The sequence below is a fragment of the Aquarana catesbeiana genome, linkage group LG06, assembly GCF_042186555.1.
Source record: "Aquarana catesbeiana isolate 2022-GZ linkage group LG06, ASM4218655v1, whole genome shotgun sequence".
Taxonomy (NCBI): domain Eukaryota; kingdom Metazoa; phylum Chordata; class Amphibia; order Anura; family Ranidae; genus Aquarana; species Aquarana catesbeiana.
Genome location: NC_133329.1, coordinates 414,854,696 through 414,974,301, shown reverse-complemented (window position 1 = coordinate 414,974,301; position 119,606 = coordinate 414,854,696). Strand labels below are relative to the sequence as shown.

The 119,606-nt window shown below is 44.8% G+C and overlaps 1 protein-coding gene across 1 annotated transcript; it reads left to right on the top strand.

The window, feature by feature from the left end:
• The first annotated feature begins 573 nt into the window (after positions 1 to 573).
• On the top strand, positions 574 to 113,680 carry LOC141147313 (protein mono-ADP-ribosyltransferase PARP14-like). Its single transcript, XM_073634529.1, has 17 exons — positions 574 to 849; positions 12,849 to 12,979; positions 34,907 to 34,937; positions 35,750 to 35,935; positions 39,334 to 39,570; positions 58,518 to 60,781; positions 63,570 to 63,806; positions 66,832 to 67,053; positions 67,534 to 67,615; positions 68,272 to 68,421; positions 69,589 to 69,651; positions 80,254 to 80,433; positions 81,629 to 81,820; positions 93,487 to 94,089; positions 95,204 to 95,346; positions 96,807 to 96,981; positions 108,034 to 113,680. The coding sequence occupies exons 1-17, from the start codon at positions 585 to 587 to the stop codon at positions 108,312 to 108,314; spliced, it is 5,442 nt and encodes a 1,813-aa protein (XP_073490630.1). The 5' UTR covers positions 574 to 584; the 3' UTR covers positions 108,315 to 113,680.
• The last annotated feature ends 5,926 nt before the right edge of the window (positions 113,681 to 119,606 follow it).

Here is a 119,606-nt window from a genome sequence, read left to right as displayed (position 1 = left end):
TAGAAGGTCTGTGTGTGCGGAGGTCTGTGTGTGTGGAGGTCTGTGTGTGCGGAGAGCTGTGTGTGTGGAGAGCTGTGTGTGCGGAGGTCTGTGTGTGCGGAGAGCTGTGTGTGCGGAGGTCTGTGTGTGTGCGGAGGTCTGTGTGTGCGGAGGTCTGTGTGTGCGGAGAGCTGTGTGTGCGGAGGTCTGTGTGTGCGGAGAGCTGTGTGTGCGGAGGTCTGTGTGTGCGGAGGGCTGTGTGTGCGGAGGTCTGTGTGTGCAGAGGTCTGTGTGTGCGGAGAGCTGTGTGTGCGGAGAGCTGTGTGTGCGGAGGTCTGTGTGTGCGGAGGTCTGTGTGTGCGGAGGTCTGTGTGTGCGGAGAGCTGTGTGTGCGGAGAGCTGTGTGTGCGGAGAGCTGTGTGTGCGGAGGTCTGTGTGTGCGGAGGTCTGTGTGTGCGGAGATCTGTGTGTGCGGAGAGCTGTGTGTGCGGAGATCTCTGTGTTAGTAGGTTTGTTTGGTTGTGGAGGGACTTTCTTTGAATAGGAGGAGAGATCTCAGTAATAGCGAGAAATGAAACAGAAAGTAAAGAGCTCTGAGCCATTCCATGATCCACACCCAGATCGCACAACGTTTGTCTCCCAGACCTTCACCTGTCCAGACCAACCTTTACTGCCAGAGGATGGAGGACTTCCAGTACCCACACCCCGTCTCCCTCCAGTGGGGTGACGGCCCCCAGAGGCTGAAGAAATTAAAAAATAAACTTCTGCTGTATTTCCAGAAGAGGAGCGAATCTAATGGAGGAGAATGTGAGATTCAAGACACCGACTGCAGCCGGGGATACATCCTCATACACTTCAAGGAGGAAGAAGGTAGGTACTGGGGGGGAGGGGGATCATTATACACTACAAGGAGTAGGCAGGTACAGTGCCTTGAAAAAGTATTCATACCCCTTGAAATTTTCCACATTTCGTCATGTTACAACCAAAAACATAAATGTATTCTATTGGGAATTTATGTGATAGACCAACACAAAGTGGCACATAATTGTGAAGTGGAAGGAAAATGATAAATGATACAAATAAATCTGTGAAAAGCATGGGGGGCATTTGTATGGCGCCCCCCTGAGTCAATATTTTGTAGAACCCCCTTTCTTTGCATTCACAGCTGCAAATCTTTTTGGGGATATCTTTACCAGCTTTGCACATCTAGAGAGAGGACATTTTTGCCCATTCTTCTTTGTAAAATATCTCAAGTTCTGTCAGATTGGATGGAGAGCGTCTGTAAACAGCAATTTTTAAGTCTTGCCACAGATACTCAATGTGATTTAGGTCTGGACTGTGACTGGGCCATTCTAATACATGAATATGCTTTGATCTAAACCATTGCCAAAGTCTATTAAATCCCCAGTCTCTGGAATTATTAACAATCCAGGGCATGGGCTCGTGGCCCTTGGGCACAGTGCCAACACTTGGGCAGGTGACTCATCATCCATAACTTCCTCTGATGAAAAGTCAAGTAATTCCATACATTCTGTGATCTGTGGCTGGAGAGATGAGCCGACTGCTCCATCTCTCTACCCTCATCCAACTGCTGAACAGACGCATTCCCCCATCCAAATCATCCCACCCAGAAACAGGATCATCAAGGTCAGTCAGCACTTGCTGCATTCACCATAAGACCTCCACGTCCATAGCTGCGGGCGGAGATGGACAAAGCACACTGTTACTCTGCCACATTGCCGACTCTTCAGCCAGGATTTCAGAGTTGTCAGTTGGTATTTCCTGATAGTCCCAGGCAAAGGGAGCCTAAACCTGCTGCTGAGCAGAATCTAGCAGCCATCTGTAGGCGATCTCCAGCTCCCATTCCTGATTGGCTAGAAACTCCAAATCTTCCAGTTCCCTGGGAACTTCTGAGACATTCAGCATTCGTTCTATGTATTCCAAGATTTCTTCCAAACGCCACTCCAAATTGCTCCCAAAGTCAGGGTCCTCAGACAGCCTCTCTAATAACAGCCCTGCCATAGCCAATGCCTTCTGTTGGGGTGTCGTTCGCTATGGGCACACTTGGACTACATACCAACGGAGGGCTCTGTAGCTCTTGTCCAACCGCATCTCTGCCTGGACCAGCCTGGTTACCTCCTGGTGTCGCTGCTCATGGGCTAGCACTTCCTTCCAGAGTTCCCAGTGGACAGAATCATACCATCCCAGCAGGACCTGCTCTGACATTGGTCCCTTGTGCTGTATCCGCATCTCGCGCAACCTCCTTCCAATTTCCTCTTCCATGGTGGCTGGTATGTGTACCTCTCTCCTCCTGCTATCCGGATCTTGGAACCAGGTGGAGGTTTGGATGTCCCAGACTGCAGGAAGCATCCCACTGCTGCCACCAATGTCACGGAATCCCTTCCCACACTCCGCTTGAGTGCTTTCTTCATATACCACTTCCTCCAGTCTGAATATAGATATTAGATAGTATTGCCACATATTACAACCAGGAACAAGGCAGGACTCGTTTTGCTGCAAAGCTGAAAGATTAACTCTTTATTTGATCAAAGGCACACAGATATACACCAGGGGACAATCCCCCCTTCTTTGCATAATGAAACAGGGCGGAGTAGACTTTACCTCCACCAGTAGCATGACACAGGTGTATTCAAACTTCTCATCAGTAGACTGTCTTTGGGAGGGGCTGCTGGAGAAATCCCCCTCCCCTCTCATAGCTAATCCACAGAGACATATACATCCCATAATAGGTTGCTCCCAAGGCAGACACAAACAATAGAACAATGGGATACAGCCATACCTCAAATGATCTAGTAAAGAGTCTACAACAGTATATGAGACTATATCTATATCTATATACAGTATTTACATAATAATGAATGTTGGACTAGTTCCAGATACAGATATAGGTCCACAATCCCTATTATTTATTTCAAACAAAAAGACTGAGGAGAAAGCCGCAGCTACCTCCTAAAAATTAGGATTTTAGTGTGGACCGTAGCATCTGTATATTAAGGTAAGCACAAACTTGGGATTTTGATCAAACTTTTTACATTTTATTAGATACAAAAACACATATAAACACATATAATAAAATCATGAACTACAACCAGTCCATTGGAGATACTTAGTATAATTATTATTAGTCCGCGAATTGCTGGAAAAGATGCTTGAGTGTGCGATATGCCAACATGTTTCGCAGATTTCCCGCTTCTTCAAGGGCGTCGCTTACATCTGTTGGTATCTCTAGATTGTATAAATTCATATTAGGTACTGTTTTATAGTTACAATGTTCAAGTGCAGTTTATTAAACTAATAAAAGTGCTTACCCAATATAGGTTATCAATGCCTAAAATGGGGCATGCAAAGCCCGACTCACAACAAAGGGCTCAGCCCGCTAACAGCCAACCACGATCAATACCCCCAGGCAGTCAGAGCGTGCGGGGTTGGAGAGTGGGATGTCGGATCACGTACTGACCAGCCTAATAAATAGGTATGTCCTGTGTAAAGAAACAATTTACCAACTAGTTTTATCAACTAAATTTTATTTCTGTCTTGTGCAAAGGGAGAGATATTGGTTATTGTAATTCCTAGTATTGATTTACATTTTTACTCTCATAGATCCTAGATAGCTGTGTTGAACCCATGAAGCAATATCCCATTTGTCATTTAGAAAGAAATGGCCATCCAAATGGGTAAAGCCAGACCATATCCTCCTAGGAGTATATAATTAATTTCAAAGCCAATGAAATTAATTATTTGGCCATTTGGATGGCCATTTCTTTCTAAATTACAAATGGGATATTGCTTCATGGGTTCAACACAGCTATCTAGGATCTATGAGAGTAAAAATGTAAATCAATACTAGGAATTACAATAACCAATATCTCTCCCTTTGCACAAGACAGAAATAAAATTTAGTTGATAAAACTAGTTGGTAAATTGTTTCTTTACACAGGACATACCTATTTATTAGGCTGGTCAGTACGTGATCCGACATCCCACTCTCCAACCCCGCACGCTCTGACTGCCTGGGGGTATTGATCGTGGTTGGCTGTTAGCGGGCTGAGCCCTTTGTTGTGAGTCGGGCTTTGCATGCCCCATTTTAGGCATTGATAACCTATATTGGGTAAGCACTTATATTAGTTTAATAAACTGCACTTGAACATTGTAACTATAAAACAGTACCTAATATGAATTTATACAATCTAGAGATACCAACAGATGTAAGCGACGCCCTTGAAGAAGCGGGAAATCTGCGAAACATGTTGGCATATCGCACACTCAAGCATCTTTTCCAGCAATTCGCGGACTAATAATAATTATACAAAGTATCTCCAATGGACTGGTTGTAGTTCATGATTTTATTATATGTGTTTATATGTGTTTTTGTATCTAATAAAATGTAAAAAGTTTGATTAAAATCCCAAGTTTGTGCTTACCTTATTATACAGATGCTACGGTCCACACTAAAATCCTAATTTTTAGGAGGTAGCTGCGGCTTTCTCCTCAGTCTTTTTGTTTGATCTATATACACTATCTCACAAAAGTGAGTACACCCCTCACATTTTTGTAAATATTTTATAATATTTTTTAATGTGACAACACTGAAGAAATGACACTTGTCTACAATGTAAAGTAGTGAGTGTACAGCTTGTATAACAGTGTAAATTTGCTGTCCTCTCAAAATAACTCAACACACAGCCATTAATGTCTAAACCGCTGGCAACAAAAGTGTGTACACCCCTAAGTGAAAATGTCCAAATTGGGCCCAATTAGCCGTTTTCCCTCCCCAGTGTCATGTGACTCGTTAGTATTACAAGGTCTCAGGTATGAATGGGGAGCAAGTGTGTTAAATTTGGTGTTAATGCTCTCACTCTCTCATACTGGTCACTGGAAGTACAACATGGCACCTCATGGCAAAGAACTCTCTGAGGATCTGAAAAAAAGAATTGTTGCTCTACATAAAGATGGCCTAGGCTATAAGAAGATTGCCAAGACCCTGAAACTGATCTGCAACACAGTGGCCAAGACCATACAGCAGTATAACAGGACAGGTTCCACTCAGAACAGGCTTCACCATGGTCGACCAAAGAAGTTGAGTGCACGTGCTCAGCGTCATATCCAGAGGTTGTCTTTGGGAAATAGAAGTACGAGTGCTGCCAGCATTGCTGCAGAGGTTGTAGGGGTTGGGGGTCAGCCTGTCAGTGCTCAGACCATACGCTGCACACTGCATCAAATTGGTCTGCATGCCTGTCATCCCAGAAGGAAGCCTCTTCTAAAGATGATGCACAAGAAAGTCCACAAACAGTTTACTGAAGACAAGCAGACTAAGGACATGGATTATTGGAACCATGTCATGTAGTCTGATGAGACCAAGATAAACTTATTTGGTTCAGATGGTGACAAGCGTGTGTGGGGGCAACCAGGTGAGGAGGACAAAGACAAGTGTGTCTTGTCTACAGTCAAGCATGGTGGTGGGAGTGTCATGGTCTGGGGCTACATGAGTGCTGCTGGCACTGGGGAGCTACAGTTCATTGAGGAACCATGAATGCCAACATGTACTGTGACATACTGAAGAAGAGCATGATCCCCTCCCTTCAGAGACTGGGCCGCAGGGCAGTATTCCAACATAACGACCCCAAACACACCTCCAAGACCACCACTGCCTTGCTAAAGAAGCTGAGGGTAAAGGTGATGGACTGGCCAAGCATGTCTCCAGCCCTAAACTCCATTGAGCATCTTTGGGGCATCCTCAAACGGAAGGTCTCTAACATCCACCAGCTCCGTGATGTCGTCATAGAAGAGTGGAAGAGGACTCCAATGGCAACTTGTGAAGCTCTGGTGAACTCCATGCCCAAGAGGGTTAAAGCAGTGCTGGAAAATAATGGTAGTCACAAAATATTGACACTTTGGGCCCAATTTGGACACTTTCACTTAGGGGTGTACTGACTTTTGTTGCCAGTGGTTTAGACATTAATGGCTGTGTGTTGAGTTATTTTGAGGGGACAGTAAATTTACACTGTTATACAAGCTGTACACTCACTACTTTACATTGTAGACAAGTGTCATTTCTTCAGTGTTGTCACATGAAAAGATAGAAAAAAAAATTTACACAAATTTGACTGAGGGGTGTATATATATATATATAATATTCCAGTGTGGTTTTACAGTGAGTCTGACTAGCACAGATCAGACTGGGGTTCTCGGTTGCCCTGTGCCCCTAATAGACACAGGGTGACTTACAGATAGGGGGGCGGGGAGCCGGACCAGGAGATTCCAGTGCTCTCCCAGGTAAGCTGGGTTCCACAAGCCCCCCCCGCCCAAAGTGATTCCCATCACAAGTATCCCTCATCACCCCCACACCAGTCATATGATGACGTTGTATTGCACTGGTGACAGGATGTAAAAATAAAAAAAGTGAAAAAATAGTGAAAAAACCCCACAAATGTTCTTTGTAGTCAGACCCGTCTGCCGGTTTTTGTTGTTGGGTAGTTGAAGTGAAAAGTGATCAGGACATCTGGTGAGACTACCCTTAAGGAGCACCGGTGCATTGTGACCGGCTTGGGATACCTCCCCGGGACTGAGGAAACCGAAGTAACTCAGGAAGACAGCAGCCTTGAGGACAAGGCTGGGACCTGAGTCAAACAGTGAAAGAGACAACAAATCTGACAGCCCATGGAACATCCGTCCGGTGATTGGCAGACGTGTCAAACGTGACTGACCCTGATCTTTCTGTATACCTTTCAAAATGGCTTTGATGGGATGAGCCGCAAAAAAAGGAGGGTCTATCAGGATCCTGAAGTGACATAAAGTGCTGAATACCTGAGAAGTACAACTTGATGGTATTGAATGAAAGGGACAACTCGCCATGACAATAGGCAGCAAAAGCCAACATGTATTTGACATCTCCGACCGAATTGCAGGGATAGAGGGTCATGAATCTACAAAAACACTTCCAAGCCATCTTGTAAGCCTTGAGAGTATTCATTGACAACAAAGAATTCACCAGATTGGCAGCCTGCACCCTGAGTGTGGCTAATCCATTGTCAATGTGGAAAAAGGAGGAACCGGCTTGCCCACACGATCTGCTTCCCGATACTGTAGGAAGAAACGCCGGAAATCAAAACGAGATAAGGCGTCAGCAGCCACATTATTGATGGATAAACATGGAGATACTGTTCCAATTGTTCAAAAACTGGTCCCACATGAGCAGATCAGCAGCCGCATCGGCTTGTAACCTCACAGCCAAATCTGTGTCCTGGCACAGAGGTAGGAGAGCCTACAATCTAGACACAAATGACCTGCCTTGAGGAATAATCCTCATGGCAAAGTTGAGCATGCCTAACAGAGACTGCAAATCCTTCCTAGAGCAAACAGGGGACCTGACCAGATTGTGAATAGTGCCACGAATCCTATCCAGCTTCTCTTGAGGCAAACTGCCGATCATGCGATTGGTATCAAGAGTAATACCTAGGAAGGTAATAACAGTCGAAGGCCCTTCCACCTTATGGGCAGCTAAAGGGATGTTTAAATCCAAAAACAGTTCCGTGAGTGATTCCAGATTCTTGGGAGACTGCGCAGGGCTCTCTAATAGCAAAAAATCATCCAAATAATGAATGATTCCATGACACCCTTTACGATTGGACAATATCCAATTGAGAGCTTAGGCAAAAGTGTTGAAGAGCCACGAACTACTCTTGGACCCTGTGACAGACCTAGTCGGGAGAGAGACTTTTAGAGGGGACTGAATGCTAGCCTCTTGCCGATCGATCGTGGGCCCTGGCATTTGGGGCAACGGTGCTCTTTGTGAGCTGTATGCCTGGGGACCCTTGAGGTGGTATTACTGTGGATTCGGGTCCTGGTCCCCCAGGACACACAGACTCTGGGGATCCTGGATTTTCCATATTAGAAATAGTGGCTGATTCATAAATAAGTCTAGTATGGGATCTAAGAGTCATTAGATCCCCATTGCTGTTTGTGTTAATTAACTCTGCTATTGTGTGAAGAAGTGTCTGTGTTGATTTGTGATAATGTTGATTGTGTTTTCTGAGCTACAAGATGGCCAGTCTGGCCTAAAGGTCATGTCTGAGTCATCTAGGCTGTCTAAAGGGATTAGTTAATTAGCCCATGTTAATTAGGTTTCTGGTCATAGGTGTATGTTCAGACTAATATGAGCAGGAGGTATGCACCTCCTCTTTTACTGTATAAAAGAGCCTGTATTCCTTTCAATAAAAGAGAGATTCCTGGTTGAACTTACATACAGCCTGCCTGGTGTTTGTTCTGAGCTATCACAACTGGATTAGAACGGCACATAGCTGTAGTTCTAGTCCCGGAGCATCGGATGACCGAACCATCAGATGTTGCGATCTGCAATCTGATTCTATAGCCACAGAGGAGTGTCGGGAGAGTGGAACCAAGCGAGCAGGGGCTCGTTACAGAACCAAAAGCCAATTTCATGGCAAAATAATACTGCTCCCGCTATTTGAGCCCATGCCATTGCCAGAGGGTTGGTTTGATGGGGAGGAGTTTAAAGGCAAATCCGAAATATTGCCTTTGGATAACCATGTGCCCCTACCTGACTGCAAAATGTACTGAATGGCCAAGTCCACTGATGAATATTGCAGTGATAATTCTTCTAAAGGAATAAGAGAATTAAGACTAGGTATGTGTGAGGAATGAGGAGCAGACAAGTCATAGATTAACCAATGTTTATTTGAAAATTTACCCCTAACCACACCGATGGGGCTGACCCTCCACATACAGAAAGGTGCAGCGAGAAATGGCCCTATGACAAAACCCTTGGTTAACTCGCCCTGTAACAATTTATTGACTAATAGGTCATTACTGGTGGCAGATAATAGGTTAGCGCATTCAAAAGTCTGCAAAGGTAAAGCGATGAGGCCCGTATGAAAACCGTCAGAAAACCCCTTTACGAGAAATTACCTGAGAGGTGGGGATGGGTGGTGTAACGACCAGAACTCTAACCTGGAAACATTGACTCGGCTTAGTCAAGAAGAACCGTATGACTTAAGGGGACAAGAGGGTTTGGGGTGTGCTCTGAAGCAGTTGGTGTCAATATGAAGGAGTCTGCATTGAGTTTCAGGCCAAGTAATTGAAATTATTACACAGCTGAGTCTTGCCTAAAAAATGTATGGGTCTGCCCAGTTTGTCTACCTGCCCCGATGGCCCTGTAGAGGATCCACTGGACACCTGCCTGGCAGAACCCCGAAGGCAGGGAATGCTCCAGATTGGGACACCAATTGGTGGTATGAGCTGATGACTGACAATGGCCACATGTTGGAGATTTCTGATTGGAAAAGTGCCTACAGAAAAGTTCCATATCAATATTGCTCCAACATGTGACCATTTGAAACTGCACCCAAGTAGCTGCGACCTTCGCTGAAAAAGACCAGTGATAATCGTAGAACGTAGAGCCACCGTACTTGTGAGCCACCACCTTGTGAAGATACAGGTCCAACTCCTCTCTCCTGCCGGGACTAACAGCACAAATGACATCTCTATAAATGCCAAAGGACAGAACAAATTCCGCTATGCTGAATTTATGATTGAGCCTTCGGGTCCCTAGTTTTGAGAACCATGGAGACTTCCCCACAAGCATAAGACTTGTTTTCAACAAGGTCTTGTGACGCTATGAGCAGGGATGGCAGGTTTATGTCCTTCCCCTCTAAGATATTTTTCTTGAGGTTGGCAGGCATGAAGTGCGCAGGGGACATGGATGGCAGCACCGCTAGTGGTGAAGGAATAGCTACAGGTAATGGCACGCTGGTATTACCTGCAGAGGTGCCAGCTTGCACAGAGGCTATGGGAGCAGCAGCAACTTCCACCCTGGCTGGACGGACATCACGTCCATCCTATCTTGCAGCAGTTGACCTGAAGTGGAGAGTGTGTTTAGAACTGTGTGAATCTGGGTTAGTGACGTGAGCAAGGACACATGCTCTGCACTAGAGGATGGCTGTGGCTGGGACGGGCTTGAAAATAAAACCCTAAACAACTCCGCTTTCCTGGCCGTGGACGAGAACGGAATGCCCCTGCGCCCTGCTATGAGCTTCGGTATAGTCCAGTTCCTCAGAGATGGGGCACTGCCGTGCTATGAACCCCTAACAGGAGTAGGAGATATGAGGGCAAATCCGTCGCTCTCCGAAATGTGCGACATGTCCGAATCTGTAGAAAAACCCAACTAGACCATCAGACCCAAGAAAAATTAAATCCTGAAAAACAAAGACACCCTACCGTGCTTAACTCTGAATAAGTTGCCGTGAAACAAAGTAAACAAACAGGAAGAGCGTGTTATGGTGAACCTAGTGACCGTGACCCCCTGTGTGTATGTAGTAGGCGAGCTCGAGTAACCCGCAGCGCAAAGACAGGTTATTAAAAACGAACACTCAGAGCTTGGAACCGACAGACCGTGGTAGGTAGATATAGGAATGTACGTAATGTGCAACGTATGAAGTACAGGTGAGAAGACTGCAAATAATACAATCATATAAAACTGAAACCTAGACGTGACAGATCCTGGTATGTAGTGCAACCAGCTATGACCCCTGACCGAAAGACACACAGAACACGCCTTGCTGTTCCTGAACGTAGAATGTGGAATCCACCTGCAACAACATCATGAGGTATGCACTGAATAAAATGATGCAATGAACAAGCAGAAAATCAAAAACCTAAAAGCAACACCAAAATAAGACACCACCTGAACAGAGTGAAGTGTGGGCTCTGTGGTGGGAGAAAGAAAGGTGAACCTGCAGCAGAGAAGAAAACCGTGAACCCCCCCCCTTTTTTTGTTTAATATGGGGGCTGGGGGAACCAGGCTGTGCGTAGCCCCGCCTGTGAGATGTGACATAGTGCTACATGCCCGTGACAGTGGCAGCCAAAATGAGGGGCTAATGTGGTCACCAAGCAGAAAGACTCAGAAACTGCCTGAGTAACGCCAATGACGTTCCCAGGACTGAGGCCCCTGGAGCTGGGTGCGATCCCTGCCATGCCAGACCTAATTGTGCTGATGTACATGATGAGGCAACCCAAATGAGGGGCTGAACCAAGGCCACCAGTTTGTGGAACTACAAGACCCATAGCTCCCAACTGTCCCTGATTTTGAGGGACTGTCCCTGATTTGGAGCAATGTCCCTCTGTCCCTCATTCCTCCTCATTTGTCCCTCATTTTAGTCTGATCTGTATAGTTGTACATAAAATGCCCCCGCCGCGGGAACTGCTGAGAACAGACAGTTTCCAGCCTTCACCCATCACGGCGGGTAGCGTTGTACCAACCTTTAGGGTTTTTTGGGTTCCTACTCAGAGAAACCTCTTTACCTGGACCTGTAAAAGACTCTGCCAGAAACTTTCGTGCCACTGTTTTAATAGTACACCAAGCCTGGTTTTCTCAGAGCCCAGTCCTCCAAAGAGAGACTTACAGGCAAAACTTTTCTTCTTCGGATGACGAGGCCCGGGTATGGATCCATCTTGGGAGTCAAAATATCGGCCCGAGATATGGATCCGGTCAGCATAGCCCTTTAAGCCCCCGCAGGGACCAAACTGGAGCTTTCTTCACAGCACATGTTTTACGTGACCAACCACCTTAGACACTGGTGAAAAAACTGAGGTCCTCCCCATATGGGAGGGGTTATATAGGGGAGGAATTCTGCTCAATTGGGGTTAACCAGTGTCCAATCACCGATGGTGCCTATCTAACCCACTATGTAATGAATACTCTGTGTCCTGTGATGTATGATCAAGAAATGCACTTTTTATCTTTCAAAAAGCGCTAAACCTTTCATCCAATTTCTAAATTGCTACATTTGTAAATTTCCAAAGCCAATATAAAGGAATGGTAAAATAAAAAAAAGCACTTGTGGGTTTAACTAATCATTTTTTTTGTATACCGGTAATTCTCATTTAACCACTTGCTTACTGGCCACTTTTACCCCCCTCCTGCCCAGGCCAATTTACAGCTTTGAGCGCTGTCACATCTTAAAAAAGACAAAAAATGTTGAAAAAAATGTTTTTCATGGTTTGATATAAAATTTTGCAAACTGGTAGTGTTTTTGATGAGGCTGCACTGATGGGCACTGATTGGCAGCACCGATGGTCACTGTTAGGACTGCACTGATAATCAGGACACTGATATTCAGTGCCCTGATTATCATTGTAGATATCCATTTCACACAAGCCAGTTATCGGCTCTCTTCTCCTCTCCTCATGCTGGCTTGTGTTTACATCGTGATCCGCCGTGATTGGACACAGCTGATCACATGCTAAAGAGCCTCTGATTGACTCTCTACCCCGATCTGTGATCAGTTGTCTCCGGAGGACACAGCCGAACACAGAGCACGCTGCCCGTGCGCCGACCACGCTATAGCCGCTTGACGACTAAAGTGCAGCCGGCAAGTGTTTAAGGGGGTGTGTCAGGGGGTGTGTCCTATGCCTACATACTTTTGCTAATAGGTGTCCCTCGTTCCCATCCCAAAAAGTTGGGAGGTGTGAAGACCCAGCGGTTTGCCCGAATGACGCCAGTGAGGTTGTGAGGGTCTATGGGTAAGGCCTTATTAAAATAAGTAAGCATATTTTAGCAATAAAGGGGCCCCCAGATACCTCCTCCCCATAGTACCCCTAGTTATTAAAAATAAAAAGGAAAACAGTAAATAAAAACATACACTGTTCTTGACAAGTACTTTAATAATGTGTTTGGAGCCGTGACACCATAAGGATGTGTGGTCCTATGGCATGGTATGGTTATCCGAATCTGGGGGCGGCCCACCTGACATGGAGCACTTTGGATATAGATGGTCATGTGACTGGTGACATTCCCATAGAAAATCCTTATCATGGTTATCCTTGTCTTCCAGCTCGGGATCGAGTCCTCCAGAAAGGACACCATCTGCTGAAACTTCCCAATGGGGAAGAAGTACATCTGACCGTCTCACTGCCGAATACTGAGAGTCCGGACGAGGCGGGGAATACATCGGGATCGGTCCATGTAAGTAAATCTGCCAGACAAGCTCCACATTGAGGTTATGGATCGTGTATCAGAATATCATAAAACTTATTTTCCATGAAATCTCTTCAATCACCTGAAGGGGCCCCTAGACACATTTTCCACCAATAATCCCATGTGTGTCTGCAGAAACCGTCACCACCCAACTGATCAGATAGATAAACCTCTTCAATCAGTATTGATCCCCTGTGATCAGTGGCACTGGAAGCCTCCTTCCTTCTCTTTGACGTTGAAGAGGAAATATAAACTGGCAATATATTCGGTTGTAAACGCAATGTATGATTTACACTTCTGCTGCTTTTTGTAATTCCTTTATTTATTTTCAAAATGATGCAATTTAACAGTCAAAATCAGATGACAGTGGTTATAATAAAATCAGAAATGTGTAACAGGAAGGGTTAAATGTTAGAATAGCAATGTCAAATATCGATTCCCCCAGGTGTGCAGCCTGTAGTATACATGTAGGGGCGAAGCTGTGTGAAGTGTTCTATGCCGGGGTGGCTTCCAGATCGTTACCTTAATAACCCAGTACAGATATTATAGCTACCAGGGCCATACAGTAAGAAACACACTCACAGCTGTCTGGGAAGCTTGTATCCCGAGTACCAGCTGAGCCCAGCCATGGGACATAACAGACAGGTGATGTAAAACAGGATATTAACATTATCTGACTAAACCAGCCAATGACTGGGTACAGATTAGGGAAGGGAGAACAAGGAGAAAGAGGAAGGGTGGGGGGGGACAAAACTCCCCGGTGGGAGGAGAGGGGGGTAGTGTGGAAAGTAGGGGAGAGGGCAGAGGGGAGGAGAAAGGGAGAGGAAGACGGTGCCCCCCGACTAGGAAGCAACTTGAGCCTTAAGGATCAGTCAGGCTGTGCAACCTCCCGGAGGTATGCTTCAGTGTAAATGTAGTGTTGCCATGGTCGCCATGTCTCCCGAAAGGTCTACTCCCTACCGTACAAGGTGGCAGTGAGATCCCCCATGTTTCTTAGTTCATTCACCTTGGCAAACCACAGGGATTTTGTTGGTGGAATCTCCGATCTCCAACACAGAGGGATGCATGCCTTAGCAGCGTTTATTAGCTGTTTAATAGCTGGACAGTAAGGGAGGCTTTGTATTTGTTGATGGGTCGCTTTGAGAGGTACAGCAAGCAAGCCCCGGGGTCCCCCTCCAGAGTAACATTGGTCAGGTGCCTGATCGTTCGTGCCACCTCCAGCTAAAAAGGTCTGATTTTGGGGGGTCTGATTTTGGGGCATTCCCAGAAGATGTGAAGCATCGTTCCCTCCGTACCACATCGCCAGCATAGACTGGGGACTTGCGGGAAGAAGCGGTGCAGAGTAGTAGGCACTCTATACCATTGGGTTATGATCTTATAGCAGGTCTCTTGGACTCTGGTAGCTATGGATGACTTCTGGGCAAAGTGTAGGATCTTCTCCCTCTGTGAGTCGGTAAATCGGACTCCTAAATCCGCTTTCCACTTAGAGAGGAACGGGGGGGATAAACCTTTCTGCTGGTAGAGTCAAGGAGGAGTAGATTAGAGATAAACAGTGATGGACCGGCTCTCCACTGTGGCAGATTTGTTCTAGTTCTGTGAGCTGATGCGATATGCCCGGTGTCCGTGCGCACCCGCACAAAAAATTACGCAGCTGGAGACCGCTCCAGAAGTCCAGCAGGGGGTCTGTAGCAGACACCCCTGCTTCTACTGAGAGTTGGCCATCCGGCCCCAGAAAGTCATGAAGGCGAAGCCGCCCACCCGCAGTCAGGTGCCTAAAAATAGGATTCAGACGGCCGGTTGGGAAGTCCGGGTTAACCAAGATTGGCACCATAGGGGAGGGTATCGGGGACACTGAGGAGTGTCGGAAGGCGTCTCTGGCCACTTGTAATGTGCTGCCTAATGTGGGATGGTCAGTGAGGTCCCTCAGCAGGGGTGGTGATCCATGGCCAGCTCTTGGCCATTTCATCAGAGTCCTCCAATTCCATTGCCACCCACTGTATAGCCTCTGCATGGCAATGCCAGTCGACCACTCTAGTAAGATGCACTGCCGTGTAATAGGCTTTCATGTCCGGGAGACCAACTCCACCCCTGTGCTTTGCCAGATGGAGAAGTTGCAGTCTGATACGCAGTTTATGGTGCGACCAGACAAAGTCGTGAAACATCGAGTCGACTCGCTTAAAAAATGGAGGGGGGAGGTGAATAGGGAAGGCTTGTAGCAGGTATAATAACCTAGGCAGGACGGTCATCTTGATGGCATTGCACCATCCAAACCATGGTAAAGTAAGGGAATGCCATCAGAGGAGGTCCATTTTAAGACGGAGAAGTAGTGGGGTGAAGTTCGCCTGATACAGGTCAGAGGGTTTGGAGGTAATGTCGACTCCTAGATAAGGAATAGTGTTGGTCGCCCAGCGTAGATGGTACTCTGAGCGCAGGCGTCGGACAATGTCTTTGCCCACTGTGATGTTAAGAATGGAGGATTTGGATGGATTGATTTGGAATAAAGAGAGGGCCGAGTACTCCTGTAGGGAGTGAAGTAGGTTAGGAAGTGAGGTGAGTGGTTCTGTTTGAAAGAAAATTAGGTCATCCGCAAAGGCGCCCACTTTGTGGGACCCAGAAGATGTGTGATAACCAATAATGCCCGAGTTTGCCCTTATTCTGCATAAGAGAGGCTCCAGTGAGAGTATGAAGATCAGAGGAGACAAGGGGCAGCCTTGTCGAGTGCCGTTGCGAATGTTAAAGTAGCTGGACCTCGTCTCATTGACTTTGACCGCAGCCGTAGGGTGGGAGTAAAGAGATAGGATCCAACTTAGCATCGACGATCAAAGTACGATGTGTTCCAGGGTGGCCCATATAAAGGACCAATCAACACGGTCGAAAGCCTTCTCCGCGTCAGTTGACAGCAGGAGAAGGGGTCGCCCTGATGTCTTGGCCGCATGGATTAGGTTTATCACCCTGATGGTGTTGTCGCTGGGCTCCCGTTGCGGTACAAAACCCGCTTGCTCCCTATGGATTAGGCTTGGTATATGTAAGAGTAGCCTATTAGACAGTATCTTGGCAAACAGTTTTAGGTCGGTGTTCAAGAGAGCTATCGGATGATAGCTCCGACACTGCAGTGGGTCTTTCCCCTACTTCGGGATAAGGGTTATGTAGGCTCTTAGAGTGTTTATCAGGAAAGAATTGCCTTCTGTGATTGAGCTGAGGGCAGATGCCAGAGGTCAAGATAGAGTCTCAAAGAAGACTTTGTAGTGTGTTGGAGTGAAGCCACCCGGGCTGGGGGCCTTCTTTAGTTTTGAGTTTGCTAGCGCCACTCCCAGCTCCGCTGTTGTAATAGGCTCCTATGGACTTTAATGTGGACCCTCCATGGTAAACGAAAGGTTTGCTTTTTTGCTAGCCCTCTGCCCACCAATACAAATAGCTTTGGAAAGCCATTTAACTTCAGGGGCCCGGGGTCCCTTTCTGTAAAGGGCCTTTTCTTTGATCTGGAGTGTCTGGTCAGATCCATCAACGTGTCTCAGCTGAGTTTTTCTGCAAGCAAGTTTGCTGGAGGAAGTGAGGGAGTGTATATGGACTGTATATAGGAGAAGTTGTCCCTGAAGTTATTTGAAGTCAAGTTTCACTTTTTCCTCTCCCCACCCCCTCCTTTCTTTTTATCTTCCCCTTGCATTTGCCTTATGTGGCTTTTTTTGGTAGTTTGTTCACTTTCACCATTTGCATATCGTCTTTCACATTCATCCACGGACTGCACCACCATTTGCCTTTTCCCCTTTGTCCTTGTTCACTCACCACCTTAACCCCAATCCCTTTTCCCCATCAATCCACTGGAACACACTCCCCTCCCCCCCTCTCCTTTTTTGACAATTTTAACTTGGCATATTCACCTTATATACCTCATTCCACTCAGACTCCAGCCCCCTGACTTGTTAATCTCCCCCAGTCGCCACGGGAGGGGTACCCCCTGTGCTCTGCCTGCACTGAGACGTGGGTAAGCAGCCGTATACTATTACAAAATCCTTTTTCCCCCCTTTCACTTAATTGTATTATCTCTATGAATTTTGTATATACTTCTGACTTCATTGTCATTGACCTTGTGTCTATTTGCAGATGTATTTCCTGATGAAGCGGTTTACCCCGCAAAACTAATTGAAGTACTATGTATGACCAAGTCACCTTTGTTTTAATCTCATTGTTTTGCTTTTTGTATTAATACATTTTTTGTACATTTTTTACGATTGTCTACATATTCAATTTGTACGTTTCCTATACTGTACTGTGATAGTCCACTTGCTCCCTTGCCCTTGGTGAACCTTGATTGGGGAATAGGTTCCCAAAAACCTCTATTCTGAGTTTGAGGTGGAGGAACTTGACTGGCCTGCACAGAGTCCTGACCTCACCCCGATAGAACACCTTTGGGATGAATTAGAGCGGAGACTGTGAGCCAGGCCTTCTCATCCAACATCAGTGCCTGACCTCACAAATGCACTTTTGGAAGAATGGTCAAACATTCCCATAGACACCCTCCTAAACCTTGTGGACGGCCTTCCCAGAAGAGTTGAAGCTGTTATAGCTGCAAAGGGCGGAGCCAACTCAATATTGAACCCTCCGGACTAAGACTGGGAGGTCATTGGATTTCATGTGTGTGAAAAGGCAGGCGTCCCAATACTTTTGCAATATAGTGTATAAAAGAGTCTAAATGCACTTTTGTCTCTCCACCAGATCCTCGTCCCAAATCATATGCGCTCCCTCATCCAGGCCAGATATCATATATCAGTATAGCCATTGGTGTGCCCCCCAGAGCACAAACACACATACATGTATACCCGCACAGCACAAACATACATACATGTATACCCGCAGAGCACAAACACACATACATGTATACCCCCAGAGAACAAACACACATACATGTATACCCCCAGAGCACAAACACACATACATGTATACCCGCAGAGCACAAACACACATACATGTATACCCCCAGAGCACAAACACACATACATGTATACCCGCAGAGCACAAACACACATACATGTATACCCCCAGAGCACAAACACACATACATGTATACCCGCAGAGCACAAACACACATACATGTATACCCCCAGAGCACAAACACACATACATGTATACCCCCAGAGCACAAACACACATACATGTATACCCCCAGAACACAAACACACATACATGTATACCCCCAGAGCACAAACACACATACATGTATACCCCCAGAGCACAAACACACATACATGTATACCCCCAGAGCACAAACACACATACATGTATACCCGCAGAGCACAAACACACATACATGTATACCCGCAGAGCACAAACACACATACATGTATACCCCCAGAGCACAAACACACATACATGTATACCCGCAGAGCACAAACACACATACATATATACCCGCACAGCACAAACACACATACATGTATACCCCCAGAGCACAAACACACATACATGTATACCCCCAGAGCACAAACACACATACATGTATACCCCCAGAACACAAACACACATACATGTATACCCCCAGAGCACAAACACACATACATGTATACCCGCAGAGCACAAACACACATACATGTATACCCCCAGAGCACAAACACACATACATGTATACCCGCAGAGCACAAACACACATACATGTATACCCCCAGAGCACAAACACACATACATGTATACCCCCAGAGCACAAACACACATACATGTATACCCGCAGAACACAAACACACATACATGTATACCCGCAGAACACAAACACACATACATGTATACCCCCAGAACACAAACACACATACATGTATACCCGCAGAGCACAAACACACATACATGTATACCCCCAGAGCACAAACACACATACATGTATACCCGCAGAGCACAAACACACATACATGTATACCCCCAGAGCACAAACACACATACATGTATACCCGCAGAGCACAAACACACATACATGTATACCCGCAGAGCACAAACACACATACATGTATACCCCCAGAGCACAAACACACATACATGTATACCCGCAGAGCACAAACACACATACATGTATACCCGCAGAGCACAAACACACATACATGTATACCCCCAGAGCACAAACACACATACATGTATACCCGCAGAGCACAAACACACATACATATATACCCGCACAGCACAAACACACATACATGTATACCCCCAGAGCACAAACACACATACATGTATACCCCCAGAGCACAAACACACATACATGTATACCCCCAGAGCACAAACACACATACATGTATACCCCCAGAGCACAAACACACATACATGTATACCCGCAGAACACAAACACACATACATGTATACCCGCAGAACACAAACACACATACATGTATACCCCCAGAACACAAACACACATACATGTATACCCCCAGAGCACAAACACACATACATGTATACCCGCAGAGCACAAACACACATACATGTATACCCCCAGAACACAAACACACATACATGTATACCCGCAGAGCACAAACACACATACATGTATACCCGCAGAACACAAACACACATACATGTATACCCGCAGAGCACAAACACACATACATGTATACCCGCAGAACACAAACACACATACATGTATACCCGCAGAGCACAAACACACATACATGTATACCCCCAGAGCACAAACACACATACATGTATACCCGCAGAACACAAACACACATACATGTATACCCGCAGAACACAAACACACATACATGTATACCCCCAGAGCACAAACACACATACATGTATACCCCCAGAGCACAAACACACATACATGTATACCCACAGAGCACAAACACACATACATGTATACCCGAACAGCACAAACACACATACATGTATACCCACACAGCACAAACACACATACATGTATACCCGCAGAACACAAACACACATACATGTATACCCCCAGAGCACAAACACACATACATGTATACCCGCAGAGCACAAACACACATACATGTATACCCGCAGAGCACAAACACACATACATGTATACCCGCAGAGCACAAACACACATACATGTATACCCACAGAACACAAACACACATACATGTATACCCCCAGAGCACAAACACACATACATGTATACCCGCAGAGCACAAACACACTAACATGTATACCCGCAGAACACAAACACACATACATATATACCCGCACAGCACAAACACACATACATGTATACCCCCAGAGCACAAACACACATACATGTATACCCGCAGAACACAAACACACATACATGTATACCCGCAGAACACAAACACACATACATGTATACCCGCAGAACACAAACACACATACATGTATACCCGCAGAACACAAACACACATACATGTATACCCCCAGAGCACAAACACACATACATGTATACCCCCAGAGCACAAACACACATACATGTATACCCCCAGAGCACAAACACACATACATGTATACCCGCAGAACACAAACACACATACATGTATACCCGCAGAGCACAAACACACCCCCAGAACACAAACACACATACATGTATACCCGCAGAACACAAACACACATACATGTATACCCGCAGAACACAAACACACATACATGTATACCCCCAGAGCACAAACACACATACATGTATACCCGCAGAACACAAACACACATACATGTATACCCGCAGAACACAAACACACATACATGTATACCCCCAGAGCACAAACACACATACATGTATACCCGCAGAACACAAACACACATACATGTATACCCGCAGAACACAAACACACATACATGTATACCCCCAGAGCACAAACACACATACATGTATACCCCCAGAGCACAAACACACATACATGTATACCCGCAGAACACAAACACACATACATGTATACCCGCAGAGCACAAACACACATACATGTATACCCGCAGAACACAAACACACATACATGTATACCCGCAGAACACAAACACACATACATGTATACCCCCAGAGCACAAACACACATACATGTATACCCGCAGAACACAAACACACATACATGTATACCCGCAGAACACAAACACACATACATGTATACCCGCAGAACACAAACACACATACATGTATACCCCCAGAGCACAAACACACATACATGTATACCCCCAGAGCACAAACACACATACATGTATACCCGCAGAACACAAACACACATACATGTATACCCCCAGAGCACAAACACACATACATGTATACCCCCAGAGCACAAACACACATACATGTATACCCGCAGAACACAAACACACATACATGTATACCCGCAGAGCACAAACACACATACATGTATACCCGCAGAACACAAACACACATACATGTATACCCGCAGAACACAAACACACATACATGTATACCCCCAGAGCACAAACACACATACATGTATACCCGAACAGCACAAACACACATACATGTATACCCACACAGCACAAACACACATACATGTATACCCGCAGAACACAAACACACATACATGTATACCCCCAGAGCACAAACACACATACATGTATACCCGCAGAGCACAAACACACATACATGTATACCCGCAGAGCACAAACACACATACATGTATACCCGCAGAGCACAAACACACATACATGTATACCCGCAGAGCACAAACACACATACATGTATACCCACAGAACACAAACACACATACATGTATACCCCCAGAGCACAAACACACATACATGTATACCCCCAGAACACAAACACACATACATGTATACCCGCAGAGCACAAACACACTAACATGTATACCCGCAGAACACAAACACACATACATATATACCCGCACAGCACAAACACACATACATGTATACCCGCAGAACACAAACACACATACATGTATACCCCCAGAGCAAAAACACACATACATGTATACCCGCAGAACACAAACACACATACATGTATACCCGCAGAGCACGAACACACATACATGTATACCCGCAGAACACAAACACACATACATGTATACCCGCAGAGCACAAACACACATACATGTATACCCCCAGAGCACAAACACACATACATGTATACCCGCAGAACACAAACACACATACATGTATACCCGCAGAACACAAACACACATACATGTATACCCCCAGAGCACAAACACACATACATGTATACCCCCAGAGCACAAACACACATACATGTATACCCACAGAGCACAAACACACATACATGTATACCCGAACAGCACAAACACACATACATGTATACCCACACAGCACAAACACACATACATGTATACCCGCAGAACACAAACACACATACATGTATACCCCCAGAGCACAAACACACATACATGTATACCCGCAGAGCACAAACACACATACATGTATACCCGCAGAGCACAAACACACATACATGTATACCCGCAGAGCACAAACACACATACATGTATACCCACAGAACACAAACACACATACATGTATACCCCCAGAGCACAAACACACATACATGTATACCCGCAGAGCACAAACACACTAACATGTATACCCGCAGAACACAAACACACATACATATATACCCGCACAGCACAAACACACATACATGTATACCCCCAGAGCACAAACACACATACATGTATACCCGCAGAACACAAACACACATACATGTATACCCGCAGAACACAAACACACATACATGTATACCCGCAGAACACAAACACACATACATGTATACCCCCAGAGCACAAACACACATACATGTATACCCGCAGAACACAAACACACATACATGTATACCCGCAGAACACAAACACACATACATGTATACCCGCAGAACACAAACACACATACATGTATACCCCCAGAGCACAAACACACATACATGTATACCCGCAGAACACAAACACACATACATGTATACCCGCAGAACACAAACACACATACATGTATACCCCCAGAGCACAAACACACATACATGTATACCCGCAGAACACAAACACACATACATGTATACCCGCAGAACACAAACACACATACATGTATACCCCCAGAGCACAAACACACATACATGTATACCCCCAGAGCACAAACACACATACATGTATACCCGCAGAACACAAACACACATACATGTATACCCGCAGAGCACAAACACACATACATGTATACCCGCAGAACACAAACACACATACATGTATACCCGCAGAACACAAACACACATACATATATACCCGCACAGCACAAACACACATACATGTATACCCGCAGAACACAAACACACATACATGTATACCCGCAGAACACAAACACACATACATGTATACCCGCAGAACACAAACACACATACATGTATACCCCCAGAGCACAAACACACATACATGTATACCCCCAGAGCACAAACACACATACATGTATACCCGCAGAACACAAACACACATACATGTATACCCCCAGAGCACAAACACACATACATGTATACCCCCAGAGCACAAACACACATACATGTATACCCGAACAGCACAAACACACATACATGTATACCCGAACAGCACAAACACACATACATGTATACCCACACAGCACAAACACACATACATGTATACCCGCAGAACACAAACACACATACATGTATACCCCCAGAGCACAAACACACATACATGTATACCCGAACAGCACAAACACACATACATGTATACCCACACAGCACAAACACACATACATGTATACCCGCAGAACACAAACACACATACATGTATACCCCCAGAGCACAAACACACATACATGTATACCCGCAGAGCACAAACACACATACATGTATACCCGCAGAGCACAAACACACATACATGTATACCCGCAGAGCACAAACACACATACATGTATACCCGCAGAGCACAAACACACATACATGTATACCCACAGAACACAAACACACATACATGTATACCCCCAGAGCACAAACACACATACATGTATACCCCCAGAGCACAAACACACATACATGTATACCCCCAGAACACAAACACACATACATGTATACCCGCAGAGCACAAACACACTAACATGTATACCCGCAGAACACAAACACACATACATGTATACCCGCAGAGCACAAACACACTAACATGTATACCCGCAGAGCACAAACACACATACATGTATACCCGCAGAACACAAACACACATACATGTATACCCCCAGAGCACAAACACACATACATGTATACCCGCAGAACACAAACACACATACATGTATACCCGCAGAGCACAAACACACATACATGTATACCCGCAGAACACAAACACACATACATGTATACCCCCAGAGCACAAACACACATACATGTATACCCGCAGAACACAAACACACATACATGTATACCCGCAGAACACAAACACACATACATGTATACCCCCAGAGCACAAACACACATACATGTATACCCGCAGAACACAAACACACATACATGTATACCCGCAGAACACAAACACACATACATGTATACCCACAGAACACAAACACACATACATGTATACCCCCAGAGCACAAACACACATACATGTATACCCCCAGAGCACAAACACACATACATGTATACCCCCAGAACACAAACACACATACATGTATACCCGCAGAACACAAACACACATACATGTATACCCGCAGAACACAAACACACATACATGTATACCCCCAGAGCACAAACACACATACATGTATACCCCCAGAGCACAAACACACATACATGTATACCCGCAGAACACAAACACACATACATGTATACCCGCAGAGCACAAACACACATACATGTATACCCGCAGAACACAAACACACATACATATATACCCGCACAGCACAAACACACATACATGTATACCCCCAGAGCACAAACACACATACATGTATACCCGCAGAACACAAACACACATACATGTATACCCGCAGAGCACAAACACACATACATGTATACCCGCAGAACACAAACACACATACATGTATACCCGCAGAACACAAACACACATACATGTATACCCCCAGAGCACAAACACACATACATGTATACCCGCAGAACACAAACACACATACATGTATACCCGCAGAACACAAACACACATACATGTATACCCGCAGAACACAAACACACATACATGTATACCCGCAGAACACAAACACACATACATGTATACCCCCAGAGCACAAACACACATACATGTATACCCGCAGAACACAAACACACATACATGTATACCCGCAGAGCACAAACACACATACATGTATACCCGCAGAGCACAAACACACATACATGTATACCCGCAGAGCACAAACACACATACATGTATACCCACAGAACACAAACACACATACATGTATACCCCCAGAGCACAAACACACATACATGTATACCCCCAGAACACAAACACACATACATGTATACCCGCAGAGCACAAACACACTAACATGTATACCCGCAGAACACAAACACACATACATATATACCCGCACAGCACAAACACACATACATGTATACCCGCAGAACACAAACACACATACATGTATACCCCCAGAGCACAAACACACATACATGTATACCCGCAGAGCACAAACACACATACATGTATACCCGCAGAGCACAAACACACATACATGTATACCCGCAGAGCACAAACACACATACATGTATACCCGCAGAGCACAAACACACATACATGTATACCCACAGAACACAAACACACATACATGTATACCCCCAGAGCACAAACACACATACATGTATACCCCCAGAACACAAACACACATACATGTATACCCGCAGAGCACAAACACACTAACATGTATACCCGCAGAACACAAACACACATACATATATACCCGCACAGCACAAACACACATACATGTATACCCGCAGAACACAAACACACATACATGTATACCCCCAGAGCAAAAACACACATACATGTATACCCGCAGAACACAAACACACATACATGTATACCCGCAGAGCACAAACACACATACATGTATACCCGCAGAACACAAACACACATACATGTATACCCGCAGAGCACAAACACACATACATGTATACCCCCAGAGCACAAACACACATACATGTATACCCGCAGAACACAAACACACATACATGTATACCCGCAGAACACAAACACACATACATGTATACCCCCAGAGCACAAACACACATACATGTATACCCCCAGAGCACAAACACACATACATGTATACCCACAGAGCACAAACACACATACATGTATACCCGAACAGCACAAACACACATACATGTATACCCACACAGCACAAACACACATACATGTATACCCGCAGAACACAAACACACATACATGTATACCCCCAGAGCACAAACACACATACATGTATACCCGCAGAGCACAAACACACATACATGTATACCCGCAGAGCACAAACACACATACATGTATACCCGCAGAGCACAAACACACATACATGTATACCCACAGAACACAAACACACATACATGTATACCCCCAGAGCACAAACACACATACATGTATACCCGCAGAGCACAAACACACTAACATGTATACCCGCAGAACACAAACACACATACATATATACCCGCACAGCACAAACACACATACATGTATACCCCCAGAGCACAAACACACATACATGTATACCCGCAGAACACAAACACACATACATGTATACCCGCAGAACACAAACACACATACATGTATACCCGCAGAACACAAACACACATACATGTATACCCCCAGAGCACAAACACACATACATGTATACCCGCAGAACACAAACACACATACATGTATACCCGCAGAACACAAACACACATACATGTATACCCGCAGAACACAAACACACATACATGTATACCCCCAGAGCACAAACACACATACATGTATACCCGCAGAACACAAACACACATACATGTATACCCGCAGAACACAAACACACATACATGTATACCCCCAGAGCACAAACACACATACATGTATACCCGCAGAACACAAACACACATACATGTATACCCGCAGAACACAAACACACATACATGTATACCCCCAGAGCACAAACACACATACATGTATACCCCCAGAGCACAAACACACATACATGTATACCCGCAGAACACAAACACACATACATGTATACCCGCAGAGCACAAACACACATACATGTATACCCGCAGAACACAAACACACATACATGTATACCCGCAGAACACAAACACACATACATATATACCCGCACAGCACAAACACACATACATGTATACCCGCAGAACACAAACACACATACATGTATACCCGCAGAACACAAACACACATACATGTATACCCGCAGAACACAAACACACATACATGTATACCCCCAGAGCACAAACACACATACATGTATACCCCCAGAGCACAAACACACATACATGTATACCCGCAGAACACAAACACACATACATGTATACCCCCAGAGCACAAACACACATACATGTATACCCCCAGAGCACAAACACACATACATGTATACCCGAACAGCACAAACACACATACATGTATACCCGAACAGCACAAACACACATACATGTATACCCACACAGCACAAACACACATACATGTATACCCGCAGAACACAAACACACATACATGTATACCCCCAGAGCACAAACACACATACATGTATACCCGAACAGCACAAACACACATACATGTATACCCACACAGCACAAACACACATACATGTATACCCGCAGAACACAAACACACATACATGTATACCCCCAGAGCACAAACACACATACATGTATACCCGCAGAGCACAAACACACATACATGTATACCCGCAGAGCACAAACACACATACATGTATACCCGCAGAGCACAAACACACATACATGTATACCCGCAGAGCACAAACACACATACATGTATACCCACAGAACACAAACACACATACATGTATACCCCCAGAGCACAAACACACATACATGTATACCCCCAGAGCACAAACACACATACATGTATACCCCCAGAACACAAACACACATACATGTATACCCGCAGAGCACAAACACACTAACATGTATACCCGCAGAACACAAACACACATACATGTATACCCGCAGAGCACAAACACACTAACATGTATACCCGCAGAGCACAAACACACATACATGTATACCCGCAGAACACAAACACACATACATGTATACCCCCAGAGCACAAACACACATACATGTATACCCGCAGAACACAAACACACATACATGTATACCCGCAGAGCACAAACACACATACATGTATACCCGCAGAACACAAACACACATACATGTATACCCCCAGAGCACAAACACACATACATGTATACCCGCAGAACACAAACACACATACATGTATACCCGCAGAACACAAACACACATACATGTATACCCCCAGAGCACAAACACACATACATGTATACCCGCAGAACACAAACACACATACATGTATACCCGCAGAACACAAACACACATACATGTATACCCACAGAACACAAACACACATACATGTATACCCCCAGAGCACAAACACACATACATGTATACCCCCAGAGCACAAACACACATACATGTATACCCCCAGAACACAAACACACATACATGTATACCCGCAGAACACAAACACACATACATGTATACCCGCAGAACACAAACACACATACATGTATACCCCCAGAGCACAAACACACATACATGTATACCCCCAGAGCACAAACACACATACATGTATACCCCCAGAGCACAAACACACATACATGTATACCCGCAGAACACAAACACACATACATGTATACCCGCAGAGCACAAACACACATACATGTATACCCGCAGAACACAAACACACATACATATATACCCGCACAGCACAAACACACATACATGTATACCCCCAGAGCACAAACACACATACATGTATACCCGCAGAACACAAACACACATACATGTATACCCGCAGAGCACAAACACACATACATGTATACCCGCAGAACACAAACACACATACATGTATACCCGCAGAACACAAACACACATACATGTATACCCCCAGAGCACAAACACACATACATGTATACCCGCAGAACACAAACACACATACATGTATACCCGCAGAACACAAACACACATACATGTATACCCGCAGAACACAAACACACATACATGTATACCCGCAGAACACAAACACACATACATGTATACCCCCAGAGCACAAACACACATACATGTATACCCGCAGAACACAAACACACATACATGTATACCCGCAGAGCACAAACACACATACATGTATACCCGCAGAACACAAACACACATACATGTATACCCCCAGAGCACAAACACACATACATGTATACCCGCAGAGCGGTGGACGGTGTCAGTCGAGCAGAGATTTGTGTCGGTAGTTTTTTATTTTTATTATTTTTTTATTAGTTTTTACAATTTTATTTTTATTTTATTTTTCACAAGATTATTTTTTATTATTTTTTTATTAGTTTTTACAATTTTATTTTTTTATTTTTTACAAGGTTATTTTTATTATTTTTTTCACACTTTTTTTTTTTTTTTTTAGGAGTTTCGTTGGGGGGGCTTTGGTGAAATATTAAGGGTCTAAATGTCTCACTTTTGCCACAGAACTTCCCAAGTCCCTTTCTCTGCAGTCTCAGCTGCACATGGCGGTGAATGATCGGGAAGCGCTCTGTGCTGAGCGGCTTTCTGTTCATTCACAAACTGAAGCCTAGTAATCACAGTTTACTATGCTTCAGTTAAGAATGAACACAAGAGCCATCTGTACAGATCCCCTCACTGTGTTCATTCAGAAAAGAAAATGAAATATTTACTGGCCCCTTCCCCCCTCTCTCCATCCTGAAACATCCCCCGCAGCAGCTGGTGGGAGAGGAGAGGAGGGAAGCTGGAAGCACTGCAGGGGGGGAGACGGGGGGCCCCAGGAAGACAAGTTTATGTACTCACTTTAATACCGGGCACTTTTACCCCCCCCCCCTTCCTGCCCAGGCTTAATTTTCAGCTTTCAGCGCTGTCACACTTGGAATGACAATTACGCGATCATACAACACTGTACACATGTAATATTTTTATCATTTTTATCACAAAAATAGAGATTTCTTTTGGTGGTATTTAATCACCTCTGGGGGGGGGGTTATTTTTTGCTAAATAAATGGAAATATTTGAAAAGGAAAACGCATTTCTGTTATAAAATATTGAAAACAAATAATCTTGCTTCATAAATCTCGGCCAAAATGTATTCTGCTACATTTCTTTGGTGAAAATCCCCCAAATCAGTGTCTATTATTTATTCTGTAGGAAAGTTATAGAGTCCACAAACTATGGGATGTATATCTGATAATCGATCAATCCTGATGTACTGACGGCCGATCTCATTTCTTGAGACCCGAAAATGTCAGGACAGAATAAATACCCCCCAAATCACCCCTTTTTGGAAAGTAGACAGTCCAAGATATTTAGGAAGTGGCGAGTTTTTGAAGTTGTAATTTTTTGACACAATTATTTGGAAAATAAAGAAATGTAAAAAAAAAAAAAATTCATAACTTTTTTTTCTTTTTTTACATCCTGTCACCAGTGCTGTACATCGTTATTATATAACTGGTATGGCGGTGATCAGGGACACTACCTGGTGACATTATGTTAAAAAAAAGTAATAATAATAATTTAAATTTCTTTTTAACCACTTGAACACTGGGCACTTAAACCCCCTTCCTAACCAGACCAATTTTCAGCTTTCGGTGCTCTCACACTTTGAATGACAATTACTCAGTCATGCAACACTGTACCCAAATTAATTTTTTGTCCTTTTTTTCACACAAATAGAGCTTTCTTTTGGTGGTATTTAATCACCGCTGGGTTCTTTATTTTTTGCGCTATAAAAGAAAAAAGACCGAAAATTCTGTAAAAAAATGCATTTTTCTTCGTTTCTGTTATAAAATTTTGCAAATTAGTAATTTTTTCTTCATATATTTTGGCCAAAATTTATACCGCTACATATCTTTGGTAAAAATAACCCAAATTGGTGGATATTATTTGGTCTTTGTGAAAGTTATAGAGTCCACAAGCTATGGTGCCAATATCTGAAAATTGATCACACCTGAAATACTGGCGGCCTATCTCATTTCTTGAGACCCTAACATGCCATAAAAGTACAAATACCCCCCAAATGACCCCTTTTTGGAAAGAAGACATTCCAAGGTATTTAGAAAGATGCATGGTGAGTTTTTTGAAGTTGTCATTTTTTCCCACAATTCTTTGCAAAATCAAGATTTTTTTTTTCTTTTTTTTTTTTCACAAAATTGTCATATTAGCAGGTTATCTCTCACACACCGCATATGCATACCACAAATTACACCCAAAAACACATTTTGCTATTACTCCCGAGTACGGCGATACCACATGTGTGAGACTTTTACACAGCGTGGCCACATACAGAGGCCCAACATGCAGGGAGCACCTTCAGGCGTTCTGGAGTGCCCAGGCCAATTCTGACATTTCTCTCCTACATGTAAAAATCATCATTTATTTGCTAGAAAATTACATAGAACCCCAAAACATTATATATATTTTTTTAGCAAAGACCCTAGAGAATACAATGGCAGCAATTTTTCGAACACGTTTTGTTTGAAAAAAAAAACAGTTTTGTGCTTTCAAAAAAAACAAAACAGTAAAGTTGGCCCAATGTTTTTACATAATGTGAATAATGAAGTTATGCCGAGTAAATAGATACCTAACATGTCACCCTTCAAAATTGCACACGCTCGTGGAATGGCGCCAAACTTCGCTACTTAAAAATCCCCATAGGAGACGCTTTAAAAATTTTTACTGGTTACATGTTGTGAGTTACAGAGGAGGTCTCACAGCGATACCTCACATGTGTGGTTTGAACACCATATTCATATGTGGGCGCAACTTACGTATGCGTTCGCTACTGACTACGAGCACACGGGGACACGGGGAAATTTTTTTTTTTTTTTTTTTATTGTTCATTTTACTTTATTTATTTTAGTTTGAGGCTTTTTTCCAAAAAATAAATTTTTTGATCACTTTTATTTCTATTACAAGGAATGTAAACATCCCCTGTAATAGGAATATGGCATGACAGGTCCTCTTTACAGTGAGATATGGGGATCAATAAGACCCCACATCTAACCTCTAGGCTGGGAAGCCTGAAATAAAAAAAATAAAAAAATGATCCTGGCTTTGATCGTAGCGGTGAGTCGGTAGAAGCGCGGGAGGGACATCCCCTCTCGCCTCCCGTAAGAACAATCAAGCAGTGGAACAGCCGCTATGATCATTCTTATGGTGTAGGGAATCGCCGGCTGAAAAAGATGATATCTGAATGATGCCTGTAGCTGCAACCGTCATTCAGATATCTCCACACAAAGTCAAGGACGTCATATGACGACATACCAAAAATGACCCCCCAAAATAGATTCTCCTCCTCCTGAGTACGGCGATACCACATGTGTGAGACTTCCACAGCCTGGCCACATACAGAGGGCGAGAACAGCCAAGCATGGCCTGAGTATGGCTGAGCATGGCAAAGTATGGCTGGGTATCGCGGGGTATGGCAGGGCATGGCGGAGTATGGCGGGTATTGCAGAGTATGGCATAGTATGGCGGGGCATGGCGGAGTATGGCGGAGTATGGCGGGGTATGGCGGAGTATGGCGGAGTATGGCGGGGTATGGCGGGGTATGGCGGAGTATGGCGGAGTATGGCGGGGTATGGCGGGGTATGGCGGAGTATGGCGGAGTATGGCGGAGTATGGCGGGGTATGGCGGAGTATGGCGGGGTATAGCGGAGTATGGCGGAGTATGGCGGGGTATGGCAGAGTATGGCGGAGTATGGCGGAGTATGGCGGGGTATGGCGGAGTATGGCGGGGTATGGCGGAGTATGGCGGGGTATGGCGGAGTATGGCGGAGTATGGCGGGGTATGGCAGAGTATGGCGGAGTATGGCGGGGTATGGCGGAGTATGGCGGGGTATGGCGGAGCATGGCGGGGTATGGCGGAGTATGGCGGGGTATGGCGGAGTATGGCGGGGTATGGCGGAGTATGGCGGAGTATGGCGGGGTATAGCGGAGTATGGCGGAGTATGGCGGGGTATGGCGGAGTATGGCGGGGTATGGCGGGGTATGGCGGAGTATGGCGGAGTATGGCGGGGTATAGCGGAGTATGGCGGGGTATGGCGGGGTATGGCAGAGTATGGCGGAGTATGGCGGGGTATGGCGGAGTATGGCGGAGTATGGCGGAGTATGGCGGAGTATGGCGGGGCATGGCGGAGTATGGCGGGGTATGGCGGAGTATGGCGGGACATGGCGGGGTATGGCGGAGTATGGCGGGACATGGCGGAGTATGGCGGAGTATGGCGGGGTATGGCGGGGTATGGCGGAGTATGGCGGGGTATGGCGGAGTATGGCGGAGTATGGCGGGGTATGGCAGAGTATGACGGGGCATGGCGGAGTATTGCACAGGATCATTGCAGAGTATTGCACAGGGTTGCAGAGTATTTCACAGGGTTGCAGAGTATTTCACAGGGTTGCAGAGTATTGCACAGGATCATTGCAGAGTATTTCACAGGGTTGCAGAGTATTGCACAGGGTTGCAGAGTATTTCACAGGGTTGCAGAGTATTGCACAGGATCATTGCAGAGTATTTCACAGGGTTGCAGAGTATTTCACAGGGTTGCAGAGTATTTCACAGGGTTGCAGAGTATTGCACAGGGTTGCAGAGTATTGCAGAGTATTGCACAGGGTCATTGCAGAGCATGGGGGGGATGGCTGAGCATGGATGGATGGATGTGACTGTACATGTCACTGAGCTGCGCTGTGGGCACTACACATCCAGCCCACAGCGCGGCTCCCATCCAATCTCTCCCCCTCTGTACCGATCGGTACAGAGAGGGGAGGGAGGAACCGGCGTCATGACATGACGCCGGTTTGTTTATATGTGATCGCTCCGTCATTAGACGGCCGTCACGGATGTTCCCGTGTGCGCGCCCCAGGTGGCGCGCGGGAGCAGTTTTCTGGAATCACGTCATATGACGTGATCCCAGAGTTATCCAGCCGCCCTGCAGCCGTCATTTGGCTATAGGGCGGTTGGCAAGTGGTTAATTTTTAATTACATTTTGTTTCTTTTTTTTTTTCAATTTTTTTTCTAACACAATGTGACCAGAGCAATATACCCAAGTTTTTTTTTTTTTGTTTTTTTTTTTACACATTATGATTGTACAGTATATGCCAATCAATTTAATTAGTATAAGCAAACACTTTAACTGAATGAAAAGAGAAGGCCTTCTTCAGTGTTGTCACCTGAAAAGATATAAAAAGATATAATAAAGATATAATAGAGGGGTGTACTTACTTTTGTGAGATACTGTATATCAATTTGTGTTGATTGATGGGTCAGCTGCTTTTTATGCCCTCTGAGCACTATTTCTTTTTTTGATTTATTGTTATCCAGAGCAATGAAGTGATGCTAAACAGGTACATATAAAACCGTATAAGAAACTCATAAAGAAATAGTTTCTGAAGGAAATTAAAATGCCCAATGAAGAACATCCCTCGTGTAAAGAGTTCTACTTCTCCTGCTCTCCCCTCTCCAGTCATGGCTTTGTTGCCACCATCCCATGATCTACCCCAGGTAATATATCAATAAAGTCACAGGGGAGATCGCCCAGTCCAGGAGAAATAAGATGAGGGGATCTGCAGCTCAGACGAGAGAGGCAGTGAACCGAATCAGAGGGCAGTAACCATTTTCTATTCTCAGCTCTCATTGGTTGTCTCTACTGGAAATAATGATTGTTGTAGAAATAAGAATTGTTATAATGAACAGAATCTCTAGAAATGACTTATAGCGGTTTATCTTCTATTTTCAGGGCTCACAGTGCGGCCGTGCCGAGGACAAACGTAAGAAATCATTCATTGCACGTTCAAAGTCATATTTGTCCCATAGATCACAATGGTGGGAGCGGGGGAAGGGAGAGGATAAGGTGTCTGAGGCCGGTCTGCCTTCTGGCACTGATTGCTGAGGTGCTTCCATTGGGGAGAAGTTGCTGATTTTGCACCAAAATTGCCAATTTATCTTTTACAGAGAATTCCTGCAAAGCAAAATTGGTTAAAGTGTCGAGCCAAAAACTTGCTTTCTAATTTTGGATGGAGTGGGGGAAGGATTAGGATTTAACTGCAATCTGGGGTTCCATGAGAGAGATTTTCCCTCATTCCCCTGTCCGTCATTCCTAGTTTTAATGCCTATAGGGAGATATAACCCCTCCAACGAGTTCTGCCATAAGATGGAGATATATTACCTCCAGTGTGTTCAGGGTCAGTCTTGGGATGGAGATATATTACCTCCAGTGTGTTTAGGGTCAGTCCTGGGATGGAGATATATTACCTCCAATGAATTTCAAATCTGTTTCTGAACCCTCCAACAATTGGATGTTCCTGAGCAGGACCAGCTGGATCTTCCCAGAAGGCCTCTATGTATATATATCATGCTTTTCTTTTCAGTTAGCCCTCCACAATTAGAAGGAACAATGGCTCCACTCTGAGGTCACCAACTCTCATCCTGTCCTGGTGAATGAGTTCAGCAACCCACAAAGTAACACAATCCCTGCCGATAGCTCTCAGGATATTCTTTAAATCATTATGTTCATCGTGATGTAGATGAAAAAATTCCACTTGAAAAACTTTCCCCGGGAATATATTTTGCTGTATTACAGCCGCATCAGATGATGAAAACCCCTCGTCCTCTCTGGTTCTGATTGAGAATGTCAAGGACAGCCACACTCCTGAGATGTTAAACCTCCTGGTGGAGAATACCAGTGAGAAGGTTGAGGACACGGACTTCTATGTGGAGATAATTCCGGAGATCCAATCTGCTGTTGTCACATTCACATGTGATATCGGTGAGTCCAATCTTTGGGATTTGCCCATGATTTAGATATAGAGCCTGAAATGAGGCTCACAGCTTCTAGTATGGGCCTAAGAGCTCCATCATGGACTACCAGCCAATGGCTCTTGTAAGAGAATGTTGATTGCCATATGCCAAAAAACGGGGAGCTACCATGAGGTCTGCGCTCTACACATCTTTATCTACTGAATGCTGGAGAGCAATAATGCTAAAAGCTTCAATGTACAGATTCACATGCCAAAAATGTGCTCACTGTACAATGAAGTCATTTCAAGAAAAATTAAAATAACCTCGTGAATGATTAATTATAGATACAAACATTGGGACTGTATTAGAGTTCAAAAATGCACCGAATGTATATCAAATGTTAAAACAGCAAGGTTCTATCATTCTCTTCTGTCCAGGGCCGTCTTTAATATTGATTGGACCCTGGGCAAAAATTTTCTTGGGCCCCCCTCATGCAGTTTCGCTCTCCACCTGCCCTGAGACATACAATAAATAGCAGCTAGACTCAAAATCTGTTTACTGAATCAGATCAGGCAGCGATTGCGATTGGTTGCCAGAGGTTACAGTGTATCATTACCGCTCACTGACTGGTTGCTAGAGGTTACAGCACACATTACGGCTCACTGATTAGTTGCTAGAGGATACAGAACATAATTTATGCTTGTTGATTGGTTGCTAGAGATTACTGTACATCAATACTGCTCACTGATTGGTTACTGCGCATCATTACTGTTTACTGATTGGCTTCTAGAGGTTACAGCACATCATCTCCTCAATGACTGCACACCATGGACTGGGGAGGTGAGGGAACCTGGGGAGCTGAGGGAACCCATTAATAGACAGAAAACTCCTAGGGATCCTAGAACTCCTGGGATCAGTGGCAGTGCTGGGGGGGAGGGGAGGGTGTAATCAATGGCAATGCTGATTTTTTTACCGACTACCAATATAAAGAGGAGTTTCAACAATGTCATCAATGTAATAGGGGTTTACACTGACCACTAATGTAATAGGGGTTTACACTGACCACTAATGTAATAGGGGTTTACACTGACCACTAATGTAATAGGGGTTTACACTGACCACTAATGTAATAGGGGTTTACACTGACCACTAATGTAATAGGGGTTTACACTGACCACCAATGTAATAGGGGTTTACACTGGCCACCAATGTAATAGGGGTTTACACTGGCCACCAATGTAATAGGGATTTACACTGACCACTAATGTAATAGGGGTTTACACTGACCACTAATGTAATAGGGGTTTGCACTGACCACTAATGTAATAGGGGTTTACACTGACCACTAATGCAATAGAAGCATTCACAGTAACCACCAATGTAAGGAGGGATTTACACTGACCACCAATGTAAGGGGGACATTCACACTGGCCACTAGTGTGAATGAAAGGATTCTACACCAAGCACCAATGTAATGAGATTTACACTGACCACCAATGTAACTGAGACATTTAGCCTGTGTTCACATTTGTGTGTGTCGGGAATGCGTGCAAAATCGCTTTCCTGACACCACAGAAATGTGCTGCCCTTTAGCAGATACACAGCAGTGCCATTAATTGTTAAGGACACCCTCACCCATCTGCTGACATGTGCCTTGAAAAAGGGTTTGGGACTTTCTTCCGCATTTGTAGCGCATAAAGCAGCCCATTGAAATGAATGGGCTGCCCTACACGTGACCTACATCTTTACCCTGTCGGTACACCTTTGCATCCTAAAACCCCTGCTAACCTCTGCACCCCAAACCTCCCCCATCCTCTCCACTCCAATCCACCTCCCCTTTAACTCTACCTGCCGCCTCTGATCATCTTTGCACCCACCTTCCTTACCTCTATACATCCCCTCCTTGCTCACCTGAGCACCCCAAACTGTAATTCCTTCTCTGCCTACCTCTGCACACCCCACACTACCCCCCCCCCCACCCACCATTTTGCTTACCTTTGCAGAACAGGCGGTAGGCTTAATGACCACAGTTATTGGCAGGACTTTCAAGCATGCCCCTTTATCTCCCCAGTGGGCAGCATTCAGTATAGGTGATGGTGGATATGACCTCAGGGGGGCATGATAAACATATGAATACCGCCTCTGTTTACATACAATGCTGCTGGTCAGCCACTATTTACCGTATATACTCGAGTATAAGTCGAATTTTTCAGCACATTTTTTGTGCTGAAAGTGCCCCCCTCGACTTATACTTGAGTCAAGCACTTTTCTGCAGCAAAAAATTTCATTTTCCGAACCGACTTTGGGGCCCCATATCTCAGAGATACGGGGCCCCAAAATCTGTTTGGAAAATGTCATTCTCTGCTGCAGAAAAGTGCTTGACATTTTCTGAACTGACTTTGGGGCCCCATATCTCAGGGCCACTTGGTGCTAGGAACCCCAAATTCGGTGTGCAAACCCAGTGGAACTGGTACCATAACATATCCAAAGCTGGGGGTCCTAGCACCAAGTGGCCCTAAGATACGGGGCCCCAATCTGGTTTGGAAAATGACATTCTCTGCTGCAGAAAAGTGCTTGAGATTTTCTGAACTGATTTTTGGGGCCCTGTATCTCGGGGCCACTTGGTGCTAGAAACCCCAGCTTTGGAAATTTTATGGTGCTAGTTCCACTGGGTTTGCACACCAAATATGGGGTTCCTAGCACTAAGTGGCCCCGAGATACGGGGCCCCAAATTCGGTCAACTGTGTCCATCTGCAGCAATGTCATTTCGGGACCCTTTGGGTTCAGAGACCCCAAATTTTGGCTGCAGCTAGGGGGCATCTAGGAACCCTTAACTACCGAGTTTGAAGTTCGGGGGACCTATGGCTGCAAATGGGCACAGTGATGCTGCAAATGGGCATTGTTGACCCTCTTTTCCACTTACAGTAGCTGTGCATTTCTCACCCTCGTCTTATACTCGGGTCAATAAGTTTTTCCCATTTTTTGTGTGGTAAATTAGGGCCTCGACTTATACTCGGAACGACTTATACTCGAGTATATACGGTACATATGAATGCCGCTGATATTTACATATCAATGCTGTCACTATTTACATATCAATTGCGGTATTTACCTGTAAACACAGGGTCTGCAGGTGAGTCATCTGTGCACAACAATAGGGCAGAGTTGGGCAGCATTAGTAACAGAACTTCACACTGAGATATCAGGACACAACACGGGACTAAAACCTCAAGGGACAAGGGAATTTGGGATAATTGGCAAGTATGAGGTAGCAGGTTTGGGCCCCACAACAATGACAGGGCCCAGGGAAGCTGCCTCTTTTGCCCTGGCTTAAAGATGGCCCTGCTTCCGTCAGTAAAGTTTTTACACAGTTGTACTTATTGCCATTAAATTTGGGGGGGGGGGGGATTTCCTGTTTTTCTCCAGATATTCCGAGATTCATCAGAACATTCTCCAGTAACCTCAGAGTGGTTCACAACAGGCTGACAGCGAGGCCTCTGGAAGAATCCCGAAGTGTCAGGGTGGAGAATGTCCCTGAGAACATATCTGAGATGAATCTGAAAGCTTTCTTCGAGAACCCAAAACAGGGAGGAGGAAGAGTAAGAGACATTGTGATGTTACCAGAAGAAAGAGCTGCGCTGATCACATTTCAGGATACAGCAGGTGAGTTCACAGAGTGGGTACAGAGAAGACCTTCATATGTTGGAAATGATTGCTGGTTGATGATGCTTATAAAAACTTTTGATTGATTAGCATTGTCCCAAGCGGCACATCAAGGAGAGATAGAGCCACTTGTGGTCAACATCAAAGTGTTCAAACAATGCTCCAGTCTGAGCATGAACCAGGCCAGGGGATTGGTTATGAACAGCCTTTATTTTATAGCTATATTAACTTTTTTATTATTAGTCAAATGATTTGCTATGTAATATTAATTGTTGACCAACAGATTACAAAAACCTTTTGGTTTTGTTCAGTTCATAAACTTGTAGGTTGGGTGCAGCATGGTGTGGTGGCAATAACACATAGTCCTAGTGCAATGAAAGAGTAGGAAGACAATCCAACCAGGAACACTCAGGGATTCCAACAGCGTTTAGGCTGCATTCACACCTGAGCATTTATTTTGCAGGCAGAAAGTCGCACGTTTTTATCGCGATTTTGTCGTGTTTTCTGCCACGTTTTTGCCACGTTTTGCCGCAATTTTGCACAGGTCAAATGGTCACCAATGTAAAAAGCAGAAAAAGGCCTGTACTCTGCCCAAAAAGAAGCTCATGTACTTTTTTGAGTTGCAGGCGACAAAACGCTCAGATGTGAACAGGGGCCATTTCAATTAATGGGATTTTGCTTGTTGGGTGTCTTTATGGCCTTTTTTTACTGGCGTTTTACGAGCTGAAAATGCTCAGGTGTGAATTAAGCCTTAGAGAGCAGGTATCAGCTGAACTGACAGCGCCATCTCGTGCCCATCCGGGAGGATGTAGCATTCCCTATGCTTTCCCTCCTCATCAGGAACCCTTCCCTGTTGCTAGCTCTTTCCCTAACAGACGAGTACCTGTCCCTAATCTACCCACTCGCCTATGTACACCAAGCCTGGACCTTAAATGGGCTCTGCCTGACCCAATATGGTGGCTAGAGTGACATAGGGTGGCAGCATCCAATCGGATAGCTTCCCCGGTGACCCAGGAAACCATAGTGGAACCTTGTTCTTTTTGACTTCCTCTGCAATGCCACTGCGGACGAACACCACCTACAGAGGAGAAACTGACTGCACCTGCCTACACTCCCCTCTTCTTTAACAGATGCTGTTCTCAGCATTGCAGTAACATGGAAGCAACAATAATAACAGTGATAAAAGCACAAGCAAAGGAAGATTAGGACTGAACAGTAGACAATTTCAAACAACATAGTCAGAATATCTTGCAGGGAGCTGCCCAGAGTTATACTGCAAAAGATGCCGACCCTCTCGATTCTCTGTAGAGTCACTTAACAACGGTGCATCTGCAGAGAGTGATTCAGGAGCTTCAGATGGTAAAGGACCAAATGTGCCTTCTACCTTCTCATCTCCTGGCGCCAAGGTCAAATCCTTGGATAAGTCAGTACAGTCTGTAGTACTGGATTGGGGGGATGGACCTTCCGGACTCTCGACATCCAAATTGTCAATCTCTGAGTTAGGAAAGGTTGGAGGAACGACTACGAGGGACAGCAGGAACCAGTCAGTTGGGGTTTCATACACATTGGGGGGAGATCCGCGGCGTCAAACATCTCCCAGTCATCGGTAGTGTAACGAAACTCTGCTTGAGTGCTTTCGTGATATATCACTTCCTCCAGTCTGAATATAGATATCAGATATTCTAAACCGCTGATAACCAATAACTAGGCAATACTCGTTTTGGTTGCTCAACATGAATTGTTTATTGAAACACAGGTACACAGAGATATTTAAACTTCACATCAGTGGACTGTCCAATCAGCAGGGAGAGCTGTTAGAGGAATACCCCCCTCCCCTCTCACAGCTAATCTACATACACATCCCATTATACCCAAGGCAGACAGACACAATAGAACAATGGAATACAGCCACACCCCAAACGACCCAGCAAAGAGTCCCCAACAGTATGAGACATTATACAACATATATATATATATACAGTATATATATATACACACACAACATTCCATCCAATGTGTGGTTGCACAGTGAGTCCGATTAGTACAGATCAGACTGGGGTTCTCGGGCCACCCTGTGCCCATAATAGACACAGGATGACTTAGACATAGGAGGTGCATGGGGAGCTCAAGCAAGGCTTTCCCAACCTCTCCAAGGGATTCTGGTTTCCACTGGCCCCCCGCCCAAAGTGACTCCCGTCACAAGTAGATTTCCTGGAGCAGTCTCCACCCAGCACACAAGGTCTCAGCATGTTTCGATGTAGCTGCTTCTTTATGAGGTCAGGCCCCTCCAAGACCAGATCATAGACAGGGGTAGGTGGATAGTGCGTGGTGCGTTCCCACTTGGGCTGCAGCTTGCTTCCTCAGGTGTGACAGGTAATGTTTACCAACACCTAGTCCCCCGTTCACAATGGCAGTTCTTCTAAAACAGGTTCAGGAACCATCTCTTTGTGCTTGTCAAACGTCACCTACTTGGCCTTTTTCGGCTGCTCCCAATATTCCTGTTCAGACGAACTAGGTGTTCTGGGGAATGTGCTCCAGTGTCCCCAACAGGAGGTCTACAGGAATTCAGCTGTATTGCCTAAAGATTAGAAAAAAGGGCATGTGGATGGTGTTGTTATATGCACACACCATGGCCCCCACTTGTTGGTGCCACCATTTTTGGTAATTCAGTTCTAGGGTCTGCAGCATTCCCAGCAGGGTGCTGTTGAACTGCTCACAGGTGAGGTGCCATTGCCTTGGGGGTGATAAGAGGTGGTATGAAACATTCAGATGCCAGTTAGGCGACAGAGTTTGGTCATGATTACGTACACAAAATTTGGGCCTTGGTCAAACCAGATCCTCTTCAGGTAGCCATATGGTTGGACGAAATGCTCCCAGAAAAGTTTTGCAGTGGTGACAGCTGTCTGGCCCTTGGCCCTCACCCCAAATTTGGTAAAGTGGCCGGCAAAGAACAGCACATAGTGATAGCTGGAGGGAGCGCTGGAGATTGTCAGGGAGTCCATGGTCACCAACTCAAAAGGTTCAGAAGTGGAGATTGTCATGGGAGTTATCTTTTCAGAGTAAGTGTGTGGTGCAACTTTCACATTCTCTACAAGCCTTGTGCACCTATTCTGACAAATAGAGGCAGAAGAATTATCTCTAAACCAACAATTCAGTTCGATCCACCCCTAAATGGTGACCTGTCTCATGGAGTACCTGACAGATCTGGGGGACCATGACTTGGAGGATATCCCACTGCTCGGAGGGGATGCGTGCCTGACAAAAGAGTACCTTGTCGTAATTCCAGCTGGTCCCAATGTCTCAGGATGGCCGGAGCGACAGGAGACAACTTTTGGCACTCTCAGGAAATGGGTTTGTGGTTCTGGGAGAGGTAGCACTGCACCTACATCAGGTCAGGGTCTTTTTGCTGAATCAGCGTCCACTTCTCTCAACCATAAAGTTCATCCTTGGTCTGTGGGTCCAACTCTTGGTCTTCAATTGAGTGTAACACGGCTGGCATGGGTAGAACAGGAGTGACCTCTATCTCTGTCTTCTCAACAAGAGTCCACGTCCTCCCCTGGGCGCTCCACCCTGTATCAGGACAGAGCATCAGCATGCCTGTTAAGCTTCCCTGGCCAATAGTAAATCTTGTGCTTGAACCAGGCCAGGCAGGCTGCCCAACTCTGTTCCAACACCCCCAACTTTGCAGTTTCCAGATTGTTGTCCATGTCAGCCCCCGTGAGATATTCTGTGAATTTTTTGCTGATGGCCCAAACCAGAGCATGTAACTCTAGCTTGAAAGAGTTGTAGTTGTGAGGGGTCTTTTTGGTGGGTCATAGGCTCTGGCTGGCAAGAGCGATCACCCTGTCTTGACCATCCTGTACTTGGGCCAGAACAGCCCCCAGACCCTGTATGCTTCCTTCTGTGTACACCCGGAAGGGCTCGATGTAGTCTCCAAAGGCCAACAATGGGGCAGATATCAGTCTCTGCTTTAGCATCTCAAAGGCCTGCTGCTGGGGGTCATGCCATTGGGCCTGAATAGAAGGTGAAGGTTCACTTTTCCTTTGGGCGCTGTGCCCACTCAGAAAGGGGTAAGGGGGATGGCTATCTGGGTGAAATTCGGGATGAACTGCCGGTAGTACCCCACTAGGCCCAAGAAAGAGCCCATCTCTTATATCTCCTACTTTTGGAGGGTGCCAGTCCTGGACAGCTTGCACCTTGGCTGGGTCAGGTAATACACCTCTGGCCTCAACAACGTGTCCAAAGTACTTTATTTCCTGCCTCATCATGTGGCGCTTTCCGGGTTTAAATTTTAGTTTGTATTGTGCCAAGCGAGAGAACACCTGGTCCAGATGTTTGTCGTGTTTTTGAATGTCTTGGAGCAGATGATGATGTCATCAAGGTAAAATAACACAGTCTCGAAGTTGAGGTCTCCAAGACATCTTTCCATTAGTCACTGGAAGGTGTTGGAGGCTGAAGGGCATGTGAATAAGCTTAAACAGTCTCAGGGGTGTGATGAAGGCTGTCTTCTCTCAGTCCTGATCCCGCACTGGGATTTGCCAATAGCTGCTAGTCAGATCCAAGGTGCAGAAGAACTTGGCTTGTCTGAGATCTCTTAGGGATTCCTCAACCCTAGGAAGTGGGTAGGCATCCCAGTGGGTGCATGTGTTGAATTTAGAGTAGTTCACACAGAACTGTAGACTGCCATCCTTCTTTTGCACCAGAACGACAGGAGCAGGACCATAGACTGCGGCTTTCCTTGATCACTCCACTCTGAAGCATGTTGCAGAGTAACTCCTTGACCTCTTGGCACAAAGCTGGGATGATGGGCTGTGTGTTCTTCATGTGTATGGGGTAGTCAATGGCTTCAGGGAACCCATAATCCTCTGGACTGGTGGCAATTACCAGTAGGTGTTTTTCCAGCAGCTGGTGAAGCAGTCTTTGTTGGGGTAGAGGAAAATATTTAAAGGGGACATCCAGCTGCTCTAGTAGGGTCCTGTATTGGTTCTCATCTCAGGAGGCCATAGCTGCCTGTAGAGGGGCGCAGACTGCTTCCACCCCTGGTTGGGCCTTAGAGATACAGTGGCGAGGCAGTATGTAGAGATCAGCCAAGATGGCGTGTCTGGGAAGCGATACTGGTGTTGTTCCGAGGTTGACCAGAAGTTGCACCAAGACTTTTCCCTGATGGATAGGGTACAACCCACCAGCCACTCCGCTGATGTCACGGGATCTTTGCCGGGTTCTGCCATAACAGTGGTCCCCTGTCATTTCTGATGGGCCCCAACAGGGGGTGAGCAGACTACCTGTGACAGGAGTCAATTTGGGCACAGGGGCTAGTGGAACCCAGCATACCTTTAGAGAGCTCTGGAAATCCTTGCCCGGCTCCTCCCCTTCTATGTATAATTCACCCTATGTGTATTAGGGGTAGGGACCGAGAACCCCAGTCTGATCTGCACTAATCAGACTCACCGTACAAGCACACCAGACTCAGAATTTCCTGTTACCCCTGTTATCCAGGGTTTTATATGTGTGATTTGTGGTGAAAGAATGAAGGGGTTCTTTCACTTAGGACAGTGATGTTTCTGAACAATATCCCTCAAGAGATATATGAAAATAGATTACACCTTTCTTCTCAGACAATTGATAGATGGATTGAGGTGGGGTGGGGGTTGTTATGTGTTTGTGAAGTGCCTGTATCCCATTGTTCTATTGTTCTGTCTGCCTTGGCAGAAAAATATTATGGGATGTATATGTGGATTAGCTGTGAGAGGGGAGGGGGGGTTCTCCTGCAGCCCCTCCAAAAGACGGTCTACCGTTGAAATGTTTGAATACACCTGTGTGTCTCTTGTTACTGGACGAGGTAAAGTTTACCCCGCCCTGTGTCATTATGCAAAGAAGGGGGGTTGTCCCCTGAGTGTTGTGTGGTCTGTGTTGAAAGAATGAAGAGGCTCTTTCACTTGGAACATTATTATTTCTAAACAATATCCCTCAAGAAATATATGAAGATAAATTAATTCCACCTTTCCAGCTGCTGGAATATTGTATGAGCTCATAAGCTGTTGCAGGCTTTTTACTAGATCATTTGAGGTGTAGCTGTATCCCATTGTTCTATTGTTTCTGTCTGCCTTGGGAGCAACCTATTATGGGATGTACATGTTTATGTGGATTCGATTCTAGAGGGGAAGGGCGGGGGGTTTCTCCAGCAGCCCCTCCCAAAGACTGTCTACTGTTGAAATGTTTGAACACCTGTGTGTTATGTTACTGGATGAGGTAAAATTTACCCTGCCCTGTGCCATTATGCAAAGAAGGGAGATTGACCCCTGAGTGTATATATCTCTTTGTACATGTGTTTGAATAAACAGTTTTATGCTTCTCTTCACTAGGGATGGGTGAACAGTTCGGCCCGAGCATAAGTTTGGGCCAAACTTTCGCTGTTCGGACGTTCGGCGAACAGCCGATCAACTGGGTCGTTCGACCGTTTGTTCGCCCCCCCCCGAACTGACCACAATGCATTGCGACGCTGAACAGTGCATTGCAAGCCCTGATTGGCTAAAGCAGTGAAAGCTTCAGCCAATCAGGGCACGGAGCACTGTCAGAGTCATGATTGGACACTGTCATCATGACTTTATCCAGTCATGGCTCATTCCCGCCCCACAATATAAAAGTATTCTTTCAATGGCAGCCATTTTCAGTGTGATTTTGGTGTGGAGAGAGATAGAACTGGGCTCTGTTCAGTGCTATTAGTTAGTGTGCTATACTGTGCTATTTTGCTTCAGTTGTCAGTGTAGAATATTAGTTTAGTGTCAGTCTAGGGATAGTGTGAGTGTAGTGAGGAGGACCATCATTCAGCTTTGCATAGTGCGCAGCTAAAGTAGGGACAGCTCAGATAGTTTCACTGTAATGTAGTGAGACAGTGTCATTAATCTTGACATTAGTGTATAGCTAGAGTAGGGACAGTTCAGATAGCGTCAGTGTAGTGACGGTTGAACACCATCTATTTGAATGCGTTACTGCCAGTTTAACGTAATTTTCTTCTATGTGCGTTACTGCCAGTTTAATGCCATATAGTGTTGTGTGCGTTGCTGCCAGTTTAACACCATTTACTTCTGTGTGCGTTACTGCAAGTTTAACACCAATTACTTCTGTGTGCGTTACTGCCAGTTTAATGCCATATAGTTTTGAGTGCATTACTGCCAGTTTAACACCATATAATTCTGTGTGCGTCACTGCCAGTTTAACTCCATATACTTCTGTGTGTGTTACTTCCAGTTTAATGTCATATAGTTCTGTGTGTGTTACTGCCAGTTTAATGCCATATAGTTCTGTGTGCGTTACTGCCAGTTTAACGCCATATAGTTTTGTGTGCGTTACTACCAGTTTAACGCCATATAGTTCTTTGTGCGTTACTGCCAGTTTAATGCCATATACTTTTGTGTGCGTTACTGCCAGTTTAACGCCATACACTGTAGTTCTGTGTGCGTTACTGCCAATTTAATGCCATATAGTTCTGTGTGCGTTATTGCCAGTTTAATGCCATATATTTTTTTTAATACTTTTTATTTCATAAGTCTGCATTAATATAATTGATAATATCATATTTAGTCATTTTCCAAGCCATTTGTTTCCTCATATTGATCAATGCAAACCAAAAAAAAAATGAAAAAAAACAATACACAATATATTTCCACCCAGGAGAAAAAAGACAAAACAAAAAATTCTAAAAGAGTAGAGACAGCTAAATATCCTGGCTGCAGCGCCCTCCTTTACTGTTTTCCTAATATCCATCAATGCCCTCTTCTATTTATGCCCCTTTTATACATTATTCATTTCCACTAAGAGTCAATGGTGAATTCAACCATCTATCCCAGGTTCTATAATATTTCTGAGGTGTTCCTCTATGCTCGTATGTTAATTTCTCATATAGAAGTATTTAGTTTACCGCTTTAAGCCATTGATCCCTTGAGGGGGGTATTTGTTGCATCCACATAAGCACAATTTGCTAGCGTGCCATAAATAGGGTTTCCTGTAGGCAGGTCTTGGTATATCCAGTCCACTTCTGGTTCCCAACCAGTCCTAGCAGGCAAACTTCTAAAGTGAATGGAATGCAGTCTCCCAGCACTTTTGATAATATATCCAAAACCTGTCTTCAGTATCTACCAATGCCTGGGCAAGACCACATTACATGCACAAAATCAGCCCCTGGTTGATGACACCTCACACAATCCGCAGATGCCGTTCGTCCCATTAAATTTAATTTACATGGTGAGATATAGGCTTGATGTATTATATACAGCTGTATCAATCTGTTATTACTTGCAGGTGAAACTCCCAAATGTGATTTACACACCTCCTTCCATATCTCATCTGTCATAGATGTACAGACCATTTGCCATTTCCTTTTAATCTGTAACGGAGCATCCCGTATCTTGGCCTGCATTGAATATGTATATAGTTTAGATACTAAACCCTTTGGTCCCTGAGTTCTTAATATTCCAATAAGAGGAAATTTTGATATACTAACATTATGACTACCAAATTGAGCTTGCAGTGCATACGTTAACTGTAGGAATCTATAAAAATCTGTTAAGTTATATTGTGTTTTTAGACAATCAAATGAGCATATATTCCCACTTTCATAGACCTGATCCAGTACTACTATTACTTTATGCATCCAGAATTTATTATCTTGCAGTGTCCATAATTCCTTAAATAAGGGGTTATTCCACATGGATAGCTCAGATGGGATGTCCCTAAATCCTGTTAACATTTTGACCTCCCGTCATACCGATCGTGCCAAAGAGAGCATGGGAATCTTTATCCTTGGTAATTGTTTATGTCGTGCCTCAAGTCCTGCCAGTAGATTCTCGGCATGGACAATCCTTAAAAGGTACTTCTCCACTCCCAAGCTTTGTTCCTGTACCAACCCAGTATGCAAATGTCTTAGTTGCCCTGCGAGGTAATACAGATACATATCTGGCAAGGCCAGTCCTGCATTCGGTTTTGGCCGCTGTATTGTTGTAAGCTTTACTTTGCATCTGCCATTAGCCCATATAAATTTAGTAAATTGAGAGTTCAGGCTTTTAAAAATCTTTTTAGGCACTACTACTGGGGAGTGAAAAAAAATATATAAACACTTTGGCAATAAAATCATTTTAATTAAATTAATTCTACCCACCACTGAAAATGGCAACTTACTCCTGATCCTCAGCTTACATTTAATGTGTTCCATCAATGGATTTACATTGGCCACCAGTGCATCAGAGGGTTGTCTTGTTTTGTAGATCCCTAAGTACTTAAAGGAGTCCACTACTCTAAGCGGGACATCTATCCTTTCCCACATTTCTAATTCTTGCTGCAATGGCATAAGAACGGACTTCTGCCAATTAATCTTAGGCCCCGAGTACTGGCCAAAGGTGTCTACTATACTCATTGCTTATCCCAATGTGCTCTGCATATCCCGCAGTATAATATTGTCAGCGTAAAGTCCAATCTGTTCTATATTATTACCCAACTCTATCCCCTGATATTCTTCAGTTTGCAGAAACCGTAGGGCCAACGACTCTATTGTTATAGCAAACAAAAGAGGGTAGAGTGGGCATCCCTGCCTCATGCCCCTAAAATAAGTTTATTGACAGAGGCAATATTCTATTAATCAATAATTTTGATCATGTGTTTGCATATAGTATTTTAACCCACTGTTTAAATCCATTACCAAAACCAAACTTCCCCAGTGTTGCCTGCAAGAATCTCCACTCTACAGAGTCAAAGGCTCTAGCTCTTTCAAGAGATGCCAGAGCTCCCGTCATTGGGATATAGTCCTGTGTTCATTACTGCCAGTTTAACACCAATTACTTCTGTGTGCGTTACTGCCACTTTAACGCCATTTACTTCTGTGTGCGTTACTGCCAGTTTAACGCCATATCGTTTTGTGTGCGTTACTGGCAGTTTAACGCCATATAGTTCTGTGTGCGTTACTGCCAATTTAACGCCATATAGTTCCGTGTGCGTTGCCAGTTTAATGCCATATAGTTTTGTATGCGCTACTGTGAGTTTAACGACATATAGTTCTGTTTAACGCCATTTACTTCTGTGTGTGTTACTGCCAGTTTAATGTCATATAGTTTTGTGCGTTACTGCCAGTTTAATGCCATATAGTTTTGTGCGTTACTGCCAGTTTAATGGCATTTACTTCTGTGTGCATTACTGCCAGTTTAATGCCATATAGTTCTGTGTGTGTTACTGTCAGTTTAACGGCATATAGTTTTGTGTGCGTTACTGCCGGGTTTAACGCCATATAGTTCTGTTTAACACCATATATTTCTGTGTGCGTTACTGCCAGTTTAATGTCATATAGTTTTGTGTGTTACTGCCAGTTTAACGCCATATAGTTCTGTGTGCGCTACTGCCAGTTTAACAACATATAGTTTTGTGTGTGTTACTGCCAGTTTAACGCTATATAGTTCTGTAGAAAGAAAAAATTATCACCGCTCTAGGAAAGCCGATTGAAAGCAAACATCTCCTCCATGCTGGAAGCAACAGGTGCCAGGCAATGCTTGTACAATGAAGTAATTAGAGAAAGTCCTGGACAGCAGCACTCAGAATAATATGTTGCCTTTATTAAATAAAAGTCATAAAAGATACATGCCGCATAGCTATGATTAAGCACTGACTACAATGTAAAACGCGTCAGCTTTCTTGCCTTTTTCTGCTGCGGCATGTATCTTTTATGACTTTTATTTAATAAAGGCAACATATTCATTTGAGTGCGGTTGTCCAGGACTTTCTCTAATTACTTCGCCATATAGTTCTGTGCGTCGCTGTACATTTGGCGCATTATATTGCAATATATTATAGTGTATCCATGGAGTGTGTGTGTGTGTGTAGTGTGAGTACTCAAATTAAAGTGCACCAAACACCTCCTTGTCCACATCTATTCCTGCCATAGCCCCAACATCAGCCATGGAGGATTCAGCTGAGTTATTTGACCACAGCATCAGCCACTTGCTCCTTGATGATGCCCAGCCATTACTGGATTCAGATCTTGGTTCTGAGGTTGAGGATGACAGGAACATCAGCCTAGAGAGAGGGAAGAACACTGGTAGACAAATTGGCATTCATGTTCCCCAAGCCGCAGCATATTGCCAAGTTGTCTCCAGTGGTAATGATGAAGATGGAGGAGATGGAGATAAAGATGATGATGATGATGATGATGAGGTCACTGATTCGACTTGGGTGCCAGATAGAGCAGAGGAAGAAACTGAAGGTGAGGCGGCACAACCCCAAGGAGGCCGACATCAAGAAAGAGTAGAATGCAGCCACCCTATTCCATCACATTCTGCAGCTGTTATCTCCCAGCCCACTCCCCAAACCTCAGCTGTTTGGGCCTTTTTCAGCACATCTGCAACGGATCGCACTGTTGCTATCTGAAAACTGTGTCTCAGGCACATCAAACATGGCAAAAACGCCAACCATTTGGGTAACACATGCTTAACAAGGCATTTAACGTCCGTTGACAAGAGCACCTAAAAGCCACACAAAAGGGGCACAAATTTATCTCTCCTCCTCCTCCTTACCCACTTCAGTCTGCCTCTGCTATACCGAGTCATTACCTCTCAGCAGCCTCCACTGACAGGGATGATGGTATAGCACAGGGTGCCCCAGGTCCTAGCAGCACATCTACCAGCAGCATACCACCAGCTGTAGACTGTAGCCGACAAATTTCTCTGCCCCATCTGCTGCAGTGGAAAAAAAAATACAGTCCCTGCCACCCACATGCCCAGCATCTAAATGCAAGCTTGTCAAAGCTGTTGACTCTCCAACTTCTGCCTTTAAGCCTGGTGGATTCTGCCCCCTTCCATGAATTAGCACAATGTGCTGTACCGCAATGGCAGGTTCCCAGTCGCTACTACATTTCACATAAAACTGTTCCATCTCTCTACCATCACATGGAGGGAAATGTTCTGGGATTGTTGGACAAGGCAGTCAGCTGTAAAATCCACCTTACTGCTAACACGTGGTCCAGCAAACATGGGCAGGGATGATATATATTTTGTTCACAGAACACTGGGTAACGCTGCTTGCAACTCGAAAGGATGCAGGACAGGGCTCGGTGCTGCAGCTTGTTGTACCCCCACATCTCCATACAGCTGGTGGTGATGATGCCAGACCTGTGAGCTCTACAACCCTCCTCCTCCTCCTCTGCCACCTCCATGCCCTCCTCTGCAGAATTGTCCTATGAACAGCAGGTACCCCCTAAGCGTTCAAAGGGCTATTTCCAGAGTCAGGATAAAAGGTGCCATGCAGTGCTTCAGCTGGTGTGTTTAGGGGACAGGAACCCCACCGGAGCAGAGATTCTTGCAGCTCTGCAGGGACAGGCCCAGAGGTGGTTCGCACCACACCAGCTGGAGTGAGGAATGGTGGTGTGCGATAATGGTTCAAACCTCCTGTCCGCCCTTAGACAGGGAAAGTTGACACATGCGCCATGCCTGGCACATGTTCTCAGTTTGGTGGTGCAGTGTTTCCTAAGTACGTAACCCAGGGTTGCAAGATGTGCTAAAGCTGGCCAGAAGAGTCTGTAGCCATTTCAGGCAGTCATACACAGCCAGTGCTCAGTTGGCTGAAATTCAGCGGTAAATCCACCTGCCCGTAAACGCCTGATTTGTGACATACCCACCAGGTGGAACTCGACTTTGTCAATGCTGCAGCAGCTATACATGCAGCAGAGGGCCGTCCATGAATACCTGTGCAAATATGGCAAGCTCAGGCCGCCTCGGCTTTTTTTCCCACACCAATGGCTGATCATTAAGGATGCATGCACTGTATTGTCACCATTTGAGAAGGCCACAAGGATGGTGAGCCGTGACAGGGCTTGCATCAGTGACACAATCCCTGTTGTGTTCCTGCTGGATCAGACTCTGCATGGCATTATGGACAGGGCACTGGAGGCAGAGCAGCAGGAGGAAGAGGAGGACTTCCTTTCCTCTCAAGGCCCACTTTATCCAGACACCATCATTCCTATGTCACAGAACACACAGGAGGAAAGAGGGGAAGAGAATGAGGAGGAGGATTCTGGCACTTTCATAGGCTTCGAAGAAGAGGAAGACATGCGTCAATCTGTAATCAATGGCTTTCCAACCCCAGGATCCTTGGGAGTAGTACATGGCTGGGAGGAGGAAGTTCCAGATGCTGTCATCTTGAGTGACCCCTAGGAGTCTGCTTCTCAAGCCTTGGCAAATTTGAGGCGCATGGGCAACCTCCTGCTTCAAAGCCTGCGAAAGGACCCAAGAATATGTGGCATAAAGGAGAAGGATAATTACTGGTTGGCAACCCTCCTTGACCACCGTTATACGAGGAAGGTCTCAGAACTCATCCCGTCCCCACAGAGAGTGCAAAAGATAAAATCTCTTGAGGACACGTTAAAGAGAATTTTATTGAATGTTTTTCCTGACTCCAGTAGGTTACAGTGTCATGGAAACCGTTGTTTTGAGTCTTCTGTTGGTCAAGAGAGGAGCGTTGGAGAAGGCGTCCGCCTAAGTGAGGCATTTCGGAATTTTTTAAGTCCTCGCCACCCAGGACTGCCAGCTTCCACATCCCATCGACAGCGTCTGCATCACATGGTGGATGATTGCCTCTGGACCAAAACAGAGGTGGAGAGCTTTCCAGCTGATGATCCACTGACTTACTGGGTCATGAGAATAGACCACTGGCCGGAACTTGCCCGGTATGCTATTGAGTTGTTGGGCTGCCCTGCATCCAGCATGCTTTCAGAATGGGCATTCAGTGCTGCAGGAGGTTTTCGTTACTGATCATAGAACACGTCTATCCACAGACTCCGTCGACCGTTTGACTTTTATAAAAATGAATCAGTCCTGGATTACCAGCTATGAAGCCCCTGATGCCGATGTCACTGATTAAGTCTTTTTGGGATGTGAAATTTCTGCAGGACTTCGAGGCTGCCTAGCTTTGAGGGTGTTTAATCATTTCATCTGGAAGAATGTTTTTGGTATAGGTTTCATGGGCACAATTAACACCCAAAGACCAGCAGCTGTTTGACAGGTGCATATCATTGCAATTTTTTACAGCAAGGCCAATTCTGGCTTTCATCAAGTTTACCTCTATAGGGTTAAGGTGGGAAGGCGCCACCGACACCCTAAGACCAATTTTTCTGCACATGTTTGACAGGTGCATATCATTGCAATTTTTTAAAGCAAGGCCAATTCTTGCTTTCATCAAGAGCACCTCTATAGGGTTACAGTGGGAAGGCACCACCGACACCCAAAACCAATTTTTAGGCACCCGTTACTTCTATACAAAGTCAAAGTGACACCAGAATGTATCCAAAAAATCTCTAATCTTGTTCCCAGTGCACTACATGGTGGCCTCATCATACACACTGGCGCCCCAGCTGTTGTTGTGCAAAATAAAGGCAGCTTGCAGGGAAAATATCATTTTTTTTTTGGCTTTATAAATGCAATTATTGCTGCAGCAGATTCTAGACACGGTACACATCTGCCACTTTACAGGTAGACTAAGGGGACCCCCCCCCCCAGGCACTATATTGGAAGGAATTTTTCATTTTTAGGCTTTCACATTAAAAATCAAAAAATCACTGCCCATTTAAAAATGACATTTTTCCAAGCTTTTTTTATTGATTCATGTCCCCCAGGTCAGAACCCGGACCCCTATAACCATTGTATGCCCAATTACTTGCATATAAGCCTTCAAAATGGGCACTTTTGATTTTTGACGTTCGGGTCCCATTGAATTGAATGGGGTTCGTTATTCGGGTCCAAACTTTCGCGGTGTTTGAAAGTTCTGGTGCGAACTGAACAGGGGTCCATTCAGCCCATCCCTACTCTTCACCCTACTCTGATGCCTTGACAAGTGACTGGGTGGGCTAAGGGATCTTGGATCGTGCTGGTACCGATAAAAGGAAGCTTTTACGGCGGACATACTCTTCTTGGGTATGGGGGTCCATCACACCACCTTTTGCAGGGATTGCAAGAATAACTTTTGATTATGGGTGTAGGGACCACTCCTACTTGCTCTGGTTGCTTCTTTATTGCCCTGCACTTGTCCTCATAGGCCTGGAGCACTGAAAGCCACACAGTTCACAGACCGCAGCCATGTGTCCGCTGGCCCGAATGTACATATTTGGCCAACAAGTGGGGTAAGTCCAGGCCTTTCAGGACAATCATGCCCAGCACAACAGGCATTGCTGGGTTGACTGGGCCAGGGGTCACAACTACCCCTACCCGCTCCACCACTAGGTCTTGATTTGAATCCTCACCCAGGTCGAACAGAATGGGTTGTTTACTGGCTGCTCTGAGGGATAGGCAGCTGGAGTCTAATTAATCTCATACTCCAAATCTCTGCACATAGAAATCATATCCTATGACTGTGACCTTTGACTGATGCAGTGTCAATCAGGCATGGGACTTCTTGCCTGTTGACCAGGGCAGCTACTGTTGGGCTCGGTGTGACAATGTCCTTTGACTTGCTGGGACTTTGTGCTGTTAGTCCCGGGGTTCATCCCTCTGCCCCAGTAGTCAGTAGTTAAACAACAGGCTGGAAGAGTTTCTAAACCAGACCGCTCACAGTTCTTGGATATGTGCCCGTAGCAGTCGCACCATCAGCACTTTGTCCTCCTTGGGATCCCTGCGCAGTGGGTTTTCACCCATATGGGTTTGTACTGAGTCCTTCTTACAGGAGACTACCTCCTGTGTCAAGGTATCCTCATCTACTAGGGCATTAATAGCCAGCTCCACCAACAGCCAGAACCTGGTATAGGCATGGGGCATTTTCTAGTCTCTCCACTTACTCTGCCTGAGGAATCTTGGAGCCACTGAACTTGGTTATTAGGATTAAGGCAGATCCTAGTGGAGCCATGCTGGAACCCAATCCTCCTTTCGCACCCGCTGCAAGGGACATGTCCTGTTGACTGCTGCCAAGTGTAGATAGGGTGAGGCGTGGTGAGGTGGCAATAACACACCCAGTCCAAGTGTGATATGGAGAACTTGTAATAAAGTAATGCAAAGGTAGTTCACATTGAACCAGGTGGGAAGTCTCAGGGATTCCAACAGAGTGTAGAGAGCAGGTATCAGCCAATCAGACAGCGTCTGTTATGAGGGGCAGAATGCAGCCTGGCCGTCTCATGCCAAAGCAGGATGATGAACAGAAAAGTAGCGATCTCTATGCTTTCCCTCCTCATCAGGAACCTTTCCCTGTCGCTAGTTCTGTCTCAATAGAATTAGTAGTATACACTTCTCCGATAATTCTCAGATAAATAACAATGGGAGAAAGACACTTGGGAGAGACCTAAGTACAATAAACACATTATGGCAGGCGACCCCAGTGTTTGAGCTGATTACATAAGCAATATCTGTACATGTTAATTTGAGGCATAGAGGCCCCAAATGTGTTTATGGAACCTCCAGTTCCTAGAGTCTGTGTGTTTTGGGGACATATGGACATGAATCCAAAGCAAGACCACTCCAAGGGTCCCCGTGCACATACATCCCAAAGAATAGTGTTCCCTTAAACGTCAGGGCCCATTGTCAATAGGCAAGAGGCCACCCTGCAGTCCTCTCCAAAAGCCTCTGTCCCCGTTGGATCTGTCACACCAGTCAATGGCTAATAACATTAGGAGGATGTTTCTCAATCTACAAGTGCCAGTGGATAAGAGCTAGGGCCATTCTCTCCTTAGACGCACCCAAGGATTTTGACTTTGTCGAGTGGCCTTACCTCTAGGAGGTTTGGGCTGGGGAAAAGGTTTGTTAATTGGGTACATGTTCTCTAGTCTGATCCCAGAGCCAGACTGCGCATTAATAATATCCTTTCTTCCTCCTTTTCTTTACATAGGAGCACTAGACAAGGGTGTCCATTATCTCCCCTTTTGGAGATAATGGACACCCTGGTGGAACCCTTAGCCATCCAAATTCACAAGGATGCTGCAATTCTGGGATTTCACCAAGGCTCTTTTGAAGAGAAAATTTCCCTCTATGCAGACTTAGGAGATACAGCTGACTCCTTGCAGACTCTGATGGCAACCATTAATTAATTCGGTGAATTCACCATAAATTGGTATAAATCCATCCTAATGCCCCTCGACCCACTAGGATTACCCCTCCCTGCCTATGCTAGTCAAATTGCTGTTACCACTTTTAAGTATTTAGGGGTGATGGTATCTCCTGAGCCCTCAGAATACCTCCAGCTGAACCTTTCCCCTTTGTTGGATAGGCAGAGTTTAAAAAGCGTGTTAACTTAATAAAGATGATCTGAGCCCCACAGCTCCTATATATTTTCCATAACTCTCCAATGTGGATCTCTAATAAATGATTTAAACACATTGATTTCCCATTCCAAGATCTCATATGGAAGAAGAAAAAGGCCCATATCACCTTAACCACTTAGTAAGTGCAGTATAGTAAGGATAGAGGAGGTTTGTCAGTTCTGCATCCCAGAATGTATTTTCTGGCTTCCCAGATGCAACAGTTTGCTGGTTGGGGACATTGTAATACCTTAGACCCCATACTCAGTTGATATCCCTGTCCAACTCTACCTTGCCTGCTAGCTACCACCTGAAGATGGACCTTCTGAGCTTTCCCCCTTCTTCCCCCACGGCAGTTTGTTAGGCTACTAAAGAGGCACTGCATATGTCTGGCCCTCTGTATTTTACCCCCCTATGGCATAACCCCAATTATCCCGAACTCTGCAAATTTATCTTGGCAACAAAGGGGTGTTTGTTTTTTATTTCCCAAGTTTTTAGTGCAACTATGATCACAACTATGATATGATCACTTATGCACTGAATTCTCATTGTCCCACAAGCAATTCTACCAATATCTTCAATTCAGACATGCACTACAAACCCAAAAACAAACACTTAATTTAACAGTATCTAGTTCAGTCTTAGTGACCGAGGTCCTACAATCCAGTGTCTTTAAAGGTTTGATATCCTGTATATATCTGGAGTTGTTGCCCTCCATTCAGAACCACACTTTGTTGAAATGCAGGGCTCGCTGGGTGGCTGATATAGGAGATATTGATGGTGATCAAAGGGACATGGCCCTAGGATCGATTCCTGTTACATCCCTATTGGCCTCACACAAGCTCTCACAGTTGTTTAGCCTTCATAGAGACTACTGTACACCCGCCACCTTGTTTGATTGGGGCAGGAGAGATATGCCACTGTGCCTTAAATGTAACATACACAGGGGTGATTTTATACACATGATCTGGCGATGCCCAAAGCTCACTTGGTATTGGACTAAGGTCCTACAGACTATCTCGAAGCTCGCGCCAAGTTTCTGTACCTCTAACCCCTTTGGTGTGCCTACTTGGAACTGTGGACACTAAAATCTACCCACCAGGTGTATACATTATGATAACTAGATTGCTATACTTAGCTAGGAAGTTAATTGATTCTGGATATTACCCACGGTACCTTCTAGAAAGAAATGGGTTGAGTATGTTAATTCTCTACTACTTGGTGAAAATGTAATCTTATTTGGCAGAGCTGGTTGGATTCTCACGGCCTCGCTCCTTCACAGCTAGTAATGGATAGACAAATCTAAGATGGTACGGCCCCACTGTTAAGGGGCTCGAATTGTTTCATCCACCTAAAGCATCAGTTATATTAGGCTTGTTCTGAGCTTATAGTAGAATATTCTAGGAAAACAGAAGGAAATTGTATTGTGCACAGCTTATTGAACTATGAGCTCTGGTTGATCTGTTTTTTTTTTCTTACATTCTCTATTATTTTACGTTCTATTTGCACAGACTGACGACTGTTTATTTTATGCATATTATGTATGATTCATACTGACTAATATGCTAATATGTCTTTGTACTTTTCAGATGCTTTTTTCATATTAGTAAAAAATAGTTTGGATTAAAAAAAACTGACTGAATGTGAGTATTAAGTGAATCATCAGTGTGAACCATCTGTTTGTTTCCTTCTCTTCCAGATGTTAAAAGAGTTTTGAAGAAGGATCATGTGTTTTCCAAGAAAAAGATATCCGTATACCCTTACTACCCATTGTTGGGTATAGCACTGTATGGAAAGGACGGACCATGTATAGAAATACCAAAGCCTATAGAGTTTAATATCAGTCCATACATATTTCAACTTATCTGTAATAATGAAGAACTAAAGAACAACATAGATGTGAAGATGAAGGATAAACACTGTGAGATCAAATGGCCAGCTCAAAATTGCCAGAATCCATTCCTTCAACTCATCTTCCCTCCCACCTTGTCTACCCATCTCAGGTCTGTGACAAAGATTGTACCGCAGTGGAGTGAGGATATTTATAATGAATTTGCACTCTTCATATCAAAGTTCAGAGTAATAGAGTATAAAATGGATAAGTCCGTCTGGGAAACTATTAGGGAACATGTCAGCAGCTCCACCTATAATGGAGTACTCATCAAACCTGACTTTGGTTTAGAGAAAGTTTTCTTGGCTGGAATGTCCAAGGATGTTACAAAGATTGACCCGACATTCAGAAAACTGATAGAGGAAACCACCAAAGTGGTGGAAAGAAAGAAACAAACCAAGACTGAGACCTTATCTATGTCTCCAGTTCTCTATCAGATTATGTGTAACAGCGGCCTAAAGAAGAAGATCATGGGCCAGGTTCCAGAGCTGAAGATGGACTATGATGTGCCAACAAAGAAAGCCCGTCTATCGGGACTGAGAGTTGAAGTGCTCACCGCCAAATGTGAGATACTCAACATCAAACAACAAATGAAAAGTAAACTCATCCAGATGAATCCACACCTCGTCCAGTTCCTGATGTCCACCGATAACGAGGAGCTGTCTTCTCTGCTCTTTGTACGTCACAACATTAACGCAATGCTGGAAATTGATGATGGCGTTGTTAGACTGATGGGTCATTCAAAGGAAGACTTGATAGAAGCAGAAAATCAAATTAAGGAAAATCTGCTCCACAGACAACTTTTAATTGAAGACAAAAGTCTTCTGAAAACTCCGGAGTGGAGAAGTCTCCAGTCACATCTGCTCCAGGAATTTAATGCAGAAAAAATCACAGTTCTAATAGAGGAATCTTCTTCTGGAACGGAGGATAACATGGTCATCGCCGGCCTGCCTTCAAATGTTCTAAAGTGTTACCAACAAGTCAGCGCTTTTCTGGAGAAGAACACTACTATAGAGACAGAAATTCCAGTTCAACCTTCAGCAAAGATGACGTTCATCTGGGAGGAAAGGAAGGAGATGTTGGAAAAGATAAAGGAAAATGTAAATGTAACAAAGAACCAGAACAGCATATGCCTGTCAGGATCACGGGTGAAGGTTCAAGAGGCAGCAAATGTCATTAGGGACATTCTGTACTCACTTCACAGTGATACTCTGTGTATTGAGAAACCGGGAGCCAAAAAGTTTTGTAAGGTCAATGAAGAAGTTCATGCTACAACCGCAAGGACAAATTACCATTGTGTGATATGTTTGGATGAGGCTGGTGTAAACGATGATCTATTTAAAAAATCCCAATTCCAGATAACTCTTCCAAATGGAATGACCCTCTCTGTATATAAAGATGACCTGTGCCGTCATAATGTAGATGTCATTGTTAATGTAGCCAATGAAGATCTGAAACATATTGGGGGTTTGGCAAAAGCTATTCTGGATGCAGCAGGACATAAACTCCAAGATGACTGCGATCAGATTATCAGGAAAGATGGTAAATTGTTAACTGGAAATTCAGTAATTACTGACGCAGGGAAATTGCCTTGCAAACAAATAATACATACAATCGCTCCCCGATGGGATGCAAATTCACGCTCCAGATGTGAACAGCTTCTACGGAAGGCGATTACCACCAGTTTACAGCTGGCCTCTGAGAAGAGTCTCAGTTCAATAGCAATTCCTGCTGTCAGTTCTGGAGTTTTTGGATTTCCTCTAAAATTATGTGTTGAGAACATAGTGGAAGCCATACGGGACTATGTAGAGACGCCGGGACAACAGAGCACTTTACAGAGAATCCATCTTGTGGATATGAATGATGAAATCGTCAACATTTTCTCTGAGGTTACAAAGGAAAAATTTGGTAACCAAACAAGCGCTGTGCCATCTACAGCAATGACACCCCAGCTGGTCACAAGAGTGACACAGAGCCCACCAGCACCAGTGAATAGAGGTAATGACAACACTGTGATGACCAAGGAAGGACTGAAGATCAAGCTGCTTCAGAAGAATATTGAGGACTGTTCGGTATGTATATTCTCCAGCACTTTCCTGCTAAATTAGAACAGTTTACCATGAAGGTTTTTTCCATTTATATTCCTGCTAAAGTAGGACTCCACTTTTATGATTCAAATAGAGGTAGGAAGGGTTAGAACCTCTGTTGCTTCTTTTTTCCTGTCCAAGTTGGATGGTAGAAAGTGGGGGGAATCCGCCCAACAGGGACACAGAGAGCAATGAGGTTCTCACTCTTTCCAAATCTGTTTACATGCTTCTTTTGGAGATTTTTTTTCTCCAAACTGGACATCAAGGGGATTTCCACAGCTGGATCCAAACAGCAGGGGAAACCTGGCAGATGTTAAGGCAAAAATACACTACTGCTTTTACAAGGTGTATATCAGCTTTTCTCAATCAGGATTTAGTGGATTCCTAGTGTTCTTCCAGAGGTTACTGGGGGTTCTTTGACCGTTGAGCAATTTCTGCCCCTGACAGTAAAGCCTGACCAATGATCTTTTTAGCTTAGGAACATTCTTCCCACTGACCACCATTGTAAGGAACATTCTTCCCACTAGTCACCAATGTAAGGAACATTCTTCTCACTGATCACCAATGTAAGGAACATTCTTCCCACTGATCACCAATGTAAGGAACATTCTTCTCACTGATCACCAAAGTAAGGAACATTCTTCTCACTGATCCCCAATGTAAGGAACATTCTTCTCACTGATCACCAATGTAAGGACCATCCTTCCCACTGATCACCAATGTAAGGAACATTCTTCCCACCGATCACCAATGTAAGGAACATTCTTCCCACTGACCACCAATGTAAGGAACATTCTTCTCACTGATCACCAAAGTAAGGAACATTCTTCCCACTGATCACCAATGTAAGGAACATTCTTCCCACTGATCACCAATGTAAGGAACATTCTTCCCACTGATCACCAATGTAAGGAACATTCTTCTCACTGATCACCAAAGTAAGGAACATTCTTCTCACTGATCACCAAAGTAAGGAACATTCTTCCCACTGATCACCAATGTAAGGAACATTCTTCCCACTGATCACCAATGTAAGGAACATTCTTCCCACTGATCACCAATGTAAGGAACATTCTTCCCACTGATCACCAATGTAAGGAACATTCTTCCCACTGATCACCAATGTAAGGGACATTCTTCCCACCGATCACCAATGTAAGGAACATTCTTCCCACTGATCACCAATGTAAGGGACATTCTTCCCACTGATCACCAATGTAAGGAACATTCTTCCCACTGATCACCAATGTAAGGAACATTCTTCCCACTCTTCACCAATGTAAGGAACATTCTTCCCACTGATCACCAATGTAAGGGACATTCTTCCCACCGATCACCAATGTAAGGAACATTCTTCCCACTGATCACCAATGTAAGGGACATTCTTCCCACTGATCACCAATGTAAGGAACATTCTTCCCACTGATCACCAATGTAAGGGGCATTCTTCTCACTGATCACCAATGTAAGGAACATTCTTCTCACTGATCACCAATGTAAGGAACATTCTTCCCACTGACCACCAATGTAAGGAACATTCTTCTCACTGATCACCAATGTAAGGAACATTCTTCTCACTGACCACCAATGTAATGAACATTCTTCTCACTGATCACCGATGTAAGGGACATTCTTCTCACTGATCACCAGTGTAAGGAACATTCTTCTCACTGATCACCAATGTAAGGGACATTCTTCTCACTGATCACCAATGTAAGGGACATTCTTCCCACTGATCACCAATGTAAGGAACATTCTTCTCACTGATCACCAATGTAAGGAACATTCTTCCCACTGATCACCAATGTAAGGAACATTCTTCTCACTGATCACCAATGGAAGGAACATTCTTCTCACTGATCACCAATGTAAGGAACATTCTTCTCACTGATCACCAATGTAAGGAACATTCTTCCCACTGATCACCAATGTAAGGAACATTCTTCTCACTGACCACCAATGTAAGGAACATTCTTCTCACTGATCACCAATGTAAGGAGCATTCTTCTCACTGATCACTAGGGATGAGCTCCGAGTTCGAGTCGAACTCATGTTCGACTCGAACATCGGCTGTTTGCCAGTTCGCCGAACAGCGAACAATTTGGGGCAAATTCGAAAGCCGCGGAACACCCTTTAAAAGTCTATGGGAGAAATAAAAAGTGCTCATTTTAAAGGCTTATATGCAAGATATTGTCATGAAAAGTGTTTGGGGACCCGGGTCCTGCCCCAGGGGACATGGATCAATGCAAAAAAAGTTTTAAAAACTGCCGTTTTTTCAGGAGCAGTGATTTTAATAATTCTTAAAGTAAAACAATAAAAGTGTAATATTCCTTTAAATTTCGTACCTGGGGGGGTGTCTATAGTATGCCTGTAAAGGGGCGCATGTTTCCCGTGTTTAGAACAGTCTGACAGCAAAATGACAGGTCCTTCAGGTCTGGTATGGATTTTAAGGGGAACCCTGCGCCAAAATTTCAAGGGTTTCTGCGTTGAAAAAAAGTTTGAGAAGGACTTCTCTGATGTAGTATACATGTGTACATTCATGCCCTATTCAGGAAATATAACAGTAGAAGAAGACCACACATAATTACATATTCATTATAATAAATATCACCTCTAGTCTTTCATATTTGGTTTCTCTTTCTTTCTGGATCTGGAACAAATTAGAATTACAAAGATTGTTATTTGTATCCTTTTTAATTGCAAACCATTTAACTCTTAGGATTTTTTTTTCAATTAATATCACTTGGTAATGCTTGTCATCTCTCTATGGCAGACGGATGTCATTGTGAACAGTGTAGTAGGAGCCGATCTGAACCTGAATAGAGGTGCCGTATCCAAAGCCTTGCTGAGTCGGGCAGGCTCTAATATGCAGCAACTCCTGAACGATGCAAGTCTTGGCACTCAGGCCGCACCAGGATCCGTGTTTAGTACCGACGGCTGCAATCTCAACTGTCAAGAGGTTCTTCATGTTGTGACCCCTCATTGGGACAGACAAGGAACATCAGAAACGGTACCTTCAGGCCCACAGAGTGTGGTGGGAAATTCTTTGGGTTTGGATTTATTAAAGGACTAAAACCTGATCAGTTTGTAAAGGAAACTTTCACTTAACTTAGTAAATGCAGTAAAAATTGGCATTGCAAAGAATACCCAATCACATACAAAGTATTAAAAAAAAAAAGGATTTTTGCTGGTACATGATTGGATGGTTGATACCAAGACAACTTCACCTTATTGCAGATGTTTAGTCCTTAGATGTGGTGACTGCATTCTTTTTTTTTTTTTCAGGGTAGTGGGGGAATTTGGAAAGTGGCAGTTGTGTGGGGGTGGTGGATGGATGGTAAGGGGGGAGCATTGGTGGGAGTATGGGGAAGGGGGAGAATAGGGGGAGGGAAATGGGTGGAGGGTGTACTGAGCCAGAGCCCACTGTAGTATTTAATATTAACCTTTAGAAGAGGGGTAAAGAAAAAATAAACAGTGTTTAAATCATATCAGAGACAATATTTAAAGAGCTTCTGGGGATACGATCATTTCTCAAGGAATGCACATTATTCCTCTGAATGAACTCAATCCGACAAAACCAAGTTTTCCTATAGGGTTCTTCATGGTGTTGGAGGGATGAGGTTAGATCTTCCAATTGTTGAATTTAAGATATGGTGGACCTCCAGAGAGACATCAGTAGAGAGTATTAGGCCATACTTTTAGTTTTTTTTGTCAATTGGAGACACATCTTTTTTTATACAACCATATTCTCTGATCTTGTGAATGTTGTTATCTCTTTCAACAAATGTGTATCTCATTATATGACTGAAAGCATTCTAGGGGTTTTTCAAGTCTCTCATTTAAAATGTGGAGGGAGAACTGCAGTTTATGTTGGAGAATCAGATAGATCTTCTAGACTATTCAGTGTTGGTCTAGATTTAATAATAATAAAGAGCAGTGGCGGAACTACCGGGGTCGCAAAGATCACACCTGTGACCGACCCTGGAGTTCCGCCACTGTGGGGGGCCCCAAGAGCCTGGACTGTTGCTCCCCAGCAGCTGCAGAGCTCTAAGCTGAGAGAGTCTCTCTCTCACAGCCCAGAGCCAGTACTGACAGTTGCCCATACCTCCCAACTTTTTGAGATGGGAATGAGGGACACCTATCAGCAAAAGTATGCAGGCATAGGACGCATCCCCTACCACGCCCCCTTAAAGGAGAATTGTACAAAAAACAAGATTGATTAAACCCACAAGTGCTTTTTTACCATTACTATTCCTTTATATTGTAATTTATAACTGCAGCAATTTAGAAATCAGATGAAAGATTTAGCACTGGGAAACACTTTTTGATGGATAAAAAGTGCATTTTATATACAACTATATAGATCAGACCAAAATGAGGGACAAATGAGGAGGGATGAGGGACAGAGGGACATTGCTCCAAATCAGGGACAGTCCCTCAAAATCAGGGATCAGTTGGGAGCTATAGTTGCCCCCTCCCCCCACATGGATGGGAGAGGAGAGAGAAAGCTGGTTCTGCTCCTCCTGTGTCCCGTGTATGTGGGAAGTTTGAAGCCCAGCAGCCAGAAAAGGAAAGGACTGTGGACTCTCATGTAAGGGGGGTTTTGGTGAGCAGAGACCCCCTTACATCAGAGTTTTCTATCATCATCAGAGTCTTCAGAGTCACCCCTTACAGTGTAAGGGAACTCTGCCAGTTCAGATGTAGGGGGAAACTCTGCGGATTCAGATGTAATGGTAAACTCTTTTGATTGAGATGTAAAGGGGAGCTCTGTGGATTCATATTTAAAGGGGAACTCTGTTGACTCTGATGTAAGGGTGAACTCTTGTTATTAAAGTTACATGATTAGAAATGTTATTTAACCATTTCACCCCCGGAAGATTTGGCTGCTCAATGACCAGTCCATTTTTTGCGATGCGGCACTGCGTCGCTTTAACTGACAATTGCGCGGTCGTGCGACGCTGTACCCAAACAAAATTGATGTTGTTTTTTTCCCACAAATAGAGCTTTCTTTTGATGGTATTTGATCACCTCTGCGGTTTTTATTTTTTGCGCTGTAACCTGCACTCCCAAAACGCCCCCTGCCTATTGCAATGAATGGGCAACGCTTCCAGAGCACCTTAAAATTGCTTTAAATGCACCGCAACATGGGACTTTTTACATTTTTTTTTGTAAAAAGCACCCGCTAGCGGACGAAAAGCACGGCTAAAACAGCGCTCTTTGCTTGCTTTCGTAGTATGCTTCGGGTCATTGTCCATCTGCACTGTGAAGCGCCGTCCAATGAGTTCTGAAGCATTTTGCTGAATATGAGCAGATTATATTGTCCGAAACACTTCAGAATTCATCCTGCTGCTTTTGTCAGCAGTCACATCATCAATAAATACAAGAGAACCAGTTCCATTGGAAGCCATACATGCCCATGTCATGACACTACCACCACCATGCTTCACTGATGAGGTGGTATGCTTTGGATCATGAGCAGTTCCTTTCCTTCTCCATACTCTTCTCTTCCCATCACTCTGGTACAAGTTGATCTTGGTCTCATCTGTCCATAGAATGTTGTTCCAGAACTGTTTTTGAGGCTCACCAATGGTTTACATCTTGTGGTGAACCCTCTGTATTCACTCTGGTGAAGTCTTCTCTTGATTTTTGACTTTGACACACATACACCTACCTCCTGGAGAGTGTTCTTCATCTGGCCAACTGTTGTGAAGGGTGTTTTCTTCACCAGGGAAAGAATTCTTCGGTCATCCACCACAGTTGTTTTCCATGGTCTTCCGGGTCTTTTGGTGTTGCTAATCTCACCGGTGCATTCTTTCTTTTTAAGGATCTTCCAAACAGTTGATTTGGCCACATCTAATGTTAGACTGGTAGGTCAGTTGGCTAAACTAGGTGCTCCCAAGATGGCTGCCCCACCGCCTAAACCCTTTTTAGTCCCCAGGGAGAAAAGCACTATAGAATTGCAAATTAAATATATGTGATTTTTAAAAAAAAATCTTGCCCAGAGTTACCCTTTAACCTTGGACTCTCTGTTTCAGATTCTTCGCACAAATATCAAAAACTGTTTGGCGCTGGTAGAGCAGAACCAGCGGAAGTCAATATCTTTTCCAGCTATTGGGACCGGCAATCTTGGCTTTCCGAAGGATTTGGTGGCATTTGTGATGTTCGATGAGATTTTCCAGTTTAGCTGCCAAAACAAAGTACAGAATCTTGTAGAAGTTCATTTGGTCCTTCACCCCAGTGACAGGGACACCATCAAGGTAATGGAGATCTCATGTTTATTGTGATGCTCTTAGTCTAGAGGTTGAATATTCCTGCATGGCCATCTGGGTGGTGGGGTATCTTGCTCCTTGTCCCCGGCAAGCACAGAGCCATCATTAGGTGCATGGAGATGGGGCTGGAGCTGTGTAGGACCTGTTGGAAAAATCTGAAAAAACAAAGGAGTGAGGAATTTGGCCCTTGCATCCTACAGGAGTGTCAGTTGACAAATAATGAGGAAGGTGATAGTGCAGGCGACTTGAACAGGATACACATACAGGATGATTTGGTGACTACAAACAGAAACATGGATTTTCAAAGACTCTTTATAGAAGGTATCATTGTAGTGCATAAGATTATAGAAAGCCTCTCCTTCATCCCACTAGACCCTGGCCACCTCACTTCCAAAGTCACATTACCTGTATCTCATATATGTTTTTCTTGCTGTATAGTGGATGTTTTCTTGGTTTATGTATTTACAGGCATTTACAAGCCAACTGGAAAACTGCACTGATGCTGCCACTAGCGGGGCCACCAACATGAAATCAGCTGGGACGGGGTCAAGTATGTTTATGTAATATTAATCTATGTCTGCTATAAGGAGTTTATTTACTCAAACTATTCCATATATTTTATAATATACAAAGGAACACTTCATATCAGATTCTAATTTAATATATACTGTATGACCAAAAGTCTTTGAACCCTTGGCCATCACACCTACATGAGCTTGTTGAACATTCCATTCCAAATTAATGGCCATCAATATGGAGTTGCTCACCGCCCTTCCCCTCGTAGTCTCCACTCTTCTGGGAAGACTTTCCACTAGGTTTTGAAGGGTGTCTATGGGAATTTGTGCCCATTTGTGAGGTCAGGTATTGAAGACCCGACTCACCATCAGAGATCCATTTCATCCCAAAGGTGATCAGTAGGGGTGAGGTCAGGGCTCTGTGCAGGACACTCGAGTTCCTCCACACCAAGCTGGTCACACCATGTCTTTATGGAGCTGGCTTTGTACACAGGAGGGGCACAGTCATTCTGGAACAAAAAAAGGGTCTACCCAGAACTGTTACCACAAAATTGTCAGGGCACAATTGTCTACGATGTCTTTGTACGATGTAGTATTACCAGGACCATTCACTGAAGCCACCTGAAATCTGTCATTTGGGAAGGGGGTCTACATACATCTGCCATACATTCCTATCCCTTCTGTTTTGCAGCATTCTTTGGGACGGTAACAAACCCGTCACTCGGGGTTCATGAAATGAAGATCGGATCTATCACTTATCAGGTGAAGACTGGCGATATAACTAAAGAGGACACTGACGTCATTGTAAATTCTTCCAACCGAGACTTCACTCTGTGCAAAGGTGATTCATTCCGACCCCCAACATCTGAATATCAGATTATACAACAATCAGCCATAACTCTATGACTATCCAGTATGTCCCCCTTTTGCTGCCAAAACAGCCCTGACCCATCGAGTCATGGGCTCCACTAGACCTCTGAAGGTATGCTGTGGTATCTGGCAGATCCTTTAGGGTCCTGCAAGTTGCAAGGTGGGGCCTCCATGGATCAGACTTCCCATAGTACATCCTGGTGCCACCTCTTTCCCAGGTAAGTGACGCACACACACCCGGCCATCCACATTATGTAAAAGAAAACATGATTTATCAGACCAAGCCACCTTCTTCCATTGCTCTGTGCTCCAGTTCTGATGCTCACGTCCCCATCGTAGGTGTTTATGGCTGTGGACACAGGTCTAGTGATTACAATTTGGTTCTTGTCAAAGTTGCTGATATCCTGACACCTGCCTATTTTTTTCTGCTTTCAACACATCAACTTCAGGGACATCATGTTCACTTGCTGCCTAATATATCCCACCCACTTTCAGGTAACAAAATAATCAATGTTATTCACTTTACCTGTCATAAAGTTATGGCTGATTGGTGTAGATTGTAAATCACTCATGAAGAAATCCAGAAAAAAAGAGGTCATAATTTTGTTCTATGTTCAGAGTCCTAGATAGAACAGGGGTGCGTAGTACAGATAATACAATGCATACAATGCATACAATGATTAGTATAGCATAAAAAACTACAACCTGAGGAGAGGAGTGTGAAGAGGGCACTTGATGCCTGTAGAGGTGATCGGGATGGGGGAGGGGAATCCCAGAGAAGGTCTGGGTGGTGGAGTGTGAGGACATGACTGGAGTAGGGGGGAGGGGGGGTCATGTGTGGTTGTATCTGGAAACTGGTGAGGGAATGTATAGAGACATCAGATTGTGAAGGGCTTTGTATGAGTTATAGATGTAAAGACTCGTAGATGAGGGAATATGAATTTTGTTGGGCTCATCTCTCTGTTGAGTTGACACCGGACCTAATTCACAAAGCTAACATACCAGGATAAAGGATACTTGTTTTTGGTTGAGTCCAATAAGATGTGAAAATGACAGTCACATGGATAAATAAGGACACAACCTTGTGTTGAATCTCTGTGAATTGAGCCTCATTGTGTTTTATGTTTTTTATTTGCAGGAGTTTCAAAAGCGATTCTGGAAGCTGCTGGACCGTCTGTTGTATCATCTGCTGCGGCTCTGGGTAAAGCTCTGCACTGGACCATTCTTGTTTTATTCTTTGTTTTTGCCTTTATACCAGAATAGACAATGCACCAACATAATGTGACAGACGTAGGGAAGATATAGAGAGAAATGGGTTTAAACCGTTGGGTATTACTATTGATGGACGCTCACCCGGTGCCAGTAAAGGCCATGCCATGTACATCTTTATATGTCTGTGAAGGTTCTCATTTATCCAAGTCATGGTATACTGTAGCTAGTAATAAATGGCCACATTCTGCTTGATTTGTTCTGTTGAAGATATTTTCACAAAAAAAGATTTCTAATCCTGCACTCTTCAACCTAGATATCCACTGTCCTAATTAGGTGAACCAGGTAGAGCTGCTCCCCTAGGAGATTGTCAACAAGTTCTGGGCTGCAATCTGTAACGAAAGGAAGAAGGGAAAAAAAAACAAAACAAGGAAAGCGCTCCCCTAGTGTAAAACCTCCTTTATTGGGAACAAGAAAGACCACAAGATGCTCTCACATGGTTCCAATGAAAACACGGCCCACCGAGCCGGGGAGCTGCTCTAAGATGTATTCCTGCATACAGCCAGGGACGCCAAGTTTAATGATTTTGGAATATGATGTTTTTTATGACATAATTATGTATATATGTGTATATTTCTCATCCAAGTAGTGACAAGTTTCTTATTATAATTATTTTTAGGTATATAGTACTGCTGATGGATAGCTCAGAACGTGTATATACATATACTGTACATATGCCACTTAGTAAGCCATCTGATAGTAAGGGGTTAATGCCTCCTCCTGGGACTCTAACCCAGGATCTGCTTTTAGGTAGATGGAGGAGCGCTACTGAGCATGCCTGAAGAAGGAGGCCACGTCTTCAGAAACGTGTTTCAGTATCCACAGTACACGGACTTGCGTTCTGTGACTCCCCCGGCACATTGGATCGGTGCCCACAGCCATCTTGACTCTTCATTACAAGTGCCACAGGCTGTATTGGTTTGAGTGTCTCCGCCCTGCCTCCAGCGGAAGCTCTTGGCTCAGAGTCCCTGGCTGTATGCAGGAATACATCTTAGAGCAGCTCCCCGGCTCGGTGGATGGGATCACTCTGGTTTACATTACAAGTTCTGTGACAGGCGTGTTTTCATTGGAACCATGTGAGAGCATCTTGTTCTCTTTCTTGTCATATTACCAATAAAGGAGGTTTTACACTAGTGGAGCGCGTCCCTTGTTTTTTTCCTTCTACCTGTTAAAGATATTTGAAAGCTTCTCCAAGTCACTTCTTCAGTTATAATGAATGCCAGAAAATGTCCTCCAGTGTCTATACCCACACAGGTAACAGAGACACCTTCATCTAATTACCATTGAATGTGTCAAGGCAGATGTTGATTTCCAAGAACAGGATGGTGTTTTATTTTATGAAGATGTATTTAAGTATTGTCACAGTGTCTCCCAGTGTTAGTTCTCCTGCAGCCCGCTCTAAGGAGCGGACCGGGGCAGACTGACGCCAGTTGAGACCCGTTTTGGTAACGGAAAGTTCCTGAGGATGCAGAGAAGTGTTTGCAGAGTGGGGATATGTCCGCCAGCGAAGGGTAGGGTGACCACATTGCCAAACTGCCATTCAGGGACACCCACCCCCCCCCCAAAAAAAGATGATTTTTGACTTTTTTTTGCAGATTTTTGGGGCAGGGGTGTATGAAATCAGTGGCCCGTGTGTAAGATCAAAAGTGGGCCCTAGGCATCAAGAAGAACAACAATATGGCGGCAAAGCACGTTGTGGTGAACAGTGGACATGTCTTAAATTGCACTAAACATTGGCTTAAAGGGGGTGTTGTTAAAGAGAGTCTGAGATGACTTATATAGTGCAGAATGTGGTAATGTTATAGGGAATGCAGAGTGTATGGAGGTGAGTAGTATGTACAGGAGAGGAGTGTGGAGTGTATGGAGGTGAGTAGTATGTACAGGAGAGGAGTGCGGAGTGTATGGAGGTGAGTAATATGTACAGGAGAGGAGTGCGGAGTGTATGGAGGTGAGTAGTATGTACAGGAGAGGAGTGCGGAGTGTATGGAGGTGAGTAATATGTACAGGAGAGGAGTGCGGAGTGTATGGAGGTGAGTAGTATCTACAGGAGAGGAGTGCGGAGTGTATGGAGGTGAGTAGTATGTACAGGAGAGGAGTGTGGAGTGTATGGAGGTGAGTAGTATCTACAGGAGAGGAGTGCGGAGTGTATGGAGGTAAGTAATACGTACAGGAGAGGAGTGAGGAGTGTATGGAGTATGTACAGGAGAGGAGTGGATGGAGGTGAGTAGTATGTACAGGAGAGGAGTGTGGAGTGTATGGAGGTGAGTAGTATGTACAGGAGAGGAGTGTGGAGTGTATGGAGGTGAGTAGTATGTACAGGAGAGGAGTGCAGAGTGTATGGAGGTGAGTAGTATGTACAGGAGAGGAGTGTGGAGTGTATGGAGGTGAGTAGTATGTACAGGAGAGGAGTGCAGAGTGTATGGAGGTGAGTAGTATGTACAGGAGAGGAGTGTGGAGTGTATGGAGGTGAGTAGTATGTACAGGAGAGGAGTGTGGAGTGTATGGAGGTGAGTAGTATGTACAGGAGAGGAGTGCGGAGTGTATGGAGGTGAGTAGTATGTACAGGAGAGGAGTGCGGAGTGTATAGGGGTGAGGGGTGAGTAGTATGTACAGGAGAGGAGTGTGGAGTGTATGGAGGTGAGTAGTATGTACAGGAGAGGAGTGCGGAGTGTATAGGGGTGAGGGGTGAGTAGTATGTACAGGAGAGGAGTGTGGAGTGTATGGAGGTGAGTAGTATGTACAGGAGAGGAGTGCGGAGTGTATGGAGGTGAGTAGTATGTACAGGAGAGGAGTGCGGAGTGTATAGGGGTGAGGGGTGAGTAGTATGTACAGGAGAGGAGTGTGGAGTGTATGGAGGTGAGTAGTATGTACAGGAGAGGAGTGCGGAGTGTATGGAGGTGAGTAGTATGTACAGGAGAGGAGTGCGGAGTGTATGGTGGTGAGTAGTATGTACAGGAGAGGAGTGTGGAGTGTATGGAGGTGAGTAATATGTACAGGAGAGGAGTGCGGAGTGTATGGAGGTGAGTAGTATGTACAGGAGAGGAGTATGGAGTGTATGGAGGTGAGTAGTATGTACAGGAGAGGAGTGCGGAGTGTATGGAGGTGAGTAATATGTACAGGAGAGGAGTGCGGAGTGTATGGAGGTGAGTAGTATGTACAGGAGAGGAGTGTGGAGTGTATGGAGGTGAGTAGTATATACAGGAGAGGAGTGCGGAGTGTATGGAGGTGAGTAGTATGTACAGGAGAGGAGTGCGGAGTGTATGGAGGTGAGTAGTATGTACAGGAGAGGAGTGCGGAGTGTATGGAGGTGAGTAGTATGTACAGGAGAGGAGTGCGGAGTGTATGGAGGTGAGTAGTATGTACAGGAGAGGAGTGCGGAGTGTATGGAGGTGAGTAGTATGTACAGGAGAGGAGTGCGGAGTGTATAGGGGTGAGGGGTGAGTAGTATGTACAGGAGAGGAGTGTGGAGTGTATGGAGGGGGGGGGTGTAATATGTACAGGAGAGGAGTGCGGAGTGTATGGAGGTGAGTAGTATGTACAGGAGAGGAGTGCGGAGTGTATGGAGGTGAGTAGTATGTACAGGAGAGGAGTGCGGAGTGTATGGAGGTGAGTAGTATGTACAGGAGAGGAGTGCGGAGTGTATAGGGGTGAGGGGTGAGTAGTATGTACAGGAGAGGAGTGTGGAGTGTATGGAGGTGAGTAGTATGTACAGGAGAGGAGTGCGGAGTGTATGGAGGTGAGTAGTATGTACAGGAGAGGAGTGCGGAGTGTATGGTGGTGAGTAGTATGTACAGGAGAGGAGTGTGGAGTGTATGGAGGTGAGTAATATGTACAGGAGAGGAGTGCGGAGTGTATGGAGGTGAGTAGTATGTACAGGAGAGGAGTATGGAGTGTATGGAGGTGAGTAGTATGTACAGGAGAGGAGTGCGGAGTGTATGGAGGTGAGTAATATGTACAGGAGAGGAGTGCGGAGTGTATGGAGGTGAGTAGTATGTACAGGAGAGGAGTGTGGAGTGTATGGAGGTGAGTAGTATATACAGGAGAGGAGTGCGGAGTGTATGGAGGTGAGTAGTATGTACAGGAGAGGAGTGCGGAGTGTATGGAGGTGAGTAGTATGTACAGGAGAGGAGTGCGGAGTGTATGGAGGTGAGTAGTATGTACAGGAGAGGAGTATGGAGTGTATGGAGGTGAGTAGTATGTACAGGAGAGGAGTGCGGAGTGTATGGAGGTGAGTAGTATGTACAGGAGAGGAGTGTGGAGTGTATGGAGGTGAGTAGTATGTACAGGAGAGGAGTGTGGAGTGTATGGAGGTGAGTAATATGTACAGGAGAGGAGTGCGGAGTGTATGGAGGTGAGTAGTATGTACAGGAGAGGAGTATGGAGTGTATGGAGGTGAGTAGTATGTACAGGAGAGGAGTGTGGAGTGTATGGAGGGGGGGGTAATATGTACAGGAGAGGAGTGCGGAGTGTATGGAGGTGAGTAATATGTACAGGAGAGGAGTGTGGAGTGTATGGAGGTGAGTAATATGTACAGGAGAGGAGTGTGGAGTGTATGGAGGTGAGTAGTATATACAGGAGAGGAGTGCGGAGTGTATGGAGGTGAGTAGTATGTACAGGAGAGGAGTGCAGAGTGTATGGAGGTGAGTAATATGTACAGGAGAGGAGTGTGGAGTGTATGGAGGTGAGTAATATGTACAGGAGAGGAGTGTGGAGTGTATGGAGGTGAGTAGTATATACAGGAGAGGAGTGCGGAGTGTATGGAGGTGAGTAGTATGTACAGGAGAGGAGTGTGGAGTGTATGGAGGTGAGTAGTATATACAGGAGAGGAGTGCGGAGTGTATGGAGGTGAGTAGTATGTACAGGAGAGGAGTGCGGAGTGTATGGAGGTGAGTAGTATGTACAGGAGAGGAGTGTGGAGTGTATGGAGGTGAGTAATATGTACAGGAGAGGAGTGCGGAGTGTATGGAGGTGAGTAGTATGTACAGGAGAGGAGTGCGGAGTGTATGGAGGTGAGTAGTATGTACAGGAGAGGAGTGCGGAGTGTATGGAGGTGAGTAGTATGTACAGGAGAGGAGTATGGAGTGTATGGAGGTGAGTAGTATGTACAGGAGAGGAGTGCGGAGTGTATGGAGGTGAGTAGTATGTACAGGAGAGGAGTGTGGAGTGTATGGAGGTGAGTAGTATGTACAGGAGAGGAGTATGGAGTGTATGGAGGTGAGTAGTATGTACAGGAGAGGAGTATGGAGTGTATGGAGGTGAGTAGTATGTACAGGAGAGGAGTGCGGAGTGTATGGAGGTGAGTAGTATGTACAGGAGAGGAGTGTGGAGTGTATGGTGGTGAGTAGTATGTACAGGAGAGGAGTGCGGAGTGTATGGAGGTGAGTAGTATGTACAGGAGAGGAGTATGGAGTGTATGGAGGTGAGTAGTATGTACAGGAGAGGAGTATGGAGTGTATGGAGGTGAGTAGTATGTACAGGAGAGGAGTGCGGAGTGTATGGAGGTGAGTAGTATGTACAGGAGAGGAGTGCGGAGTGTGTGGAGGTGAGTAGTATGTACAGGAGAGGAGTGCGGAGTGTATGGAGGTGAGTAGTATGTACAGGAGAGGAGTGAGGAGTGTATGGAGGTGAGTAGTATGTACAGGAGAGGAGTATGGAGTGTATGGAGGTGAGTAGTATGTACAGGAGAGGAGTGCGGAGTGTATGGAGGTGAGTAATATGTACAGGAGAGGAGTGTGGAGTGTATGGAGGTGAGTAGTATGTACAGGAGAGGAGTGCGGAGTGTATGGAGGTGAGTAGTATGTACAGGAGAGGAGTGCAGACTGTATGGAGGTGAGTAGTATGTACAGGAGAGGAGTGCGGAGTGTATGGAGGTGAGTAATATGTACAGGAGAGGAGTGTGGAGTGTATGGAGGTGAGTAGTATGTACAGGAGAGGAGTGCAGAGTGTATGGAGGTGAGTAGTATGTACAGGAGAGGAGTGTGGAGTGTATGGAGGTGAGTAGTATGTACAGGAGAGGAGTGTGGAGTGTATGGAGGTGAGTAGTATGTACAGGAGAGGAGTGCGGAGTGTATGGAGGTGAGTAGTATGTACAGGAGAGGAGTGTGGAGTGTATGGAGGTGAGTAGTATGTACAGGAGAGGAGTGCGGAGTGTATGGAGGTGAGTAGTATGTACAGGAGAGGAGTGTGGAGTGTATGGAGGTGAGTAGTATGTACCGGAGAGGAGTGCGGAGTGTATGGAGGGGGGGGGGGTAATATGTACCGGAGAGGAGTGCGGAGTGTATGGCGGGGGGTAGTTAGTGGAGAGAGGAGGAAGAGGAGTGCAATATCACCTCCTGATAATCTGTCAGCCACTGCTATACCATCTTGGTGGTGGGGCACTCCGAAGGATGTAAAGGGGCACTCTGGAGGCACTAACTTAGTCAGAGCCCCCTTCCATCCTTCGGGGTGCCCCCTTAGTGCCTCCTTACATCCTCTGGAGTGTGCCTTACATCCTCCTCCAGAGTGCCCCCTTAGTACTACTGTACTAAGGGGCATTCTGGAGAAAGTAAAGGGGCATTCTGGAGGAAGTAAAGGGAGGAAGTAAGGGAGCACTCTGGGGGCAGATAGATAGTACCTCCAGAGTGCCCCCTGCAGAGAGTCCTGAGGAGCGATGGCCATTAATCCATGCCAGGTGAATGTTAGGAGAAGCAGAGCACACCACCCACGTCATGGCTGCCCTATTCCACTACTGCTTGCTCTCTCCCTGGCACAGCCCTGGCATAAGTCCGGTCCAGCCTGTGGTGTACATCCCTCATGTTATCTGTACCTAAATTACTGCAGTTCCTCTGGGGGATGCGGCACCCGCTGCTGCTCAGGTCAGGGTGGCCGGTGGTGAGGTCTTCTCCCACTCCCTCCTGGGCTGTTTGTTCTAGCCAGCCTCGTGCTGCTCATCGGGACCGCCGTTTGCTGTTTCAGCCCCGCCGCCACTAGAAAAGTGGGGGACTGTCACTCAGGTTTAGAGCATGACGGGGGTGGCGGCAGAGCTCAGCTCAAAGGGCAGCTGCTTTGGTCCCAGCTAGAGGCATAACTACAACCTATAGGGCCCCGGTGCAGGTAACCATGAAGGGCCCCCCTGACCTCTGGTCCTGGGCCCCTTTACTATTCTCACGGGGTGCTTTATTAGGGTCCCACAGCTGCCTCCTTCCTGCCATTCTGGGGCCCCCACACGGTGGTAGAACACCAGGGTCCAGTCGCAAGTGCAAAGTTTGTGACCCTGGCATTTCCGCCACTGTGTTCCACATGCATTTAGGTACTGCCATAAATGTTATAGATTTTACCGGCATGTAAGACCTGCACTGCCAGCATCCAAAAGGCTTATAAACAGGATGTTAGTGACCAGTTGAGTGAGCAGATCACCCATGACAGGAGAACCAACATACCCATCGCCGACCCCAGGAATATGAGCTGCAGTGGTGCAGGAGGAGAGTTCTGACAGCAAGTGGCTGACATTGGGGGCACTAATGGAGGTTGGAAGGTCAGACTGGCAGCACTGGGCTAGCAGCGGTGGGGAGTGGTGGGGGGCCAAGTCAGGGGGCGGTTATCAGTAGCAGAAGAGCCGGTGCAAGAATTTTCTCTACACAGGCAAAGGTGCATTTTGATTTTTGATGCTCTTCCACTCCACTGTCCAGCTGCTGCCCCACTCCCCTCCACAATGCAGCCCCCCACCCCTACTGTCCATGCTGGGACCTCCCTCACACCATGCCCATGTTTGTGATAGGGTGCAACGTGAAGGACGTCTCTTCAAATCCCCCCAGGACAAATTCATCTTCACCCAATCCCCCTCTCAGCAAAAATCCTCTCTCCACCTCTAGCACAGATCCTCTCCTCCAGGTTCTCCCTTCCAGCAGAACCCCCCCCCCCCCCCCCCCCCTCATCCTCCCCAGCAAAATCCTCTTTCCCCTATTCCAGCATAAGTACTCTCCCCAGTTACAGTCAGGTCCATAAATATTGGGACATCGACACAATTCTAATCTTTTTGGCTCTATACACCACCACAATGGATTTGAAATGAAACGGACAAGATGTGCTTTAACTGCAGACTTTCAGCTTTAATTTGAGGGTATTTACATCCAAATCAGGTGAACGGTGTAGGAATTACAACAGTTTGTATATGTGCCTCCCACTTTTTAAGGGACCAAAAGTAATGGGACAGTTTAACAATCCATCAAACTTTTTAATACTTGGTTGCAAATCCTTTGCAGTCAATTACAGCCTGAAGTCTGGAAGGCATAGACATCACCAGATGCTGGGTTTCATCCCTGGTAATGCTCTGCCAGGCCTCTACTGCAACTGTCTTCAGTTCCTGCTTGTTCTTGGGGCATTTTCCCTTCAGTTTTGTCTTCAGCAAGTGAAATGCATGCTCAATCGGATTCAGGTCAGGTGATTGACTTGGCCATTGCATTACATTCCACTTCTTTCCCTTAAAAAACTCTTTGGTTGCTTTCGCAGTTTGCTTCGGGTCATTGTCCATCTGCACTGTGAAGCTCCGTCCAATGAGTTCTGAAGCATTTTGCTGAATATGAGAAGATAATATTGCCTGAAACACTTCAGAATTCATCCTGCTGCTTTTGTCAGCAGTCACATCATCAATAAATACAAGAGAACCAGTTCCATTGGCAGCCATACATGCCCACGCCATGACACTACCACCACCATGCTTCACTGATGAGGTGGTATGCTTTGGATCATGAGCAGTTCCTTTCCTTCTCCATACTCTTCTCTTCCCATCACTCTGGTACAAGTTGATCTTGGTCTCATCTGTCCCTAGGATGTTGTTCCAGAACTCTGAAGGCTTTTTTAGATGTTGTTTGGCAAACTCTAATCTGGCCTTCCTGTTTTTGAGGCTCACCAATGGTTTACATCTTGTGGTGAACCCTCTGTATTCACTCTGGTGAAGTCTTCTCTTGATTGTTGACTTTGACACACATACACCTACCTCCTGGAGAGTGTTCTTCATCTGGCCAACTGTTGTGAAGGGTGTTTTCTTCACCAGGGATAGAATTCTTCGGTCATCCACCACAGTTGTTTTCCGTGGTCTTCCGGGTCTTTTGGTGTTACTGAGTTTACCGGTGCGTTCTTTCTTTTTAAGTTCCAAACAGTTGATTTGGCCACACCTAATGTTTTTGCTATCTCTCTGATGGGTTTGTTTTGTTTTTTCAGCCTAATGATGGCTTGCTTCACTGATAGTGACAGCTCTTTGGATCTCATATTGAGAGTTGACAGCAACAGATTCCAAATGCAAATAGTACACTTGAAATGAAATCTGGACCTTTTATCTGCTCCTTGTAAATGGGATAATGAGGGAATAACACACACCTGGCCATGGAACAGCTGAGCAGCCAATTGTCCCATTACTTTTGGTCCCTTAAAAAGTGGGAGTCACATATACAAACTGTTGTAATTCCTACACCGTTCACCTGATTTGGATGTAAATACCCTCAAATTAAAGCTGAAAGTCTGCAGTTAAGGCACATCTTGTCTGTTTCATTTCAAATCCATTGTGGTGGTGTATAGAGCCAAAAAGATTAGAATTGTGTCGATGTCCCAATATTTATGGACCTGACTGTAAGGGGGACTCAAATGTAAGAGGTGATCTGTGGACTCTGATGTAAGAGGGGGCTTTGGTGAGCAGAGACCCCTTACATCAGAGTTCCCATTTACACCAGAGTCCTCAGCATCCCCCCTTACATCAGAGCCCCCCTTAAATCAGGGTTCCCAGCGCACCCCTTATGTTAGAGTTCCAGAGTCCACAGCGATATCCTTTACAGTGTAAGTGGAAATTCTGCAGACTCTGATGTAAGGGGGGCTCTGCAGACTCTGATGTAAGTGGGGGCTCTGCAGACTCTGATGTAAGTGGGGGCTCTGGTTACCAGAACTGCTGCATTTTGCCTTACATCAGAGTTCTCAATGTTCCCCTTAAATTGAAGTCCCCAGAGTTCTTACTTATCACTTACATCAAATTCTGCAGAGTCCCCCTTACAGTAAAAAGGAACTCTGAGGCTCAGATATAAAGGGGAACTCTGTTGATTCTGATGCTAGGGGGAACTCTTGTGAATAAATCCATATGATTAGAAATGTTATTTATTCACAAAATATATGTATAGTGTTTACTACACAAATAATATTTGCTGTGTGGAGCTAAAGTGTTCAGATTTGGCTTGAAGAAAAGGTGGCAACCTTACCCAAGAAGGCAGGAAGGGGGTCCACTGCAGAACATGTGAAAGGGTCCCAAAGTTGGACCGTAATAAAGGGCCCTGCAATGGGAGTAAAGGGCCCCAGTCTCGGAGGGAAGGGAGGTGGGTCTGGGGGGCGGGCCCTTCTTGGTCTCTTGTACCGGGGACCTGAAGGTTCTTGCTACACCTCTGGTTTATACATTTTTTTCCACAGGTTAGTCAGCAGAGGTAGCCGCAGGGGAGAAGGGACATTTTTAAGCCTAGTTAGTGTTATTCAGGAATATCTACAGTATATTACCAGCTAAAGTTTCCATCTCTGACAGGTACCCAACCTCATAAGAGATTCGTCATCACCAATTCTGGAAACATCAAACACTGTAAATGGATTCTCCATGTGACAGTATCAAAAAATCCAACATCCATTCAGAAAATTGTCCGCAAAATCCTGCAGGCATGCAAGAAGCATCAGGCCTCTTCTGTCACCTTCCCCGCTCTGGGAACAGGTATGATCAATGCATCACAGACAGTTCTACTTCCATGTGCAAGATAAAATATGTGTTCCTCTCAGCTGCACCCAATAACCATCCGACTCAGTTCAAGATTGCTAAAATGTACCTGTATACCTCACTCATCCAACCAGCATGAGGCCTACTCACCCAAGCAGGTGAATGTTTCACCTCCTTGCTGTGTCCTCCATAGCAATATTGCCCTCAGGATCACAAGTGTGATATAAGCTTAAGAGATGAGTAATGGGATCAGCCCAGACAGAACTTAGATTTTAGTGTTTGATAGAAAGTGAAGAGCTAAATCCCAGGCCTACACACCCGCTGTGCCCAATATGAGAGGTTCCCACCATCCCTGTGCTGAGTTCCCAGGCCTACACACGCGCTGTTCCCATTATGAGGGGTTCCCACCATCCCTGTGCTGAGTTCCCGGGTCTGTACACCCGCTGTGCCCATTATGAGGGGTTCCCACCATCCCTGTACTGAGTTCCGGGGTCTGTACACCTGCTGTGCCCATTATGAGGGGTTCCCACCATCCCTGTGCTGAGTTCCTGGGTCTGTACACCCGCTGTGCCCATTATGAGGGGTTCCCACCATCCCTGTGCTGAGTTCTCAGGTCTGTACACCCGCTGTGCCCATTATGAGGGGTTCCCACCATCCCTGTGCTGAGTTCCCGGATCTGTACACCCGCTGTGCCCATTATGAGGAGTTCTCACCATCCCTGTGCTGAGTTCCCGGGTCTGTACACCCGCTGTGCCCATTATGAGGGGTTCCCACCATCCCTGTGCTGAGTTCCCGGGTCTGTACACCCGCTGTGCCCATTATGAGGGGTTCCCACCATCCCTGTGCTGAGTTCCCGGGTCTGTACACCCGCTGTGCCCATTATGAGGGGTTCCCACCATCCCTGTGCTGAGTTCCCGGGTCTGTACACCCGCTGTACCCATTATGGGGATTCCCACCATCCCTGTGCTGAGTTCCCATGTCTACGCACCTGCTGTGCCCATTATGAGGGGTTCCCTCCATCTTTGCACTAAGTAGTGGGAGGGGCCTTCTCTGATGCCAGCTTTGTACAGCAGAGGCTCCGGAGGTCAGGTTCCTCTGATCAATGTCTTTTACCTTTACATTTATTGAAGTAAAAGTTACATTTTGTGGTCAGTAAATATCTCTGGTAAACATTTTTGTCTGGTTGATATAGGTGCGGGGGGATTATCCGCCTCCACAGTGGCCGACTCAATCCTCGATGGTTTGGTGGACTTCATCAAATCTAAATCGGTCCGTTCTCTTCAGACGGTGAAAGTGGTTCTATTCCAGAAACCTATGCTGAATGATTTCTACATGAGCATGAAGAAGAGAGAGGGGACCGCCCTGCCTGAAGACAAATCCTCTGGTGAGTTGGGGGTGTGAGCTCAGTGTGGCCAACTGAACAAGAAAGGGGAAGAGACCCTTCTGTATGTAGGAGTTCAGGATCCTGGAATAATGACCAATTGAAGCACTACAGCCTGATATTAAACTCTGAATACAAATTAATTACAATGATAGATTACCGGTCTCAAAATTTAAATGAAGAGAGCCGATGATCGTAGACGCGATGAGGTAATGTGATCAGCTCGGCGGGTACTGCAAAGAATTACACACACAGGAGAAGATGTGACCACTCATCTTTATGGCTGAAGCTCGTTTCACTTTTACATAACAATACATATATCACATTTTTATAGTCACATGTTCATAACTGTTAACATATTATAGTAGAGCTGCACGATTCTGGCTAAAATGAGAATCGCAATTTTTTTTTGCTTAGAAGATAGATCACAAAGGCGGGAGGGGGATGACGTGAGACGTCAGTCAGGAAGGGAGGATCTGGAGGTGTGGCGGTGAATTGGCGTCCTGGCGGCCTCGCTTCCTGGGCGTCCTAAGCGGACAGGACAGACGGTGCGGCGTAGCGGGGGAATGGAGAGAGGTGCCTCAACACTGCAGCCAAGCGTCATGAGCTGTTACCCGGAGAGAACCGGGCTCAGCGGCACAGCGAAGTTAGGTTCCCGTTTCGCCGGTGGACTCCCGCACCTCTCCCTCCCCTCTCCCCTCCTCTTACTGGCGCCGTGTGCGGGGACCGGAGCGGCTCGGCCGCAGAGAGACCAGCTGACCGAGATCTCCTAACCCCGCCGTGTTCATCAAAGGACCTCCCCAATGGAGAACACAAGTAGCTGACACCGGCCCGTTATCCTGGCAAGTACAGACGCTGGCTGACAAGGCTGACGGTAAGAGGTACTTGTCCCTACCTGAACTTTAAAAGGTAAGAAGAGCACTGAATATGGGTTTTTATTCATAGAGGAGGGGATAAAGTATGAAACCTGCTGAATAATTCCACAAGGGACTTGCTTATTGTCTGGTAAATCAGAGAAGGTGACCGCTTATAATATCTGTGTAAGAAACCTGGTTAATAACAGAACTTTAGACAACATATTACAGCACTGTTAAAAACATCTGGAGGTGTATTTTGGGACCTAACTGGGTCCTTGCAGCAATGGCCGATTTCCTCCGTATAGGTTAAAATACAAGAGAAGAGTAACGGGACGATACCCTATTCTTTAACTGACACAAACATGAGAGTGGAATAGCGGGTCTATTCAATTGAACAAATAGACAATACCATATAAGGCATCATTTTACATCCGCACATCCGTTGTAACACTGCTATACTAGCTCTGGTTCAGCGTACATCTGAAATCTCAACAAAATCTGGGAGGGGAGAGGCAGGAAGCATCTAGATGACCCAGGTCACTAAATATCCAAGACAACATTTAGTCTGACTATTCCCCAAACATATAGGATATACCCCAGGTGGGATATACGCGGTATCCAGGGATTTGGACTAACTTAATCAGCAAAAATCAATCACTGTGGCCAGGGTCTTGTAACCCCTGAAAGGGAAATAGAGGCCTCTGGAACATTTACCACAACAAACGAGGACCGATGGCGGCAAATAAGGGACAGTGAGAAATTCCGGAATACCAGCTTTAATTAAATCAAAAAATACTTTGGTAAAGGCTAAGAGTATCATAGTAGTTTATTACCGTTAACTACCCTTGAAGACCATCAGTATTTATACCATCATTCGTTGGGCCTCTGGGTGCAAGTTGGGACTGGTGATATAGGTTAAAGGGTATAGGATTAAACACTTTTATGTAACTTACTATCAACCGGAATAACTCGGCAATACCTTGCACTAGAGGGGAAGCTGTATTTGTTACACTAAGACGTTAAGGTCTTTTGGCAAGGTTGTTAAAAATTCATCATCCTCTCACTTTTTGCTACCACACTTCGGAACAACAGAGAAACAGGGACTACTTTTTAGTAATCTGTGATACTAGCACTTATAGGAAACCGAAAATAAAAGCATTTAAAAAATAATCAATACCTTCATAACAGATCCTTTTCACAGGAAATAGACTTGTCACTCCGCTATTAACCAGGAACAGAATATCGGTGAGAGGACAAGGGCAAGAATATAAAACTGTCTTACGGCTGGATTAATAAAGATTCATTGGCACTATCAAGATAAAGACAACTAAAACCCCTCTTATAAAATCCAGGGGAATATAATAATGAGCAGAAATACATCCAAAACAGGAAAAGGGGGCCCCCCGAAGACACCCAAGGACAATATATCTGGAGGTGCTGCTGGGAGCTCAATCAAGCAGTACCTAGCCGGAGGGGTGAGCCCTGGAAGCACCCACCAAGAAGCCCAAACGTCAACCATGGTGGATAAGAGGAAGAAGGGCCAAAACGGGAAGGGGGACCAGACGCCCATTCCATCCAGAGAGTCGTCATTGATTGAAAGTGCTCATGAAACAACCAGAATGATGGAACACAGGCTGGATCCAGATCTCCCCACTAAAAATGAAATCGTAGAGATGTTTAAAGCTCTGGAAACCTCAATTAAAACAGAGATTAATATGCTAAGGATGGAACTAGGTAATCTTTTGGCCAGAGTTGAGAGAGTGGAAGACATAACGGACCAACAGGAACGGGAAATCTCTGATCTAAAAGAACAAATTAAAACAACTCAACAAAACCAGATAAAAATTTGCTATAGACTGGAGGACCAGGAGAATAGAAGCCGTAGACAGAACCTGAGAATATGTGGCATTCCAGAAAAAAGGGGCGAGGACCTAAGGGCGATAGTGGCGGCTATTTTTTCCCCCCTTCTGGAGCTGGGAGGGGAGGACTTCCCAAAAATTGAGCGAGTGCACCGTGTGGGAAGGTTGGATGTTAGTCGAACAGAAAGAAGCCGCGACATCATCGTGAGGTTCAGATATTACGTCGATAAGGAAAAAATATGGTCAAAATTGAGAGGGCATACTCCACTCCTATATGAGGAGGCCAGGATCCAAGTGTTTGCAGATTTAGCCAAAGACACTTTAACAAGAAGACGTCTCCTGAAGCCACTTTTGGAACAAATGCTAAATCAAAACATAAAATACACATGGGGATTCCCCTCATGTCTATTGGGCTATAAAGACGGCAGAACAGCTAGGTTGAGATTTCCGGAGGAGTTAGACGAATTTTGCAGGAAACTAGATCTTCAGGTCCCTATGACAATAGATTGGTCCAATGAACGGTGGATAGAATTGGGAATAGGATCGCTGTAAAAACGGAGCGGGAGGGGGATTTTGGGGAGGGGGAGGGACGGGGGGAAACTAGTAAGAAATTAGGAAAGGTAGGTACCACAGGAAGCTGAAAGAACATCTGGTAGCCAGGAAATACCGACCGGTGGCCGGCACACCGACAGATCCACCTTTAGAGGTGGAGACCAATGGAGGGCCACGATGCTTGTGACCCACATCGGCCTGAGGGTCTAGTCAAGACCAAAGGGGGGAAGGGGGGGAGGGAGGAGGGGGAGAGGGAGGGAGGGGTAGAGGGAGGGGGAAAGTGGGAGGGGCGGGAAGGTGCGTGGGTGTTGGGAAGGAGTTGCACTTTAAGTTTAATAATGGAATTAAGGGATATCTCTCCAGGGTCTAAGACAGATAGGCGCGTAAAATCTCTCCAGGGTCTAAAGACAGAGCGCGACGGAAGGGATGTAGAAAAATGACATCAACCACAATAAAATGCATTACATACAACGTTAAAGGTCTAAACGCAGCCCACAAAAGACGAAGCATATTTAACGAGCTTAGACTGCTTGGACCAGAGGTGGTATTCCTCCAGGAAACACATATTTCACACCAATCAAGATTAAGACTATTTTCAGGGGAATACCCGACCTGGTACCAAGGAGATACTATTTCAAGCAGAACACGCGGTGTTGCCATCGGATTTTCAAAAAGAGTCAGGTTCACGCTAGAAGAAAGATCAGTAGATACAGAAGGCAGATATTTATTCCTAAGAGGTAGACTAAACGATAAAGAGTATACACTAGCTAATGTATATGCACCAAATAAAAATCCGATAGAATATGTGACAAAAATCTTGGAGAAGCTGACAGAGTTTAGAAAAGGGCACCTGATAATAATTGGGGACTTTAATTTTTGTATAGATCCGGGCTCGGATAGTATGGCCCGTGCACAGGGGAAGAACAGTGGGCAACTAAGAAAGATCAGGCAAAAATTGGCCAGCCTGCAATTAGTGGACATATGGAGAGTACATCATCCTAGGAAACGAGACTATATGTTTTATTCCCCTGTGCACGGGACGTACTCCCGGATTGACTATGGCCTGATTGACCATGGCCTGATTGACCATAGAGCAATCGAGAAGGTGGTAGATTCCTGGATAGGAAACATAACTTACTCAGATCACGCACCCATGACCATGGAAATAAAAATAGGCGAAGAAAATAGACAGTTGGGGCAATGGCGCCTAAATGAGGAACTGATAAGGTGGGAGGAAGGGTTCAATAGAATCAATAAGGAATTGAAGAATTATTTCATGCAAAACGACACAGGAGAAGTATCTGGATCCACTCTATGGCAGGCCCATAAAGCCTATATAAGAGGAGTATTAATAGAGCTAGGGTCAAGGCGGAAAAAAGAGAGAGGCAAGGAACGCCAAAAATTAATAGAAGAGCTAGCCAGGTTAGAACAGAAACATAAGACACAATCAGGACAACTGTCCCAAGCCACGTATAAACACATAATAATTAAAAGGGCAGAGCTGAAAAACTTAATGGAACAAGAGGTTCGAGCAATACATAGGAAGATCTCAGGAGACAGGTACAGATGGGCTAATAAACCGAGTAAACACCTAGCAAAAACAGTACAAAAATGGAAAGCCAGGAATTTTATAGAAAAAATCCAGACCAAAGAGGGCCACATAGAGTACTCCTCCAGGAAAGTAGCAGAGGTATTTAAAAAATACTATCAGGAGCTATATTCAATTCCAAAAGAGGGCATTCAGCCTAACAATAGAAGAGAGAGAAATAATAAGTATTTAAGAAAAGCAATGTTGCCCAAAATTACAGAAGAGGTAAGAGAATGTATGGAAACACCAATTTCAGAAGAAGAAGTGAGAAAAGCAATAGCAGGAATGGCTCCGGGGAAAAGTCCAGGTCCGGATGGATTTACATTAACTCACTACAGAACATTTAAAGAAGTTCTGATCCCCAGGCTGTGCCAGTATTTCAATGGGTTAGGTGAAGGTTACGAGATGAGCAAGGAGGCCTTAAAGGCTTCCATCACGATCTTACTCAAAGAAGGAAAAGAAAAAACATTATGCTCAAGTTACCGCCCCATCTCTCTTCTTAATACCGACACGAAACTCTACGCAAAGATACTCGCTGAGAGGCTAAAGGGATCAATGAATGCTCTGGTTAGCCCAGATCAGGTGGGTTTCATTCCTAAAAGAGAGGGGAAGGACAACGGGGTTAGGACATTGCTCCTGCTCCAAAAAGCAGGGGAGAGCGGACCTCCAGGACTACTGCTGTCGATCGATGCCGAGAAGGCTTTCGACAGGGTAGACTGGGGGTTCATGTTCCTGACCTTGGAGAATATGGGACTCGGACCCAAAATGATCCTGCGGATCAAAACTTTGTACCAACATCCCACGGCCGAGGTAGGAGTGAATGGAGTAATGTCCCAGCCATTTGAGATGGCAAATGGAACGAGACAGGGGTGCCCCTTGTCCCCGTTACTTTTTGTTCTCTCTATGGAACCTCTCTTAGCAACAATATGGGCAGATCCAGAAATAAGAGGTTTTAAGATCGGCGAGGATGAACACAAGGTTGCAGCTTTTGCTGACGACGTGTTATTCTATATTTCAGACCCTACGATCACCTTGCCCAAGTTAATGAATGCCTTAAAGGAATATGGAGAGCTGTCCAACTTTCAAATAAATTTTGTAAAGTCAGAAATATATATATATATATATATAAATTTAAATAAAATAGAAATAGACACATTGAAAAAAGAATATAGCTTTAGATGGACCAAAGAACTAAAGTACTTAGGAGTAAAGCTGGCTAGCTCAAACAAGAAAATATTTACAATAAATTATTTACCTCTATTAGACACTATAAGAACTGACTGTAAAAATTATGCCCGTAAAGCCCTCTCATGGATAGGACGTATAAACGTCATTAAGATGTTCCTACTCCCCAAGATCACATATCTGTTCCAGATGGTACCACTTCCACTCCCCCTATATTATTTGAGAAATTTAAAAAAAATTATAATGAGCTTTATATGGAAAAATAAAAAACCGAGGGTTCCTTTCAGGATCCTAAAACAAAAGAAAATACACGGAGGTTTAGCAGTTCCGGATATTCAGAATTATTACAAAGCCGTAGTGCTGTCTAGAATGGCCGAATGGGCAAAACGAGATAATGAAAAACGTTGGGTTAGAATAGAGGAATTTTTATGTAAAGCACCACTTGGAAGTGTTATCTGGAATCCTCCACAAGCTAGAATTTTTGATAAAGACACACATGTAATAACACATAACGTATTTAAAATTTGGGACAGGGTATATAAGAAAGTGATTGGAAACTACAATTCACCACTAATTTCACTAGTAGATAACAATTTTTTTCCACCGGGATCAGAAAGTATAGGAGGAAATGATGCACTTTGGGGCAAGATACAATTAAGACACATTATTAGGGGGGGTAAAATTATGACATTGCAGGAAATTAGAGCCGGCAGGGAGACACGAGGGTTAGATAGGTGGCGTTATCTCCAGCTGTGTCATTTTGTGAGTAGGTTACCAGGTCCGATTAGGGCGGGGGATAAACTTACGGACTTTGAGAGGCTATGCGACACTGAAGATCCAAGAAATACAGTCTCTAAAATGTATAAAGTCTTGATGAAGATGGACCAGTTGGAGATACCTCCATTCATAGATAAATGGGAGAAGGAATTAGGCACAAAGAAAGATGATAATACAATTAAGAGAATTTTGGATTTGATAAGTAACTCGGCACTAGACGTACGGACGGCAGAGATGAGCTATAAATGCATAAGTAGAAGCTATCTTACCCCAGAGATAGTAAGCAAATATCAAAATAGAACGGCGTACTGCTGGCGAGGATGCCAGGAGATAGGAACAATGACACACCTATGGTGGACATGCCCTAAAATAAAAATCTTCTGGGGTAAGATACGCGGGTTAATTAAGGAAATAACCGGAAAAGATGTAGCAGAAGATCCTTGGGAGGTTTTGTTCCATGGGGGAGGCGGAGACATTAAAAAATATAAGCAATCATTAGTACCTCACCTTCTGAATGCTGCGAAGCGAATAATCCCGAAGAATTGGCAGAGGAAGGAGAGTCCTGAGATATGGGAATGGATAGATGCTGTTGAAGAGACATACAATCTGGAGAGTAAGGTCCGTGCAATAGAGGGAAAAGGTACTACGGGCTCTGTGGAGTGGGAACGATGGGCAAAATTTTAAAAAACGTGGTGTAGAACACAGAACTAAAGCCTAGAACAGTGAAGGAGAGATGGGAGTATTAGACCCTGGAGAGACTGGGCCTGGGAGGGAGGGCGGGGAGGGGGGTTGGGGATTACCGAGAAGAAGTTGATATTGTTCATTCGGTCATGTTAGACCCTTGGGGGGGATAAGCTAAGACGTCAGATTTATTATTAGCTGGTTGTAATTATTTTTGATATGGCTAAACGTCACAATGATGAGACAAAGGAGAGGAGATGGAAGATAAATGAGCTGCAAAGCTGATTCACACCTCTCAAAATGGTCGACTGAAGTGACAAAAAAAAAAGAAAAAAAAAAAAAAAGAAGATAGATCACGATATTCTCACGGAGTAACATCATCTTTCACATTAAACAAAATAATTGGGCTAACTTTACTGTTTTTTTTTTTTTTTATTATTCATTGAAGTGTACTTTTCCCAAAAAATTGCGTTTGAAAGACCACTGTGCAAATACAGTGTGACATAAAATATTGCAACAATCCCCATTTTATTCTCTAGGGTCTCTGCTAAAAAAAAAAAAAAAAATATATATATATATATATATATATATATATATATATATATATATATATATATATATAATGTTTGGGGGTTCCAAGTAATTTTCTAGGAAAAAAATCTGATTTTAACTGTAAGAAACAAGTGTCAGAAAAAGGTTTAGACTTTAAGTGGTTAAACTTCCTGCATTCACACAGAAGTTTCATCCCTTTGATCTAAGTCGGAAGAGTTACAATGTTGTTAAAATCTTTGCAGAATGCGCCAGAGTAAGCAGAGAACTCTACACTTGTAACATGAAAGAATCGAGACACTCCACAACATAGATCGTCAGAGGGGGTGAATCAAGATCGTGATCTTTTAACGATTAATTGTGCAGTTCTATATTATAGTACAGATTTTGACTGAAATACTTTAAAATATAGTTACAACAATGAACATTATAATATTTTAATAAACATATATCTTGATCTCTCTGGTACACTTTAGCTCTGCTATAATAATACTTGCATTGTATTGCTTTAATACAGATATTCTTTCAGTAGTTCTCCTTTTTGACCACTAGATGGGGCACATTGCATGTCTATACAAAGCAATGCATAACCTTTCCAGGACAATAGATTCCTAACCATTTAATATAGTTTTTAAACATGTGGTTTCTATTTTACGTAACTTTGCATAAACCGGGTTTAAATATACCTATGTATAACAGTTTAGTGCTTACAATAAACATTTGCTCTGACTAATACAGTTATTTTATGATTTTGCACCCTTTTCACCGTTCCTCACACATGCTGTTCTGAACTTCTAATTACAGCAAAACTATGGCATAAAATCTGCTGAAACTTTTCCTGCATCTGTTCAAGATGTTTAGGAATCTTTCTATCACAGTTTAACCAGGATTAGAAATGATTTAAAGTACATCCCTGCAAAGAATTACACAAATAGGAGAAGATATGACCACTCCTCTTTATGGCTGAAGCGCGTTTCACTTCAGTCACATGATGTGTGGTCTTATATAGACTCAGCTCGTGTGTCTTCCTTGCCATCTACTGGTTGTTGATGGAATAGCAGGATAGTAATTCTTTTCTTAGTAATAAATAAAAAAAAAATGAATATGGACTTTGGGGTGTCTGTTCTGTCTTTTATGTGACCATATAAACCCCAGTCCGTCACATTTACAAAGCCAACACAGTTTGGGGGCTGTAACCCCACCCCCTTCATCAGGACTTAAAAAGAGGTCTCATTAAACAATGAAAACTGCCGGTCTAATGATAAACATAGAAATGCTTATCCCCGAATGTTGAAATATTGTGCAGTAAATCTATTCTTTATCTCTGCTATTACTGTCAGCTCCTCCCCTGCCAGAAGCCCGATTTGTGGGGATTTCCTAATTTTATAGATCAAGCAGAGCTCTGTTGCTTCCTCCCCCTGTGACTGTGAATTGTAGGCACACCTGTTGAACACATTAATGTCATCAGCAGCATCACAGGTCTTGTCTGCTCTGTTGCTCCAGCCCCCTCTGCTGTCACCATGCATCTTGGATGCACCTGTCAGGCATTTTGAAGTCATCATTATTAATTTAATGCGCTCCGTCAGTCATGTAATTCATCTGTTTTCACCATGAATTTTCGGGTGTACCTGTTGGATGTGCAGATGCTATCTTCAATAATTTAATGTACTATGTTGCTTCTGCCCCCACCACTATCACAGCCCATCTCAGGCTTGCTTTTTGGTCGCTCTAAATTCCAACATCATTGATCTTGTCTACCCTTGCCCACTTTGCTGTCACCATGCATGTTTTGGGTGTATCTGTTGGGCACACTGATGTCATCATCAACTGGGATCTTGTCTGCTCTGTTGCTCCTGCCCACTCTGCAGTGAGCTAATCTGACAATAGAGTTTTCCAGGCAATTGCTTTAACATTCCTCCTCCCCCTCTGCATGTAGTTTGATGGTGCTGGTCTCAGGTAAGTTCGGGGTGCTAGAGACAAGTGTCATTTTGGGAGGGGGCTTGTGGAACCCAGCTTACCTTGGAGAGCTCTGGAAACTCCTTGTCCAGCTCCCCCGGCCCATCCTAGGTGTAAGTCACTCTGTGTCTATTAGGGGCACAGGGTGACCGATAATCCCACTATGATCTGCACTAATCAGAATCACTGTACAACCTCACCGGACTCAGCATTTAATTTTACCCATTATCCTGGGTCTTATATGTGTGGTTTGTGATGAAAAAATGAAGGGGCTCTTTCACTTGGGACATTAATATTTCTCAACAATATCCCTCAAGAATATATGAGGATAAAGTCCACCTTTCATCAGAGACCATTGCTAGATGGTTTGAGGTGGGGTGGGGGTTTCTATCTGTTTAAGTGCCTGTATCCCATTGTTCTATTGTGTCTGTCTGCCTTGGGAGAAAAGTATTATGGGATGTATATGTGTCTGTGGATTAGCTGCGAGGAGGGAGGGGGAATTCCTCCAACAGCTCCCTGCTGATAGGACAGTCTACTGATGAGAAGTTTGAATACACCTCTGTGTCTGTTACTGAATGTAGTTTACTCCGCCCTGTGTCATTAATCAAAGGAGGGGGGATTGTCCTCTGAGTGAACTTCTCTGTGTGCCTCTGTTTAAATAAATAGTTGATGTTCCAGCATTGCAGTCAAACGAGTCCTGCCTAGTTCTTGGTTGTAATATGTGGCTATAATATCTAATATCTATTTTCAGACTGGAGAAAGAGGTATATGGCGGAAGCACTCAAGCGGAGTGTGGGAAGTGATTCCGTTACACTGTGAATAAATGCTAATTAGTTATTCATCTTCTACAGAGCAGTGTGGTCAGACAGCAATAGGGGGAGCAGGGGCGTGCTGTTTATCATACTCGATCAGAATACACAGGATCTAATAAAATGGAACAAAGTGGGACATGCATTTTGTCCCCTAAGGGGAAGGATGAAGAGAAGATATATTGTGAGACTTCCGCTTTAAAAATAAAACAAAGATATAGTGTATGTAGTTTCAATAATGAGTTTGAATCAACTGCTAACTCCCAACACTCCAACAACATCCAACTATATACTGATTATTGGGTTCACATACACTATCTTTGCTTTACTCTCCTAAGCCCTGATAAAGGAGTTACAGCCCCTGAAACGTGTTGGCTTTGCAGACAATCTACTATTTTAATAAAAGTGTATTTGGGATTGAATATCACAGTGTCCCGCTTCAATTCTAAGCTCCCTTATCCCTATCATAATCCAAAGTGATCATGGAAGCCCTTCGGTGTGCAGAAGATGGCAGCCCTGTTTTCACATTCTTTATATTTACACCATTGCCTTACTATTGAATTCCAACAATAAAAAACAAACACAGGGGCAGAGTTTGGTCTTTTAGTTATGTTATAGTTTATGAACGGGATGTAGACCAGGTTTGGGTAACATGTATTTCAGCTGAGGAACTGTGAGGATGTTCTGTATAAAGTTCATTTGATATTTAATGCTTCACAGATTAAAGTACAGTAGATGTCAATCCACATGTTTCCTAAACCTGGTCTACATCCCGTTCATAAACTATTTGTTCACAATTTATATTTCCACTTTCAGAGCAGTTTGTGACACCATTCTTTCTTTTCTTCCTCTGTAGAATATATTATGCCACTAGAAGCACCAAAGACAGCTCAGAAGCTCACTGCTTTCCAGTTGATGGACGGCATTGAGCCTGTGGTGTTCAGATTGTGTGCTGAAGATAAAGGGAGCGTGGACGGGACGAAGGCTTGGCTACAGCAGATGATCGACAATGAGCAGGCAGAGAAGGTGATCACAGAGGAATGTATCTCTGAATTAGAAGAAGCTGAGGTGAAGAAGATCTCCGACCTCCAGAAAAAGTTTCAAGTCTCTGTCATTTACAAACCACCCGACCCCTCCATCCGGATTGTGGGCCTCACCCGGGATGTCCTACCTGTGTCCGGGGAGATTGAAATGATTATAAACCGGGTAAAAGACAGAAAGAGCAGAGAGCGGGCAGCAGAGCTCACCTGGAAACTGGTGGAATGGAGATATGACAATGGAGGAACTATGGTTCCCTTCGACAAGATGACAAATCTGGAGTTGGAAGAGGCAAAAAATGACAAGAAGGTCCAGATCACAATCCAGATCCGAGGAAACCAAAATACTGTCAGTTTACAAGGAGAAACAGCCATAGACAAGCATGGGAACCAAATTCAAATCCAACGTGTTTTGAAACATGGTAATATGACTTTTGTTGGTAGTTTATCCATTATATTATAGAAACTCAATGAAATACAAGAGTTGCCGTTGCAGGGAAGAGTCTTCTCAACCAAGACAGCTGTAGCATTATTTCCACAGGAGATACTGGATTTTCATGGGCTCTCCTACCCTTCCCATAGCTACACCCAATGGGGCACAATGGGCAATAGTTAGGTTTCAGTCAGTTTAGTCTTTCTGAAGAGTAGTTGCTCAACAAATGGAGAGAGGGTTGTTGGTACAGAATACCCAAAACCAGCAAAATAACCCAGGCCATCTTATTTCAGCAACAAAATTGTATGGTGTATTGGATGGTGGCTATAATTTCTTAAGTAGCGGCCTTCCAGTAATATCAAAGTTAATGGTGTGCCTATTGTTTCAGCCTCCCAGTAACAATTAAATTCTTTAAGAGCATCTATTGGTGGTCCTAAGTAGAACCCTTCCAGTGACACTAGACACTTTAGGTGTGGCTATTGGTGTTCCTAATATTTTAGCAGCAGATTCTCAATAGGAATTATTCCTATGACCCTATGCAAGCACTTACAGGTACCTTTAAGGGTTGAGTAATGAGGTCTCCTTGTAATGACCATGCAGTGGCCGCTTACCCCAAGCTCTCTTGGATTTCTTTCTGCATAGCAGACTCCTCTGAAGATGCTTCAACAAGCAACCATCTTCCTGAGCCTCCCGATCCTAACACAGGCCAGCTTGGATTTCTTGTGCCTTGCCTCAGACCCCAGGAAGATGGGCTCAATAAATTCAATGGCAGCCAGATATCTCATCATCCTTAATTTCTGGTGACACATCTGCTTGTCTATGGCTAGTTACTATTTCCTACATTGCAGGGACATGGAGGGAATGTGACAGCTTAGGATAGACCATCTGGAATAAGGTGGAAATCTGCTTCTCTGCTACGATTTTGTGGCTTTATCGCTTCCAGAGAACAGAGACCTGAGTGTATGAGGGGACCTCAGAATTATCTTCTATATATTAAACCATTCTTATTGGCTGCCATGTCAATGCTTTCAGCGAGGTTGTACACCAAAGATTTTACTTGTCTGTTTTTTCTTCGGGTCCTGACTGCACATCTTATCTTTCAGAGGGGGACACTCACAGAATACCGTCACACTGGAAGCCGATGGGTGGGACTCTTGTGATGGAAGTGGATGTCGTTCCAGGAACTCCTGAATACTCCGCTGTACAGCAGAAATTCCAGAAAAGCTGTGGAAACAAAATACTGAAGGTAATGTGTCTGATACATTGTGATTAAAGATGGCAGATGTCAGTGATAGAATTCTGGGGGACAGTGATGGTATTACGCTTATAGTGTAGAGACTGGACATATCAACATGGCACTGGAGACTGGTGCTGGGTATGTGTCATGGAGTAAATAGAGCCTCCATGACAGGGAGAGATGTTTGACTTACCTGGAGAGCAGGGTCACCGGGTCACACCATTGTTGGATGGCACAAGATAAATCCCCCAGTAGAGGCTCCTCTGGTGACTTCTGATACAGGCTAGACAGATGTAAAGTGCTGATCTCGTAGAAGCTTGCCAAAAGTCCAGAAAGGAAGCAATAAACAGGTTCAAGGATGCAGGACCTTGCGGTCATCTTTTATGGCAACAGTAGAAAACATTACACCAGAATAGCAGGATGTACGGTTGGATTTCCAAGTAATCAGTTCAGCTCTGGATTCAAAGCTTAGTCAGAGTATCTGTGATCAGGCAATGAGCTGGAGGTAAATTTCTGACTCAGTAGCCAGGTGTGAAGGCCACATCCACTGCCGTTAGTCTAGTGCATGCAGTGTAGAGAATCTCCTGTAGGTGACAGGAAAATAGCAGAAAGGGCAAACAGACTGCTCTAGGATGAAGTATAAACAAGAGGGTGTATAATCAGGGTTTAGGTGCGGGTTTGGTTATGATGGTGCAAAGAGCTGGGCACTCCAATTACAGAATACTGACTGGCACTATGGAATGGGCAGACATAAACTTTCAATAGAATATTTTACCCATAACATCATGTTAGAGCTGTTTGATACTTGACCTCAATGTGTATGTGAGACAGCGCTGGACCAGTCTGCAGTCTGATATCCCTGGAGGTGATCTGGGATACGTTGTCCTTTAATGTGGCCGATAAAGGCAATATGTGGGTGAGCCTCGTTATGGTCTTGTAGCAACTGAAAGGCGCTCCTCAAGATAGGTTCAGATGGTTGTAGAGGTAGGTTGTCACATTTGAGGTTATTATTAAATATATTTATTAAAATTAACAGCCCACAGGTGATAAGTAGAGTCAAAGCGTTGGCTGTGATAGTTGGCATGGTCAGGACTGACCAGGAACTGGAGTTCAAATACAACAAGTGCTGATATGACATGCCGGTTCTCTGTCATTTTACAGCACCCAAAGGGCTCTTATCATGTTCAATGAGGTCAATCCCGACCACACCAACCATCACAGTCCTGAGGAAGGGGGAGACATTTTTCCTGATACGTTGGCATCACCTGTGAACTGTGAATTTCAATAAATATATTTTTATTAACCTAAGTGTGCTGACCTTCCATATGGAGCATGCCTTTTCACCCACCCGAATAATACTTGTCACTGTATTCATGCTAGAATAGGTCCTCTCCTGTGTAATAGTTGGATAAGTCTGCAGTTTATTGGTAGAACATTGTATACATCTGAGCCTTTGTATGTCCTCCCAGATTCTGCGTGTACAGAACAGAGATCTCTGGCTCAACTACCAGATAAAGAAGCAGAACATCGACTCCAAGAACGGTTCCACCACCAATGAGAAAGAGCTTTTCCATGGGACTGACTTTGCCTCCATCCAACATGTCAATCATAATGGGTTCAACCGGAGCTACGCAGGGAAAAATGGTGAGAGATTTCAGGGAAAAATAACAGCTTATTAGCCAAAAGGGATGGGCTGAACACCCCCCCGGTTCGGTTCGCATCCAGAACATGCGAACAGACCGAAAGTTTGCGCAAACATTCGAACACCGTTAAAGTCTATGGGACTCGAACATGAGGAATCAAAAGTGCTCATTTTAAAGGCTAATATGCAAGTTATTGTCCTAAAAAGGGTTTGGGGACCCGGGTCCTACCCCAGGGGACATGTATCAATGCAAAAAAAAGTTTTAAAAACGTCTTTTTTCCGGGAGCAGTGATTTTAATGATGCTTAAAGTGAAAAAATAAAAGTGAAATATTCCTTTAAATATCGTGCCTGGGGGTGTCTATAGTGTGCCTGTAAAGTAGCGCATGTTTCCCGTGTTTAGAACAGTCTGACAGCAAAATGACATTTCTAAAGGAATAAAAGTCATTTAAAACTGCTTGCGGGTTTAATGTAATGTCGGGTCCTGGTAATATGGATGAAAATCAGTGAGACAAACGGCATGGGTACCCCCCAGTCCATTACCAGGCCCTTTGGGTCTTGTATGGATATTAAGGGGAACCCCGCACCCAAATTAAAATAAGGAAAGGTGTGGGGCCACCAGGTCCTATATACTCTGAACAGCAGTATACAGGCGGTGCAAACAAGACAGGGACTGTAGGTTTGTTCTTAAGTAGAATCTGTTTGTAATTTGGAACAGGTACAGTTTGTAAGTGTAGCTCCAGCCAAAAAATCTATTTTAAAGCTTTTTGGATAACATAGGGAAGGGTTATCACCCCTGTAACGTTTTGCTGTCTGTGCCCCTATTCAGAAGATTTCACCTCACTTTCTGTCCCAATGACAGTTGGATATTGAAAATTTGGGTTTTTTAACCCCTTCCCAACCGGCGCACGACTATGTACATCGGCAGAATGGCACGGCTGGGCAAATGGGCGTATATATACGTCCATTTGAAATCCCCGCCGCCTCATTGCATGCGCGCCGGCCGGAGGCTCTGTGAGTTGGGTCGCGGGTCCCGCGGACTCGATCGCCGCGGGGACACCCGCGATCGTCTCACGGAGAGCATGAACGGGGAGATGCTGATGTAAACAGCATCTCCCTGTTCTGCCTAGTGACAAGTGTCACTGGATCTCTGCTCCCTGTCATCAGAGCAGAGATCAGTGTACTGAGTGACACACACAGCCCAACCCCCTTACAGTTAGAAACACCTCCCTAGTACTGATTTAACCCTTCCCCGCCCCCTAGTGGTTAACCCCTTCACTGCCAGTGTCATTTATACAGGAATCAATGCATTTTTATAGCACTGATTGCTGTATAAATGACAATGGCCCCAAAAATGTGTCAAAAATGTCCGACGTGTCCACCATAATGTCGCAGTCACGATAAAAATCGCTGATCGCCACCATTACTAGTAAAAAAAAAATTATTAATAAAAATGCCATAAAACTATCCCCTATTTTGTAAACGCTATAACTTTTGCGCAAACCAATCAATAAACGCTTATTGCGATTTTTTTTTTACCACAAATATGTAGAAGAATACATTTTGGCCTAAACTGAGGAAAAAAATGTTTTTTTATATATTTTTGGGGGATATTTATTAAAGCAAAAAGTAAAAAATAATGCGTTTTTTTCAAAATTGTCGCTCTTATTTTGTTTATAGCGCAAAAAATAAAAAGCGCAGAGGCGATCAAATACCACCAAAAGAAAGCTCTATTTGTGGGAAAAAAAAGGACTTTTGTTTGAGAGCCACGTCGCACGACCGCGCAATTGTCCGTTAAGGCGATGCAGTGCCGAATCGCAAAAAGTGCTCTGGTCAGGAAGGGGGTAAATTCTTCCGGGGCTGAAGCGGTTAAGGGAAACAAGGATTGGTGATAAATCAGTGGAGGAAAGACCTTTTTACCATATTAACTCTTACAGGAGAGAATTTCCCTTCCTAGGGGTAGATTTCCTCTCACTTCCTGTTGTCTCCCTCCGTTTGTAAGTAGGAGTCATTTGTAAGTCGGATGTTTGAAAGTAGGGGCCTGCCCTATATACTCTGCAGAAAATTGGGCCTTAGGTGTTGGTGGTATCACAACACTGTAAGCCCTCACAGTTACTCTTGGTGGGCACTGGAACGGGCCCTGCTGTGAAATATTAGATCAAGAATTGTAATTACATGCCCCTGTTGAACAGGGTCAGAAAAATTGGGCTTTAGGCACTGCAACCCCTCACAGATTCTGTTGTTGAGCGCAGGAATGAGCCCTGCTGTGAAATATTAGATTTAAAAATTGTAATTACGCACCCCTGTTAAACAGGGGCAGAAAAATTGGGCTTTAGGCACTGGTGCTGCTGCCCAGAACCAAAAATGTTCTTAGAAGCTATCAACATGAACATTGAGGAGGAATAGGATAGTCACTCCGCATAACAGGATAGTCAGTCAGCATCAGCATAGGCAATCTTCAAGGGATCTAACATTCTAAAAAAAATATTTGGTTACATCAGCAACAGGTGCTTGGTAGCTGGTGATCCGAGACTGATTCATTTCTATGAAGGTCAGCCGATCAACCGAGAACACTGGACGCAGGACAGGCCAGTAGCTCAATTGCAAACTGTGCAAGCTCTGGCCAGTGATCCATCCTCAAGACCCATTAACCCAGTGGATTTTCGGTTGGAAAGATCTCCAAGTCTGATCTTGCCCCTAGGTATTCCTGCACCATGTAAAACAGACGCTGGCGATGGTTACTGGAACCGATCATACCTTGGGGCTCCCGACTAAAAAATTGTCTGAATGCATCGGTCATATGGCCACCTTCTCCACCGCTTCTTCTGTGACTGACCGAAGCCTCAGCAACACGTTGTCCAGGACCAGGAATTTGTACCCTCAAAGGCTCTGGAAATGCATTGCACAAACCTTTCTGCAAGGCCTCCCGAAGATGTTTCATCCTCTGCTCCCTCTGCGACGGCTGGATAAGTTCCGCAATCTTACCCTTGTAATGTGGATCAAGAAGGGTTGCCAGCCAGTAGTGATCCCTCTCCTTGATCACACGAATCCGAGGGTCCTTTCGCAGGCTTTGCAGGATCAGGGAGGCCATGCAGCATAGGTTTGCTGAGGCATTTGATCCGGAGTCCTCTGGTTCACTAAGGACGACCTGATCCGCAGCCACCTCCTCCCAGCCACGTACAAGTCCATGGGTTTCTGGGGACTGTAAACGATCCTTGAAGACTGCTGCTGATGCTGAGTGCTAGGCTCCACCTCCATGCTGACACAATCCTCCTCCTCCTCTGGATCTGTGGGCCCGCAGGAATACTGTCTGGATAAGGGGGGCCTTGAGAGGTAAGGAAGTCCTCCTCTTCCTCCCTCTGTTCTGCCTCAAGTGCCCTGTCCATTATTCCACGCAGCGTGTGCTCCAACAGGTAGACAAGAGGGACAGTATCGCTGATACATGCACTGTCACTGCTCACCATCCTCGTGGCCTCCTCAAATAGTGACAGGACAGTGCATGCATCCTTGATCATGAGCCACTGGCATGGTGAAAAAAAGCCAAGGTCCCCTGACCCTGTCTTGGTGCCATACTCGCACAGGTACTCATTGATGGCCCTCTGCTGCGTGTGCAGCCACTGCAGCATGGCCAACGTTGAGTTCCACCTGGTGGGCATGTCACAGATTAGGCGGTTCTTGGGCAGGTTAAACTCCTTTTGGAGGTCTGCCAGCCGAGCACTGGCATTATATGACCGGCGGAAATGCACACAGACTTTCCTGGCCTGCCTCAGGACATCCTGTAAGCCCGGGTACCTGCCCAAGAACCGCTGCACCACCAAATTAAGGACGTGAGCCAAACAGGGCACATGGGTCATTTGTCCCTGTCGGAGGGCGGAGAGGAGGTTGGTGCCATTGTCGCAAACCACCATTCCTGCCTTAAGTTGGCGTGGCGTCAGCCACCTCTGAGCCTGCCCCTGCAGAGCTGACAGAATCTCTGCCCCAGTATGGCTCCTGTCCCCTAAGCAGACCAACTCAAACACCGCATGACATCTTTTTGCCTGAGTGCTTGCGTAGCCTCTAGAACGCCTACAGAGCACGCCTGGTTCTGAGGACAAATCTGCACAGGAAGAGGCCATAGAGGAAGAAGAAGAGGAGGGGGTGGAGGAGAGAGGTGTGGCAGAATCATTACTACCAGCATTTTGGAGGCGTTAACAAGCTCCAACGATACTGCACCCTGTCCTGCATCCTTCCGAGCTGCCAGCAGGGTTACCCAGTGCGCCGTGAAAGAAAGGTAACGTCCCTGTCCATGCCTGCTGGACCATGAGTCTTCGGTAATATGCACCTTACCACTGACCCCCCTGTTCAACCAGGCCAAGACATTGCCTTCCAAGTGTTGGTAGAGAGCCGGAATGGCCTTACGAGAAAAAAATTGGTGTTTGGGAACCTGCCACTGAGGTACCGCACATTCCACAAATTCTCGAAAAGGGGGCAGAGTTTACCAGCTGAAAAGGCAGCAGTTGGAGTGCTAGCAATTTAGCCAAACTAGCATTCAGCCGCTGAGCATGTGGATGGCTGGGACAGAATTTCTTTCGCCGGTTTAGCAACTGGGGTAGGGAAATTTGCCTGCTACAATCGGACGTTGGTGTAGCGATAGCAGATTGCCCGCAAGTACTTGGCACACCTAATTCTACACCTTCATTCCTATCAGTGCAGGTTTCTGAGAGAACTGAAGGTATAGTAGGGTTGGGGATCCCAGCTGATAAGAAGCAAGGAGAGGTCCACCTTGTTCTTTTGTGTGGGTCTTTTAAGTATGCTTGCCAACGGACTCCAAGGTAGTTCGACATGTGTGGTCAAGCATGTGGTGCCCAATTGGCTGCTGTTTTGGTCACGCTTGATACACTTCAGACATATGTTGCAAACAGCAATGGTGCGATCTGCTACACATGTCTCAAAAAAGGCCCACACCAAAGAACTTTTGGAAAAACGCACGGAGTCAGCAGCGCCCTGCACATGCGGAGCTCTGCGGTGTGATGCAATCGGTTGGCTGCCCTTAAGCTGGCCCCTGGTGGGCATCCTGCCATGTGCCTCCTCCCCTCTCCTATCAGGCATCCACGTAGAGTCAGTGACCTCATTATCCCCTCCCTCCTCGTCACTGGAGCAAACCTGGCAGTATGCTGCAGCTGGGGGAACATGACTGCCAGTTTCTTGTCCTTCTTGGGCACCCCCTCTCTCTGGGCTCATGTTACTGCCTTCCTCAATTTTGGTACCATCATCGGAGCCTTCAAAACGCTGCACATCCTCCTGCAGCATGTACACAACACTGTGGTCGAACAGTTTGGGGGACTCCTCAGGGCATGATGGTGGGGCTAGGGAAGGAGTGACTGATGACATTGAGTCAATGGAAGAGGCCGCTTTGGCAGCTGCATTGGCAGCCAAAGTACTCTTAGCCTGGGTGACAGAGGATGAGGAGGATGAGGACGGCTTTGTCATCCACTCTATCACCTCTTCTGCATGTTGCGGCTTAACACAGCCAGCTGCCGAAAAAAAGGACAAGCGTGCCCCGCGGCCACGTGCTGATGAGGATGCACCGTGTCTAGGACCAGCACTGGTTGCTCTAGACACAGAGCCTGCTTATCCTTATTTAGTGGCCTGTGAGCGTCTGCCTCTCCTTAGTGGCCTTCCAGACATACTGTACAATTAGATTAGCAAAACAACGCCTGAAGTTTACTAAAAACAGTACTCCGGGAATGGCCTACAGTCAGGTATAGGCTTTGCTGGACTACAATGCAGTGGATATATATTTTATAAACTGCAGCTCAGTGAGTCACCTGCCTGGCTGAAAGTGTCTTTGAACACGCACTCAGGCAATGGCCTAGTCAGGTATAGGCTTGGCTAGACTATATATATATATATATATATATATATATATATATATATATATATATATATATATATATATATATATATATATATATATATATATATATATATATATATATATATATATATATACAAGCCTGTATATATATATTAAATGCACTGCAGCTCAGTGAGTCACCTGCCTGGCTGAAGTATATTAGAAACAATACACCAGGAATGGTCTGCCGTGAGATGAAGCTAAACTGTATACAGTGTATATATATATATATATATATATATATATATATATATATACACTAAATACACTGCAGCTGTCTCGCCTGCCTGCCTGAAGTATATTAGCAACAGAACACCAGGAATTGCCTGCCTGCTCAAACTAAATGAAATGACACTCTCTCTATCTCTCTCTCTGAACAAACGCCACCAACACACTACACGAGGCCAACATGCAGGTGGCCTTATATAGTGTGGGGCATGTACTTAACCCCCTGAGCCATAATTGGCCACAAGCACCCTGCCTGTGGCCAATTATGGCTCTATTCGCTGAGGCACTGTGATTGGCCAAAGCATGCGGGTCATAGTGCATGCTTCGCCAATCATCAGCCAGCAATGCATTGCTCGAATTTTGCGCGAATGGCCCATAATGTTCGAAATTCGGCGAACAAGCGAACGGCCGATGTTTGAGCCACACTCACGTTCGACTCGAACAGACAGACCATCCCTATTAGCCAACATAAATGGAGATAATATAGATAAATGGAGAGAATATAAAGGGCCATTGGTATCTGTAGAAAATAAGAATGTAGATTGATGATTCAGGGAGTGGCCGCGTACCTTAGAGGATCAGAAAGGATTTAATTACTGGTGCAACAAATTGGATCACGTGTTGTAAAGGTTTTTGTCTTCCTCTGGATCAAATGCAGGCTTAATGCTGGACACCAGAGCTGACTCTTCTATATACATACTATAAAATATCTCCACCAGGTTTTTGTCGCTGTCTGTGTCCATGTTGCGGAGATTTCCTCCCATTTCCAGTCCTAGTGACACCCTATCACTCACAGACACATAGATTTTCACCAGAGGAGGACATTTTGGAAAATCCTCCCTTCAGAGACACAGATAGTAATAAAATCTTCAAATGTGGTAAAAGGAAAAGAACGCCATGAAGATTCTGATAGTCCAGACAGAGTTTATGAGTTGCAGAGTTCTAAGGAAAGGCCAATGTCTATTAGAGGTTCAGATGGCTCCTTTAGACTTTTAGTCAAAGGGAATCTGGGCATAATCTGGATACCAGATAAAATCCTTAAACCAATGACTGGAGAAGGCTGCATATCAAATACTGTATTTATTGGCGTATAACAATCACTTTTTCACCAAGAAAATCAGGTACAAATAGTGTGTGCGTGTTATACGCCAATACTTCAATTTTAGCTGCCTCGGAGGGGACAGGGAGGGGGCAGGACGAGCGCCGTCAGATTATATACAGTGAGAATCTCCTGTTTACTTGGCGTCCTCTGTAATAGGAAGTCCTGTCTCCTGGGCCGCCATTGGACCACTGTTCTGTCTATCATAGGAGATTCTCACTGTATGTAATCTGTCGGTGCTCGTCCCACCCCCCTCCCTTTCCCCTCTAGGCTGTAGATGGGCATCGATCAGACAGCACTGATGGCAATGGTGAGGCTGCTGCATTGAATGCATTGGTGAGGCTGCTGCATTGATGGCAATGGTGAGGCTGCTGCATTGATGGCAATGGTGAGGCTGCAGATGGGCACTGACCCTTATTTTGTTTCAAAGTTCCTTATTTAAAATGTAAGATTTTTTCCTGAAACTTCCCTCTTAAAATTAATGTGCGTGTTGTACCCCTGTGCGTGTTATACGCCGATAAATACGGTATATATCTTTAATGGATTGTATTTGGTATCCAGATTGTGCTCAGATTCCCTTTAGCTAAAAGTCTAAAGTCCCGATTAAGAGGTCCCTTTAAACACCCAGAATGCTTTTGAGTTTTCATAAAACTTTGCAACTAATAACTATAAAACGGACTATCAAAACCCTTGTGGTGCTCATTTCTCTTTCTGTTTTAAGACTCTACCCCAAGGACCCAGCCTATGGCTGTGGCCCACTACAGAAGCATTTCTCAATCAGGGTGCCACCTGGGTCCATCAGGGGTGTCACATTGTGTCTGGTATTTTCACACAGCATCATCTGTTTTCATGGTTCTGGCAGCATCGTAAACACATGAGGCTAATCCAGGGTGGGCGGCATTCAGGGCAGCCCCTCATTCAGAAGGGGTTGGAAATCTTTCTTCACCCACACCACGGCTACTCTGTGGTGAAAATCAGAAGGTAGGACTCTTATGTTAGATGGGGACTGAGGATTCAGTTGTGAAATGGAGAATTTGCATGCTCTGAAGTGAAAGGGTGGTGGGGACTGAGGACTGTCATATGAAAAGGGAGGCAGAAGGGGTCTCTGATGTGAAAGGGGGGGCTTATGATGTGACAGGGGACTCAAATGAAGATGGTGACCCCATTTTAGACTGGGGTGCCTTGAGATTTAACATACCTTCAATTGGTGCCATGACTGGTGTACTGCCTGAATCCAGTAGGGACTAATACAACCAACTGGTATACCTACCTATAACAGTCCAGATTCTTTCTCAACCTTTTTATCATTGAGGAAACCTTGAATTAACTTTCCACTCTCAGGGAACCCCTGCTAATAACAGCTATAACTAGAGCTCCCAGTACATTAGCATGACGATCATTGGGAAGAAAGTCCCCCTTACAGATCGCTAAAAGGATCATCAGTGTCAGTGGAAACGTATCTGAGAGGCAGAAATTGCATTGCTCAAGGAACCCCTAGCAACCTCTGGAGGAACCCATAAGAAAGCCTGGTCTAGAGCCTCAAAACCTAGTTACTGTATCAGGTAATAAAAGCCAGACAGAGGCCATAATCCTTCTCCATTCAATCCAAAGCTAAGCTGGGCTTTAATACCAAGAGCTACAGTGCCTTGCAAAAGTATTCACCCCCCCCCTTGCCATTTTTCGTGTTTTGTTGACTCACAACCTGGATCTAACATGGATTGTTTTAGGATTTGCATCATTTCATGTACAGAACATGCCCATAACTTTGGGGCAAACAACAAATAGGACAAAATAACAGAAAAAGTCAATGTGAATAACTATTCACCCCCCTAAGTCAATACCTTTTAGAGCCACCTTTTGCGGATATCACAGCTCCAAGTCGCTTTGGATAAGTCTCTATGACTTGCCACATCTTACCACTGGGATTTTTTCAGATTCCTCCTTGCAAAACTGCTCCAGCACCTTCAAGTTGGATGGTTTGCGCTTGTGAACAGCAATCTTTAAGTCTGACCACAGATTTTCTATTGGATTGAGGTCTGGGCTTTGACTAGGCCATTCCAACTCATTTACATGTTTCCCCTTAAACCACTCAAGTGTTGCTTTAGCAGTGTGTTTGGGGTTATTGTCCTGCTGGAAGGTGAACCTTCGTCCTAGCCTCAAATCACACACAGAGGGGTACAGGTTTTGCTCAAGAATATCCACCTAAGCAAGAGGCACCACTAATCAAACACTGCCATGAAGACCAAGGAACTCTCCAAACAAGTAAGGGACAATGTTGTTGAGAAGTACAAGCCAGGGTTAGGTTATAAAAAAAATTCAAATCTTTGATGATCCCTAGGAGTACCATCAAATCTATCATAACCAAATAGAAGGAACATGGCACTACAGCAAACCTGCCAAGAGACGGCCTCACACCAAAACTCACGGACCGGGCAAGGAGGGCATTAATCAGAGAGGAGCACAGAGACCTAAGGTAACCCTGGAGGAGCTGCAGAGTTCCACAGCAGAGACTGGAGTATCTGTACATAGGACCACAATAAGCCCTACGCTCCATAGAGTTGGGCTTTATGGCAGAGTGGCCAGAAGAAAGACATTACTTTCGTCAAAAAACAAAATGGCGCGTTTTGAGTTTGCAAAAAAGCATGTGGGAGACTCCCAAAATGTATGGAGGAAGGTGCTCTGGTCTGATGAGACTAAAATTGAACTATTTGGCCATCAAAGAAAACGCTGTCTGGCGCAAACCCAACACATCACATGACCCAAAGAACACCATCCCCACTGTGAAACATGGTGGTGGCAGCATCATGCTGTGGGGATGTTTTTTAGCAGTCGGGACTGGGAAACTGGTCAGAGTTGAGGGAAAAAAGGAATGGTGCTAAATACAGGGATATTCTTGAGCAAAACCTGTAGCACTCTGTGCCTAGTCAAAGCCCAGACCTCAATCCAATAGAAAATCTGTGATCAGACTTAAAGATTGCTGTTCACAAGCGCAAACCATCCAACTTGAAGGAGCTGGAGCAGTTTTGCAAGGAGGAATGGGCAAAAATCCCAGTGGTGAGATGTGGCACCTCATAGAGACTTATCCAAAGTGACTTGGAGCTGTGATAGCCACAAAGGGTGTCTCTACAAAGTATTGACTTTAGGGGGGTGAATAGTTATGCACATTGACTTTTTCTGTTGTTTGCTTCACAATAAAAAAATATCTTCAACGTTGTTGGCATGTTCTGTAAATTAAATTATGCAAATCCTCAAACAATCCATGTTAATTCCAGGTTGTGAGGCAAAAAAACACGAAAAATGCCAAGGGGGTGAATACTTTTGCAAGGCACTGTAATGACAGAACATGTGACACTTAGATTGCACACAGGTGGACATCATTTCACTAATTATGTGACTTCTGAAGGTAATTGGTGGCACCAGAGCTTTTTATGGGCTTCTTTCATAACAAAGGGGGTGAATACATATGCACATGCCAATTATCAGTTTTTTATTTCTGAAAAATAGTTTTATGTATATATTTTTCTAATTTTACTTCACCAACTTAGACTATTGTGTTCTGATCATCACATATAATTCAGGTAAAAAAAACATTGAACTAAAGGCTGTAATGTAACAAAATAGGTAAAAAGCCAAGGTGGGGGTGAATACTTTTGCAAGGCACTGTAGCATCAAGTACAGTACAGCTGGGCTCTTCCTTATCACATCCGGTGTGTTGTGTCTTAGTGTTATCTTCTCTCCCATGTTTCACTCGCACCTCCAGACTTCTCTCCTGCTGCACCTCTTCTCTGGAACTCTCCCATATTAATGTGTGACATGTCTTTCTTTTCAAACAGGTACTCTTTATGGAAATGGAACGTATTTTGCAGTCAATGCAAATTATTCTGTAAACTACGCCAGACTTGATGGAAGTGGACAGAGACACATGTACCTGGCCCGTGTTCTCACCGGACTCTACTGTGCTGGAACTCAAGGGATAATAACACCTCCAGCCAAAAATACAGCCAACCCCACCGACCTTTATGACAGCGTGACGGATAACGTCCGGAATCCTTCAATGTTTGTGATATTTAATGACATCCAGGTCTACCCCGAATATCACATCATCTTCCAGTGATGATCTATGACTGTGTCCGGGGATCACACAAATCTCCAGGACAGAGACTCCTCAAAATCCCTGTTTTGGTGTCACTTAGTCGGATCGGGATATAATATTGTCAGAGTGTGGCTCCATCACTTGTCTACAGCGGCCATAAAACACTGATAGATAATTCCAGAGGAAACAAGCACACAGGGACTCATCAGTGAAGGATCAGAAAGTGAGGAGGAGGGGGATGGCCTAGCCCCCCATTGTCTATATTCTCTGGGATCTCCATGGATCATTGCTCCACAACTTCTCATGTGCTGCACTCATTCTCTGGGACTCTGATCTTCACTCATTGAGCCTCAGACAGGAGAGAGCCGACTGCTTCTGGCTGGGGGGGGGGGCTGAGAACAATCAAGGTTGTCCCCTATGGCATCACCAGTTACATACTGTATTTACAATAATATTGTATTATAGGTTACATGGTGGTTCAGCAGAACTTCATCCTCCTTTGGATACCATGTGACTACACAGCACCACCTCCATGTTCCCAATAATAACGATAAAGACTGCACGGAGGAGCCATGATGGTCCATCAGTCTTCCATAGAATAGTCATGGTTGGGGTTGTCTCTTCTCCCAGAAAATCCAAGCAATATCAGTGAGATGGTTCACCATCAATTGATGGCAACAGCAAATAAAGTGCTATTTAGTTGGTTGGTGCTGTGACCACACATTGCTCTATGGACCCAATAGATGAGGCTCTGGTGGAGGTTCTCTCACCCTCTCAGCTCCACCCATCACTTGGAAAACCAGTGACTCCGCCCTCTGGCCTCTGACCTCTCACAGCTTATACAATCTCCTCAATCTACTGAGATGTTTCCATCCTCCACACTTTATGGACAAACATCGTACACACATAACCTTTTCCATATTTTCAGTGCAACTGTCTTGGAAATTTTATAGAAAGGCAACTCCTATCCTCATACCGATCAGCGGTTCCAGATAATAATAATGGCTGCAGTAGGGAACAGACACAACAAGATACACTCAGCGTCTTTCCAAATCACTCTTCTGTTTATTTGGCATATCTTGAGTTTTCTATAACCATGCTTACATCGGTATCACATTGATATTATAATTGTACTTTTACAGTAACAAGGGGCGTTACATAGTTACATAGTAGGTGAGGTCCAAAAAAGACACAAGTCCATCAAGTCCAACCTATGTGTGTGATTATATGTCAGTATTACATTATATATCCCTGTATGTTGCGGTCATTCAGGTGATTATCTAATAGTTTCTTGAAGCTATCAATGCTCTCCGCTGAGACCACCGCCTGTGGAAGGGAATTCCACATCCTTGCCGCTCTTACAGTAAGGAACATAGGCAGACCATATTAAAAAGTGCAGTGTGCGTCAATGAACAGCCAGCAAATGTGCCAAAACAACGTCCATAAATGATGTGAAGTTTTCTGATCTTTTACACCGTCACCATTACCAAAGGGCGGTTTTAGATACAGTGACACCTGGTGAATAAAGGTAAGTATCCTACTTACCAAACCACCATGACCTATTTACGTCAGGTGGGGCTTTGTATGACAATGGTCTGTAATCTTTACTGGTGCCAAGTGGATAATCCAGGAGAAGCTTCGCCAGAATGATAATTTTAGAAAAAAGGTGGAAAAGGCAATACCATAGTGTGATTCCATTTATTTAAAAGAAAATATTAAAAAAAACAAAAGGCCAAGTGGCCGCTTACTTTAAAAGTGCCTTTCCTCGGCACTGGAAGTAACAGGCTCAGCAATGTCAGGTGAAGTGTGAAGCAGCCGCCTCGCTTGCTCCCGCTTGTAGTGAATTGGCGCCTGATCAGCCGAAACCGAAAGTGGCCGGAAAAGATTGTGTGACCAGGATATGCCTCGAGGTACGATTTGTCGTAATGACGTCGTCAGGAAGCGCTTCCTGACGACGTCATTACGACGAAACGTACGTTCTAAACACCTCCTGGGGAACACTTGTAACCCCTTGATCACCACTAATGTTAACCCCTTCCCTGCCAGTGACATTTATACAGTAATCAGTGCATTTTTATAGCTCTGATCGCTCTATAAATGTCAATAGTCCCAAAAAAAGTGTCAAAAGTGTCCGATCTGTCAATGTCGCAGTCCCACTAAAAATCGCTGACCATTACTAGTAAAAAAAAAAATAGTATTAATAAAAATGCCATATCTCTATCCCCTATTTTGTAGACGCTATAACTTTTGGGCAAACCAATCAATATACACTTATTGCAATTTTTTTTTACCAAAAATTTATAGAAGAATACATATTGGCCTAAACTGAGGAAGAAATTAGTTTATTTATATATTTTTGTGAGATATTTATTATAGCAAAAAGTTAAAAACATTGCTTTTTCTTCAAAATTGATGCTCTTTTTTTGTTTAAAGTTCAGAAAAAAAAGCAGAGGTGATCAAATACTATCAAAAGAAAGCTTTATTGTGGGAAAAAAGAAAATAAATTTTGTTTGGGTACAACTTCGCACGACCGCGCAATTGTCAGGTAAAGCAATGCAGTGCCGTATTGCAAAAAATGGCCTGGTCATTCAGGGAGTAAATCCTTCCTGTCCTTACGTGGTTAATAAAACGAGGAAGATTACAGTTTGCCATTGAACATAACAGACAAAGATCACACCTCCAGGAACAATGTGCTGAAGACGGATCCATCAAAGAACAGACTTTCTAGAACACGTGTCAAGCTCAAGGCCCGCGGGCCGAATATGGCCCTCCAGTCCATTTCATGTGGCCCTCACACCTCTCCTGCAGCTGTGGCAACCCTCTTGTCTCGGTCCCCACCTTGTCTCAGCAGTCAACAGCAGAGAGGAGCACAGAACTCCTCTGCCAGATCCTGTGCGTCTTCTTGCAGCCCCGGAGAGGCTCGTCTCTGCCCCACCCCCTTCCCCATCTCAGAAGTCAGCAGCAGTACAGAACTCCTTCTACGAATTCTGTGCCTCTCTGTGCAGCCTCATCTCTGCCTCCCCCTGGTCTCAGCATTCAGCAGACTCCAGGTCTCCTCTTGTCCTCCTCCAGACCCTGAACTTCCCAGCTCCCACTCCCAGTTTCTTCACGGAAGCAGCACAAGGTAATGTGGGAGCACTGTGATGTAAGGAAGGGTGGGGGATGCTTGACTTCTGATGGTGGGGGGCTCTTGACATCTGATGTAAGGGGGAGTGGGGTGCTCTGGACATCTAGTCTTACAGATACAACCGGCCCATTGAGGGCAACCATAATGCTGATGCGGCCGAAGATGAAATTGAGTTTAATACCCCTGTTCTAGAACAATATGCTAAAGACTGATCCATCAAAGACCAGGCCTTTTGGAAAAATAGCAAAGGAGGAAAAGGGTATTGCCCTTGAAACATGTAAGACATTTGGATCATTGATGAGGTAATCCCAAACCCAAGGGCAAGCAAAGTGGACAAACTGATTGTATTACTCTGATACACTTTGTCAGTATGGACGTCTGTAAATACATATATTTACATTTGTTTGAATAAATGGCTTTAGTGATATGCTCTAGGCTGGAGCGCCCTCTCTTTTTGTTCAGTTGGCTTTGGGACATCTCCAGTCCAAGGCATTGTGCAACAGTTTTAGCATCAGATCATTACGCTCATGCACAGCAGGTGTTATATCTAATTTGCTTTTGGAACAACATGCTGAAGACTGATCCCTCAAGGACTAGACCTTCTGGAACAGTGTGTTGAAGACTACTCCTTCAATGACCAGACCTTCTAGAACAATGCCCTGAAGACTGATCAATCAAAGACCAGACCATCTAGAACAATGTGCTGAAGACTGATCAATCAAAGACTAGACCTTCTAGAACAATGTACTGAAGACTGATCAATCATAGACTACACACTCTAGGATAATATGCATAAGACTGATTAATGTTAGAGAAGACCTTGTTAAACAATGTGCTGATGACTGATCCATCAAAGATAGAATAATGTTCCATAGGTGACCAGCTCTCGAAATGGGTGCTCCATATTTCCAAATACACAGTTTAAGAAACATAATGTAATGGAACCAAAGGCACCATTCAGATGCTACTTATGGACATACATATATATAACTTTCTCCTTGTTGGCCCAAAATGCAGAAGTACTGAGCATATCTGTCAATCCCTGCTATGGGAGTTTACAAATAGCACACGTTATCATAAAACTGCCCATAGACACAACCCTCAAACTACACCTAAGTATCACCATGTAAATTCATAATATAATAACTTCCCATTTATCCTTGGAGTAGTTGTCAGGTCCAGCTCAGGGGGGGGAGGGTGTGTTCATCTTTGTTTCACAGGAGTTTTATCCTTTGCTGTATTTATATCCCAAATATCAGAAACTAGGTTTACAACCCCCCCCCCCTCCACATTGTGATATGTGTCTGCACCTCTGTGATGTTTTCATGAAAACATTAAATATACTTTTGGACTGTGAGGATTGTGTAATTCTCTATTATCTGCAATATGTTCCATAGTTTCCTGATGAAGCAGGTGGGAAAGCCTGTGAAACGTGTCAAAGATTAACAAAACCTCCCCCTTGGGATGGACCTGGCAACTACTCCAAGGATAAATGGACATTTATTCTGTTATGAATTTACATGGGGATACTTTGGGGTGATTTGAGGGTTGTGTTTGTGGACAATTTTATGATAAAGTGTGTCAGAAACAACTACTAACATTTTTCAGGGCAAGCTTTTGGAGTTTGTCCCCATCTTCAAGGTTCAAGCAGTACTAAAAAAAAATCTCACAATCTATCCTATTTCAATTACCATTTCTGTTTGTAGGGTTTTTTTGCTTTTTTTTCTCCCTCAGAGATTGTTTTTTTTTTTTTAACATTCTGATAAAACTCTGCTAATCAGTACTGTTGGGACCTTGAAGAAGACCCCCGACCCCCAAAAGACTGTCCTGAAAATTTTTATGTTAGTGCAGATAAAAAAAAGTATCACGGACAGTACTTGTTGTTGTTTCTGTCGCAAGTGCACTAATATGGCTACAATCACCTCAGGCATGATCAAGTGTGTAAAATTATTTATAAACTCCCCTTAGCAGAGGTTGACATCTATGTTCAGTACTCCTACATTTTGTATGAGGAGATTTTATATAAATATTTCAGTTTTGTACACCATTAACCACTTGCTCCCTTCCTAACCAGACCAATTTTCAGCTATCAGCGCTCTCGCATTTTGAATGACAATTACTCAGTCAGGCAACATTGAACCCATATTTTTGTCCTTTTTTTTTACACAAATAGAGTGTTCTTTTGGTGTTATTTATTCTTCGCTGGTGTTTTTATTTTTTGCGCTATAAATAAAAAAAGATCGAAAATTTTGTTAAAAAATTGCATTTTTTTTTGTTTCTGTTATAAAATTTTGCTAATTAGTAATTTTTCTTCATACATTTTGGCCACAATTTATACTGCTACATTTGTTTGGTAAAAATAACCCAAATTGGTGTATATTATTTGGACTTTGTGAAAGTTATAGAGTCCACAGGCTATGGTGCCAATCACTGAAAATTGAGCACACCTGATGTACTGACAGCCTATCTCATTTCTTGACATCAGTTTTCTTGATAACAAGCCAGGACAGTACACATACCCCCCAAACGACCCCTTTTTGGAAAGTAGACAATCCAATGTATTTAGTAAGAGGCATTGTGAGTTTTTTGAAGTTGTAATTTTTTCCCTCAATTCTTTGCAAAATGAAGATTTTTTTTCTTTTTTTTTTCCACATAATTGTCATATTAGCAGGTTATTTCTCTCACACAGCATATGCATACCACAAATTACACCCCAAAACACATTCTACTACTCCTCCCGAGTATGGCGATACCACATGTGTGAGACTTTTACACAGCGTGGCCACATACAGAGGCCCAACATGCAAGGAGCACCTTCAGGCATTCTAGGGACATAAATTACACATTATATTTTTTTACTACCTCTTACACTTTTGAAGGTCCTGGAGCACCAGGACAATGGAAACATCCACAAAATGATCCCATTTTGGAAAATAAACACCCCAACATATATTCTATGAGGCATAAAGAGTCTTTTGAACATGTCATTTTTTTCCGCAAGATTGTGGAAAACGTGGAAAGAAAATGAAAACGCATTTTTTTAACACAAAGTTGTTGATTTATAAGATATTTCCAACACATAGCATGTACATAGCAAAAATTACACCCCAAAATACATTCTGCTACTCCTCCTGAGTTCGGCGATACCACATGTGGGAGACTTTTCCACAGCCTGGCCACATAGAGAGGCTCAACATGCAGGGAGCACCGTCAGGGACATACATTTCAAATCTAATTTGACTACCTATTACACTTTTGTGAGACACTGATGGGCACTGTAGTGGCAAGGATGTGGCATGGATGAGAACTGATGTGGAACAGATGAGTACTGATGTGGCAAGGATAAGCACTGATGAGCATGGTTGAGAACAGATTGAGCATGGATGAGCATGGATGGAGCACAGATGAGCCAGGGCTGGATGGAGCACGGATGGAGCATGGCTGAGAATGGATTGAGCATGGATGATCACGGATTGAGCATGGATGAGCCAGGGATGGATGGAGCATGTATAAGTATGGATGAGCACTGATGGAGCATAGATAAGCCAGGGATGGATGGAGCATGCATGAGTATGGATGGAGCATGGATGAGCCAGGGATGGATGGAGCATGGATGAAGCATGGTTGAGAACGGATTGAGCATGGATGAGCATGGATTGAGCATGGATGGAGCACGGATGAGCCAGGGATGGATGGAGCACGGATGAGAACGGATTGAGCACGGATTGAGCATGGATGAGCCAGGGATGGATGGGTATGGATGAGCACGGAAGGAGCATGGATAAGCCAGGGATGGATGGCGCATGGATGAGCCAGGGATGGATGGCGCATGGATAAGCCAGGGATGGATGGAGCATGGATGAGCCAGGGATGGATGGGTATGGATGAGCACGGAAGGAGCATGGATAAGCCAGGGATGGATGGCGCATGGATGAGCCAGGGATGGATGGCGCATGGATAAGCCAGGGATGGATGGAGCATGGATAAGCCAGGGATGGATGGAGCATGGATGAGCCAGGCATGGATGAAGCATGGATGAGCCAGGGATGGATGGAGCATGGATGAGCTAGGGATGGATGGATGTTACATGGATGGGCACAAATGGAGCATGGATGAGCTAGGGATGGATGGATGTTACATGGATAGGCACAGTGTGCATGTGCAGACCGGCACAACCCGATGATGTCATCAAGAGCGCCTCCAGCACAGAGAAAACAGTCCAGCACAGGATAAAACAAGCAAAAGGGCAAACAATCAAAAAATGGAGCCAAAGAAGGCACAGAAAAGGAAAAGATCAAGGTAAAAAGGGAAACATATAGGGAGACAGAAAAGAAAAACAAAAAGAGATAGGCAGCCCTGTGAGATACAAGGGGTACAAGGAGGGAAATGAAGATATACAAGGAGTGAAATGAATGAACTAGCTGCCCCCCAAGCCTCAGCCCGCAGACATTTACTTACTGTCAGATTTTGTTCCTAAAGAGGAAACACTGCAGGACCCCATCAAGACTCACAGAAGGGGTTCCCTAGGCTGCTTAGCACATTTTAATGGCCTGAGCACTGGGACTTCGCACTGGGAGAGGCTTAACCTAGCCGGATGCTGCTTACTCTTTACTGGTGCGTCGAGGTATGAGGAAAAAAAGAAGAATGGGGTGGGGCCTAACTAGGCCTTTAATTTATGCTATTCACTGGTCCTGAGGGAGTGGAAGAGAGGCGGAGCCTATCACTAGTATGCTGCCATGGTGGCGTGAGTAAAAGATGCTTTCCCAATTTCCCAGTGGTGCTGTTTATGTCCGGCGAAACCGAAGTCATGAAATGCTCGTAGCTTCGGGTTTCTTAGGCTATAGAGATGATTGGAGCCATTCTGGTCTTCAAACAGCTCTATGGTCAGCTGGCGGAACCACCGGCTGCATTCTTAGGTTCCCCGGTGGGACAGGAAAGCCTGAGAAAACCATGGAAGACGGCGGGAGGGGGGGAGTTCTACTTGTAAAAGAAGTCTAGAGGCTAATTAGCCACTAGGATTGCTTTTACATGAAAGCTGCCCGCTGACTGAAAAGAATGATACCAAGATGATACCTAAACTTGCAGGCATCATTCTGGTATAACCACTCAAAGTCCAGCAACATACCAGAACGTTGCTGGTCCTTGTTGGGCATATATTGTAATGTTCCTTTTTTCATGCAGCCTGCGGGCTGCATGAAAAAAGAGATTGATCGGTGGTTATGCCCACCGTTAGAATACCGCCCTGAATCCACCCACTTCTAATGATGGGCATACATGCACCGTTTTGTTTTTTAACTGTGCTGGTGAAATCACCTCCTACAGCGCTGGAGTCGCTGATTTACGTATCGTGGGAGCAAACGCTGTTGCTGTCAATATACATAAATCAGTGCTGCAGCTGAATGGCGTACCTGAAAAGTAAACAATGTTAACAATAAACATTAACTCAACAAAACAACAACAATCTGTGCCAAAAAAAGATTAAAAAATATATGCCGAAGCATGGGGGCAATCCGCCCCTAATGTTAGGGGCAAATCGCCCCTCCACCCCTGCTTCGGGATATATGCTCTTTTTTTTTTTAACTGTAGTGGTGAAATCACCTCCTACAGATATTCTACACTGACAATAGAATCAGAATAGCACACTATAGCACACTAACTGTCTAGTAGCACTGAACAGAGCTCTGTTCTATCTCTCTCCACGCCGATATCACACTGAAAATGGACGCTACGGGAAGAATACTTTTATAGTATGGGGCGGGACTAAGTGCAATGAGCGCTAATTGGATAGAATCATCATTACTCTCAAATCATGGCTCTGACAGTGCTTTGTGCCCTGATTTGGCAAAGCTGTGTGTGCGGAGCTCTGTGTGTGTGTGCAGAGCTCTGTGTGTGTGCGGAGGTCTGTGTGTGCGGAGTTCTGTGTGTGTGCGGAGGTCTGTGTGTGCGGAGGTCTGTGTGTGCAGAGGTCTGTCTGTGTGCGGAGGTCTGTCTGTGTGCGGAGGTCTGTGTGTGCGGAGGTCTGTGTGTGCGGAGGTCTCTGTGTGTGTGGAGGTCTGTGTGTGTGTGGAGGTCTGTGTGTGCAGAGGTCTGTGTGTACGGAGATCTGTGTGTGCGGAGGTCTGTGTGTGCGGAGGTCTGTGTGTGCGGAGGTCTGTGTGTGCGGAGGTCTGTGTGTGCGGAGAGCTGTGTGTGCGGAGGTCTGTGTGTGCGGAGAGCTGTGTGTGCGGAGGTCTGTGTGTGCGGAGAGCTGTGTGTGCGGAGAGCTGTGTGTGCGGAGAGCTGTGTGTGCGGAGGTCTGTGTGTGCGGAGGTCTGTGTGTGCGGAGGTCTGTGTGTGAGGAGGTCTGTGTGTGCAGAGGTCTGTGTGTGCGGAGGTCTTTGTGTGTGGAGAGCTGTGTATGCGGAGGGCTGTGTGTGTGGAGAGCTGTGTATGCGGAGGGCTGTGTGTGCGGAGGTCTGTGTGTGTGGAGAGCTGTGTGTGCGGAGGTCTTTGTGTGTGGAGAGCTGTGTATGCGGAGGGCTGTGTGTGTGGAGAGCTGTGTATGCGGAGGGCTGTGTGTGTGGAGAGCTGTGTGTGCGGAGGTCTGTGTGTGCGGAGGTTTGTGTGTGCGGAGGTTTGTGTGTGCGGAGGTCTTTGTGTGTGGAGAGCTGTGTGTGCGGAGGTTTGTGTGTGTGGAGAGCTGTGTGTGCGGTGGGCTGTGTGTGCGGAGGTCTGTGTGTGTGGAGAGCTGTGTGTGCGGAGGTCTTTGTGTGTGGAGAGCTGTGTATGCGGAGGGCTGTGTGTGTGGAGAGCTGTGTATGCGGAGGGCTGTGTGTGTGGAGAGCTGTGTGTGCGGAGGTCTGTGTGTGCGGAGGTTTGTGTGTGCGGAGGTTTGTGTGTGCGGAGGTTTGTGTGTGCGGAGGTTTGTGTGTGCGGAGGTCTTTGTGTGTGGAGAGCTGTGTGTGCGGAGGTTTGTGTGTGCAGAGGTCTTTGTGTGCGGAGGTCTAAGTGCGCGGAGAGCTGTGTGTCTGGATCAGGGAAGTGCAGTCAGTGGCATGCCATGAACATTAAAAGAGAGAGAGTCGTAGCTCAGCGATCTGGGGTCACAGAGACCCCAAATTTGGGGGTCCTATCACCTATGGTCCTGGAGATACGGGACTCCTTGCGCAGCCTGTTAGAAGCTACATACAGAGCGGCCAGTATAAATACAAGCCGGCACACTCTGTTTGCAGAAGACTGAGAGGATGAGCTCACAGAGCCTCTCCTCACTTCTTGTGAGAGGCAAGGAGCTCAACAGCTTGGAGTCTTGGACTAATGGTAAAATACCATTGGTCCCGGTTGTCCAACAAAAATGCTGCAGTGGAGGCACGCCTCTCACTGCAGGGTCATAGAAGGGGGCGTGTCTAAAAGAGAAATACTCCATTCCAGCCCAGCCCTCTTATCTACAAGGAAAAAACATTTAACAAGTAAAACAGGCGCAATGCAACAATACCTCCATAAAATGTTCCTTAATAGTCCAGGGGTACAAGAATGGAAATATATATGGAAATATATATGGAAATAAGCAAGGTCCAAAAAAAATGAGAAGAAACAAGGAAAGGGGCGCCACTGAATATGTATCAATATAACATTTATTACAAAAAACAATATCCACTCACATGAAAGACTACAAATCTGCGTTCAAGCACATTTCTGGACTGGAAGAGAGGAGGGGGACTGCAGGTCTCAGCAAGTCCGCATGCAGCTGGCAGCACATCAAGTCCAGTGAGGATGGTGTGAGGTGGTGGGACACAGCGGTTTCTCCTTAAACTCGTCCAAGTAGCACACCGAGTAGAGATGAAGTCACTGGTGAGATCGTCAGGCCAGGTGTGGGTTCCGGGAGTAAGGGGAGTCAGACGCCAGAGCCTGTCAAGGGCTGTGCTGTGTTATCTGGTAAGCCCGTACGGCGTCCAAAGTGTGGAGATAGCACGGCCGTGTGAGGGAGCCAGAACTAGGCTTGGGAAGCACATAAGAGCGCGGCGCCGGGCCATGACTTCACAAATGTGTGACGCGTTTCAGAATATTCACGCTATGGACGGAAAACACAGCAGCACTCCTTTTTCAATCATAAGGTCCTTGTGAAATTACTGGTTGGAAGTTATAACTTCAATCTTCAGTAATTTGTCCGTTAAGCCTCCTGCTTGAGTACAGATTTTGAAAATATAGTA

Bases quoted from the DNA above. Each gene is read 5' to 3' on its own strand.
- LOC141147313 (XM_073634529.1), top strand. From the start codon at position 585: ATGATCCACACCCAGATCGCACAACGTTTGTCTCCCAGACCTTCACCT. The intron at 35,936-39,333 runs GTGAGTCCAATC...GTTTTTCTCCAG, and splicing joins CACATTCACATGTGATATCG to ATATTCCGAGATTCATCAGA. The intron at 68,422-69,588 runs GTGATTCATTCC...TTTTATTTGCAG, and splicing joins AGACTTCACTCTGTGCAAAG to GAGTTTCAAAAGCGATTCTG.